General features: G+C 37.1%; 4 protein-coding genes across 4 annotated transcripts; 1 reads left to right on the top strand and 3 right to left on the bottom strand.

The window, feature by feature from the left end:
* Positions 1-2,367: 2,367 nt before the first annotated feature.
* Positions 2,368-14,747, bottom strand: LOC119781445 (U2 small nuclear ribonucleoprotein auxiliary factor 35 kDa subunit-related protein 1-like). The gene is made up of 6 exons (XM_038281920.1): positions 14,610-14,747; positions 14,451-14,510; positions 12,376-12,501; positions 12,231-12,299; positions 3,906-4,001; positions 2,368-3,122 (listed from the first exon to the last, which is right to left on the bottom strand). Exons 2-6 carry the CDS (start codon positions 14,490-14,492, stop codon positions 3,045-3,047), a joined length of 411 nt encoding a protein of 136 aa, XP_038137848.1. The 5' UTR covers positions 14,493-14,510; positions 14,610-14,747; the 3' UTR covers positions 2,368-3,044.
* Positions 14,748-22,417: 7,670 nt separating this feature from the next.
* Positions 22,418-25,686, top strand: LOC119781440. The gene is made up of 3 exons (XM_038281915.1): positions 22,418-22,743; positions 23,500-24,178; positions 25,595-25,686. Exons 2-3 carry the CDS (start codon positions 23,593-23,595, stop codon positions 25,684-25,686), a joined length of 678 nt encoding a protein of 225 aa, XP_038137843.1. The 5' UTR covers positions 22,418-22,743; positions 23,500-23,592.
* A 1,082-nt stretch (positions 25,687-26,768) lies between these two features.
* On the bottom strand, positions 26,769-27,705 carry LOC119781444. The gene is made up of 2 exons (XM_038281919.1): positions 27,041-27,705; positions 26,769-27,006 (listed from the first exon to the last, which is right to left on the bottom strand). Exons 1-2 carry the CDS (start codon positions 27,682-27,684, stop codon positions 26,931-26,933), a joined length of 720 nt encoding a protein of 239 aa, XP_038137847.1. The 5' UTR covers positions 27,685-27,705; the 3' UTR covers positions 26,769-26,930.
* An 18,937-nt stretch (positions 27,706-46,642) lies between these two features.
* On the bottom strand, positions 46,643-105,503 carry ntf3 (neurotrophin 3). Its single transcript, XM_038281918.1, has 2 exons — positions 105,408-105,503; positions 46,643-48,250 (listed from the first exon to the last, which is right to left on the bottom strand). Exons 1-2 carry the CDS (start codon positions 105,423-105,425, stop codon positions 47,360-47,362), a joined length of 909 nt encoding a protein of 302 aa, XP_038137846.1. The 5' UTR covers positions 105,426-105,503; the 3' UTR covers positions 46,643-47,359.
* Between the last annotated feature and the right edge of the window lie 16,393 nt (positions 105,504-121,896).

Here is a 121,896-nt window from a genome sequence, read left to right as displayed (position 1 = left end):
GGGGAAAAAGGAGAACAAACAGTTTGATTATCAGCATCAACTTTGTTTACTTAACTATTGCAAAATCTTACAAACTCAACAAGATCAAGATGTCCACAGGAAATATGAAACTGCAGTAACATCTGTGTTTAAATGAAAAATGAATACAAGAACAAACTTAATAACCAACAATTTCTAATAACAAATGATGGGATAATAACCTATTTCAAATAACAAAAAATACTAATTATAAAACAGTAGTAGGGAAAATTAACAGTTATTTTGCAGAAAGATGAGCATATCTGCTTTTTCTGGAAGGATACGGGATCTTTCAGGGCTTATGGTGTCTCCAGCCGTGGAGAACACCCTCTCAGATGGGGTTGAGGAAGCCTGCACACAGAGGTAGTTTTCAGCCAGTCCAGATAGCAAGGGCAGCGTATCTTGCTTGTTCCACCACCACAGTGTGGCGCTATCCCTGCAGGGGATGGAGGGGAAGCTTTTATAGAGCTGGATTTCCTGATCTACCCTCTGGGCCAAGGAAAGACGGGGCTTTGATTCACAAAGTGACCGCAGCTCGTTGTCTTCCTCCTCGAATAGTTCTTCCAACTTGCGTAACTTGCGTAACTTGTGTAACTTACGTAACTTACGTAAAAAACGTGACGTAAGTCGTGCTCCCCAGAGCCGGCGCTCTAGGCTCTGGTGCTGCGGGAATCGAAAAAAGAATCGTTCAGCGAGCTGCCAAACGATGCCATGGAATCGGAAAATACGGAACCGGTTCTGAACAGGAACCGGTTTTCGATTCCCATCCCTATTTGGTTATCTTAAGAATATGATAGACTGAGGGTTTGCTTTTCCTGGTACGAGTATATGGCATAATGAACATGGAAAGAGAACATTCGAAAAACATTCGCCAAAGTGGAACCTTCAGACACCATCTCTTTGTCAGCTGAAACATTTGCAAATGTCACAGGAGATAAATCATGTCACGGTCTTGGTTCTGTTAAGTTTTCTTTTGAGTTTTTTTTTTTTTTACTTTGATCCATGTTCATCTTTGGTTTTTAGTTTTATTGGTTTAATTCCTATTTTGTTGTGTTTTCTGGATGTATTTGAGCTCTTAGGTTTTTCTTGATTGCTCTCTGTTGCCCTCTTGTGTTGGTCTCCTTTTCCCTAGTTCCCTTCTAGAATCCTCAGTTCACACCTGCTCCCAATTAGCTCCTTAGTGCTGTCTTTGTTCAGTTTTCCATATATACTCTCCCTGTTCAGTTCCTCAGTGCTGGTTGCTCGTCTTTTCCTGGCTTCCAACGTGAGTTTTCCCATGAAGTTGTCTGGTTTTTGGTTCCATGTATTTTGCACTTTGTTTTTTTTATTTTTTTCCCTCAGTTATTAGATTAAATGCTCAAATCTAAAATAATTAAAAGGTAGGGATGGTTATGTTTTATTTATTTTCTTTCCATTTAACTTAATTATTAAGTAGGAAAAAGGTTGAAATATATTTCGACTATGTCGCATTACAGAAAAAAGAATTATTTCAACAATAATATATGAAATAAGAAAGTCATAAAACAAACCCTGGATTCTTCTAACTACGTAAGCTGTTATCAATAGCAGGTGAGACGTTGGTTGATTCTAGCTAATCTAGTTGATGGATCTGATCATCACATATTACATCCAAAACAATGAAAAACCTATTTTTAGATAGAGATGTTGGCTTTATCAAAGTACAACATACACCTCATTAAAGGTTATTTTCAAAAGGTACTTTTATTTAGATAGAGTCGCATGAAGCACCTTTATCCACTGTTAAAGTTGTTATTCATTGAGCTCCATTTACAAATGATTTGGCTTTAAAACTGGACTATTTTAAGAACAAGACTGTCTTTGAGTATTATACAGCTGGATCCTATTTAAAAGCCTTGTTCTGTCTTGTGTATGTTTGAGGATCTTTCAGGTTTCACGCACACCCTCGCATGCTGGGAATCCAACGAGCAGCGAAACACACATCCTGCTGTTGCACACACTGTATACACGCTCCCATAGACATAGGAAGATTTACAATATGCTGGGGGGGCATAAATCACACATAGTCTAAACCCATGGATCACTATTGATGCTAGTGGAAACAATGGGTTTTAATGGTCTATAATTGTTTACAGGCGTAGTTTATCTGCAGACAGAACAGAACACATGGCCGAACACCACAAGAGGATTTTCTTTATTTCTCCCTTTTTGTCTGATTTTTTTTCTTTGTTTTTCATTTTATTTCTCTGTAAGGACGTTTTGCTTATATTTTTTGTTTTTGATTGAAAGTCAGGAAAGATGAAAGGAAGGAAATGTGTCATAAGGAGGCAAAGGTAGGAAGGAAACAACATAAACATGGGAAACTGAACATAGGACTGAAATGCAGATAGGAGTTTTAATGCTTGTTTTCTGTTTTCCATACAAATCCAGGCGGCACTGTAACTCAGAAACACTTTTTTTTTCTCATCTGAAGCCAGAGAGGGAATGGATCTTGGACCGCTGTTGTGTTACCAGAGTAAAAACAGATTCAAAATCATTGCAGCAGCTTTTAAAACATATACATTGAGTCCTTGTAAAACTTGGTGGAAAAAACAAACATTGATGGAGTTTACATCAAATGTTAAAACCTTTGAACATGTCAAATGTCCATCTATTTATGGCTAATTCTGGGCTGATGGGATTGTTTTAAAATACAGTTAATAGCTTAAGGATTCTTCTCTCTTTATGCACGAATAAATAGAAATGAAGCGTTTTTAACTTTTTTTTCTTTGCATCACTTTGAAGTTTGTATAAGGTCCTATAATTTGTATAAGTTATTAGATTAAGTTATAAAGTCCTGCCTGGACATAATAACTACACTTTTAAAGATTTCTTACTTTTTTTCTTATATTTTGCGCTAAAACTCAGCTCATCCTTTAGAATCTAGTCTTATTAACTTAAATTTATTACTTCTCTACAATTTCACAACACCCTGCCATTTTTTAAATGCTCACATCCAGTCATATTTAAGGCGATTAAAGCAAATCTCCAGGTTTCCTGTGAAGCCTCTACATCTTTGTGAATAGTTGGTCAGCAGCCAGGCCTTCCATCCCTTCCTCCTCTGCTAATATCTTCCTTTGGAACTCCTAAAAAAGGAAACAGGACTTTAGAGAATTAAAGGGATTTTATTGTAAAGGACTTTAGGAAAGTTATGATAATGAGCTTTGAAACTGAAAATAGATAATTTCCAGATTCCTAGGGCAAAAATGAAAAACTTCTCCTTTGGTCACATTACAACCATAATCTAATATTTAAAATTACAATTTTTTGGGGATGAACCAAGAAAGGTTATGGGTATGTTTTGTATATGAGCAGCTACAGTTATGGCTGCATGACAACAGGTTTCAATTCTCCACCTGAGCTTGTTTTGATCAATCTTTCTAGCTCCCCCAGTCCTCCAAAGAGCTTTGGATGCCTCAACTCTAGATCTGTAGCTGCAGAAGCTGTAACTGTGATGTTTCATGTCCTATAGTCTACAATAAGGCAGATGCTTCATTTGACACTAGCAGTTTGCAGTTGAGAAACAGATGATATGAGGGAAAGCTCAGGATCTACAGGGGCCAAACGGTTACCTCCCCTCCAGCTCTGCTTGTTGCACTTTCTGTCACTATATCCTTGCTTTAACCATGGATGTTCATGACAATACACAGTAAAATAAAAACCATAAAAGAAAAAACCAATTAATATTATAAATTGACTTTCTTGTTTTCCATGACAAAGCTTATGGTTCATCATTCGCTTATTTTTTGTTATCCTAACTGCACAATAAACATGAAAAAGAAAAAAAAAATTTTTTTCATGCTTGTATCTATTCACAAACCAGTATTTCATGCTCTTCTGCATGCTCGTCTCATTTTTCCTCCCCTCACCCTGAATCTGTGGATTCTGGTCAGCCGGTCCTGCAGAGTCTTTTCCTGGCTGCAGGTCACCTCTGCTATGTGAGTCCTCCACTGCTGCTCCTTTTCCTATAAAACAAAACTGCATTTCTCACATACATTTGTATAAACAAACAACATTAAAAAAATTTCATTGTACTGTTGAAGAGGCTGCAGATAGAACACAGTGACTTAGTCTATGCTGGTGTTTGTGGTCTATGCTGTCTTTTAAAACATTGCGCCAGAGGTGTGCACATACTTTTTGAAGTGCAGGGGCAGAAAAAAAAGGGCACATATAGAGCATGTTTGCTATTCCATCTCCCAAGAGGGCACTTTAGCACAGTTTTCAGCTCTCAAAGGGGCTCTTTAACACATGCTTTGGTACAAGTACCCTCCTGAGAGGGTACTTATTTGCAGTTTTGCTCCTTAGAGGGAACTTTAACACATGTTTTGGTTCCCAAGGAGGTCCTTAGCACATTTTTTGGCTCCCGAGAGAGTACTTGATTGCAATTTAGCACGTGTTTTGACTGTCAAGAGGGCACTTTAGCACAATTTTCAGCTCTCAAAGGGGCACTTTAAAACATGCTTTGGTACAAGTACCCTCCTGAGAGGGTACTTATTTGCAGTTTTGCTCCTTAGCACATTTTTTGGCTCCCGAGAGAGTGCTTGATTGCAATTTAGCACATGTTTTTGCTCCTGAGAGGGCTATTTAGCACATGTTTTTTGCTTCCAAGGGTGACTTAAGCATTTTTGCTCCTCCTGAGAGGGCACTTTAGGGCAGTTTATTACTTTCCGCAAAAGTTTAAAAAGTTTAATACGTTTTAAGCTCAATGCCATGCTAATGAAGAACTTCCACCATATTGGTGTTCCACAACTATCCCCTGAAATTGTGTATAACTGCTTTAAAATGAACAAACTCCATATTTAACATTGACCATAAAGACCCTTTAAGAGCTGAACCTTGATAACCCTCCATTTTGTAGCCAAACTCTGCATTCTTATTTGTATGTGATCAGTTTGATTTGCAGAACTGGTAAAATATTGTGTCTTTCTTGGTTTCAGCAGCAACCTCTCAATTGATGCCAATATAAACTGCAATGGTGTAAATAAGTTGTTTTTTCGTCTGCATCTACTGATTTTCCAAGTGTTTCTAGGTATTGTTCAGGTTTATTGTTTTTTTTTTTATGAACAACCAAATCTATTTTGTTCTTTCTTACAATCTTCTGAAAAAAGAAAAAAGAAAGGATCTTTCTATATATATATATATATATATGAGCACCCTGTATAAGACATTTTTTAATAATTAACAACAGTCTGGAAATCCCCCAGGTACAACACTATATCAGAACATAAGTTTTACTAGTGTTACACCGCAGGCTCCTAAGTAGATGTGAAATGAAAAGTGCTGCGGCTGGAGGCAGTTTACCCCTGACCTCAAATTGGTCTCCCTTGGATCAACTTTCTGTGTGTGCTTGTATGTTTTTAGGGGAAAAAAATTGTATGTGCCTGAAAAAAGACGGAATTGGTAATATTTTGTCCTCGTGTATTGAAGACTTGACATGGGATACATGTGAAATGGCAAGGCGCAATTCCTCCAGGTGACCTTTGCCTGCCATCGATTAACATTTCTGTCATGCTGCGTACTTGTGTATGTGTGTATGTGTGTGTGTGTATATGTGTGTGTGTGTGTGCGACTGTTTCAACAGCTGTAGATTATAGAGGAAGTTGATGTTAGCAAGGGAGACATTTAGTTTGATGTCTGTCATTCTAAAGAAGAAGACAAGCTTAAACACATGTGGAGGAGGTGAAAGCAGTTAAGCCTTTACCGCTTCAACATTGTACCGGACATAAGCACTTACTCTAGTGCTATTTTCTGAAGGAACTGCCAGTACATGCTATTTGCAATCTGTCACAAAATGGTGATTTGTTTAATCTATTTTTGAATATGAAAATGTAATGGATTTAGCCATGCATAGATAAATTCAAGTATTATTTAGTGCCTCAGATTAAAAGAGAGTACAGCTGGCCATGTGGCTTCATTGAAAGCTGCTGCTGCCGCAGTGCATGCTGGGACAGCTGTCAATTTCAAGAATGGGCAAGTCTGCTCTGATGCATACTTGGTAAATAGGAAGGGGCGAGAACGATATCCGGGGACTCTGTCCATTCTCTGTCTAATGTTCTTGTGAATTGAGCTGAGGCTGATGACGTTTCACGAGTACACAAGCACACGAGCACACGAGAACGCACAAGTACAAAGATTAAGAAATGGCCCTTGTTATTTATTTCTTTTTTTTTTCAATGGCGAGTTTTGGACATTCACAGCATTTGTGTAATGCTTGCCTTCTTTTCCAGAAAGGCTACAGTCCCAGTTTGACCATTGCCACTCACGTGTGTCCGCTGTGTAATAATGCCTTTAATACACAGCAGTCAGAGTTCCTTTTCTACCCTGGAAAGTGTTCCTACTGTTGACATCACTAAAGGTGAAGAGGTAGGAGCTAATAATAAGCGGTAGAAGCTACAATTTGAGGTATTCACTTAGAGCCACGGTCTTGCTTTTAGTTGCCTTTGGCCAAAATGTGCCATATGATAAAAGTTGCCTTGCCTTGATTTAGCCACCAGGGGGACTGATTTAGTAGGACATACTTTTCTTCATAAAAACAGGGGATAAAAAAAAAAAACAGTTACAAGCCAAAACCTTTTGAAACTTACCAATCGTGATTACAGATAACAACCCAAACTCATGCCTGCTGAGTGCCGCCTGTGTATGTTGGCAAGCATGTGGTTTCATTCTCAACAGACTGTTGAGAGGAATCTCACTACTTTTATAATGAAGCCAGTACAAACAGACCTTTTGCTGTACTCTCTGCATGCATAGGCATGGAATTGACTGGTTTGCAAGGTATCCCTCCCGAAAAGCAGGAGTTCTACGTGGTTGAGTCACCATTAAAAAAACAACAGGAACCAAACACATACTTTCACAATTGAGGATCACTTTTAGAGATGTTGAAGAACTTTAGCACTAATTGGATTTGATAACTGATGCATTGCAGATATTTTTCCAGTGTGAAGGGGGCACAGCACTAAGATTCTAGCATGAATAATTGGTCAAGACATTAAATATCCTAGGGTGACCAAACGTCCGTATTTCCCGGGACATATCCGTATTTCACGTCCTGTCCTGGGCGTCCCAAGTTTTTTTTAGAAAGTGAGGAAATGTCCTGATTTTTTAAATTACCATAATTGGACCATTAAATTTACAGGCAGTAGGGCACTGCGCACGACGCTGCGTGTGACGTAATCCCTGAGCCGCGTCAGTGCGGGCAGCCCTGTTCTTAATCAGAGGCTCTGTTCGAAAACCTGGGCTGCATCCTCCAAGGACGCGGTCTACCTAGACTGGATCCTTCGAAGTCCTTGAAAATAAGGAGGCCGGAAGAGTTTTGTCTGTAAATTCGAACAGGTCTACCCTTCGGCGGGTTTTACCGCCGTATGCTCTGTTGCTTAGCAACCGTGAAAGTTGACACACAAAGCAGGAAAAGAATGAATACCGAGGTTTTCAAAACTGTTTATTTATTTATTTAAAAAAAAAAGTTAAAGTGAACAAAGACTACATTAACAAGAATCCAGAGTGGAATAAATGTTTCAACAGCCGGGACCAGGAACAAATCAAATCAAATGTAATGATAGAAACCTTAGTCAGTTAAATAACCTGCTGCTGTCATTCTGCACATCTCTGATGTTGCTCCTTTTTTCAAATATCCATTATTGTAAAAATGTCCATAGCTGCATATTGGTTATTTATTCTCCATTTTTATATTGTTCAAACACTTTACAGAATTGTATTTTTTATATTTTAACTCTTCCCTATTATGTTATTCTTATACATTTTTCTAAGGTCCTCATTTGTGTGACCATTTTTAATAATCTTTCTGCTGCTGTAAATTTGCCCATTGTGGGACAATAAAGGGATTTTCTATTCCATAAAAGGGTTAGAAATATGTAAGTAAATCTAAACAATGAACGTACAAAATATATCTGCAAAATCTCTAATATTCAAAAACAAAAAATCCTTAGTTAAGCATATTGTGCAAAACAACAATAAAAAAAATTAAACTCCTATCAGATTTATAGTTCCCACTCTGTAGATTTATTAGAATCTGTCCTTAAATTACAGCCAAACCCATTTACACAGTAACAGATGAAAACTTTTAGATAAATCAAACATTACAGCCACATATCTGACTCTATAACCATTAAAACAACTATTTTCATTCATTTCAGATGGAACTATTCACAGACTTGTATTATATCAAGCTGAACTTCCAATATTCACCACTGTTCGGCGCCAAGTAACATTTCCTCTGATCAATGAGCAAATCCCGATGATGAGACATTGTTTCTTTCATTGTGCATTTTTAATAAATATATTTTGAATAAAATTATCGTCTGTTATTGGAGTTATTGCTGTTGACTTTTACTGAAAAGCATTTCTAATAAATTAACTGTAAATATGATGTTATTGTAGGATTATGTAGGCCTAGGTTAAGTTAGTGCACGCCACAGACCCCCCAAAAGCCCGTTAATCAGCTTTCAATTAAAATCAGCTGTGCTGGAGAAAGGAAACCTCTAAAAACTGGAGGACAGGGGGCCTCGAGGACCGAGGTTGGGGATGCCTGGTCTATGGTGTAGTCCAGTGGTCTCCAACCCTGGTCCTCAAGATCTACTGTCCTACAGATTTTAGATGCATCCCTGCTTCAACACAGCTGAATCAAATGAATGGCTTGAAAAGGTAATTAATCATTTGATTCAGCTGTGTTGAAGCAGGGATGCATCTAAAATCTGTAGGACAGTAGATCTTGAGGACCAGGGTTGGAGACCACTGGTGTAGTCTATTTGAGCAGTGGCCTATCTGTGGCTGAGAGGAATCGGTTGATAAGCTCATCAGGAAGACCAGCTCTGTGATTGGATGCCCCCTGGACTCAGTGCAGGTGATGGGAAACAAAACGACAAAAAATAAAATAAAATCTCTGTTAGATTATGTCTCCCACTCCATCCATGAAGTTGTTTCTGAACTTGAGAGCTCCTATATGCACAAAGGAGCATTATATCAGATCTCTCCATTAAAAATACAGTAAAAGCTAAATAACTATTTGGTGAGCTTTTTTGGAAGCGAAGTAGCTTTATTGTCTCTGGAGAGTCTGAGGAATTTTATTCTCTCATTTCTGAAACAAACTTACTTGCAAACTTAATAGGTAAGCATTGTACTTTTCCTGCCAGGGGTCTAAATTTGGAAAAATTATGCATTGCCAAATTCCCGAACTATCATTAGTTGATGGCTGCACAGTCTGGTTTTAAATGAGCAGTTTGTATGCATGTAACTTGTCTTGAAGTATATATGTCTAAAGGTCTTCATAGGGAGTCAAAGGAAAGTAAAGCCAATACTAAGGGTTACTTTCCTTGTCCTGAGGGTTCCTGTCTGAACAGAAACAGCTGACCACATCCTTTTGCTGACCTGATGCACTCCTGTCAGAATACAGGCCTTCCCAGCTGTGTTGTTATGTGTGTACATTCCACATTCTGTTGTGGAGGTGGTCTACGTTATTTAAAATGAAGCCACACGTTGATCTTGCAGCTATTTCCTTTTTCCTAAGTGCCAAATGTGTTCCTGCTGCCTGCTACGTGTGTGTTCGCTTGTGTTTGTCTGTGCAGGCGTAACCGACTGATAAGACCTGACTGTGGGCCAGAGTTTCCATGTTTCCATGGGAGTGAATCTGATTTAGCCTGCAGCTGAGTGAACCTGGATGACAATTTAACACTCTTCGATGCGGGTTTACTCCACTGCGAGGTTGTTTAGCCTCATCTTTCTTGCCAACAGAATAAAAAAAAACAGGCAGGGGCCATAATATGTATAAGCCTACTGATCCATGCCTAACCAGCCAGGATAATTTACAGAATAACAGTGATTGCATTAAAGTTTTGTACTGGAAAATCAAACCTATTGAAGGTTTTGTTTGGGAACTTTACCACTGATGTGTAAGTTAGACATGGATTACAGATAAAACAAGTTGGAGGAGAAGCAGGCTCACTGCCCAGCGCAACGTTCTGTCAGGGATGGACAGATCAAAAACATGTGCTCTCTGTTGTATGGAGTGAAATTCTTTCCATTGGTGTTTACAAGCAAACGTCACGTTAGGAAAATTTGTAAATGGAAGTTTTTGAAACAGTTATAAAAAAAAAATCTCCTTTTGTAAATGTTAGTTTAATATATGCTGTCCAGAAACTTATTAACAAAGAAATTTATTGTAACTTTATTTTTCTTAGATTCTATTAAAAAAAAAAAAGAAAAAAGAAAATTTTGCATTTTTTAAAATTTTATTTCTTCAAATTACAAATGGTATTTTACAGACCACATTCTCGGGGTGATCTTTCTCATAGGGATGAGAATCAAAGACACATTTCTATTGGTCTGTTAGGTTTTAGCAAATCTGACAGAGTGTTTGTACTGAACTTAACGTGAAGAATTATCTGTGGCTGTTTCCGAACATCCGCCCGAATCACTATATAGGACACTATATAATGGTTAAGCAAATTCAAACAAGCGTCAGAACGTCTAGTGGATGAAACAGTAGTGGACTCAAAATTTCCCAAAATGCACCTTGAAAAGATGAGCAGATATATCACAGAAGGGTTTACAAGAGCTCTTTACGCAAAGCCTCATGGGATATGTTGTAGCGGCGACAAATAACAAAGATGGTACAGGCACCGGATCCGGAGTCAGGTGACCAATGGGGAGGGAAAAGTAGTGATCATCTGTCCGAAAGGTCACTATGAAGTCCACTATATATAACAGTTTCCAGGCACAGGACCCCCAAACCGATGGTGAGATGTGAGATATAAATATATATATATTAGGGATGGAACAGTTTATGAAAACCGTCTGTACCGTTCGGTTCGACTGTCTCGGTTCGATTTGCGTGTGTTGCGTTTACACTCCAGAGCAGAAGGTGGCGGTACTGCGACCAAAGCCAACCACCAGTAGTAAACAAGAAGAAGAAGAAGCGAAGCAGCGTTGCAGGGTGTAGCTGAAAAAAATCAGTTGTTATGGAGAATTGTGTGGGTATGGCGAGTGGGAAAGAACAGGAGTTGGAAGACGCGCCAGCAGCACTTTATAGGTCTGCTGTATGGGACCACTTTGCATTTAGAGTGACCTACGATGACGCCAGAAAGAAAGTTGTGGATAAAAGTGCAACAGTGTGCAAGCATTGTGCAACACGTTTTGTTTATGCTAACAGCAACATGACCAACATGTCATGCTAACCCCGAAATCCCTCATACTCCGTCAGCAACCCCCGCTCCGCCCCGCTGCGCTCCAGACCGGCTGCTCAAAGCAAAGCCTACAGCCTCCACTGTGGCTCCCGTCCGCTCCGCTCTGAGTTCCTTGGAGATGGTAGACAGCATGCGCGAGATCATTAAATTCAAAGCAGCAAAACATACGGAAATGATCCAGGGTTTCCGCGGATCATTAAAAATAATTACAATTCATTATTTTTTGGGGGATTTTTTCATTCATTGCATACATTTTTATGGGATTTCGGTGTAACAATCAACATATACCGAATCGAACCGAACCGAAAACCGTGACCACGAAACCGTGAACCGAGCCGAACCGTGGATTTTGTGAACCGTTCCACCCCTAATATATATATATATATATATATATATATATATATATATATATATATATACACAACAACAACAAAAAAACAACAAAAAAATAGGATTTATTAAAACAAACTTTGAAAATATAAAATATTAAGAATACATTTGAGAGAAAAAATTATTCTAAAAAAATTTTTATTTGAAAATATAAATGATCAATAATTAATTTGAAAAGAAAAAAAAAAACTAAATCTAAAAATAAACAGAGAGAAAAGTTTGGGCTTCAAATATCTGGTCATTAGCAGGAAGCCTTCACTGAAAGCACTCCAGACTATTAATGGCTTCCCTCCAAACTCCTCAGCCTTTTGCTCCCCCTGAGATCCCGGGCTGCTACTAACTGCGTTGACAGCTAGAATTATCTGTCAATACACCAGTCAGTCACAGTTACTACTGCTTGGCTGCTGCGTGCAACCTGTGTATGAGTCTTGGCAAGCGTGTGGTCTCATCATGCCGGTGAGGAAAAAACAAGCTGTTGAGGTTGGGCTCCTATTACTTAATAATTGAAACTTTCATGTGGTGCCAAAAATTTGGAAATAAAAAAATGCAGTTTGCTTTTACAGATGTACAGACTTGTTTCAGTAAGTGTGTGTGTTTTTTAATAACCTTCTTGCTTTCCTCTATTGCTCTGAGTCGTTCTCTTTCCTGCTGCTCCCATGCCAAACGCCGGCGGGCCTGATGCATGGAGACATGAACACTTAGATATTTGCTCTTACTGGAATTAGATGTCATGATAGGTCGTATCTCTTACCCTTGCATCTTTGTTTTCCTTCCAGTCGTCCTCCAAATGCACCTTGTTTTCTGTGGAGCTTTTAGTGAAGCCTCCTGATGTTCCCAGAAATGCATAGTCTTCCTCTTTACACAAACTCCTCATTGACTAGAACCAGACAGACAACTTCTATCAGTATCAGCGAGATCTTTATCTCAAAAAGTAATATCAGCAACACGGGAGGGACGGTCAGGTCAGGTGGTCTGAAAATAAGAAGCTAAATCTATAATAAATTGTTTTTTTTCTCTGCTGACTGAATTATGTAATGATGAGATTTAACTCTTACTTTACAAAATCAGCAGATAAGCTGCTGTGGAATGCTGCACAGCTATCTGCAGCAGGAAGTTAGAAAAGATGTGATTGAGTCCTTATTTAAAATTCTCTTTCTTTTTAATGGATTTAAAAAAAAATAAACCTTAAAATCTGTGTTTATTAAAATGCTCACTTATAGCAAGTTTTTCTGGCTGATTGTTCTTTTAGGAAGTCTTTTCATCAATTTCAACAATGCAGCTGCAGATTATATACTATATCTTTGCTGTTGACAGTTGTTAGACTTTTATTGTAATTTTGTATACGGTACACAGACTGTGTAAACAAAATTACATTTCCATTTCTTAAATTGCCGCAGTGAACAAATGTAAAAAGAGTGGGAGAAAAAAAAATGTTGCAAAAATAGTTCAGAGCATTAGATATATATATAGTGCAATTATGCAGTATTTTGGTTTGATGTATCAGTATGATGCAGAGTCTGTGACACGATTTAGAGATTTGTTGTTAGTGTAATGTTCTTGTCCTAAAAGAAGCTTCTAGAAGCCGATTCCTTAACCGGCTGTTTTCAATGCAGAAGTAGCTCTACTTTGAGCTCTCACCGAGTTTCAACTAAACAATTCTGGAAATGTATACATTATTTATTTATTTTTAATTCTTCCCAATGGACAAGTTTAACATTGATGTGGACTCAGAGTATTCCTATCTTTAAAACTTATCCACATTCGTCGGTCAACCTTCTTCTTTGTGATTTTAATCTGTTTATTTTATATTTACAACTCTTAGTCGAATTTGATTCTCTCTAGTCAAGTTTTTAACCCACAGTTCAATCTGAAAAACTCACTCAGAGAGAAAAGACAAGTAGAAGAAATATATTTATACAATTATTTTAGTCTTTGGCGCTCAGACCTTGGCAGGAAACATAGCGCTTAATTTTTATAGATATGCATGAACAGGAGCAAAGAACAGGGCTGTTTCCCCCCAGGCCTGAAACTGGTGGTGGTGGAGTGGAGATGAAGTTGGTCAGTCTGTAGACTACTGGTTAACAAGACGGTCTGCTGAGCTTTATGGGGAGATCCAGTGGATTGGAGATGATACTAGAGCTTCACTCAGGGACCTGGAAGATGGAAGTCCAGCTTGGATAATACAGGTTGAGAGAACCTGTCCATGATGAGCAAGCATGAAGCGACAGTAGAGAGGAAAAACTCCCCATTGGGAAGAAACCTCTGGCAGGACTGGCAAACTTTCACTGACTGAAGCAAGGATTCTAAAAATATGTGTTGTTCCATCCTGATTATATCCTTAATTTAATCTAAAGAAGCTGTTCTCTCCGAAGAAACTGCAAACAGTATAAAACATTTTTTTAGATTTTTAATCTAGCATATAGTTTAAAAAGAGTTGATGTCAACCAGATCTCCATCTCCTGGCATTTTAACTGTTGGTTGAGTTTCTGTCAAGGTCTGTATTTCAAAGTTTTCCGCTTTACTTGCTATAGAGAATCACATCATCGTGTTAGGATTAAGGAAATAAAGAGATGGATTTCCCTTCATGGTACATAAAATAAAGTAGCATATAAAATGATTTTATTATCATAGCTTTACATTAGAGCATGCTGAAGGAAACCACATGCGGTGCAAAAGCGAGTTAGCTGGATTAGAAAAAGGCAGAGCAGTTTTACATAATATTATTCTTAAAAGATGCTCGGTATCAAACAATAATTGCAGGATTAAAAAATCAGATTAAAGTGATTATAAGTATCTATTTCAATCTAATGTTTTTAATTAACACACCTTCGACATGGGGATACTTCGGAACCGCTTCAGGTGAGTCATTTTCCAGGCTTGTAGCCCCTAATGCAGATAAGCACAATCTAATCTAAGTTCAATTCAATTTAAATTGCAGAAACATTCTAGCAAAATCTTAAGGTGAGAAAAAGATCATCTACTCACCTGTTTCCCACATAAAGTGTCTCTTCTCTCCTATTGCATGTATATCTACTGATAAAACCCCCTCTGAATGCTTCCTCTGACCAGTTTTGTTATGAGGTGCAGTTGTGTCCTCATCAGGATCTTGTCCCATCAGATCAGCCTTATGAAGGTTTTGACCAGTGAAAGGCCTCAGCTGACGCTACAGTCATTTCCACAGGAGGGTGACAGATATGCCACTTATCCACTAATAAAATCTGAAGATGCTAAAGGGGGATATGGGATCATTATGCTGGCATGTTGCAATTTTTTGCTGTAGTGGAACACTAATTACACAACACTGTTTATTTTTATATATGATAAAATTTGCTTTTGTTTTAAATAACTTTATAAACTTTTTAGTAATCAATTTTTGGTCATTTTAATAAATCTATTTAAAAAAAAAAAAAAAATTTGCAATGCTAATATTTTTTTCAGTAGGTTGCTAATAGGGAGTCACAGTAGTTCCTAGAATTCCTAAACGTAGAATATCAGGAAGTTCAACTACCAGTTTTAGTCCTTGAGCAGGACACCTGGTTAGTTTTAAGGCTAGTCTTAAAATCTTTTTTGACAAAGCGCATTGTGTCTTGGATTACCCTGAGCTATCTCTATAGTTATGCTACTATAGGCGTAGGCTGCTGGAGGACATAGGGACCATTTTTCATCATTCTATTTCTATTCTTCATTTCTGCATTATTTATTAGTTTAAACTCTAACCTTATGTTCTATCTGCTTCATCTAGCCTAGTTCTCTTTAGCTGTGATCCCATCCTGGAGGGAGGCATTAGCTGGGCTGCTGGCCTCAACAACATTTACCATAGATGATAGAATCTGGCCCGTTCTTCAGGACTTATTTAAATAGTTAATAGAAATCATACAGATCAGTGTGATCAGTAAATAAAAAGTTATAGTACAACATGGTTTCTTGCTGCGCTGAAGCTTCTGGATTGTTTATATGTGGTATTGTATTTCATTAAAGAATGTGTGACATTCCTGGGGTGGTTTTGTGGCTTTGTGCATGTTTTCTCTCTGTAGTCACTCTCTCATCTCAGGTCATGCCTATACAGCCATGGAAAAAAAATAATTAGACCACCGTTTAATACAACCCAAATGGTTATGCAATACTGACTCCTGTTTGTATCATGTGACTAAATCAGGTGGGAAAGAAAACAGGGAGGGACTAAAAGCTGTTTTTGACAGTACAATGCCACAGCTTGATGCAAGAACTTACTGAAAATAATTGATCAAGGGTGGAAATAAATGTAAGTTGGGTTGAAATTAAAACACTAATTTCTCAGAAAAAGAAAAAAAGAACATAAAAGAAAAAAAGCAACAACTTCAGGAAACATCTAACAAAAAAACAGACATGAAAGAAACTAAACTAAGATGAATTAAATACAAGTGACAAAGAATAAACCACAGAGCAAGATAAAACACCAAACTATTGTGAACAAGATGAATTGGTATGGCAATACCCAAATAGCAAAATTACTAACAGGCTTAAAGGAAAAGTCCGGTCAGCAAGAATAATGGATCATTATCTATACCTAAAACTAATACATTTGTGGTGATTTAAGGAATTTAGCATTAATCAGTAAAAAAAAAAAAAAAAAAAAAAAGAATTTCCGTTGTGATCACTGAGTCTAGGAGCGGCCATTTTTGCCGAAATATAAGTCGAGCACCATTCTCCCCGCTTTACAAGCGAAATCAATGGGACCTAGACACATTGCAATCCACAACAACTATTTTAGATTTCCAGAGGACTTCACCATTGAAATTAATCAGAGCTATAGTTAAACTGACAATGCCCATGTGCAATGCCATTGGATGGTGTAATACATGTTGGGAAAGGGAAAAAAAAAATAGTTATTACGCCTTTCCAATTCATGACCCTCCACTTACAGGTTTGTCGTTGGATTGCCAACTTGAAGAGGGAGGATTTGCCATTGAACTTCTGGCCAGAGAAAAAACACGTAATCTGTAGCCACATTTGGAAGAAGAATGTTTTCAAGATGACTTGGATAATAGTGCGTTGTGACAAACACCGGATACAATAGTGTTGTTTGACAAACATGGATGTCTCGGGTAAAGCACATTCAAATGAAAATTACTCTTAATTAAAACACTTATCGTTTATTGAACAAAATTTAATAATCTCTGTTAGGTTAAAAAATGTAGGTTCGTAAAAGAAGGACTGAGTTCACACAGAAAGGGATTGTCAAACAGCTTCTGCAGAAGGGGAAAGAGCCAAACCCAACACTCCAACTCTCTTTCCAACCCCCCTCCTTGCAGTGCCTTATTCATTAACAGAACATAACACATGGTTACAAAACAGAGTATTGTTCTGAAAGGACAATTGATCAGGTCATAAGACCTCTACTGACTGAATCACAAGGCAGAGTGGTCTCTTGACTAAATCATAAGACAGAGTGAAGCATCTCCTTGCTTCACTGTTTATATGTACATACATTAATTTTATAATCATCATTGAATAAACCTAACAATCTCATATTTAAAGTACTTTCAGAAGTTTGTATTCTGAATATGACCAGACTTTTTCTTTAAGACTTAGACAACTTCTATTGTCATTTTGTATACACAGAGTGTATACAGAACAAAGTGTAATTATTTTAAAGCTTTCAGAACATTTCCATTCCACAAAGTGCAGCAGGAATCTAACGTAAACAGTGTGGGAGAAAAAAATGGTGCAAAACCACACTGATATGGAAGTTCAGAGCATCAAATATGTATGGTGCAAATATGTAAACATAAGACTGTGAACGGCATATTTTGTGGAAGTTTTGAGAGCTGTTCCTGGGAACAGCTGCCATTTTATTTATTTTTCAACGCTATAGGACCTAGCAATTATATTTTACCCACAATGTATTACAGGAAGAAAACTTATCAAAGTTGTGCGACAATATTACATTTAAATTAATTAAAACTCAACAGCTTACTATGTTTTTACTGTACAATATTTACATAGAAAATAAATATTTTTTTAAATGTTACAACTGCTACAACAAATTGTTGATCATTTTAAGCCTAACAACCTGATTAAAATAGTAAAGTATGTAGATGAAGCAAAGGTTAGTACGTAGAGGGTTAAAATTCAGAAATGTTGTCTACACATGGTCCTACATCTGGTAGTTGATAACCATTCGTCTACATCACCAGGCAGTACCTCGTTTAGAGGTGAGTAGATGCTTGATAAATACTTCACTACAGCTCTTCTTCTTTTGTTACCTCTGTTGGTCAAATGGATAAAAAAAAAAAACCTTTAAGAAGACAGAGTAGTTAACAAGGATTAGTATCTGCAAAACTTAAACAGGACAACACAATATGACGATTAGGGGAATGGAGTGACACTAAAAGATTATCTAATAAAAATACTGGATTTCTAGGGAGGGGTCATCTTTTATTAGCAACAACCCTCCTTTTAGGTTCTGTCCATTTAGTCAGCCATAGATGCTGAAATGTGACCCTGATATTGGCGTTACCATTTTTTTGCCATTATTGTCAAAAACACACGTTAAGTATATCTTTATAGGCAAATCAGTAGGGGTTAAGGAGAAATACACAAAATGCTTATAAAGCTTATCTGATGAGCATTTCAGACGAAACACACATACCTTCGTGTACATGCCTGCAAAAATTCCTGCAATTATATTCAGACGAGATGGGACCATGCTCCTCTTCAAATACTCCTGTTTTTCTTGCAAAAACATCTAAACATGCTGGTTACATAAAAAAAAAAAAACACATAACCCTTGTATCTCACTGACTTTAAATCTGATTATATCGACCCTCTTTTAAGTGGAACTCTACCTATTTGATAGGCTTACTTTAAATTCAGATGTGCTGATAAATCTGTGTTTCTTTGGATATTCATCCAAAGTCTCCCAACAAGAGTTTGCTGTGATTGTGGCCCATTCCTCCTGACAATCCAGAGATCAGGGGTGTCACTTACTAAAAGCCATGGATATCGATGCTAAAAGCGCACTAACGGCAAAAAGACAAAAATAGACTCGGCCTAAAAAAATCTGATTTATGAAACCTGCTTTTTAAAAATTATGTATTTCAGGGATTTTTCCTTCAGGATGTTGGCCAACAGAGATTACCCGCAAAAACAGCAACAGTTTATTGCTTTTTGGAAGCAAAATGAATTATCGCAAGATCATGTAAATTTATGGTTAAATTACATCTGAAGACCTGGCTGTCTAAATATCTATTGCCTTAGCTCTAGAGGAACGTGCTTATATGAATGAGGGTAAATATACTCTTTTTTAAAACGAAGCAAGAAAATGTTTTGCTGTTGTCAAAATGTGGAAAGACGTAGTGAATAAAAATTGCCTCTTTTTCTTCTCTTGTTTTAGAACAAAGTTTGGCAACCATATATAAAACACGTAAGGGAACACCTAAGCAGATTAGTTTATTATCATAATCATTGCAACTTACACATTTGTTTTGAACCTTTTTGTTTTTGTAACTTCTTTCATATATAGGAGTTCTTTACATTTTTACATATCGTAAGAAAAAATATTTTTGAAAATTGAAAAAAAGAATTATTAAAGCAACCTGAGACAGAAAAAGTTCAGTTAAAATTTAAATGAGAGTTTGAGAAATAAAATGTATTTATTATTTTTTTATACAGTGTGTATATGGTTGTATATTTATCTTAAAATTTACCTTAAATGCCTTAAAAATGATCTGTAAAACAAACTTGCAGCAATATAACTTGTTTTTGTGAAGTGAAATGTAATAAGTGTCATCCATCAAGTGTTACATCAGCTCTTGAGGCCAGTGTTTTCTTTTTCTGAGAAAGATAAAGTTGATGATTAAGAAGGAAAGAAAAACATGGAGTTTATGACCAAAACTGGGCCGCCGAAGCAGTGAGAGCTAATAAAATACTATTTCTAGTTCCCAGGTCAAAGTTCTGCTCTAACAGCGACTAAAATAACATTACGTCAGACTTGTGGGAGCACAGATCCTGTTGAGAAGACCTCTCTGCACCAAGGCTGGAGGCTCAAACATCTCCTGCTGTCTTGGGTTAGAGCAGGAATGACATACAAGACTTGACACAGAGCCAAAAAAAATAATCTTTATGATTTTATATTTCCCAAAAATTTCTGCAGATTTTAAAACAAGGATTTGAAACCCTTGCTTCAAGAGCGATAAAATAATATCATAACACATTTAAAGAGAAGGGTGGAAATGTCACAGAAAATAGTATTTGCAGCATGTAAAATAAGTTTTCAGGGGAATTTGAGATGCTACATAAATCAGTGCTCCGGGATTCAGAGTCCCAGCGTACTGTAAAGGAGGAGTCTTTGAGAGACATTATATATTCGACTATATTTCTGCTGCATTTTTTTCTGTCTCAGTGGGGGGAAAAAAAAATACAATTTATATATTTAATTACATTTATAGTTTCTATAGTTTCAATTGTTATATATATATATATATATATATATATATATATATATATATATATAGATTTATAGAATAGGTTTATGATTAAAGATACATATTTTCAATTGAAATGTAATTTTTTGGATTTCAGATATAGATTTGACATCATGATTAAGGATATATATTTCAATTTAAGACTTAAATAATTTATATATACATATATATGTATATGTATGTATATATATATATATATATATATATATATATATATATATATATATATATATATATATATATATATGCTAGCATTATTAATCAACACAAGGTATGGAGTGCCAGATGTAAACAATTATTTATTTCTTTTTAATAAAAAATAAATAAATAAATAAAATTTTTTAAATATAAATAATATATATATATATATATATAAATATATATATATATATATATATATATATATATATATATATATATATATATATATATATATATATATATATATATATATGCTAGCATTATTAATCAACACAAGGTATGGAGTGCCAGATGTAAACAATTATTTATTTCTTTTTAATAAAAAAGAAATAAATAAATAAAATTTTTTAAATATAAATAATATATATATATATATATAGTTTATATATATATAAATATTATATATATTATTTATATTTAAAAAAATTTATTTATTTATTTCTTTTTTATTAAAAAGAAATAATTAATTGTTTACATCTGGCACTCCATACCTTGTGTTGATTAATAATGCTAGCAGCAATCTAATTCCCTTAAATGCATAAATACTAAAATAATAAAATAAATCCGATCAGTTTGCTACCCAGCTTTCCACTGAAATGTCTTACTTGGTTATTTTGTCTTCTACTTGCCTCCCAAGCAGTCAGAAGCAACTCGATTTATTTACCTTTTTTAAAGATCGTCATGTTGTCTGCATCCATCCGCTTTCCCTCTTTCTATACCAGTTTATTCTCTATTGTTTTCCTGTACCTGTTTCTTTTAATTCTTTTTTATTCCACCTTTACTCAAATTCAGATGCATGTTTGCACCACAGTTATCCAAGATTTCCTGCAATTAAAGAAATATATTCTGAGTATTTCTTTTTCTGCAATGAGCTTCAAAAGTTTCCTTTCTGCTTAGGCTTCCTGTTAGATGTTGTTATTGCTCTTCATGGGCTTCTCCAAAACAGTTAATCCAATGTATTGTTTTTCTGCAGAGTCTTGATCAAAATTTACATTATCTTCAGAATACAACAAAAGCAGCAAAAAAGTGTGCTCTAATAGTTTTTAACAATGACTTTATGCTTTTGGTTGAGGCTTCAGTAATAAGTTTTTTATTCATTCAAATCTTGTTATTATAACTATATCAAAACCCTTTTCCAGTTTTTTCAACATGTCGTTTTTTTGTTGCTCATATGTAATTTCCTTAAATAAAGCAAAGCAGTGACATATCACTGTGAAAAATGAAAATTGAAGTGCAGCATTTCAGCCTCCAGGGATTTTAAGGGCAGTTTCAGTGTTGCGAACAAGTCAGAAACATTTAGTCAGGGGAACTACAGACTATTCAGCACTACCTTTAAATGGATGTTTGCACCTTGAATCAGAATAAGACCTCAGAAGGAGAAAAACGTACTTAGTTTTCACTCACTCTGCTGGAATTTCTGTAAGTCTACCACCGTAACAACAAGAGTCTTAGTGCCAACATCCATCCTGTTCATTCCATACAGCATAGCCACAAATCCAGATATTATCTGGGTATTAGGAGTGAGCAGGATTTGAGGATTGTCTTTAAAAGCAACGGCCTCCAACATGAAAGAACTATAACCATATTAGGCCAGGCTGAGGGGTCTTAGGCTTGTCTTTTTTATTTAAATGTCTCAATGAATCATGCTGAAGCCTAGTTTGGCCTCAACAGACCCATTTACCCTTCTGATTATGGATGGATGGATGGACGGACAGGCAGACAGACAGATTTAATTTGGAAATAATTTATAAAAAGTAAATATCAAAATGAAAGGTTGAACAGCTTTTTTTTTTTTTTTTTAGCAGGGATAGGTATGCCGAGCAGATTTAGAGGAATCTAGATGGGTTGCAAAGAAGCAGAAAAAAAATTTCAACCGTAAACTTACATCCAGAACTGTTTTGCTGACATGTCTGCGGTGTCTTTACTGAACAGAAACTGACTGGTGGCAGACAGTTTGAACACATTGTTCCTCTGAGTGCATCCAGGCCAGAGGAGGAAATTTGGGACTATCGGTCTTTGTCAGTCACGTGACAGACACGCCCCCTAGCGCCATTTTTGTGGTGAGCGGAAGAAAAACAAAACAACAGAAGACGAGAGGAGAGCGCTGCATTATCATTGAAATGGAAAAGAACAAGAAAACTGAACGGATACCCTACCCAGACAAACTTTCAAAAGCTGCTAGGGAACGATATTATGCCAAGTTAGCCTCCATAAACAACATTGATCCATACCAAGTGAGAGCTAATAGTTGGCAGTCTGACGCAGAACTCCTACCTCCAACTACCTCTCTGGATATTACCAACTACCTTGTGTATGGGATAAGCGCTTACACTTTTTCAGAATTTCGGAACTACAAATCCCTTGAAGCCCATGGGCACTTTTCAAATGGCTGGGTGCAGGATCTCTTGTCATTTCAACCAGATGAATGTACAAACACGATTGTCACAACCAAGGTAAGACAGCTGTAAATGAGTTAAGTTGCATGAACTGTGAATCCAAGGGTGTAGGTTTGATTTCAACTTTGGTAGGGACACTATTCCTCAGTTTCATTTGTCCTTTGCAAAATATGCATGCTCTTTTTTTATGCTTAATGTGAGCTTCAGGGCTCATTTTGTTTAAAAAGAACAGCAGCATGTCTTGCAACATTAATACAAATGTTTTAAGCACTACATGCACTAGATGCTGTTCATCAAGACTTAAAGCATCACTGGCTCTGATGAATGTGGAATTAGGACTTTTTCCACTTTGAAAAAGATATCATTTAAATGTACCTGTGACTAAGACAGTGTCTGTTTAACCAAATATAGTCTAAATATGTCTGTAATATGTGGATTTATCCTGTGTTTTCTTCTTAAGATATAGAATTGTGCAGAGGTAAACAGAGTTAAAACCCACTCTTTTTTTTTTTTTTTCTAATATGCTCTCTCTGGATCATGACAAAAAAATATATTCAAGGGACGGAAAATAAATGCATTATAATTACATGTGCACTGGAACTATAAGAGGAACTGACACTGAGCATTTAAAATATTAATATTAGAAGTTGTACATCTGGGCTGTGGTTACTCTGTGTAGCTAATTTCATGTATTTAATGTAGGGCTGAAACAATGAATCATATTAACAAATTATTACAGTACAGTAAATGTCTCAAGCCTACCAATTTTTTCAGATTACTAATTTTTTTTTTTTTTTAAATCTCATCTTACAGGTCCTTCATTCCCAACGTCTTAATGATACCCCACTGAAACCCTGGGCCATCATTGAACCAACAGGGGCCATACTATCAGGTCACTGTACATGTATGGCTGGAATCGCAGAGACATGCACACATGTTGCAGCTATGCTGTTCAAGCTGGAGGCTGTCATCAGATGCAGAGAGACAGTTACAGTGACTGGCCAACCTGCTTACTGGATGATACCCAGCAACGTTTCTAAGGTGGGAGCAGAAGCTGGGCACAGAATAGACTTCACCACTCCGAACTCCAAACGAAAGTCCTTGAATAAAATCCTGGATGGTGAAGGAACAAGCATGCCAAGTCCAAGGGCATCCTCAAGCACCTGCCCACATGGCATTGCCACAGAGGATCAGTGGACCTCCTACCTGGCTGGAATACACACGATAACGCCGAAAGCTGCAGTTCTTTGTACTTATCCTGACTATTATGAAGCATTTGTTGATCCTGTGCAACCATTCTTTGCACCAAAGTCACTCTGCCAACTACGGGATGAGAAATTTCAAAATACTGAACTGTCTGCTTTGCTTCTACATTGCAAAACCTTAGCAGACAAGGCTGCAGTTACACCAGAGCAAGCACACTACATTGAAAAGAACACAAGAAAGCAGCAAAATTCTTCAGCTTGGCATCACTTCCGTGCAGTGGCGGCTGGTGAAAAATATTTTTGGTGGGGCTGATATAGCCTAGTGTATGTCTCCAACTAATCCGGAATAAGAATTCAAATAAACAATTGGACAATACATACAATTTAACAGTAATGATTTAATTTACTATATAATAACAGTAACAGTGATGATTTGGGTCACTGTGACGGGGTTCTTTGGCCTCCAAGAATCCAGTCTCAGTCGGGTTACCGGTGTTGGTGATTTATTGAGCTCAAAAACTCAAAACAGGGTGCAAAAGAAACTAAACATGTACAAGATACTCTGGGCCTCAGCCTCCCTCCAGTTACCAGCAATGTAACAAAGAAACAGAAAACAAAAATTGCCGCTTTTCTTCCCACAGCCCTCATTAAATAGTTTAAGCCCCTACCCTCAGGCTCTCTTATTTCTGATTTCTTCTCATTAATCAGTTTTGTCCATATATTACCTCCACGAACAATTGATGTACAAAAACAAATAATTTTTACAACTTAATTCTTTTACACAGATTCATTGACTTATTCAATTACACCAAACTGGGTTTGAACCCAGCAAAGACGCAGCCAGACTGAAGATGACAAGTCCCCGTAGCATAAACACGTACACACCCACACCCCCCACACACCCACACGCACACACACACACACACGGCTAACCCCACTGAAATATTAAGTGTGCACCCTCAATACTCCAGCAGGTAACCAGGACAGCTTGTGTGTTTTAAGTTCATGGAGCTACTGGTCTCAGCGCGAGTGTATTGGTCCTCACAAACACAGTATAACAAGAATGTGTGTGTGGTGCGCAAAGTTAGAGAGGTTGTTTTAAGCGACGAGGTGGATTCGTCACAGTCACAATAACCATGACATGAAATGTTCATATCCTACAACAGGGATGTTCTTCTGGCAAACGGGTAGATAAATAAGGATCTCACCGAATTTGGTGGAAGCTGCATCTCGTTCGTTACGTTCGCCATCTTCCCTCTAACTGTCTGCACCTGCGCTTGGGTTCAGAAGCCTGTAAAAGTGCAGTATTTTCAGCGCCCCAATACCATAAAGTTCCGAGACGCTGATTGGCCATTAGATTCACCTAGCAATAGTACATGATTGACAGATTCTCTGCAAATATGGGTCAGTCTGATCAGCGCCCCCAGAACAGAGACGGTAGGAGTCTGTCTGTGGAAATCCACAAATTAATGACAGTAGATAGGGAAATGTAGTTTATATAATTTGTTTTGCTTATAGGTACACAGTCTAGAGAGTAAAACTGACATTTATGAGTTAATTTCTAAAAATATATTTACGTTTCTCTCTTCTTATCAGGGAGGGCGGTGCCCCAGCGCCCCCTATGGGCCGGCCGCCACTGCTTCCGTGTAGGGCGGATAACAGCATCAAACATGCATTCTGTGTATGTTTCTGATTTGGAAAAGCCTGCACTCACAACCATAAAAGCAGTTTGCCATCTGAACAACAGCAACAGAGCAGGCCGCTGCGCTGCCACAACATGGGGACTTCAAAATGAGGAGAACGGAAGAAGACAGTACAGACTGCAGAGAGAAAAACACCACACTGATTTTGAACTGAGACGGTGTGGCTTCATTGTTAATCCTCATTTTCCAGAGGTTGGAGCATCACCTGATGGAATAGTGCAGTGCACCTGCTGTGGAAGCGGTTGCATTGAAATAAAATGTCCATACAAATACCGAAACAGCACCATCGAGGAGGCATGCAACAGTGGCGACAAGTGCTTTTGTTTGGAAAAACTGGATGAAAAGCTGCAGCTTAAAAAGCACCATCCATATTACACACAAGTTCAGACCCAAATATTTGTTACACACTCAAAGTACTGTGATTTTGTTTTGTGGACACAAAAGGAATGTGCTGTGGTGCGTATTTTGCCAGACGCACAGCTTTGGAGTGCTCTCCTTAAAAAGGCGCATCAATTTTTTAACTGTGTGTGCCTTCCAGAACTTGTGAGTAACTATTTCACTCTGGTTAGAAGACAGGAGGTTCTTCAAGAGATTGCTGCACCAGGAGGAACTCAGGTGAAAACATGTCAAACCACAGATAAAACAACAAACAGTAGAAAAAAGGAAAAAAGTCTAAGATCGTCATAAGTCAGGGACAAGGCTGATGCAGCTATCAGTTGCACAGATAGCTGCAGTTATTAAAGTATTTTGTGCTGCTCATCAGGCCGAACGAAAACACTGGTCATAATTTTTGCACATTGATAAGTTGCACACTGTATTTGCTGTTCACTTTACCCAGGCCTGTTTTCACTGACATTATCTATGTATTTGAGATTTTGTGTTCCATTTTCATAAATTCTCTGCTTCATTGAGAAGAAAATAAAAACGCTTGTTTCAAATTTCAAACTCCACTCTTTATTGTACACACATTTTTACAACTTCAGAAGCATTGTTAATATTTGAAGTGGTGGTGAAACCCACATTTTTTTTTGCTGTTATTTCTCAAAAGTAAAAAAAAAAGTTAACTTTAAAAAAAGCTAAATTCTATTGGTGTGAAAAGAAGAATAAAGTTGAAACAGCACATGATCTGGCTTTCATTTTTACACTACAGTAGGGCAATGATTTGTAAGGGCACAACAGACGGTGACAATCTTGTCCAAAAAAGTGACTTCTTCGCCTTCACATGTTAATAGCATGTTTATGGGTATGGTTCCAGTTAATATTTTGTATTTCTGACAAACATTTCCAATCACCCTTTCGACATGAATTCTTAGATGTGCAATCTTCCTTGTTTCTTCTACATCCTTAGCATCCAGCTGACAGCGCCCCTTTGTGAAGGCTGGAAGCTTGACCTCCGCACACAGCATGCCAACATTTTCCTGTATATCAAAACCTCTGTCAGCTAACACAATATCCCCAGGCAACAACATGTTAAGAAAGCCACTGTTCAAGGTGATATGTTTGTCACTTGTACGCCCACCCCACCCTTTTGATAAGAAACATATAGCTCCATTGGGTGTTATGCCTATTAAATACTTCATGGTATGATTGTGCTTGTAGGAGGAAAACATCTGGGCACGTGCCTTCAAATTAGCAGGTTTCTCTGTGAAAATTTCAAAACAGTCAATAATCACTGTGACTCTATGTCCAAAGGCCTCCACAAACTGATGAGGCATAATTTTGTGCAAGGTGTCTCTATCTGGCCACATAATAGCACGCTTCAGATTTGCATATAAAAATGACAGCATTTCATTGAATGTTCTGTACACTGTCTTTGGTGAAACACGGAAGAGATAAGCAAGGTGTTTTGAGGGCAGATCCAATCTCAGACGCATGAAGGTTAGCAGAAGCATTTGAAATGGACTGAGAATTTTGTTTTGAGCAGACATGAGAGGCAGCAGAAAATTAAACAAAGCCATAAAGGTTGCCAAGTTTGGTAGACCCGTATAGTACTTGACTTTTTCATCACTGTCTCCACAGAAGCCATCAGAGATCCGCAGCTCATCAAGTTCACGCCGCAGCTCTCTGTTTTCTTCCAAAAGACGGTTCATCTCTGCACACCTGAGCACACACACGTTACATTCTGTCTGTCCTTCCTGACGACCACCTTCTGTGTCATCCTTGGTGTGTGGCCGGCTAACGTTTTCAGCAGCCTTCTGCGTGTCAGTATGTTGCTGGTTAGGGTTCTCTGTCGCCTCATCTGTTACTTCATCCTGTTGCTCAAGGATTTCATCAGTCTGATGGAGCCCCGTTTCAGTTGCTTGCAGGGCATTCTTTTTCAGCTGTTCCCGATAACCACGTCTTAAAGAGCGGTCTGTGTCTGTTGGTCTGATGTCAGTGTGGCCCAGATGCAGGGATGGAGCCCAGTCTGGGTCAGTCTCCATCATCTCATATGCGGGTTGACCTGTAAAGTAGATGAAAGGTTGAGTGTTTTACACATCTATTCAAAACACTATATAAAGCACCTTAATAACAGAGCCCATTAGATTAGATGTGTTATAAAATAAGATCTGCTTATGTTTCCCACAGTGGGGAAATTTGCTATACCGAAACAGCACAAGTACATCGGACTAGTAAGGCCAGAGGTAAATAAATAAACTGAAAAGCTTACAGGACGAACAAAGGATTATAATAAATAAACTTAAGTAGATTGCACAGGATGAGTAAATACAGTGAGTTGGCTGACGAGTGGGTATGTACAGTGTTTTTATATATACAGTGTTTTTACATGTACAGTGTTTCTATATATATTTATTCATTAAAAATAAATATTTGTATTGCAGATTGTGTAAATGATTATATACAGAGAATGCATTATTTATTAAATTTTAGCGGTCTAAAAAAGAAATAAAAAAAACACATCACTTTTCGCTTCTCTTCCACAGCATGTTTCAGTAGGTTTACATGAACTCCTGCAACTTTATAAGCAAACCATTTCAGCGTGTTGATTTCTATTAGTGTATATTTATAAGGACTTACCTTTGTGAAAATGCCGAGAGCAAACACGAGCATGAGGGGATATTTTATGGAACGTGATGTCTTTCCTTCTTACAGCAGCGACCCATGCAGCCCGACGCCTCTTTGTTAAGTCCTCTTTCTGCGGTCCGTATTTTTTTTTCCAAGTGGGGAATACGAAAAACCGTACGGCCCCATCTGCTGTTTTCTGTTTAGAATTACTATTGCATCCTTTGACGCAGCACCAGTGTCCCATTATTTCCAAAGGAAGCAACTAGAACACGTCTGCTCTCTGTTAGTTTTCTTTTCTTCGTTGCTGCTGTCTCTTCACCACATAAATGGCGCTAACTACCCTAAATGCTTTGCGCATTTGCGGAAGTGACGTACACTGTCACAGACCGATAGGCAAAGACAGGCATGGGGGGCTCTGCATTGAGAAGACAACACGAAACAGACCCATTATACAAATACAGAAATTTTAATAGAATAGGCATCAAATATTCTAATTCTACATTTTTTCACTCTCTTCTTGTCCCTTTTCTTGTTTTTTTCCTGTTTATGTTTTGTACTCAGCTGACTTTTCATGCTGTCTCAAAAGGAATGAAAGATTTTTTCAAAGCGCTAAGCTCACTTAGCTGATTGCTCCTTCCTGTCTTTCCAAAAAGGTAACATCAAAAGTCACCTTTCACCTGTTCACTGTAGACAAGCCATGATCTGCTTATCTGTTCTCCATTTTGCATTTGCATGAAATGACATCTGCATGAATCATGACAGCAGACAAGATAGAGGAGAGCAGGAGGCGGGGTTACCAATCTACTTGCTCTGGAGAGCAGAGTTCGGTGCATTTGTATGTTGTTACCAAAGTCTCCAGTAGCAGAAAAAAGTCGCTTGATTTGGCGCTAGGTACTTTTTGAAATAAAAGTGCTAGAGGGGTCTGAAAAGTCGATAAACATAGCCAGAAAAAAGCGCTAAGTTGGCAACACTGCTCTTCCCATCATTTGTTTTCAAATGTTTTGTTGCTGTCTGTTTGGACCTTTCTGAACATGTGCAGCAAATGGACTGATCCAATATGGTGGACACTGAAGGCGGCTGGGGGCTGAGACACACATAATATTCTAAGCATTCTGATGGCATCTTAAGGAAAAGATTTTTATCAAAAACATAATTAATGTGCACAAATAAGTAATAGTTGTATTAACCATACATGTAAACAGAGTTTTGTGGGGCCCCCAGGAACTTGGGGCCCTAGGCAACTGCCTAGTATTGCCTAATGGTAAATCCCCCCTGATCCAGGCCAACTATTAATAGGGCACATGTAAAAAAAAAAAAATTGTTAACATATAAGACTCTTTTTGGGATACACATGGTTTTAGTTTCACTAATTCACTTAGGAGGCACTCACAGGAGGTGAGTCGAGTTATTTTTAAAGATGGAGAATCCACAGAGATTGGAGCTCTTGGACTTGGACAGAGTGCGTGGTGTGTCAATCTGTAAGAGCATTAGCAACAATTCTGTACCGTTTTCTCTAGCTTGTTATGTTACAGTGAATTTCTATCCTCATGTATTATATTGCTTTAATGTGGGTCCGCTGCATGGATTAAAAGATCTGGGCAGAGTTGATCTAAATTGCAAATGCATTTAGTTAATTTAGATGCTATCAGCAACAATTTTAGACTCTAGACTTTTGCCCCCAAAAATTTTAAGCTGTAAGTGGAACATTGGATTTTCAAAATATTAAGAACAAATAATTTTTAGATTTTTAATTGTAAAAAAACAACAAGATCAATAACCTCTCCTTTTTTTTTTTCTCTAAAAACGTGCACTCCTTGGACTACTGAACATGATGGAGTTTAAGGATGTATGAGCTTGCATCACTGTAAGGAAGAGGACTGGGGCCACTGAAAAAATAAAAAAAGTAAACTGATTTTTTAAATATTATTTTAGTATTTTTAGTATTTTTTTATTTTAGTTTAATATGCGAAAAAAGTCAGAATTTTTACTTTAACTTCCGAATTCTGACATTTTTTCTCAGAATTCTTACTTTAATCTCAGAATTCTGACTGAATTATACTGAAATAAAATTTAAAAATCAGTTAACCTTTTTCTTTTTTTCCAGTGGCCATAATCCTCTTTCATATCACTGTGATGACATTTAGTAAAAAAAAAAATAAAAAAAAACGGTATGTAAATCAGCATTTTTGTTTTCATGCCACAGTTCCTACCTTTGTATCAAGGGCCATGTATAAAAGTTCATCAGTGACACTTTTTTTTTTTTTACTTTAAACTGAACCTTATTTCAGACAAATTATGATAAATTAACAAGGACAATTTCGAACCTGAGCTGTAAAATCAATTCCAAATATTTGAATGAATGAAGGTGTTGTTAATGATGAACAGGGACAGAACTGATGCTGCCTGTGAGGGGCCCAGTGGGTGGCCAGTGGAGCATTAAGTGTCATGTTCAAACTACAGGTTAACCACCCAACACCTCAGGAAATTTAACCTGCCAATCATCCCAGCAAACAGAAACAACTCATTTCCTGTTGCTACTCTAAAGTATGTCTAAGTGCACCAACATGACCCCAGTATTTTTATTGTCACTATATTTACAGGACCCTCTACTGATAACAGCTCATAAGGTCAATAATAAATATACTATAATTTGAAAGAGTAAGTTATTTTTCTTCAATTTATAAACCATTTTTTCTTGGGCCCGGTGACACCTTGCTGATTTAGCCAGTGTATGCCCAGAATCTCCTAAAATGCCGGCATATGCTGAACTTTCTATGTATTTTTTTATTTATTTTGGGCATATATATATGGCGTATTCATAACAATTCCAGAACTTATGGCCATCTACAACCTAACTTACGTATGCATAACGCATGGAAGTGTAATGCCCGTGCAAAGATGCACAAGCATCATTTCATTGGCATTACAAAGCATCAATTAAAGCTTCTCCCCTCAGGTGCATTGCTGCTCCTGAGGGAGACAGCGATGCAACCGTCCTGCATAAAAAATGTCTTTGATTGCGGTATTAACCTAGCTGCTGTTTACCGCCCACCAACCCAAAAAAAGAACAAATAAAAAGAAAATGTAAGAAAGAAGGTTTGCAGTTGCAACAGATTCTGTGTTATGTCTGTTGGAAAGTTTATTGGTGGTGGCCATGAACGCAGGGAGGATCCATCACATTCACCTTTACGCTCACCCTATGATGGGGATAAAGTCTGTAGCAGAACTGACGGTTTCTTCCTGTGAACCCCTTTTATACCAATACGCCATTATATAGTAGCTGTAAGGTGGGAAACACATTCAGCTGTCTTCTGCAACACATCAAATATGTTGACATGCGTTGGAGGAGTTGTATATAAGTCATGCACAAGTTACTCATAGGTTAAGCTAGAGGCCACCACTTATGTATGTAACATATGTCACAATTAAATAATTTACCTGTGACTAATGCTCCACGTATGAGCATATCTATGGCATACTCAACGTACTCGCTGTATGTCGACGTGTGCCAGCGTGTATCAGCGTACTTCAGCATGCTCATCACTCATACAAATCGTACCCATAACTTATGCAACATCTGCCAGCAGTTTTACCAGATTTCTCGCACATCAGGCATACGCTGGTCTAAATAAACAAGATCTGACAGGGGCTTTATGAACAGTCTTGTCTATTTCCTTACAAAAAAGGGTTGGATGAAAGTAGCTATATATATATTTTTTAACACAATTTTGTTTTCCATTCTTAGTCCTTGTTTTAAACAGAAGGATTATTGGCAGCGTACCACCGCTAACCTTTGTGTGAAGAATCATTGGTTCAATCCAAGTAACTCAAATTGGTAAGAACACAAGCAACGGCAGAACTGCGTCCACATTCACCATAATAAGTGCTATCTGAATAGTGCTGGAAGTTATGAAGGAGCTAGGACCAAGAACCAGTATGCTTCCTAGCGTCGGCTAAGTTAACATAGGGAACTCCTGATGTACCAAGCATCTGCTGCAGGTAGGAACTATCTGCCCATGATCCTTTGACCGAACATACAGGCACAGTTTAACAAAACTGCATCATTCGTTCACATGTACTCTGCAAAAAAACTTCTTAGCTTTGTTTTCTCTTCTAGAAAAAAAAAATATATATATATATAATTTATGGCATTAAAAATTTATTAAAAAGCTTTGTTTTTCAATTAAAACTACTTCTTGGTAATACATCATTATGATACTAATAATTTACTACTTTTTATAATAGAAATAAAGGGACAAAAACAGATTTTTACCAACTAATATATTTATGAATGCCTTTTTCCACACTGCAGACCAGATCAAAATTAATAATTACTACTAATAATAACTACTAATAATTAAACTAATTACTAATAATTAAAGTAATAATTTACAAGATTTATATCTTTTTACCTGCAATGTAAGCATTTAGCTTTTCCTTGGCATTGACTTTATTTCCTTGTTCCTTTATTTATTTATTTATTTATTTTTTTTTAGATGTTATCATACTGCAAAAAAAACTACAGGGTGTTTATCCGGCCTCAACCACTTTTTTCTAGGCAGAACAATACAAGACCAAACCCAAGACCGAAGCAACGCATTCTTAGAGCTAAGCCAGGGAATAAAAATGTCCTGAGGCCAAAACTACTCTTGAGCCCTCCATCTCTTACATGCAGTGAGCGTCAGGTGTTGAAATCCATTGATTTTCAATCATTTTCAACCCTTCTAGGTGGAAAGTTTTTCAGGAAAAAAATTACCCTAACACAAAAATCACCCTGACTGGTGGCCTGACCTTCTTTCTTAACCTTCATGTTTCTACCAAATATTGTGCAACTGCTACAAAAGTATGAGACAAGTTTGTTTGGCTGGTCATTTTGGATCGCTGCAAATGTGAAAAAAGAAAAAACAACAAAAAAAACCTCACAGGTGTCAATGAAGGATTGAGAGGCTTAAACTTCAGTTCGTCCTCTTTAAACCCACGTCTGCCAAATGCTTGAAGAATCCTATTTCCTGGTTTAATCCATTGTCCTTTCTTGTTTGTCAAACATGCAGGAGTTAAGATCCTAATTCGCAGGTCAAGTGGAACCACAACCACATCCAGTGGAGCAGGTATAAAAAGCCCCAAAATAGTTGCCAGTTTTTTTAAACCAATCATGCAAAAAGGAAATCAGTATCAGTGAGAAAGTAAATAATTAGAATTTCAATTTTAATTACTTGCAAGATTTTTTTTTTCATTATTTCTACCAACATTTACCTCCTGCTACACGATCCATGACCTTTAACATGATCCACTGCTAATGCCAGTTGGACCTGGTTGACATTATTACTAAGTTGAGCTGCCGCTATAAGACACAAAAATGGACACCTACTGTGCTTTCCTTAGAGTTAAGTCTTAAAGGAAAAAAATGAAGAAAAGTCAGGGTATATTTTCCCACCCTTGACTATGTGTTATTATAGAGATCTAACCTTACAGGGGAGGGCACACAAAGTTAACCCAATAGAGGTGTTGCTGATATGTTCTCCTCTGTAGCCTGACAAGCGTTAAAATCCTCTTAGAGTGGAGATTACAGCAGCAAATCCCAGCTCTGCCTGTATGTGCGTCTCCTTAAGACAGCTTTAGCCTTCTGTACAATTCCTGGGTCATTAGAAGTTACAAACTCTGCTGCTCCATTATAGAGATTTACTTCATGGCCTCACGTTATTACCTGGTAAAACACTTCCATAAAAAGGCCTTGGAATTACTTTCACATTAATATTGGATATTCATTGGACAGTGGTGTTTTCTTACCCATTTGGAGACAACACATTCTTTTGATAGCCTTTAAAGATGTTTGACCATTCTTTGGGAAAGAAATGGTATGAATAATTTTTAAACCTTGTGTTTTTTTGACACTTATCAGGCAGGTTTCCTCCGTTCTCAATGAGGCCAAGGTCTCTACCTGTTCAGAAACTTACTGTCAGCCTACTTTATCCTTTTCCAAGCCAGTTGTAATTATTTTTGTAGGCCTTGCTGGTTGTTTCTATATTTAAACAATCTATACGAGGGGTCTTCAACGTTTTCCAGGCCAAGGACTCCCAAACTGATGGCGTGATGGAGCAGGGACCCCCTAGTTATATATATTGTATGAAATAGTGTTATATCAAACTTGTCCTATATTCACTCTATTACAGATGGAGTAATGTTACGAAAGTAATTTCGCCCTGGGATTATTAAAGTATTTCTGATTCCTGGTTGATGGGACAGGTGTTGTGAATGAAACGGTGCCCAGCTTGAAAGAGCTCCTGTGTGTCGCTGAATGTGAGCATTGATGACTGAAAGACATCTTCTGCCTTCATTTATCTGTTTACTACAGCGTGTTGAATTCATGTTAATGTGGATTTAAAGACATTTCGATTAGTGGAAAAAATTGCAGGGGGAATAAAAAAAAGTCTAATCAACCAAACCTTCTCAATTCCCATGCAATGCCTCCGTTGACCGCCTTGGGGTTGCGGACCCCCTGTTGAAGATAGAATGCAAAATCAACTTTTTTATGCTTTTAACTCCTTCCTGCCTTGGAGAAACCAGTGGCCGTCTCTGTCGTATAAAGGAAAGGGTAAGACCAACCCTTTGAGGAAGCACCTACCTTGACCGTGCTGCGGCTGCACAGTAGACAAATGCCCACTTTCCGATCAGCAAGTGGTGATGAGGTAGCGCACCATCCTTCCTGCCCAAAGTTGAGACAGTTACTTTTTAAGCAGCTAATCTGCAGAGTGATACCAAAGGTTCTTTTTTTTTAGCCAATCTCTAAGCTGTGAAAATGTGTTTTTAGCCATAAGAGGCCTTGGATTGCCTTCCCAAGAAAAGCCTACTTTCATAATGTTATGAAAAGCAGCTTTGCCTTTCATATGGGTTGAAACCAAACAATGATGGTTCATGGAAAATACAAAGGAATTCATTCATTATATAAGTCTCTAAAGTTGACTTTCAAAGATGTTAAAAGCATAATATAGGACCTTCTATAGCAGATAAGAAACCCAAATTATGCCTGGGTCATGGTGATGTTGCCAAAAACATATGGTTCCTTGAAACCTGGTGAGAAATATGCACGCAAAATAGATTTTTTAATTTAGTGAAATTCTTTTTTTTTTAACTGCACTCTTTTTATACTGTAGAATGGTGCGAATACATGCTGAGTAGGAGAGTATGTAAACCTTTGAGTGCGCTGTTACCTCAAGCTAAGGTTGAGAACATCTCCTTCTGTGATCACAGAACGGCCTAATCTCCATACTCTTTACTTTGTTGTACTCTAACCTCGTGACACAAACACATTCAGTATAGATGAGATCATACTGGAGGAGAGCAGCACATTTGATGAGATCTAGTGAGCCAAGGGACACAGTGAGACCATAGGGAGACAGTCACATTTCTCTTCACAGCTTCAAGCACGTTTTTCTACTGGTAGATAGAGATCGACGGCGTAGAGTGAATAATCCAGCTCTTGAGTTTAGATCAAAACCGCCTGCAGGAAACATGTGTTTCTAGTTCACACAGTTCAGTGTCATAATAGCAAAGGCCCAGACGAAACCCTTTCACTGACTCCCTTTATGTGGTAGAATCCAGTGAAACCTAAGAACCTGTGTCTGATAGGGTGTGTGCAGACAGTTTATGTTAGGCTTGCAATCACACAGTATTGTGGATCATATATTTTACCGCAAAACATTTTGGCATTCACTATTTAGTCTTATTTTAATTGCCCCTGATTTGATTTATTTGAGCCATAATCTATTTAGGGAAGTAGGCGGAGTTAGTCAGCTTTGATCATTTGGTGGAGTAATAAAATACTTTTCTCCTCCCACAAAAAGCTGTTAATGACACTTAAACATTTCCTTACATCTTACTGGTCTAAACAGAGCTCTTCACTCTCAGAGTGCTGCCGTCCCTCAGTGCTTCTAAAAGTAATGTAAGAGGAATAGTGCCCAGCCACACTGCAGTAATGAGATTTCATGTAACAGGCCAACACAAATGTAGCATGGAGGGATAATTATACACATTTTTTTGTGTGTTGTTGTAAAAGCAACACATGCATTGGAATTCAGCCGCCGATCAGATATTTTGCTTAATCATCTTTTTTTAAAGCTGCAGTTCAGCCAGACTGATTCAGAGCATCTGTGAAGATAGTTTCCACATCTTGTGAATCTGAATCTGTGAATCTGTGGAATCTGACTGGTATATATTATAAAAAAATGACAGATATGATCTAATCCAGTCCAATGTCCTGCAGGTTTTAGAGGTTTCCCTACATTAGCTCAGCTGATTTCAATTGATAGCTGATTTACAGGCTATTGGTGAAATGCAATCATTAGAATCCGCTGCTTTGAAGCTGAGAATCATTGAAAACCTGTACAACATTGGCCGATTTTTGGACATTCCTGTAAACATTTCAGCTGTTCGGCTGTAAAATGAACAACAACGGAGTAAATTTTGTTCAATATTGTTGCAAGCACAGAACTGAAATAAAAAAAACAATCTATCCAGAAATAAAACTGAAAAAACTTTTTAAGCAAAAAGAACGTGTTCTCAGATTTTATAATTTCTTAACAATGCTTTTTAAACATTTTAAAGTTTTTTTTATTTATTTAATTTGTGTTTTTTACAGATTCTATTTTTTCACATTTTTATTTTTCATTTCGAGATTTAAAAATTCCCTTCCTTTCAAATAGAGTTTCACAAATCATCTTTTATTCACCTCTAGGGCATGCTTTCCTCTGGAATAAAGATGCATTTTTATTGGTCTGTTGAACGTTAGTAAAAGCAGTAATTTGGTAAAGAGTGATAGTATTTATTGGGCTTAAAATTAAAATAATGCAATTTGTAAAAAGCATTTGAAAAAAAGCAACTCGTGACTCTCAATCTAAAAAAAAAAAGAAGATAAAAAAAGTAAAAGTTGTAGCATATCAAACTGGTAAAAAAAATAAAATAAATAACACTTTTTTAAAAATAAATATCAAAAAATACAAGATAACATTTTGTATTTAAAAAATAAAATTAATAATAAGTTATTAAAGTTACCCTGAAAACGTCTTTTTTTTTATTACGGTAAGAAGAATTTTAAAGTTTCATTTCTGGATTGTTTTTTTCTTTCCATTTACATACTGTATTTTTTTTACTCCATAGCGGTAAAGAGAATGTTATCTGTAAAATCAAAACAAGTGAAGTTTGTTAAACTCAATATAATAAATATCTTACTAAAATGATTAAATAATAATAAGAAAAAGTATAAAAAGAAAAAGTATTTTACTCTAAAAACCTATTTGCTGATTATGAAGATTTTTCAAAGTTCAGTTTCTGGATTGCATTTTGTTTTTAATTTAAAAGCATGTCTTTGATTAATAAAACTAAATCTACTCAATGCATGAACCACTTATGTCACTTATATTTACACTCCAAATGTGAATCTTGGGAGAACCCTGCTTACCCGTTGCCTAGCAACTGTATTAAAGCTTGAGGATCCTTATGCTACCTGTTAAAGGTAGAGTTCAGAGACTGGCAGAATTAGTCTATAACAAAGTTTTATTTATGGTTTATATGGATTGGTATGTTGTTAGTGCAGGTTGCCTTTTGTTTATTTTATCAAATGTTAGAAAAACCCGCCTGGACTTGTTAGAATCAGATGTCAAAGTTATGATGTTGCTGCCATTGTGTCACTAGGCAACTCATCAAGCTCTTACCAGCATCTCCTTTTAGCCGACTATTTTTTTCATTCTTTTACCATTAAAGACATGATTACTGAGAATGTCTTGGAAACATTATATATTTGGCCAGTTTGGGTGAGAACAACAAAGCTCACAACAAGAAAACATGGTTAAAAAAATTCTTCTAAATACAGTACCAGCAAAAACATTGAGCCAAGACGTTCTCACGCAATACAAACGAAGGAGAATTGCTGTTCACACTTTCAACCAGTACTAGTAGACGGATGTGTTGTCGTTAGAGATTATAGACTGGATCCAAAACTTAGTGAACAAAGAAAGCTTTCATTCCAGAAACATCTAGAAATCCACATTAGAAGCCATAAATCTTTAAAAGAAAACACTCTGGTTCTAAAGAGCAGAGTGGAAGTCAGTTGTTTTATGTGTGAAATACTGCTTTGCCTTTTAGGAACTGTAAAGTAAAAAAACACACACACTTTATTACAGTTCTTGGCGCCCTGCAGTAACCTCTGAGGAATTTGATAAGAGCTGATTTATATCGTTGTCAATCACGTGCCTCAGCTGCATTACTCTTTTTTTCCTCCCAGACTATTTCTCTAGCTCTTCAGTCCTGAGTAACTTTTACTGCGGACATGAGACGTTTGATGAAGTTTTAAGAAGGAACTGCTACTATCAAAGACCCTCAGGAAAAACTTAAGCTACAGTAGCAGCATTTCATAATGGCCCTTCCCAGTCAAACGCCAGCTGAATGGCAGCCAAAATCCCCTCCAACTTCCAGCCACTGGAGTGACCCCCTCCTTCTCCTGGGTGTGCATATTTCTTTACTCCGACTCCACCCTTTCACTGAATTAAAGCAGACCAGCAGATGACGCTTCTCTTTAGATCTTAATGTCCACAAATCATGACACACAGAATATTTTAGTACAAGGATTGATGTTTAAAGTGGTAGGGAAGCGGCTGTTCCAACTGTTGTATTTACGAATTCTCCGCAGTGGTGCACGACTTTACAAGAGTGAATAAAGGGAATGTGATTGGTCGTTTATCAAGGCAGCGGGATTGTTTTGGCGGAAGATTCGCAAGCAAGTTTGATTGTGAACGGATTGTCGGAAGCATCTTGCTAACCAGATAGCAACTTAGTGCTAGTAGGTTCCCAATGGTAAATTACATTGGGACCAATAGGACTTAAATGGTGACTTAGAAACGACACTGTGAAGGAACGCTATGGACAGAGGAAACATGCAAGATGAGGAGAGTTTTGTGTCGGAGGTCATGGATGAGTCTCCGCTGTCATACATTTTCTTATCTAGAAGGGGAAAGTGGGGATGAAGATGTTGTGGAAGAGGACGCCAGGGCGGCAGAAGCTTGGTTTGGTGTAGAAGGCTTACAGCCGTACATATTTGAGCCCTTGCCTCGCAACGCTGCCAGTTCTGTTAGCTCTACGCCTGCTGAAGACACAGACGTCCATCACCATGAACACTGGGATGGAACTCAATGGGAAAGGAAAGGATTATTATTTCTTATTTTAACCGTTGCGTATATTAGCTGTGACATATTAATGAAGATGCTATGACTAAAAAAAATTGATTGACAGATGACCGTTGATATATGATTGGCCGAATTTAGGTGCACAAGTTGACGTATAACTGACTGGCCTGCATAAGATAACAAAAAAAACAACAACACAGATTTTAAGACTGGGCTTTTTTTTTTTAAATAGAAATTTTCCTAACTTTTGGGACAATATCGTTGGATAAAGAGTACATTTATATACATGTTTAAGCCAGAATGATTTGACATTTAAATATGACTTCCTACGACTTTGAAAAAGAAACATAGGGGACCAGCCAAGGGCCCTTCAAGGAAAGTGGGGAAATTTTGAATGGCTACTACTGTAAAACTAAAATAACATATTGTGGCTCATTAATATAAACTTTGATACAAAAGTAAATGTCTTATTCCAATACAGGTTTTCTATATTCCACCACAATCTGCAACAATTTCTAAGAGCATTTGCTGTGAACCTGTTGGTATTTTATTACACCCATACCTTTCACTGTGAATCGAAGGAGCTGAGGTAGTTGGAAAGTTGAGCACCTAAAAGCATTACGCACTCACTTTTGTCCAAACTACTTATTATAACATCATCCAATTTGAAAACCGTGTTAGCCTTTATAGAGCGGTGTAAAAAGATATTTTAACTTCTTTAACTTTTTATATCAGTTTATTATGAGATCTAATATAACAGACTAACAACAACTCAGACATAATTGTGAGCTGGAAGGTCAATAGGACAGGATTCTATTAGCATGACTCCCCTTTGGCCAGTTTCTAATTTTTTTGTATTACCTGTTATTCTTTAAGAAATGTCAAGATCAATCAGATCTGATGGGTGCATCTATCAGTGCATTTTTCTAATCTTTCTATTGGATTTTTATCTTCGTTTGGAGTATATTGATATATGTTAAGCTAGCAAGCTAGCATTTCGAAGCCTTTATCCTAGAATTGACTCATGCTATAAATGGTGTTTCCCCATACACCAAAGCAGACCTGAAAGCATACAAGACTAGATATTAACCAATTTTTTTGTTGCTGTGTCACAGGGACAAGATGCTATTCTATTTTGCTAGATACAGCACCAAGTTGAATACTTCAAATCAACAAAAACACTTAAGCCATAGCAGAAGTAAGTCCATGGTTGCAATAATAAGTGCTCTTCGAATACTGCTGGCAGTAAGAAGCTAGGAACAGGAAGCAGTATGCTTCCTATAGTCAATTCTTTTAGCATAGGGTCCTTCTATCATCCCTAGCCGCTAGGAGCTATACGGGTGCCCACAATCTTTTGCTTTACAGGACAGCCCACCTCACGGAGTTGAACAAAAATACACTATTTCTATCGTTTGTATCTCTGCTGCTTTTTTCTGTCTGCTTCTGTCTCCTTCAACCCCAGTCAGCAGATGGCCGCTCACACTGAGCCTGGTTCTGCTGGAGGTTTTTCCTCTCCACTCTCGCTACAAGCATGCTTGATGTGAGGGATTGCTGTCGAGTCAATGAGTGCATCAGCTGGTTGAAAACTTGAGATGACATACGTTGTGACACATGCAATCGTCCTCACCTTCATATGATTTGGATTTGACGATTAATGAACCTGTACTCTGCATTTGTATATTGCTTTTTATGTTTGTATATTTCTATTTTTTTTCAGAAGGCCCTGGTTCCAATTTGACCGGCGTCATTCATTTGTGTGTCCATGGTGTGATGACGTCCATAATTCGGTAAAGGCAAAGAAATCCAGAGATTCTTTCGTGCCCTGGTTAGTGTTCTTGCTGACCCTGTTAAAGGTTAAGAATAGGAGCTAGGAACAGAAGTTAGAGCTACAGTTTGAGCTATTCAGATCAAGCGTTGTATATATGTGTGCATTATGGAATAAAAACATTGGATTAATTACTGTGTAGCAAATATTAATGCAAAGATAGAAGATTAAATGCACAATTATAAGCAGTAAACTTCTCAGCACTCATTATACTCACCCATTGTAGAATATAAATCCTGAAAATATATTGCTGCCCCAAAAAACGACAAGTATAAAAGTTTTAATTGTAATAAATCCTTGGGAGAACTTGTGATCTAACTTCTGCATTTCACTCAGCCTTTTAATGTGTGATATGGACAACAGACCATGACAATATTTGAAAACAATTACATAAATTAATATATGTATATATTCTTGATTTTAAGGAAAAATTATGATGGGGTGGAGTTTCTGAAGAGCATCATACAAGTACAAAATCCTTACCCTGTACCAGTCTATTTCCCTGCTGGACCAAAAAGCATTTTCACAGCAGAATTAAGCCCCTCCATCTTATTTCACAGAGGGGTTATGTGTTTGGAATGACGTAAGATGATGATATTTTGTCAGACATGGCGGTTTTGTCCTGCCTGAGCAGCGAGCGGACTTTCATATGTTTTTAAGCTCCGCTGTGTGACGCTCTTTTATAAACAGTGGCTTTTTATGACCATATTTGTTTGCACCGCTGCAATATTCAGATTTTCTGCATCCCTTGGTTCTAAGGATGCCGGTTGTTCACAAATGATCTGAAGCAGCAGTCTGAGGTCTTCACAGCTTGAATGACAACTAGTTGTCATCTGAAGTTATTTGGTGGCACTGCATTTAAAAGAACTTTTGATCAAAAGAATATGGAGAAAATGAAATCTTGCCATTCTTTCCTTCCACTTCATAATCACTGTCTTCTTTTATATATATAACCATACAAATAAAACAGCGATGTTCCTGACAAAAGAGAAGAATGAATATGTTCTTGAAGAAACTGTAAACAGAATCACATTTATTATAAGGAAACTAGAGAAGTTGCTCATGGATTGGCCTCTGGATATTCGTCGATTGAGGACAGCAAAGACTCCCACTGGCTGAGATGTTGCTTGTGTTTGTCTATAATTTGGTCTTAAAAACATCCGGATGACCTGATTGTGCCTCAGGGTTATAATTTAATAAAAAGAATGCTTCACAAGCTTGTGATTATCATGAAATTACCAAAAAAGTCTTTTGGTCTGTGGACTTCAGCTGTGGCATTTAATCCTTACAATGTGAACAAGGTGACAATTGATTCCCTTACCCATAGCTCCAAAGGCAATGCGCCCCCCCCCCCCCCCCCCCCCTTTCTCCCCTAGTGCATATTTTTATGTTCTGTGCTGCAAGAACACTGTGTAATTTTGTGGTTTTAATATCTACACTTTATAACGGATCTGGAGGCTGAGAACATTACGACCCAGGATGATATTTTTATTCTCATTAATCTTTTTTTGTAAAAAGCCCCTTGTGTTTATGTTGGTCATGCCTGAATCAAGTATCCCAAATCCCCCCCCCCCCCAAAAAATACAATAAAAAATGATGGAAATCATTACTCAAACAACACAGTAACAGTAGAAAACATCTCGCTGTTTTATTATGGTGGATGCAGGTAGTCCTATGTGGTCCAGCATGGTGTCGTAAAAAGAGCTGGCTGCACGGCCTCTGTAATCATTACTAGGGTTGCCAACTGCCTGAAAAAAAAAAAGGCCCACCTCATGTGCGTGCCCGCTGACCTGATTCCCTTTACCCTCCTGGCGTGGTGATTTTTTTTTTTTTTAGCCCTCTTTTAGTGTGGAATAGTTTTTTTAACTATTTGACTCAAATCTGTATTGAATTAGATGCATATTTGCTGTGTGCTTTATATTATCGCTGACTTTTTCCACCTAGGTAATTGTTTTTTCCCATTCCTCTCTATATTTTCTCCCACTATCTTCTCTGTGAGCAACACTTGGCTCGACCAATGGGATGAGGGTATTCTGGATCATTACATATATGTTGTCAGCTCATTGGTCACAATGCAGGACAGGGCCCGGGAGCAAGTTTACCATAAGTTTTGTATCTAAGGTGCCCTTGTTCTTCATTTTCCATTGCATTTTTACTGAGGATTTTTTTACTCTCACAGTATTACGTGACAAAGTGGGTTCCTTTTCCACTAAATACGGAACAGTTACTATTTCTAAATACGGATCGATTCCGTTTTTCAAGGGACGGTTGGCAACCCTAGTCATTACTATATGGTGAATTCACTTATCTGTCAGTTTTGTACCTAAATTAATATCCTTTTGATTTTATTTGTTCCGACAATGACAATCTTTTAAAACTGGTGAACCAGTTTATGGACGTCAGCCACAAGTCATTCCTTACAGACCAATTTCATAACCCCCAAATAGGAGCCTACTCTAAGAATGTAATAATTAACAACGTTTTAAAGGGAGTCCTCACTATGGTAGACAAAAACTGCAGTTACTGTTGTAGGTGGAAAAAAATGGTAGAAATTGCTGGCCATACAGCTAACTTTAAATTAAACAAACTGAAAATGTTCTTAATTAAGAACATAAAACTATGGAAATTATATATTTTTTTACATTTCTTCTCAATAAAATAACTGTTTATACAAGAGGATGTTTGAGCAGCAACAAAAAATGGTAATTCCTTGTTTTTTTTTTGGTGGTTTGGAAAACATGCTAGCAGACACAAACCCAGCTATCACTTCATCTTTAGGCGACATAGCTCTGCAGAGTAAAAGGACAAACATTTAGACACAAATAACTACCAGAACATTTGGTCCCACAGAGATGAACATTTTGTTTGTTGGTTTTTAATTTCAACATACACTATATTGCCAAAAGTATTTGCTCACCCATCCAAATTATTGGAATCAGGTGTTCCAATCACTTCCATGGCCACAGGTGTATAAATTCAAGCACCTAGGCATGCAGACTGTTTTTACAAACATTTGTGAAAGAATGGGTCGCTCTCAGGAGCTCAGTGAATTCCAGTGTGGAACTGTGATAGGATGCCACCTGTGCAACAAATCCAGTCGTGAAATTTCCTCGCTCCTAAATATTCCACAGTCAACTGTCAGCTGTATTATAAGAAAATGGAAGTGTTTGGGAACGACAGCAACTCAGCCACGAAGTGGTAGGCCACGTAAACTGACGGAGCGGGGTCAGCGGATGCTGACGCGCATAGTGCGAAGAGGTCGCCAACTTTCTGCAGAGTCAATCACTACAGACCTCCAAACTTCATGTAGCTCAAGAACAGTGCGCAGAGAGCTTCATGGAATGGGTTTCCATGGGCGAGCAGCTGCATCCAAGCCATACATCACCAAGTGCAATGCAAAGCGTCGGATGCGGTGGTGTAAAGCACGCCGCCACTGGACTCTAGAGCAGTGGAGACGCGTTCTCTGGAGTGACGAATCGCGCTTCTCCATCTGGCAATCTGATGGACGGGTCTGGGTTTGGCGGTTGCCAGGAGAACGGTACTTGTCTGACTGCATTGTGCCAAGTGTAAAGTTTGGTGGAGGGGGGATTATGGTGTGGGGTTGTTTTTCAGGAGCTGGGCTTGGCCCCTTAGTTCCAGTGAAAGGAACTCTGAATGCTTCAGCATACCAAGACATTTTGGACAATTCCATGCTCCCAACTTTGTGGGAACAGTTTGGAGCTGGCCCCTTCCTCTTCCAACATGACTGTGCACCAGTGCACAAAGCAAGGTCCATAAAGACATGGATGACAGAGTCTGGTGTGGATGAACTTGACTGGCCTGCACAGAGTCCTGACCTCAACCCGATAGAACACCTTTGGGATGAATTAGAGTGGAGACTGAGAGCCAGGCCTTCTCGTCCAACATCAGTGTGCGACCTCACAAATGCGCTTCTGGAAGAATGGTCAAAAATTCCCATAAACACACTCCTAAACCTTGTGGACAGCCTTCCCAGAAGAGTTGAAGCTGTTCTAGCTGCAAAGGGTTGACCGACGTCATATTGAACCCTATGGATTAGGAACGGGATGTCACTTAAGCTCATATGTGAGTCAAGGCAGGTGAGCAAATACTTTTGGCAATATAGTGTATCTATTAACTTAGCTAGTACCCTCTTTCTAGCGGTTAGGTTGGAGAATTTCCTCACTTCCTCTACAAATTCGATCTTGATTTTTTTAGTTTTCAATTTTCAATACGGGTTAGACAAAAGAGCTTTGTTGCAGCTAATAAACAACATCCTCTTCAGGATGTGGAAATCTGAAAAGTTGATTAAAATGATCAGATAGTAAATGGGGTCATGAAGGGTGAATGAAGTCATTTGACATAAAACGAGTGGTAGAAGGGGCATTTTTATCAAGAGCTGCAAGACACATTTGAAGGGATGTAATATTTCGTTATTTTACATTTGCCCCCTGCATATGAGCATTTCTTTGGCCATTTGGAAGGCAGCTAACTGCTCCTGACACTAGTGTTGCGCCGATACCATTTTTTGGCCTTGATACCGATACCCGATACCTGGCTGTGCACTATTGGCCAATACCGATACCATACCTTTGTGAAGCAGGAAGAAGACTAATACAAAGTGAATCCAGTAGAACTTTTTATTGCCTACTTGGAATGGGTGACAAGAGTTGAATAAACTTTTGGCTCTCAAAATGGTATCGGTGCCCTATTTGTTGGTACTCGCCAATACCGATACCACCATTTTAGTGCATCAGGGCCCTGCCCGATACTGGTATCGGTATCGGTGCAACACTACCTAACACCCAAATGTGAAAAAATATCATACCAAACTGCTTGCATACAACATAGTAAAGTTGTGAAATAGAAAAAAAAAAAGAAATGTAAGGTACTACACATGTAAGCTACTAAACGAATGTATAATCCTATAAATGCTATCTAATTTTTGGCACTGTAAGGGGAAACTGGTATCTTTTAAATACAAAATGTCCAGCTTGTTTTATGCAGGGTGGAAAATGAATGAAACCACAAGAGGCAAAACTTGGGTAAGAGTTGATACAGTGGGTGCATTTACTTGAATCCCTGTTGATTCACATCATTATGAAGTCCATAAATATATTTCATGTATTTTGTTAAACATCTGCATTTTTGGGCGTCTATCAACCCCTGCCTGAGTCACCTGTGTCGTTGCGGCTTAAAGTGCAGGCTGCGTGTCGGTCGGGGGAACAGTACGAGTCCCTGCCAAAGGGTCACTTTATTACAGACTCGCTGCCAACACATTTGTCTCCGGTTACTTACACTTCAGTGAAGGCACTTATAAAGTCTTGCTGTGAAGCACCTTTGCAGCCCTAGCTTTGTTTTATAGCCTTAAAAGTCAGTTTAAAGCTATTTTCTTATCTCACTTTAAGGAAGACTTCTTTCAATAAATAACACAAATATATTTATACATCATATAAAGATAGATAACCATGTATCACTACATGCATTTCATATAATTTAAATAATTTATATATACAGTTCTCCTTAGCACAGGCCTCTCCTCCCTCCAACACTCTCAAATGAGCTCTTTCATTACAGCTTGCAGCACATTGGTTTGAAATAGCATTCAAATGGACGCTGGGTTTCTTCAGTCGTATCTTTTGCAGCAGAAAGTTGCTGTTCGCTCCCAGGACACCTAATCCTGTGGTGCTGGGGTTGCTGTGGAAATAAAAATCCCAGACAAGGAGGTGGAACTCCACGCAGGTAGTTATTGGTGGAGCTCACTTAATTTTGTTTCGTCCTGTGACGTTTCCTGGACAACGCACAGATGCAGGAAGTGTTTATGCGTATCCACCTCCATCCCATTTTGCCTCGATCTTCTGTTAGTGCCCGAACAAATGTCTGTGCCGTCTTGCACTTTGAGTTCCAGTTCTTGTTGTCAATTCCCCGACACGTGTTTTCTCGGGACTGGTGGTCCCGACAGTTCGTCTCGTAAAAGTACTGACTGATCTCTTTCTTGTCAGGTAATTTAATTTTAGCCATAACGGCCACATCATTCCCCTGTATGTCCACAGCAGTGGTTTTGTCATTCACCCACATGCTTTCGCTGTCACAGACAGAATACTCCCCGCGGTAACTCTTGTGTTCGGTGTGACGCTTCTTCCGTGTCTTATTTCCCCCCACAGCTCCTTCCAGTTCATTGCTTATGAAGTCGTCCTTGAGGTACAGAGGAGGTGGCTGTAGAGGCGGCCGGTCACTTAGCACTACCCGAGGTGAAATGTATCTCTTGTGCTTTCTCAGGAGGTCCGAGCTGACCAGCATTGCTTGGTGCTCGACAGCCGATTCACTGGTCCCACCACTGCGGCCCCCTTCCCCCCACTGCTCCTCATCCTCCTGATCCCTGAAAGGTAAGTTTGGTTCCAAGAGAGGGGGGAGGGTTTCCTGCTGCTCCGTATCCCGGCTTCTGCCCTGCTGGCTGTGATCCCCCTGGATCCTTTCTCTCGTCAGGTCGGCTTGAAGCAGCTGGATTATGAGGGAATTTAAGGGGTCAGGACTTGGCGACTGCTGATGCTGTCCCTGGCGGCTGCTGTTCATGCTGGATGCCTGGATACCATATAGGTACACAAGGGCCATCACATAGAGCAGGATGGACATCACTAGATTCACCTGCAGAATCTGCAAAGACAGGAAAAGAGACATCTTCAGGCGGGTATACACACATATGCAGATGATATGTTCTTTAACCCTTACAAAATTATCCCATGGATTTCACATGTTCATATGTGATTCCCATCTTCTACATGTGTTTCCTGTTTCCTCACATTAAAATACCACACATTTAACATATGATTCTCATCGTCCATTATCCCAGATGTAGGTCACATTCAGGCAATCACTCAGTCACTTTTATTTGTCCCCAATGAGGCAAATTGTTGTGAATCAGAGGAAGCAGCAACATATATTAGACATAGAAAACACATAAAATGACATGCCTATAAAAACATACATATATAAAGGAAAAGAGTGAAAACTGGTCAAATACAGGCAATCAACCTTTTCCTCCTGGAGTTGTTAGTTTTGGCTCGTCGGAGCCTGAGCAATAAACCGAATGGAAGGAAATGGAACTGATGATGTAAAGGATGTAAACAGTCAGACGGGGTAAATCCTGCTTCCTGAAGCAGCTTTTTGTTATACAGATCCTGCATAGTCTCTTCAGTACTGTACTTTTTTTTTTAGACATGGACGATCTTATTAAGAATATTCTTCTGCTGCTGACATTTCATGTAGATTGTGTTATTATTACTCTTAAATGTCAGTTTATTTTCTATTTTTATCCCTAAGTACTTTTTGGACTCTACAATTTCTACATGCCGGCCATCAATAACTGGTTTCAGGAGATGGATGCAAATGCCTAAAATCAATGCATGTCTTTGATACATTCAGTTAAAAAGGAATCCGGGCACCACTTTAAAAAATAATCAACCACAGGACCATGAGAGAATTTAGAACAATTTAGGAAGTTCAGAATGATGGTACTGTTCAGTACTTTCAGAGTATGATGGGATTTTTTTAATATCAGTTATTACTGGACAACAAACGGAGAGAGTACACAACCCTCCGTTGAGCCAATAGATGTTAAGGATATATCAGAGGAATGTTTATTTATTCAAACTCTCTATGTTCTGCAAGTCAAAAAAATCCAGAATCCAGCCTACAAGGCTATTAGAGTTGTTGATTAATCCGGATTAGCAGATGAGGCAGAGTATCATTAAAGGCGGAGGAAATGTCAAAGAAGCCAGTGTGATTATTGGAGGTCTTCAGATGCTAGACAGTGTTGGGCATGAACGGCGTTCACTGAATATGTTCTTATTTTTAGTGAAAGGTGAACTGAATGGATCTGTTTTGAAGTAATGAACATGAACGAGAGCGACGTTCTCTCTGAGAATAATGAGCTTATTATCGAAAACAGCATGACAGACCAACATGTCTACTGCCAGTCTGCATGATTCAGACTAATCTGCTGGTATTTCTGATGCCAGTTCTGCAGAGCGCTTGGCAGAGTTTATAAACTAACAAAGGAAGAATCGAACAGCTTTTGTGCAAACTGCGCACATCGTGACTTAACAAACAAGTCCATACGTCAGCCATGTCCATTTCAAATTTAAAGCGAGACATCGAGTTAAAGCATCCAAGCTATCTTGGGAAATATCTGCTACTGAATGAGAAACGTAAGAAATTATTTTTAATCCAGATCTTTTCAGCAGAACCTGAATGTTCCTCTATGTTTATGAAGTTCTGTGTAATTTGGCTAAATAAAGGTTTCACTGCACATCCAGTATACATTGAGTGCATCAAGTATTTTCCATTTCTTGACCTCTTGACCTAGTTCATTTATAGGTTTGGGAACTGTTCTTTCTATGAACTGCAACACATTGCTTGTAGAAAAAGTCTAAAATGTTTGGGACATTTTCCACATACGATCAGTTTTGTTTATGTATTCCATGTTCCATTCAACTGTGGATCACATGTGGAACTTGTGATGGCATATTTCTCAACTGTGCATCACAAATTAAGATTTTTTCTCATGTCAATATCATTAGATTGTCCTCTGTGTAATATCCTTTTAAAATCTGTCAAAATGTATTTATCTGTGTGTCTTGTATTTCTATATGTTTTCTATGTAAACATCTTATAATGTTACAAAAAAAGGAATAAGGAGTTTCGAAAGTAAACACAAATTTGTAGTGTCAACCAGTTATTCAGTTGGATTTCCCTTTCATAAATCCCATGAATTTAACATTTTACTGGTCACTGGTCAAACCCATGTAGCAGATGTCAAACCATGAGGTAGACATGCAACTAAATTACATGTAAAAGTATTCAAACATGTGGATTTGGGCCAATTCCTGTTAAAAACTCATGTGATTCACATGCTAAAAGTTGTAAATCCTAGTGCCTCAATTGGGAATCGTGAAAATATGTGTATCACATGTTTTTCACATTGGATACACATCTCTTCACAAGTGATTCCTATTTAGACACATGTTGCTTACAGGCAAACATGTGAATCACATCTGATACACATGCAAGTGATCCCATGTAATTGCCGTGTTATTCACAGAGGAATCACTTGCCACCACATGAACACACATGCTGGTAAATGTGATAAACATGTGGTACATGGTTCAGTAGGAGAATCTGTTGACAGGTACTATCAGTCCAGCATTCTCCAAACCCTGTCCACCTGGAAGAGTTGCTACTGTCTCATTTGTTGGATGGTGTGCTGCAAAATATTTTTGTTTTGGTTGTCAACATGGGAAACCCTTTCTTGTTCCCAAAATCCGGAGTAATGCACATTGCCCTGAACACACTTAGCTTATTGTGAAACATGGTGGCAGTGGCATCTTGCTATGGGAAAGGATTGATACAGCATGCACGGAGAAGTCGATTGAAGTTGATTTGGGGGTCTTAAAAAGGTTCACCTAGGGGCTCAAATCTCTAAGCAGATGTAAGCCCCTATAAAACCAAGACCTGTCTCTACACTGGAAAAAAAATCAAAATCTCTATCAGTCATTTTCTCTTAAAATAAGTGCATTTGTTCTTGGATTGAGCAGGTAAAAGAGACATCTTGCCAATGGAACAAGACAATTTACACTTAAAATAAGAAAACACAATTGCATCGTCTTAAATCAAGTGCATATTATCTAATTATCTCATTTTACACTGCAAAAACGATCTAGAAATGAGTAAAAATGTCTTAAATCAAGTGTATATACCCATAATTTGAGCAGATAAACAACATGATTTGCCAATGGAATTAGTATTTTTACTCTTAAAATAAGATAATTAGATAATATGCACTTGAAATGAGCCAATACAATGGCTTTTTCTTATTTTGAATGTAAATTGTCTTGTTCCTTTGGCAAAGTATCTCCATTTTCCCCTCAATTCAAGAAAAAATGCACTTATTTTAAGAAAAAATGCCTTTATTTATACTATCTAATACCTTTATTTTAACTATCTAATTTAGCTACTCAAATAGAATGGTAAATACACTTAATTTAGGAAATTTTTACTTTTAAAAATGTTTTTCCAGTGTATATAAAAAGCTGCAGCAGATGGGGTTTCTTTCTACAAAATACTGACCCAAATGGGCCGATTTTCCTCTCTTTACATAACGTTTTGGAACCAAATGTCAAAACCTTGTGCTTTTTTTTCTGTCTAATTCACACATATTCACTAATTGTTAATGGGTTCAGCTTTGAAATACTTTGTTGAGGGTATACTTTTGCACTAACTGCAGACAATTACAGCACAGTTGATCAGTTCCTTTATTTGATTTTCTCTTCTAAAAAGGTTTTTCAAAACCATCAGGGTGACTTTGTCGTCAAACTGGGAAAATATGAGGCTCAGAAGTTCAATTCAGTTTTTAGAAGAGCTGAATTTGAACCATCTGGAGACTAAAAACAACAGATGTATTCCACCAGGATGTGTGTCACACTATAGCATGTTTGAGAATTAACATGAAGTAACTTGTGCAAACATACCAAACTTGCAAGAAACATCCTTAACTGAAACCATTTTGGCCGCCGGCTCTCTAAAAGAGGTTGTTGACATCGCCTACCGCAGCATCTTCACTACTTTGAACAGCTTTCTCTGCGGTGGATGTTTTCCCACAGACCTGAAGATGTTCTCTAAAGAACAAGGCTTTCATTTTATTAACAATAAACAGAACCAGAGAATTTCTATTATTTTAAGACTTTAATGCTGGTTTCTTGTTTTCATTTCTTTAAGTTAGGGTCTTACCTGCTTTTTGCAGGGTAAACTAATTCCTTTAGTAAAAATAAAACAAAACATTCAATTACGTTCAAAGACTCCTGTGGTTTTTGTAATTTGAAACCTTTTTCATGCCAGTTTTTTATGGAGTGAATTCTGTTCCATTATTTATAACATGTTTTGTAAATTAAAATTAAGAAAAATGCATCCTAGAAATCATTCTTTGTTTAACAACTTTATAATTGGTAAACTTAAAAGTAAAATATTTGGCATAAAGGTTTTTCTGGCTTGCTTTTTTTTTCATTTTCATTCACAAAACCTGTTATTTGCTTGTAACAATAACTTTATAACTTTCTTTTAAAATATCTAGTAAAAAAAAACACATAATCTTTTGTTATGATCACTAAATAAACATTGAAGGAGATTTATTGTTGTAGCTATAAAACCAGTGTGTTTTTTCTATTATGAGTAAAGTTCCACTCCTAATCTGGCTGAGTGAAATTCAATTTTTCTCTTTGTCTAACCAGTCCTGTAACTCTGGCTGGGAAGTTTCAGCTGCTGTTCTTTTCATTGGAAACTAAAAGAAATCCACCCTTGGTGATATTTAAATGAGTCGTCGTTGTCAGTCTGTACAGCTTGAACTTTTAACAGCCACACTGTCAATGTTTGTCATTCCCCAAACTTCCATTTTTTTTCTCTTTTCTTGGCTAAAATGTTGCAGTAGTTAAAGAAAAAGGCAAAAAAAGAGCAATCGGATGGATGAACCATCGAGTCATCTGAATTCTGACTGTTCTATAGATGCTAATTTCAAGGGCTGCAACTCAACTATTATTATTATTATTTTTACTCAGCTGATTAAAATATTTTTTTCTTTTCTTTATAAAATAAATCAAGCTGCTGTGTACGTTACAGCAAACATGTTGAGCCCAATTTGACCTTAATCATGGTATCCCTAAAATAAAAGGATGGACTTAATAACCTGTTTTTCATTTATAACAGTAAAATAGCATCCTTTATACAAACAGTGGAAGTGGCTTGTTAAGGAAGGAAGGAAGGAAGGAAGGAAGGAAGGAAGGAAGGAAGGAAGGAAGGAAGAAAGAACGGGAGGAAGAACGGGAGGAAGAACAGGAGGGAGGAAGTGAGGACCGAAGGGAGGAAGTAAGGCAGTGAGTGAGTGAGTGAGGAAGAGAAGGGAAGGAAGGAAGTGAGTGAGTGAGGACGGGAGGGAGGAAAGAAAGCAGTGAGTGAGTGAGTGAGGAAGGGAAGGAAGTGAGTGAATGAGTGAAGAGAGGAAGGAAGGAAGGAAGGAAGGAAGGAAGGCAGTGAGCGAGTGAGGGAGTAAAGGAAGGAAAGCAGTGAGTGAGTGAGTGAGTGAGGAAGAGAAGGGAAGGAAGGAAGTGAGTGAGTGAGGACGGGAGGGAGGAAAGAAAGCAGTGAGTGAGTGAGTGAGGAAGGGAAGGAAGTGAGTGAATGAGTGAAGGAAGGAAGGAAGGAAGGAAGGAACAAGCCAGTGAGCGAGTGAGGGAGTAAAGGAAGGAAAGCAGTGAGTGAGTGAGTGAGTGAGGGAAGGAAGGAAGGAAGGCAGTGAGTGAGTGAGTAAGGAAGGGAAGGAAGGAAGTGAGCGAGTGAGGACGGGAGGGAGGAAAGTGAGTGAGTGGGTGAGTGAGGAAGGGAAGGAGTGAGTGAATGAGTGAGTGAATGAGTGAAGGAAGGAAGGAGGGAAGAAAGGAAGGAGGGAAAGCAGTGAGTGAGTGAATGAGGAAGGGAAGGAAGTGAGTGAATGAGTGAGTGAATGAGTGAAGGAAGGAAGGAACGAAGGAAGGAAGGAAGGAAGGAAGGCAGTGAGTGAGTGAGGAAGGAAGGGAATAAAGGAGGGAAAGCAGTGAGTGAGTGAGTAAAGGAAGGAAGGAAGGAAGGAAGGAAGGATGGAAGGAAGGCAGTGAGTGAGGGAAGGAAGTGAGTGATTCCTTCCAGAATAAAAAAAAAAGTTTACTTTTTTTACGTTTGTAAAATCACATGTTATCTCGCCAGGATCAGCCACGCTGATGGGCTGGCAGCTTGTGGCTCTCCACTGAGCGAGAAGATTTGCAGCATGGTGGATAGAGCTGAGCTTATAGCTGCATCCATGTCAGCACATTATGTTCGAAGGTAATTTCACAGGTTGGAAGACTAATTCGTTCTCACCCCCAGATGTACATCTGCCCCAGATATTCATCCGTGCAAACGCAACATCAGAAAAGATTAGTAGAGTCTGGCATTAACACAGCACGTTAACGGCCACCATTTATTTATACTTATATATATCTATATATATATATATATAGATATATATGCAATAATTAAAACTAATAAAACACCAAATTTAATGCCCAAATCTTTATTAAATTAAGAAGTTATTAAACATTTTGTCTCTGGATCGCATGTTTTCTTTCCATTTATAAAACATGTTCTTCGATTGCAACAGTTGTGGAACAAAATTCACTCCAAAAACAATGAAGAGCAATCCAATCAACTGAAACCATCTGTTTTTGGATTATTGAATAGTGTATCATAGTGTCTGACTGTGGAGCCCAACCTTTATTATATATAATTTAATTACGGGCTACTGGAAACCTCAGCAGTCCTTGTGTTAAGGTTATTTCACAGATGCTGGTATCCTGATTGTTCAACTAAAGCATTGGATATGCTTCTAACTCTGTACTAACCGTTGCGGGGTGCGGGACTGACTGAAATAATAAAATAAAAACACACTGATGAGCAAGTTAGCGGTGGAAGGAATTATTATTTCAATAACAACAAATCTGAGCTTAGCCATGTAGGCCTGGTGTTCTTGTCCAGCATCAGTGTTTTATCTTGCAAATGAGCCTCTGTAAAAAGGGTCAAAATATGCCCCTAATTTTCCCTCCTCTAAACCTTGTAGAAACGTAAAACATCTGAGTCTTGTACAGCGACACATGGTGGGCCAATGTCGTATTACACAATATTAATGGGATTTTACAGAAAACTTGTCAACTCTGAAACTTATCTCACGTGTTATACATGATATAGAGGTAACATATAGACTTAACATTGAATAAATGAATAATTATACGTCGGCTGAGGGGTGCAAACTTGTTGCAAATACACAAATGTGCAGCACATTAAAATAATGTAATGCAAAGAAAAAAATGAGGCCTGATAACACAAAAATTCGACCAACACACAAACAAAAACACATGAAAAAGAGAAATGCTCCAGTCAGCAGCTAGGTGCAGCAGCTAGCAGCAAACACATAAAGAATGCTAACACACAAAACATTTGAAAAGGAAAAACGTTGACATTAGCAAAAATGACTACAAGTTAAGAAAATATTCCAACCAAATCCACTTTAACACAAGTTCTTCCTTATATATTAGCATCAATGGACTCTTATTTTCTTGCTACCAGATCAATAAATAATTGCAACCAAACTAAAAGAGGTTCTGCTTTAACCAATAGGGTAACACATTGGGGAGTGTTGGTCTAGTGGTTAGAGCAGTGCTTTTGTGCTCTAAGAAGGTTGAAATTACCCGGTTCGATCCCCACAGCCTGCACTCTGAGTCCCTGAGGAAGACCCTTAACCCCACACTACTCCCTGGGCGCTGCACAATGGCAGCCCACTGTTCCCAAAGGGGATAGGTTAAGTGCAGAGAGTTAATTTCCTTACCCTGCACTTGTGACGGTGTAATGACAATAAAAAGCTGAAAAAAAACTATTTTATCATGTCAACATAACAGATCCTAAAATATATCGGAACACCACTGAAAAAATGGAAAAAAGAATGATACATACAGCAAAATGATCAAACCACTTAATTACTTTGAACATGAGAAACAAACCTTGGCATGTTTTTTGTTATGATATTTAATCTTTTTCTTTTTTTCTATCCTGTTTATTTTGAATCTGCTCTGCTTCTGGGTGAGATTTCCTCTGAAAAAGGAGCAAAGACGCTTCGGTTGGCACTAAAAGCATTTTAATTGGTCAAAAGCCTTGAAGTGAAGAGGATTTGAAAAAATGCAATTTTGAAAATGGAAAACTTGAAAAACAATTGAAGAACTGAAATCTGAGAAAAACAAATTTTTTTTAAAGAAATAAAAAAATATATATATATTTCTAAATTGCATTTTTTTCAAATGTTAATTTATCTAAAATGTGTTTTTGCCTGCAACAATAATGGGATAAAACTCCCATTTTCCATATTTTTTCCATATTTTACTATATTTTTTTTACTATTTCATATTCCATATTTTTGCAGCACTTTTGCACCTTTTGCCACAGTAAAAGGCCTGAGACTAGAATCAGCAATAAACTCAGGTCCAGAGTGTGTTTCTAATCTTAGTAGGACATGATTTAAATCATCATAACACTATGGAGGAACATGAAGCAGCTCTCAACTGATTTCAGAACACTTGTTTACAACAGTGTTGTACTTCACACTGTTCTTCACACTTAACTGGATAATTGTTCGATTTTTCATGTGATATTCAGATGCTACTGAGCCTGCAAATAGTCACAGAACTGTGAAACTGGAATGCAGGCTTTTCGAAAATTCTCCCTCAGCCTAATTACAGATGACTTGCATTAATCTATCATGAACCACCAAACTATTTTTCTTTGTAAGGGAGCCTGGGCCTTATTGACCAGGATTCCAGGGCAAGCCTCCAGCAAAAAAATACCGCCTTAATGAAAAGTGCATAAAGCCAAAATATTTCTTGAGTCTGAGTTGAAATCAGTTGTTTTAATCAGGCTTCTCTTTCTAGACAAGCAGTAAAACGTTTGTTTTAGAGAAACAAACAGCAAACTATTTTGGATTGATATCGACAGTCCACCTTAAAAAAAACTCTGATGTTTATCTAGAATATTAAACCTTGAAAGATTCTGTAAATATCCATCATACCACGCAGAAGTATTCACACCCTGGGTCCTTTTTAAATCAAATCATGTTTGGGTTAAAGATGTGATAGAACGGCACAAGGTACTGCATGTTTTTAGTATCTGTAGTTAGCGTCCCTCATCATAACACAGCCTCCCCTATGTTCTACTGTAGAGATGGAGTGTTAAGGATGCCGTGCAGTGTTACTTTCTCTTCCATCTGCCGTCTCCTGCGCACCTATTATGTAAACTGATTATATTGACGATAGTTTTCTAGATTAAAGCTTAACCTCTCTGAGCTTTGGATCTCTGCAGCTCCTGAAGAGTTTTTAAAGTCACACAGTTGATCATTTAGTAGCTGAGTGTTCTATAAAAATCAAAACAAGGGGGGCTGAACCAAAATTCAGATCACAAATAAATAAATGATTAATTAACCTTTTATTCCATTTGCTAAATTCATACTTGCTCAAATAGAGTAAAATACACCAATATGAAGAAACTCTTTGTACTTCCTATTACTATTACTTTTGAAGGTCACTTTGGGTCCAACAAAAAAAATCCCTGCTTTTAGGGCTTCCAGATGTCTTTAATTGCTGCTGCAGTCAACAGCTCTATATGGGTTTATAAAGGACAGATGTTTCATGTTTTCCTAACCAAAACTGCATTTATTTCAAGTTTATTTTTTCAAGTATAAAGAATACAAAAGTATATATGTTCCAACTTATTGATGTAAATACTAAAAAGATATACTTCTAGAGACAATACTGTCCCACTCTTTCTATTTTGAAGTTGTCTTTAAGCTATACTTTTAATTGACTTTCAATAAACTTCCTGATCTACTTTTAGTTTACGAAAACAGACTTTAATGTATGATTAAGGTAATCTTTAGAGGTAAGCAGTTATCGTATTGTTTATCGTTATCTTGATACATTTCAAGTCATGATAACAATTTTGATTTAATGGTACACAAATATTTATAATTGGTGAAGAAAAAAATCTTTAAAAAAAATGGTTGAATTCATTATTTATTTTTTATATTTTTCTCTTTTTATTATTTGACGCAAATTAGAAGAACATGATTAAATTACTGCGGGATGTTCTGTGATATAAATCACTCTTCTTTATGTAGCTGGTGTCCCAAAGAAACATTTTTTTAAAATTTGAATAATTTTTGAAGAGTAGTCTGTGTGATTGAGGGGCTATGATTACTGAGAAATGCATTTACAGCTGTACTGTTTTATAGGAATGTCTGCGAATAAAAAGTTTTTTTATTGTAAATTTTATTGTTATCACAACAGAACCACAAAAAGTGTAAATGGTTAAATGGTAATGAGGTTCTATGGATCTACAGCCAGGCACTAAGCAGTCTTCAAAGTAAACCTTAATTAATCTGTAAATCTTCCAAGTCTACAAAATAATACTTTAAAGTATACTTAAATTAGCCTTTTATTGAAATAAAATGAAAGCACTTTGATGATATAATCTTATTCTAAACAGGAAATAACGCACTAGCTAGCAAGTGCAACATCCTTTTTTTTTTTACTGATTTTTTATTTATATGTTTTTTTTTTTTTTTTTTAAATGTGTCTTCGTTCCTCACCCCATAGGAACCCTCAGAGGTAAGGAAAATGTGATCTGAAAAAACAAGTCTAGAAAGATTGTAGTTCATTAAAATCAATCCAAAAAAAAAAATGAAATCTTTTTTGAAAGAATAAAACCTTTCAAAATCACATTTCTGGATTTAATTTTTTTTCTATTTTCATTTACAAAATGCGGTCTTTACAACTAACAACAAAATTCACTCCATATTTAACTGTGCAAATGAAATGTGTTTCTAACAGACTTCAGTCATATGAGTAAAGTTGCAGCAGGTATTATTAGGAAGAGCCTCAATACTTGTCTGCATCATTTTCCAATCAGTATCTATCAGCACTTCTACATCTTTTAGTTTCTTTAAAATTTTGTGTAAATTTCACAATTAGCATTTCAAATTTGTAGCCCAGTAATCTGTAGATAAGTGGAAAAAGAAACGTGGTTTGACATTAACCGACCAATAATAATAATAATAATAATAAATCTATTATTATTATTATTATAAGATAATTATCTAAGATTTTCAACTACAAACTTCAGTGCTTTTCTTTTGTTTTCTCGCGAGACTAACACAAAGTATGAAATTCAAAGGAAAAATCAAGGATCTTTTGAAAACTCTTTCATCTTCCCCCGTTTTTTCTGTCAGGCTCATGCTGGGGCGGGTGCCTATCTCCGGCAGTCTGTGGATGAAATGCGGGGTAAACCCTGGGCAGGTCACCTATATGTGGCAGGGCAACACAGAGACACACCCACACCTCAGGAGGAGGAGCTCTAGAGATTCACACCTCAGGTGGAAAAACCTCTCCCCAGGAAAACTATTAGAGGTTTACTCAGTAAAAAAAACTTTATGGATTTGCAGGAAGGATGGAGACCATTGAAATGAATCTAAAACATATAAAGTTAAATGTCTCTTACAAGCGATATGGATTACCCACAGAGTCAACATGACATCCTGTTCCTATGATGAAATATTGTGGTGGCAGTATCAAGGGCGTAGGAATATGTTTACAATTGGGGGGGACACATGTCGGAAATCTGAGATTCATAAATATCCAACAGAAACATATCTTAAGTACGCTACTTAAAAAAAGGCTATTTAATCTTTTACTTTATTCCTTTATAAATGTGTTTGCAAAAATAATGCATTTAAAATTAACATAATGCATTTGTTCATAAGATGTGAGCATATCACCAAACAAAATGACTGGAGTCTTTTATTAAGCAAAGGGAGATGTCTTTCAAGGGCTTCAGCCCTTGGCATATTTAGTGTCCGCATACGCACTAGAAAATCAAAACAATTCAGTAGGCCACACAAGTGCAAAGTTTGATATGTTTTATTTTGTCAAACTTGCAATAATGGTCAAAAATGAATTTATATAGGTTGACTGACAGAGGGAGCTGACAGTGTGTTGAAGAATTACGGACAGGGCGCTTTGAAGCATCTGGTTCAAAAACGCATTATCAACCTTTGGTAGAAATCCATCCATCCTTCCATTTTCTGTACACCCTGTCCCTTAGTGGGGTCGGGAGGTGCTGGTGCAGGGTCCACCCTAGACAGGTGGCCAGTCTGTCCAGACCTTTGGTAGAAGCCTGTAATTCCAATTTGCAGTACAGAACAGAGAAAACTACAGAGTTGTCAATGTTGTGTTAATCTGTTTATAGTGTAAAACGAGGAGCCAGCAGTTTATTTGAGGAAATAAAGATGCAGAAGTTAATTAGTTGGTTAATTAGTGGTTTTGCAGCAGTCCACTGCACGACCAATGCGGCCGCCGCTGCTAAGAATTAGAATTAATTCTCCCTGTGGTTAACTAACGATCAGGAGCGCGGCAGGTATAACATCTGTCCATTTCGGCGAATCAAAACCATGCAAAAAATAAAAAATCCTCGTAAAACGCACGCCCAGACCGGGCTAATTTCAACACAAGTTGTGTTAGGTGACTGTTACTCACACTGACGTTTCTCTTTTAAAAAAATCTGAGTAAGTCCTACTGCTGTTTCAGCCTTTTAGTTGGTGGTGGCATTGTACTGAAATGAGATATAAAAAAAAATATATAAAAAAAACATTTTGGCTAGCGTGGCAAACGTCTAGAGAAAGTTAGCAGTTAAATATTGGATGAGTGATCAGCCCAAGACTACGGAAGAGGATTAGGGCCACTGGAAAAAAAAAAGTTAAGTGATTTTTACATTTTATTTCAGTTTAATACGGGAAAAAGTCAGAATTCTGACTTTTATTTTCAGAATTAAGACTTTTTTTCCCTCAGAATTCTGACTTTTTTTCTCAGAATTTTGGATCTTAATGTAGATGGGCACCATGAAGGTAGAGATGTGGAGCACTCAGCTTCACTGACAAAGATGTGAGTTGTTTGAGAGAGCCAGTGACACATTGGTGGAAAATGACAGAATTAGGCAACTTTTTATGCGCCCGAGGGGTCCCCTCATTAATGGAGGAGCAGAAGGTCATTAAAACAAGAGAGCTAGTCTCTAAAACAGACACGGCTATGGCTTGATGCTAGCATGTTTGTTGTTAAACATACTTTTGTTATATTACATTTGTGTTGTGTTTTCCAAATAGTGTAGAAAATTAATGGTGGGTTTATAATGTTTACCTTTTATGAGCAGGACAGAAAGCAGAGAAGTGTAGCATTACCTCCAACTAGTTAAACTCATAATTATGAAGTTATTCAACAAATTCCTCAAGTAAAAAAGTGCAACTTTTATTTTTTTTTTTTTTTTTTTTTTTTACCAGATTTGTTGATTAATTTCAGAATTATGTATTCCTTCCAAATTTCCAAATCTGAAGAATTTTTTAAACCAATATCTACATTATTTAACATTTAGTTTGTTTTAGCAGTACTTCCTGTTATATTTCTTTATATGTATATTTTACATTTTCTTGCACAGCAAGCTCAGCAGATTTGAAATTGTGTGCTTGTGTAAACACAAGTAGTCAATCTTTACTCTAAACATATATTCTGGTTATTTTTTAGTGAGACCTTCTTGTTTTTATATATCTGTATAGTACCAACGCGCCCCCCCCCCCCCCCCCACCACCACCAAAAAAAAACTGTAAATTGATTAGAAACATTAATCATCTGTCAGATTTCTGAGAAAAAAGTCAGAATTCTGAGATTAAAGTCAGAAATCTGAGAAAAAAGTCAGAATTCTGAGATTAAAGTCAGAATTCTGACAAAAAAGTCAGAATTCTGACTTTTTCCCCCCATGTTAAACTAAAAAAAATTAAAAATCAGTTAACCTTTTTTTTTCAGTGGCCCTAATCCTCTTCCTACAAGACTAAGATGCCTAAACCAAAAAGATTCAGTTTCTATATATGAAAGTGAACTGACAACAAGACGTTATAAGTAAGCACTATTCATAGCAGCATTCCCGACAGACCATTTTACCTCATTCACAAGTTTCTGACTTTCTGTATCACTGTTTCCCTCTGAGTGCTCAAACACTCAACAGTTCACAGAGGGGAGGGGGAGTACAGTGACGTAACGCCATGCTGCGCCTTCAAAATAAAAGCACGATAGTTAAAAAATTGTCAAAATCTAATATTTTGCGGTACAATTTTTGGGGGGGACATATCCACCTGGCTTTTATATTGGGGGGGACATGTCCCCCCCGTCCCCCCCGCTTCCTACGCCGCTGGGCAGTATTATGCTGTGGTGACACTTTTTTTTAAAAGGGAAACTTGGTCATAGTGGTTTGGAAAATAGATAGAGTAGAACAAAAAAAGTAGTGAAAAAAGCATATACAGTAATATCTCTGGGCTTTGAAAGGTATGGAGTGAATTTTGTGTCATATTTGTTGGAAAGAATTATGATACAAATTTTAATCCAAAAGAGTAAATTTGCTGCTTTCTCAGATTTTACTTTCTCCAATTATATATATATTTTTTCCGAATTTTTCTTCACATTTTCTCTTTTTTAAATTTTTTTCAAAATTGTTTTATGGAAATATATAGTTTCAAATGTTTTTTTATTTTTTTTTATTTCTCGTCTTTTCAAATTCCTTTCTACAGATCACCAGCTTCTCACAGATCTTCACTTCAAGCCCAAACACAATTGTTCGCTCTAAACCAGTAAGAATATTATTGTTGATGTCCATCAGACCAATAGAAATACTCCTTACTGCAGAGAAAAGTCCGCCTTCAGAAGTGAGATGTTCATTTACTAAACATGTTCTTTATTTTTTTAAATAAAACGGAGAAATTGGATCTTTCTTTTCCAGACAGAGCCACCATGGGAGCTAGTTTACCATTACATTTTCCAATATCGAAATTATTTATAGATCAGTGCCACAGTGTTATATAAATAAACTGAATGCTATATAAATAAACAGAATTGCATTGAATTACATAAACTACTGATATAAATAATATTTTAATAAATTATAGACTTTCTTGGATGATTGAGCATCATCTTAAAAGTGTGAAAAAACTAGCATATATAGAAAAAAAAGGTATAAAGATTTTAAATGAATTTTTAAAGAATCCATTAATTGTAACTAGCAATGAAACGGAGAACTCAAAAAAATAAACAAAATGAACACTGAATAGCATCCCTAGAAATATTCCTTTGTAGCACCGTCTTGCTTAAACATGCCCCACAAATCCATTTCCTGTTACTGAACATCCCAGAACACATAAACTGAGCACAAACCACTGGGGAATGTTTTGTGTGCACACACCTGAGGTTAGTATTTCAAGAAAACAATAAACTTTTATATAGTGATGCCCCTAAAACAGTTTAACTGGATGTTATTTTATTGAAAACAATAATCTATTGAGAGGCTAACATGATGCAGTGAACAGTTAGCACCTGTTCACTGTTCTGCAGAGTTAAGATAAGGACTTCTCCATCCCTTTTAACCAATCAAACTTTAACCAATCAAACATCCAGTTACTGTATTGTTAACAATATGATTTATGTATTTTTTTCTATAAACATAATAATAAAAAATATTAAAAATAAATAGTGTTTTTTGTAACCATTTCATGTCCACATGTCATATCATTATCAACTGGAATTACCCCTTAAATGTGTCCTTCTAACGGGAGAAGGTGTTGGTTTATCTCCAGACCCACCCTGAAAATCCAATATGGCTACTTTTCATACAATAGATGATTAAATTTGCTATAATAAAGTCTGTCTATTTCATTGGTCTGTGTCCTATTAAGTAATTGCTGCGGTGCAGCATAGTACTGTATCATGTGTCTATTATTATATTGGGAAGTAGTAGCAGTTGGCCTGGTCAATGAATACAACTTTACTTGACATACCAAATACTTTTTTCAAATTAAAGCAGACATAATAAATATCAAATGAAAAAAGCAGCATGACATCAGACAAAGACCAGAATGTAGCATAAATAATTAGAAGATAGAAGACGCATTTGTAATTATATAACAATACACCCACTAAACTTCAATGCTACATAATGTGTAGTACTATGGTGTAGCTGCTATAAGACACAAAAACTATATTGTTAGCATTCAGATATGGTCTGAACACAAATTACAAAATCGTCCACATTGCTTACAAAAATTATTCTGCCAAAAAGAAGTTCCATCTTTTTTCTCGCAAAAACAAAGCCTTTATTATTCAGAATAAATTTGAATTTCCACCCCAGGCACTGACCTCTTTTTGTTTGCTGCCAGCACTAATCATAAAATGGGGTCCATATAGCACAAACTAACAAGTAAAGACATAATTTAACACAAACCTGAAACTTTAAGCCTACAAATGTATAGCTATACTCGTATAAGAATTAATAAAATATTAAAGGTAACTTTTTTAATATTTGCACATTCTGAAAGGTGCTTTATTTCATTTCTTTGCATCTGTTTTTAAACCTTCACATTACATTGCTTAAATAAATATACAACCCAAAGATCTTATAGTAAATATTTTTGCAACATTCAAAAAGTCCACTATAAACAGGAACAACTGTTTTCAAATTACTTAGTGAAAGCTAAGTAGATATGGATCAATGTGATGAGCCAAATTCTAATCAAATCATTTTATTTATATAGCACCAATTCACAACACGTCATCACTTGGTGCTTTACAGTTCACCACAAGTTTTTACTAAATTTTCTATCTAAGGAAAACCAGTTGATTGCATCGACTCACTGACTCGAAGGCAATCCCTCACACTAAACGTGTTTGTAGCGACAGTGGAGAGGAAAAACTCCCTTTTAACAGGAAGAAACCTCCAGCAGAACCAGGCTCAGAGTGAGCGGCCATCTGCCAAAAGGCCGACCAGGGTTCAAGAAGACAGAAGCAGAGATACAAAAGGCAACTGTAAAAGGCGGCCCCATCCAGGAAACACACAGCCAGGCAGACCAGCTCCCATGTCAGAGGATGAAGAGAGCATATCCAGCCAGTCACAGTCAGAGAAACAGGACTACACTAAAAAACAGGCCGAACTCCATAATCTAATTGTGCACAATAGGTTTAGTTGTCTGACTTATGTTATATAGGCCTACAGGTGGGTCACAAATAATACACATACATGACAAGACATTCATGTAAACTACTTCCCATGCACACTTTAAACATTTAATACTTGTAGATTTAACACCATTAGACCCTAATTATATCGCAACCATGAGTGAAAAATAGATAAATGAAAAATGAATAAATAGATAAAACAGAAATTGAGAAATAGATAATCTGAAAAATAAATAAATAAAAAAATTGGCTTAATGAAAAAGGGAAATTGAAAAGTGGTTAAATGAAAATTAGATTAATGAAAAATGGGTAAATGGATAAAGGGATAAATGACAAATAGATAAGTGAAAAAGAGAAATTGGGAAATTGATAATATGAAAAATAAATGAATTAAAAATTGGTTTAATGAAAAAGCTAAATTATTTATTTAACAATTTTTTTTTATTTATTTCACTCATTTTCTTCATTTTTTGATTTTTTTTAACTCATTTTTTATTTATTTCACCCATTTATTTATTTAATTTTGGCTGAAATGGCTCTCCATACATACGTGCCTAGAAGAGAATCTGAGGCACATAAAAAGCTAGAAAAGAAGTATTAATTAAAGGTGTTTTAAATATATTGGGGGCTACATTTTATAGCATTTCCACCAACATGTTTAAAATGGTACTGTATGTGTAGACTAGTTTACATGTGTAAATCATAGTTTCCATCCATCCATCCATCCATCCATCCATCCATCCATCCATCCATCCATCCATCCATCCATCCATCCATCCATCCATCCATCCATCCATCCATCCATCCATCCATCCATCCATCCATCCATCCACCCACCCACCGGGTTAGCAGGTCAGGAGGGTAATTAAACATCCCAAGCTCTTTCTAGGACCTCAAACATTCCTGGATCTGGGCCAGGGTCTCCTCCCAGCGAGGCATGCCTGAAAACGCACGTAAAGGAGTAATCAGCAGGCAACCTGCTCAGATACCTTGAGGGAAAGCTCATACTCAGGCTAATGTTCCGCTTGTTAATCTTTTAGTTGAGATCCATATCTCATCACCAAAGGTCAGGATTGAGGATTGTTACATTAAGAGATTTGATTTTTGGATTTTCTTTCATTATGAGTTTAGTTCCAAGAAGGGACAATCCATCTTCTGCTCCATCCTACAGTGACTTGTGAAAAAAGACAAACAAAAACCTTAAAATCTCAAACCAAAGGCAGGGATGGCACCCCTGCCTGGAATTCATTAAGTTTAGAAGTGGATAAAACAAGATCATCCACAAAAGGTGAAAACAAGTTCTTGCCAATCCCTTCTTTTCATATTACTCTATAAATTAAAATGTCAGACGAAAGCCAACACAGGGAACAAGCCATCCATTAATCCTTAAACACATTCCTGGCAAGACTTCCTCTGAGATGGAAGGTAAGATTTAGGGAAACATGGTCAATATCTTTATTTTAATCACATCCTCTGATTTCCTGACAATCTAGCAATGAATTTCAGCACATCTAAGAAAGTTTAGTTACCCTCAACTGTTCATAGAACAATTAACTACAGTAATGATGTCCCAATTCTACTTTTTCATTTCCGATACGATACCAATATAGCAGCTCTGATTACTGACCAAAACCAATATCAATCCGATAAAATATCAGCACCAATCATACATAAATGTTTTTCTAATTTTGTGGTGTGGAACGTTAGAAAAAATGTTTCTCAATCACAGCTGACACCAATAGGTATTAGAACACTTGATCCATATATAATCATTCAATGGGTTACATAAAGTTAAAACATAGGAGGATAGAAGAGCAGTATTCATCTCAATATGCTAATATAAATATTTTAGATGCAGTCCAATTTATCCTAATATTATTGGCTACCAGTTTCCTATTTAAACATCTGTTTCTGCTAAAGCAAGAAATTAGATAGGTTAGATTATGCTAGTTAGCATTTCAAATACTGAGGTAAGTAACTAACAAATATTTTATTTTAATTAAGACTTTTTATTTTTTTTTTTTTTTACATTTAAACCACTAATATTCAAGGCAGATACATTTTTAATTATGTTTTTATGGAAGAACAGGTTACATGATTATTTAGTAAATGCAAATTAAATCTTATGGGATCATTATTACAGGAGTCGTTTTTTATGTCTTTGTAGGAAAAATAAAAAAGCACATTATTTATGTTATTATTACAAAGAAAAAACTATTTGTACTTTCAAAACTGGAAATATTCTAATGTTTCGCTGACAGTAGGGCTGTTTGAAAATGTTCTTAATGCCATTTAGAGTTGATAGTACAATTGGTCATTATTCAATTAGGATAATCATATCAGCATGTACATGAATTAGTGCTGACCCTGAAACAAAACGCAAAACCAATCAAACTTCCATCACAAGACCAGCAATAAACAGACTTTTTCAGGTCAGCTATGAACAGTTTCGAAGATACTTCCTGCTTAAATGAACAGCAATCTTTTTAGGGGAACAATATTTCAAGGAGTATTCGTCATGTTTTTCTACTCTCATTATCCTCTCACACTGCAAAAACGATCTAGAAACAAGACATTTCTTAAATTAAGTGTATTTACCCCTAATTGAAGTAGGAAAATAAGATAATCTGCCAATGGAATGAGTATATTTACTCTTAAAATAAGATAATTAAACAATATGCACTTGAAATAAGACAATGAAGTTGTTTTTTCTTATTTTTTTAAATTGTTTGTAATTCAAGAAAAAATGAACTTATTTTAAGAAAAAAAAAGACTTTTTGACATTCTTCTTAACTCTTATAAAAGGTAAGAGGTTAACTCCGATCCTCAGGATGCAAGCTGCAAACTTAAACCGAAAAATTGGTAATGAAGTTTTGTTTTTCATTCAAAAACAAATAAAATTTTCCGCCTTCCTGCACCTCATGCCTCACTCATTTCCCCTAACAACTTTCTGAACTCTTTAAACTGAGTTACAACATAACATTAATGTCAGGTCAATATGGATAATTTGCTTTACGTACCCCTACAAGGTTACAGTAGTAAAGTACATATGGTGGAATGGCTAAATTGTGTCTCAGTCATTTAATAGGTCAGAGGCTAATTTTGTAGATTCACACCATGTGAGCTTTAACACCTAGTTGATAGGATCGATGAGGATAATCACCCCTTAAAGTGGCAGCATGTTAGCAGGAACACTCGGGTTTCCTGACTTGTTTTCTCTGTGTGTTTGCTTACAAGAGGTGACGTAAATCTGATCTCTTGTTTAATGCAAATGAGGCACTGCAGGTGTCAAAGTGGGTTGAAACATGAACAAATGCCAGCGTGACATTCTTTGAATGTTCAGGGATGTGTTAGAACAAGGGTTCCAAAATATTTCAGCCTGTTAGCCAAATATAATATTGTTACAGACTGGAGACCCCTTAAAAATACATATTCACTTGATTGATTCACTTTACCTTAACTTATATATATATATATATATATATATATATATATATATATTTATATATATATATATATATATATATATATATATATATATATATATATATAAAGGGAAATAATTGTATTAAATACAGTTTAAGAAAAGTGATTATTTAAATTATTCTGAATTTGCTTTTAATTTACAAATTAAAAAAATAAACTCTGAAAAAACAAGTTTTAATTACAGTAATTATATTCATTTTTAAATAAATTATATTAAATAAAATTGGATTATTTATTTCATAGCTTTGAATATTTTCTATTTAATAGCAGGTATAATTATTTTGGTATGAATTTTAGAATTTAATGGCATTTAATTTTTGAATCAGGTATAAAAAGGAATAATATTAAATCTATTTATCCCTCGAGACATTTACGTTTTCCTTATTTCAAAGAATTTGTTCTTTAAAACACAACTTAAAAATAATTTAATCTGTAAATTATCATCTGAAAAAGAGACTTCAAAAAATAAAATATCCAAAATAAAAAAAAAGAAAAATGGATTAATTTAAAAAAAGAAATCAGAGAAAACCAAATAGTTACACTCAAAACCTTGTTTAATAAAGCAGTTTTTCAAAGTTTAATTTCTGAAATATTTTTTTTTTGTTTTATTTCCATTTGTAGACACTGAAATTAGAAAGTTCAACCCAGTTCAGACACAGAGATGTTTAAGTGAATTGGATTGATCTTTTTGTTATTGACAGGCCGATACAGCGGTCAGCAGATATTTTTGGCTGATATTAATGTTGCGCCGATGCCATTTTTTGGCCCCGATACCTGGCTGTGCAGTATTGGCCGATGCCGGTACCATCTGTTTGAAATTGATGTGTGTGTGTATATGAAGAACTGCATACTACTTGGATGTAAAATAATTGCCATCATGGCTTTGTCAAGCTGCTGCCTACCTTTGAGAAGCAGGAAAAAAACTATTACAAAGGGAATTCAGTAGAAACTTTTATTGCCTACCTGGAATGGGTGACAATAGTTGAATAAACTTCTGGCTCTCAAAATGGTATCGGTGCTCTATTTGTTGGTATCGCTGATACCGATACCACCATTTTAGTGCTGGATCGGGGCCCTACCCTATACTGGTATTGTATTGGTGCAACACTAGCTAATATTAAGATTGCTATTTTCTTTTATATGCATTGGCCAATACATGCATGCATGAGTTTGTAGATTAATTAGTGAAACAGATGCATTCTTTCATGTTTCTAAATAATTTGCCATACTTTTTTAATGTCTTGTTTGATTTGTGCATAAAGGTTTTTTTTCTGTTTTAATTCATTTGTTTAACATTTGTTGTAACTGCATTTTTTCAAATAATTAATCAAAGAAAATAATATTGGCTTCAGAAAAATCATCCAAGTTTGTACTACTGCCATCCAGTCTGTGAACAGACGCCAACACGTAAATTTTTTTACGTTAAATAACCGGTTAAGTACGCAAATTGAAACATGAGTCTTGTATATTAGTATAGGAGCCATCATCACCTTCTCTATAGGTGAGACGACTCAAATTTCCGCTTGACGCAACCATCTCTCTGACATTTCTGAACATTATGACACACCTGGTTGCACCACATTAGATGATACTTCAGCGTGTGTTTTACCGCTTTCAAAACATTCTCAAACTACGTCTGCACACCTTTCTTGTCCAGTAGAGAACACTTAATAGCTTGCTATTAAATGTTCTCTACTGGAACGCGAGCTGTGATGCTCTGGTATTTTACTTGCTGCTCTTACCTCGTAAAAATGAAGTTGGGAAATGATGATAGCAACTGCTCTCAATTTGTTTTTAAAGATTATTAAATGAAACAAATGTATTTGCTTTTGTTGTTCCATTTTAAAACAGAATCAACAGATGATTAACAGCTTATTTTCTCCTTTTGCCTCACGCTATATCATGGTGGCAAAGGAAAGTAACACTATCAACACAATTAATGATGGTAGTGGCAGCATAATCATGGTGGGAGGCCTTTTTAATAGGCAGGTAAAACATCCATAGTTTAATGGAAGGATGGATGGAGATGAATAAAGAAAAATATAGATAAGAGGTTGCCATAGGTGCAAAAGACTGGAGGTTTGTATTTTAAACGCTTTATGTGTGCAGATTCAATAGAGGGATGCCCTGATATATCACTAGTATGAGTTCATGCTCCTTTTCCTCTACTTGGGACTAATTTGGACCTCTTTCAGTGCGGACCTCTCAACTTTTTTCACTTTGAGGATAGAGTGACTATATATCCGGCATTGGGCCGGACAGTCCGTATCTTCATTGCACTGGCATCCAGCCGGAAGCCTATGTTGCCCTCCTATATGAGGCACGACGCTTGAAGAGCAGTTTCCCCCCCACACATTTTTGCTCGGTTGGTACACCATATCCAATAGGAGTGTTAAAAATGTATCGACTATCAGGTCTAATAGATTATTGGCTAAGAGTTGTGCAGTGTCAGATAAATATTTGCTTGTCATTGGTTAAAAAAGTCAAAAAAGGATCTGAGTGCTGCTTATAATAATATTAGTTGAACTTTATTGATCTCACACTGGAGAAATTTACCTCTGATATTAACCCATCCCTTTGGGGAGCAGTAAGCTGCCATTGTGAGGCCCTGGGGAGCAGTGTGGGGTTAAGGGCCTTATTCAGTGACCCAGAGTGGAGGCTGTGGGAATCGAACCAGATACTTGCAACCTTCTCAGAGCACAAATGCACTGCTCAAACCACTAGGCCACTTAGCATCATGTCAAAACGTAAGACATCATTTAAATCCGAACAGACAAAAGAGGATAAATTTTTAACAAAAAGTAGTCAAGACTAATTTTATGGCTCCTGCACACTGTCGATGCAAAGCTGTAATTGAACAGCATGCAAGATAAACATAGAATTAATTAACATGCGGGAGGTACCTCTTCAAATAGGCCTTTTTTTCCATAAAGTTTTGTCGCCCATAGATGCCAAAATAACTGCCGATTCATCTCAGTGGTCACTCTTTGAACACCACAATGTACCGAATAGCCGATAGCGGCCGTGTTCCTCCGATACTTTTTAACAAAGGTTTTCTCGAGAAAATTTTTTTTTCAGTATCTAAAGATAATGAAAGCCGTTTTTTTTGTGATAATGAGATGTTAACTTTCTCATTATAAAGCCAGTTTCTCGTTGTAACGAGATGATTGGTGGGAGATGATTTATAAATCATGTCAGCCTATGTGTAATTCTGTAAATAATCCTGTATTTAACTTTTAGGTAACGAGATGACGTTGCTGGTTTGATAATTTGCCTTCACATCTGATTAATAAGCAATTAGACCTATGCCTCTGTCGCCTTAGGTGTTTTCTAAACAGCCCTGGTATTACGCCTGTAACAGGTTTGAGATGCATGGACCCCCAAAATGAGTCCAAATAAAGGTTTTTACTTAAAAACATTCAGATTTGTTTCTACTGTATTCCATGCAATCCAATCATCCACCACGATCTGACAATGAGTCAAAAGAATTACGAAACCAAAAAACTGATTTGTGCACACGTTGTACCGCGATTGCGCAACTACAGGCACCGCAGGCATGGATAGACTGGGAATCCAGGGCTGTTGGCCAGCCTCATTCATTAGCTCATACAGGTTAATCATCGCGTTATCTCAAGAAATCAATAACTGGATTCTCGTGATAACGAGGTCATTATCTTGTTATCTTGAGAAAACAATTAATGGTTTACCGTGATAACCAGATAGTTTCACTATCTCGAGAAGGCAAAGGAAAAAAAAAAGTTGAGTACGACCACTTTCGGCTTCCATAGAATAAATAAAAATACTTGCAAATACTTTTTGACTTTTCATTAATATTTTTTTCCTATTCAGCTACACAAGTATCCTCTTTAAACCCCTCATAATCATACTATAAATGAGAGTATACCAGATTCTTATGTACACTTTAGTAATCCACTAATATGCTGCCTAACACTACCTTCTTTTTGGTGGTATAGAAATAGTCACCTTATTTTAGGGTGAAATCAGCAGGAGAAAGTAAATAATTTTGATTGTCTACTTTTCATTAAAATCTTAAAATAGGGCTGTCTGCTTCCTAGCTGCTACAATTAATGTTAGCTTGCTGCTGCTTGACATGAAAGATAAAAATGCTTAACGGAACGATGGAGACAGATAAGAAATTTTATGTCTGTTTTCAACTAGAAACAAGAGTTCTATGTGATCTTTTTGTCAGGCTGGGTGGAGGTTTGAAGAGGACCAAATGCAGAGACTGAGGCTGAAGTGGTTTCTTGTAAGTTTCATAACAAAAAGGGTAATAGAAGCAGAAATCCACAGCATCCAAAAATACTGAAAACCAGGAATACTCACAACGAGGGGGCAAAGAAATAACAACAAACCAGCAACAGTGACTGAGCAGGAGGTACATATATGGGAGAGAGAAACAAAGACCAGGCTAATCAGCAGGCTGGGAGCAGGTGTGCACAGAGGAGTCTAGAAGGGAGCTAGGGAGAAGGACACTGACAAAAGAGGACAAACAAGAAATACCTAAGAACACGAATACAATCAAAAATAACTAGAATAACAAATTTTAACTCTTAAAAAGAACACCTGTGAGTCTGAAGATGCGTTTCTAATGTTACTAGCCACAACTAGGTGGAAAACAATACTGTCTGAAGAGGTGGGATTTAGTGAAAAGTAGCCAATCACAGGCAGTTTACTTTCTCAGGTTGGTTGGACCTTCAAAGTGACAAAAGTTGACAACATTGCACAGGAACGGGTCCACACAGGATTACTAGAGAGGCTTTAGATGCATGAAAAACTAGTGACTAGCACAGAGAAGGTGCATTTGGGGGCTCATGGTACTGAACTTTCACTTATAAATGTTCAAAATGCAGATAAAGTTGTTTCTGTGTGCGTTTTAAATAAAACTGCTAGTTATTATCATGTGCACCGACTTAATACAGACGTTCATCTCCGAGGGTGACAATAAACCTTAATAAACTGGAGCTCAATGATCACAGCATGTTCAATTATAAAAACTAATTCAATAAATCTGCTGTTAAAAATGTTTTCAGTCAGAGATGGAGGCTGTAACTTCCAAAGAGAGGAAAACCTTAGGATTCTGTCAGAAGACTTACTGAAACTTTTTTGTTTTCAATGTAGTCTAGAGATACAGGAAGGTACAAATGTCACCCAGTTTCATACATATTTATGTTATTTTTTCTTTCTCAAGTGATCCACTCAAACATTTTCTATGTTTAACGTGACAAATACAAATACAAATAAATAGAATCACTTCATTAAATGATTTGTTCGTGTCTCAGATCAGTTGAGGTCTGAGAGTGCGTGCAGGTTGGGAGTGGGGGCTCCTGTGTTCTGTGACTCACAATGGCAGCAGTTCCAGTACTAACTGCTGAATCACTCCTCAGCAGTGGATTCGTTAACCTACTGAACACACACAAAGCGCATCAATAAACTGCATGAGAAGAATAATTAATTCAGCGAAACGTTTCATTGAATAATTTTCAGAAACTGAATGCAGGGATTCCTTTTTTTCAAAAGAGCTGATCCATCATGCAGTGGAAATGTTTATGTGCATTTATGTGTGATAAATAGAATATTATTTTTGGGGGAAAAAAACTCATAAACAAATGATGACAAAGTAAGATATTCTTTAAAAACTAAAACAGATGACATTCCAATATTGATTCAGTGAGAAAATCCATTCAATTGAAGAATGCTTCCCACATAATTAACATTTTTAAAAATAACTAATATAGAGACTGTCCATTGAGTGGAAATGTTACGAAAACACATATCTAGATTAAAGAAATGTTCAACTGTTTAAAGTGGTTTAAAACCTTTGCTTGTATATTTTTGTATTATCAAATAAAGCAAAAAGTCCAGCAAGGCAAGTATTAAGTCTGGTACGGAGCTGTGATGGCTGGCTCTTTTAGTCATTAAATCTACACTAGTTATACAAAATTAGCTTTTTTTTAATGTTTTTTTATTCAGCAAATCATTAAAAGGTCAATAAATATCAAACAAAACTTTCTGGGGGTTGCTTATTCAATGCAAAACGTTCTGAAGCTCGTAGCGCCCGTGGCAGTACAAGTCACGTCATGTCATCAATTTGAGTGCGTGTGATTACGGGATGTTTATTTATCAAAAGTTGGCTGAATACTGAATGAATCACCACACCTCAACAGGGACGTGAAAGTACTTTTCTCATGCTCCCTCTTAAAGAATAAGTATAGGTGCTAATTTAAATAAAAGTAACATTTTAGTGCACCATATGTTTTTTCGCATGCAAACTAATCTTAGGTTGTTCAAATGTAAAAGACAGCAAAGGGAATTGTCTTCACCAGTAATTCGGCCTCTTTTTAGAGAGATATCACATTTTGTGGCGTTACTTAAACGTGTATTATAGCCGTGTGGCATATAAAGGGCTAACAGTGTTTTAAAGAAACCTCTCCGTGGTTGCACTCTTTTCCATTCTGCTTCTCCAACCAATCTTTCCAATTTGTTTCTGACCTTTTCCACCAGGAGATCCTTGACAGATGGCTTTTTAAGGATCCTATAAATTAGCATAAAAGCAAAAAACTAAATATTAATCAACTTTCTAAACATAATGATATCTCAGTATGCTTGGATATATAATGGTCCACCAGAGCCGAGCCAATGGTTACAGCACTTTCTTTACAAAAGCGTTTAAGCATAATTTCTTAGGAAGTTGCCTTAAAAAATGTGCATATTTTCTATGTAGTGAATTTTGTTCCATTGCCCGCAAAAAAAACAACACATTTTATAAATGGAAATTTAAAAACCAATGCATCTTTTGTAAACAGTTTTAAAGAATGCTAACCATAAATTTAACTTAGAAGAGTATGTTATTTAAGGTCTTGAGAGAAACTTTGCTATTTTCTCAGATAGTATTTTCTTCCCCAATTTGTTTTTTTTTTGTTGTTGCATGTTTTACTTCTTTATTTCTTAACCCTTTTTTCACTTTTTTTTTTAGATTGAGTTTTGTGAATTGCATTTGTTTTATGACCTCTTGCTTCATTTCAAGTCGTATCCAAATGCAATCTCTCGACCAATAAAAATGTTGTTGCTAACATCCATGCCTGCCAAGAGAAATGCTTTGCTCCTCACTCCAGAGGAAAGCCTGCTGATCTGTAAATCACAATTAGAAAATAATGCAATTCGTAAAACTCAATCTCAAAAAGGCTTTTAAAAAACTCTTTTTCAAACATAAAATCTGCAAAAAAAACAAAAGAATGTGGACGTACTCAAAATTCACTCCATATTTTTTCGCAATTTGTTTGCAACACAGTTCAAGTCGAAATTTCTGTTGAAAAATATGTTGTTAAGATCTTTTATAGTGTGTAATTATTCAGATTTGCAGAGGACATTGTGATCTTCACAGCAAACATGTTATTTGCTACTTGGGATGGTAATTGTCTGCAAATTGTTAAGTCTTGGGAACCTAAAGGTGGAGGATGGATGATAAATAGGGTTACAATTATTGTATTATCAGCTCGACTGGTTTAACTCGGTTCCACCTGGGAGATGCAGTACATGCTGTACTTTGTCTGTTAGATTTTTTTGCCTGTGTAATCTCCAAAAGGTGAGCGTCTTTCATTTCTCTTTTTAGTGAGGTGCGCATTAAAATTTTACCGACTGTCCTTTCAAAGATTCGACGTGTCTGATCATGCCTATTTGTTGCCCTGTTTGTAGCAGCACCGTAACCTGTTGCCTCTGTTGATGCGGGTTAAAAATGGCTTATGGCTGTGCCCTGCGGATTAATTTAAACAGACAGGAATCAAGGTGAATGATGCCAAAGAATTTAAATACCAAGGAACCATTGAAAGCCCAGAAGGTGTGATCCTTATTCTGCGAAACTAAAGCCTAGGAAAGAAGAAAACTCACCTTCAACTTCACCTCACTGCTTAGATCGTGACTTACTAACTAAAAAAAATAAACATCTGGCTCCGAAAAAAAGATTTACAGCCTTATTAGGGGGTTACAGAGTGGCACTATTTTTATTCTATCCTATTTTAACTCAAGCAAATGAGTCATCCTTCAAAAAATGACTAAAATAAAAGTAAAAATGTATTTGATAAAAGGTTTACTCAAGTACCGAGTAACTCATCTACTGGCATCTGATTTCATATTTTAAAACATAACGTTACAAGCACATTCTGTTGTTTCAAAACATTATTTAAAAAACAAATAGGCAAAAAAAACAGTAACTATACAATTAAAAACGTTTTTTTTTTGCTATAAAACATGAAACAAAGTCTTGCAGTATTACTTGCAATAAAAGTATACAGTAACATGTTTACACTAGGGGATCCACAGATATAAAAGTAACATTAAACCAATAAAGCTTAATTTAAAAAAAAGAAATCTAACATAAGCTGATAGTTTTAAAAGTTTATTTTAAGTAAATGTAACTTAATACACCTCTGACCATTATCAAAGCACATACTGGACCTTCGAGGAGCATAGGGAGTAATAGAGTTAAAAAATAAACATAACGTGAAAACTAGGGGTAAGCAAACAAGAAAAAGTTTGAATGCTGACACAGCACTGGAAATGACACTAAAGAGTATTAAGTAGAAATGGGAAGCAGCTGTGGCAAAAGGAACGCACTGAAGCTGAGGGAGTTTTACCATTTTACCAATCAACCATCATCCTAAGCTCCTACTTTACTTTCTTTGGTTCAGGGCAACAATTAGGCCATGTTTTTTTTTTTTTTTTTTTAAAGTTATTAGTTAGTTTTTCATAAAAACAGTTCATTTAAAAAAATATAATAATCCACCGAATGTCCAAAATGGTGCAAATTAAAAGTATTAATTTCCCTAAAAAGAAATATGGTATATAAATAATTGTTTTATACATTTTGACAAGTCCAATATATGATCAAGGGTTGGAATTAGCATTAGCCGATCTAGCAATTAGCTGCCAAATAGCTCCATTAAAGGTTGGGGAAAAAATGGGAAAAGATAATTCTGCCACTTTCTGGCAGGGGAACTTAAACCTGCAGCTATCGTCTAGAACAGGGGTGACCAACGCGGTGCCAAGGGGCCCTCAAGGACCACATGGGGTGCCCTCTTTGTCTTCTGAAAACAGAAGAACTCACTCAGTGGGTTAAGATTAATTTTTTTTTTATTCTGTTGCTCTTCTTTTTTAATCATTTATGTATTATTTCATCATGTTAACTATTTCATCATATTTCAGTGGTTTCAAAATGACAATATTAAAAAGAAAAATAGAAATGAATAAAAGAATAAAATAAGAATAAAAATGAGTTTTTATGGATGAGATTTACTGTAGGTGAACACTGATCCCTCCCGTTCATAGGTCAGTATTGGTAGCCCTTCCTATGACTCGGTAGCCATGAAGTAGCCCTCAGCCTTTAAAAGGTTGGTGACCCCTGGTCTAGAAATATCGCTGAACCTCCAACATGTCACCACACAAAGGAAAAGAACCCCATGTGATTGGTAAAATAATAATGCATTAAATTATGTGTTTAATACAAAAAAAAAATGGTAAAATGTATAATATAAAGATAATTTTCTGGTTCCCTAACTTCCCCTTAAAAAAAAAAAAAACATCACAATTTAACAAGCTCTCTTTTATTAAGATAAAGGGATGATTAACTCTTAATCTGGCATAATTTGAATGCTTCCGGGGGTAGTGTGGAAAAGGATTAAAGGATTTGGGGATGAAACGGATAGTGACCAACACATCACTGTTTTAACCTCTGAACTAATGGCTGCCAGATTGGTAATCTGCTCAAGATACTGCTTTAAATGAAACACCAGCTGCTGTTCAACGCTATTAATGGGAAAAAGGAAAAAACGTAATGGTGAATTCTAGGACTTTGCTCCACATGTTCTTTAATATCCATCTGTATTTCCTTTCCTTTAGAGCTATAATTACCTCCGCTAAGAAGGGTATGTTTTAGTCGAGTTTATGCGTCTGTCTGCCCATCTGTGTACAGCATGACTTGAAAAGCTATGAACGGATTTGAAAGACATGTCTACCAGAGTTGCGCCTCAATCCAATGAGCAACCAATTAAATTTTGGTGAGGGACCGCATCATAATCCGGATGCAGGATTATTTTTAAAGGATCCTTTAACATTATTTTACAGAGCAAGCAGTTCCCCCCTAAACCAGAGGGTGGCAGCAGTGACTTTAACAGCTTTAGCATAGGACTCAAAAAAGACCAGAAGTATTATGCTGAAGACAAAAACATGGTAAAGATGAGCCTAAAAGTCTTGATCTGCTGATCAAATAAGAAAGAAGAGTGAATGAAGAAGGAAAGAGCAGAACAAACACCAGAGGCTGCAGACACACGCTGCATGGATGTTAAGGACATTGTTACCAATGGTGCACCTCATGCCAAGGAACAATTAATTAAAATTTGGTAATTATCCAGATCATGTATTAATTCGGCATTCCCTGAGAGCTTTTCTAGTTCCAGTCTATATGAATCAAACTATATTTTCATGTTTTCTCTTGAGATTCACTAGTATTCCCCCAGCAGTTTAAAACTGTCTAATTTCTGTATTCGCGATTAATTTTCCTATATTATTCGCTTTTTTGCTGTGTTCAAGCTGACTAAAGCAGAAAGTCTCTGTAAAGACATCTGCTAAAATTGGCTTTTGAATTTTCATCCTAATTAAATCAACATCTCTGTTGGAAAATGTCAGCATGAAGCTGTTGCTGAAGTAGAGAGCTCCTTCAGTGACAGACTAAATGCATCAGGGAGCGTTATCACAGATCCTTCCTCCCAGCAGCTGTAATACTTTATAACCACCACTGTTCTCAGCAACCTCAATAAGTTTCTATCTTTTTTCAGTTAAATAACATGCTGCTGTCATTCTGCACATCTCTGATGTTGCTGCTATTTTCAAATATCCATTACTCTAAAAATATCTGTAGCTGTATATTGGTTATTTTATTCTCAAGGTGCACAGTATTTATATTGTTAAAACACTTTACAGTACTATTTATTAGTAGTACTTATAGTAGTATTTATCTATTTATTTATTTTTGAATTCTTCACTATTATGTTCTTCTTATACACTTTTCTAAGGTCTGCATATGTCTGACAATTTTTTCTATAATCTTTCCCGGTTGTGGGACAATGACGTGATTTCTGTTCTATCTAATCTAAACATGCAAAGGCAATCATTCCAAATAAGTATGCAATAAGCATTTTATTAGCTAACCGATTATGAGCAATGGAAAGACAAGTCTAAACTAGCAGTTCTAGCAGAGAACAATATTTCCAAAATCTATCTTAATTGACTCATCACACCACTGCGGTAAGCCTAGCAGTAAACTTTAAAGTTATAATATTAGATCTCATATATTAGCCGCTAAATGTCACTACCTGTTTCAAATAAAACCAGAAGTTTAATATTATTGCCTGTGCTGCCTGTTTATAATAGATTTACATTGCATGTTGTTGAAAAAAAAACTGATGGATTAGTGCTCCAGTTTTCTTCTGTGTATCTTCTATTTTTTATTTTTTTTTTATATTAATTGTCATATCACTTTCTACGGGTGTTAGAAGAAAAAAAAAGTTTTGTCAATTAACATGCCAAGATTGTGATGTTTTATCAGATGATGATTCAAAATTTGAGATTCCAAATACCAACATCTTGATACTTCTTTAGACAAATATCTCGATATTTCATCAGATGGTGTTTGTATAGATTCTAAATGTTTCATTGGATGATATTTGCACTAAATCGAAGCCCCAATTCTCAAAGTTTCATCAGGTGATATTTGTATAAAATTAAAATACCAGTTTTTTGATCATTCTTCAGATTATATGGGTATTTATTCACAACACCAATATCACAATAATTCATCAAACATAATTTATATTGATTCACAATATGGCTGAATAAATCTTAGAGGTTGAAAATGTTTCTAGGAAACTTTAATTCCATTGTCTCACGTTTATATCACACTTACACCCCCAGCCACTAGATGGCAGCACACCACCCAAGAGTCTATTATTCAGCTGCTCTGCACCGCCCATGTCAGAGCAACAATGAGATTTTGTGATGTTTTCTAGAGCTATATTATCATTTACAATTGCAATAACGTCCTTGATACTGTATCGCAGTATATCAGGATTTATCGTATCGTAAAACATGTGATACATATCGTATTTGTTGGGAGCTGGAGAAAATCCCATCTTTCTCCAGCAGAGTCCGCCGTGGATCCTCTGAGGGAGCCTCCTGCACAGCTGCAGCTCATCTAGATCATCAGAGGATCCACTATATAAGCTGTCTTCAGACCTTGCCTCAACGCCGCAGTGTTGCTCCAGTTGGTCAGCGCTAAAGCCTAGATCCTTGTTGTATCTCCATGACTTTGAATCCAGGTTGGATTCTAACCTCTGTCTCTGTGTTTCCAGGAAATCCGTATCTCCTCCGTGAAAGCTCTGGAAGAGCTAATCTGCCGAGCCGACCCTCAGAGCCAAACCCTGAAGATTCTCAGAGAACCTCCAAGCAGCTCCGGGCTAGAGCTGGGAAACCAAGGCTAAGGTCTGCTCTAGCTAGACGTAAGACGCTGAAGCAGCAAACGGACTCTGCTGAAAACCTCTTCTCCAGAACCAACAGTGACTCTCCCAAATTAAACCTCAACAACCCTCAAGGTACAATCAGTGAACCTTTGGAATTCAAACCCTGTCAGCAGTTACTAACTGTACTGTCTCTCACGCAGACTCCGGTGAACCAGAATCCAGACCAGAACCAGAATCAGTACATTCTGTGTATTGTGCTTTAAATAAACTGTTAAACTTTCCATCCTTGTGTCAGTGGTGTTCTGCATAACTGGGTCTCCATTTGAGAACCCATCATGACAGTATTACCATATTCTTGTCATTGTGCATTTCTAAAATTTACTATGTGATAAGGCATAGTATGATTCTCCCAATCATAATATGTAAAATCCATTGAAGAGGATATTCTCTGCAAATAATAAAACTACATTAAAGTCTGAATTGCCAGTGATGTATTCTTTCTAATGTTGGTCGTGATATTTTCAAAATTGCTGGAAAGAAACCTTCATTGTAAGGTATTTCCTAAAGCTTTAACCAGTAAATGTCAAGTCAGATATAGCTTCCAAAATATCCATTTTAAACACTGAAATATCATCATGTTAAATCACAACAGAGAGGAAGTTTCCTTATAATAAAAAAAAAAAATTAGGATTTATAATATATTTTATGGTATCATCCACAAAAGTGACATGTGATATCTTTATCCCGATTATAGCTACAGGAGGTAAATTTAATATATTTTCAAAGGCAAATGAAAGATTGTATGTCTTTTTGTTGTGATAAATTGTTAGAAGTTGTGCAGTAGTTAGCTTACTGTACTTTCTTTATTTAAACAAAATACTAAAAAAGAAACTCAAGATGGGACAAAATTAAAGCATGAGTATGATCAGAATGAAGAACAAAATGTCTTTATTAGGACATTTTTAGTCCAAAGCTGTTCTAATCTTTGTGTATAACATTCTTTTATTACCATTAAATTGATTAGTTAATCGATATCCGTATTTAATTGAAGGAAACTGACTTTTGTTGAGTCTGATTGTTCAAAATTGAATTAGGTTTCACTAAAACAAACTGGTTAAAATCGTAGAGAATCAAATTACAACAACTACTTCAAATAAACATTTCTCCACAAGAAATTTAACAACTAAAATCTGTTGAGTACAGTTTTGAACTGTTGGTATTTATGAACAGTTGAATCAACTAATTAAAAAAAAGCAACAGATATTAAATACCAATAGAAACTATAGATTGTTATATGGTTTAAAATATACTCCTATGGAAGGGTAAGGCTGTGCTTTAGAAAACCTTGAAAAGAAGCTCAAGGTTTATCTACCGAAATCCCTACGATTAGTTCTGTTGGGAGGATAAATCTGTCGTGATGAGGCTGGATTGGCAGTCAAACCACATATGGCTCAATTTAAAGTCAATTAGATAATGTAAAATACTCAGAATAAATTAGCTGGTTGCTATTGTAGCACACATAATAACACAGTATGGCTCATCTTTTTCAAATAAATGAATACATATTGTTAAACTAAGAGTGTCAGAGCATGAACTTGTAACACAAAACTGATATTGGACCATTAATGAAACCCATGTGTGTTCTGATAACATATGCTAGTGACCTTAGTCAAAGGTAATTATCATCAGATGATTTTCATATCAAACATAAACACAGAGTAGACGTGCTTGTTTAAGCTTAGCTCTTTTGGGGAGTTGCCACTGTTACTTGCCGTTTTAGGAAACCACAGCTTTATCGCTGGTGGAGGTGCCACAGAGAAGCCGCTTCCAGCCCCAAACAACCCCCCTCCCTGTGCAGTTGGGAATGCTTAGTGACAGGCTTAACACTGTTAAACAGCGTGCCAAGACCAGCAAATCCTCCACAGGGATTTTCACCCTGCAATGTCTGAGCCCTACCCCTGCTGTCCAATAGACTCCAGATGTTTCAGCACATATGAGCCACATCCAGGTCAGTTTGGAGTGTGATTTCCAGCCAAGCATTTGTCCCACAAATAGTAATTCATCATAACAGACACAAAGAATGAATGAATGTAAAAAAAAAAAAAGGCAAACACTAATGCACTGACTGAGGGCTACCCAAATAAGCAATAAAAATGTCAGAAGTCTTTGCCCTAATCATCTAATCATTTAAAAGAATCCCTTAATGGTTATAGTTGATTATGCAGCTTTTTACAAACGGCCATTTTCACAGGTTACTGGAACTCTTAGAAAACTAAAAGTTAAACATTAAAAATGAGCGTCATCCATTTGATTTTCTCTACTAGGCATGATGCATGAAAACGCCATTTCAATCTGGAAAACTCACATGGTGAGAAAAGACAATTAGAAGAAATGTATTGATACAATTGCTTAAGTATTTGGTGCTCAGACCTCGGGAGGAAACAGCACTAAATTATAATTGATTTGCATGAACAGGAGTAAAGATAGAGCTGTTTCCCCCCTGAAACTGGTGGTGGAGTGGAGATAGATGAAGTTGGTCAGTCTGTAGACTGCTGGTTAGCGAGACGGTATGCTGTGCTTTATGAGGAGATGCAGTGGATTGGAGATGATACTAGAGCTTCACTCAGGGACGTGGAAGATGGAAGTCCAGGTGGATAATACTGGTTGTGAGAACCTGTCCATGATAAGCAAGCATGGAGCGACAGTGGAGAGGAAAAACTCCCAATTGGGAAGAAACCTCTGGCAGAACCAGGATCAACTTGGCTGTCTTCTGCCGGAATGGTTAAAGGAATGAAACTCTGATAAAGTTTTAGTTATGATGGTTGAGAAGGGGATGGAGGTGGGTGAAACGGGATTATCTAAATAAAGTCAGAGGAGTTGCGGATCGAATGCCTTTTAGGTGGAACTTTGGATGCTGATTGGCTTTCGTAGAGGCATGGTTTAAAGCTGATTGGCTGTGTTGTAGGCGAATGAAGGCGACTAATCAGTTTATTCAGATGAACTTCCGCCTAGGCTCTACTCTAAGGTCTTTAGAGCAAAACTGTTATGGCTTAGTTTTCTACCACACAGGGTCTAATTACTGAGTGCAAGCTAAATCAAGAAATCCCCTAAAAAGAACCTGTCTGACAACATGAAGTAGGCTGAAGATTTTGGCAAAGTTATTCACAAGGAGGGTTTGATTGAACCACAATGAGAGGCTTTATTCACAAATATATGAAATCATGAAACAGCAGGAAACCTTCTAAAAGTTAAATACTAAAGTTATCCCAAGAATCCATTAATGACTCACAAAGGAGGTTTCTGTTCATAATCATAAGTAAAATAATCGGTAATTATGCCAAAAACTACGGCTGACCAGAAAGAACAACAAGGCCAGTGTAACAGCACTACTTAAAAAATGCTAATGTATTATTGACATAGGAATAGAGCCAAAGGTTATATTACCCGGTCAATAATACACTCTTAATTGATGCTTGTCTTCTGTGTGAGTCTCTCCTGGTTGAAATTTAGATGTGATGCTGAACAAAGATGGAGCAAATCTGTAAGCGAACAAAAAAAGATTTTCATAGAAGTAATTCCTATTTCTAAAGCATTTCCCTTTTTTGGATTTTTAAGACTACTTTATGGAAAACGAACAGAATTTAATATTAGTTTTTTAAGCAGCTCTCATTTTTATAAAGTAACCATGGAGTCTAACGGACTGTTATCAGGTTTCTTAATAAGTTGGTATATTTGTTTTCATTCAGTCAACTCTTCAACACTTATACCGCTCATAGCTTGCCAAATATAATATCTGTGACAGATGATGAGCAGTCTGTTTTTCCTACGACTCGACTAGTCATATTTTTGAAACTTTTGAATTCATTCCAAGCTGAATTTTTTCTCTGATAAAAAGAGTTTTAGGTTTTGTTTTAACCCTGCTGGTCAGCAACATGTGGGAGCGGGGGGGTATAGAGGAAGAAAATTCTGATTTCTTCCAGGTATTTTAATAAAAACACTTTAAACTCAACTTTATTCTATGGATGCAACATATTTATTGAATGAAAATCCCTGGTTTGAATCTCCGCCTGGTGACCTTGTATGTCTCTCCCTTCTCACTACTCCGTACTTTCAAAAGATTTACCAAACTAAAGGCCACCTGAGCCTAAAAAACAAATTATGTAATTTCTATCACTAAAGTATGCAAAAATTCATCTATGAAAGAACTTTTCAGAGAAATGTTGATGTGATTTATGCATTACGACATGACATCTTCATCACACATCCTCAGAGCAGTCAAAACAGCATTACACCATGTTTATCTGCATTTTTGTGGTGCCTTCCTTTAGATTATGTACTGTAGACTATAAAGTACAACAAAAGGCAAACATGAAACTGTTGGGAGCTGGAGAAGTACCACCTTTCTCCAGCAGAGTCCGCCGTGGATCCTCCTGAGCCGAGCCTGCGACGCACCTGTGGCTCGTTCCATCATCAGAGGATCCACACTATAAAAGCTGTCTTCAGACCTTGCCTCGACGCCGCAGTGTTGAATCTCGTTGGTTAGCACCTGAGCCAAAGAACCTTCTGAGAAATCTAATTGTTCCTTGAGTCCTGCTAGGATTCTAATCCTTTGTGTCTCTGTTTCCAGGAAACCAGTTTTCTCCGTAAGCTCTGGATGAGCTTAGGCTGCCGAGCCTGCCCTCTGAGCCAAACCCGAAGACTCATCTCTGGATTCCCATGCAGCTCTGGACCAAGAGCTGGAAACCATTTACCAAGGTCTGCACCCTGATCAGAAGTAAGACGCTGAAGCAGTATTCGGACTCTGCTGAAACAAACCTTCTCTGGACCCAACAACTCCTCTCTCTAAGTTCAAACTGGAACCCTCAAGGTACAAGTCTGAACATCTCAAAACCAAACCCCAGTGATCCTAAGCTAACTGCTCTGTTATCTACACAGACTCCAGTGAACCAGTCCCCAGGCCTGAACCAGTTCCAGTCATATTTCCATGTGCTTGTGACAATAAACTCTGTTAAACTTTTACTATAGTTTCCGTCTCCGTGGTGTTCTGCATAACTGGGTCTCCTCAGTGAACCCATCATGACAGAAACCCAAAGTTATTTTATATAAAGAACCAAAGCTGAAAATATTAGCTGCCAGAAGAAGGGTAGTATACCATTTCTGGGACATACCGGTTCAAAAGCATAATAAAACACATTCTAATTTACTACTCTATTATGGAGAGAAAACTTTTTATTTCAGTCTTTTTTATAAAGTATATTCGGGGGCAAAAAGGATGTATTTCTGTTTGAGCTGATGATAAGAATCAGGGAAGCAGTGTCGCTACCCGATCCATCCGGGAAGCACGATCCGAACACCTAAATGAGATTTTTTCCTCCCCAAAAACAGTAAACATACTAAAATATAATGTGTTAAAGGTTATTAATGTATTTCCTGAGAAAATGAATCGCTTAAAATCCTTTCTGTTTTATCACTCGTCTCTGCCTGATCTGCATCGGAAATAGAATCCTACGCTTCTTCCAGTTACATAAACCCAGACTAAATGTGAGATTAAATTTGTAATTTAGTCTGGCCCCAATGAATGAGACATCAGAAGATTGTTGATGAGAACAACCCGTTGTTTTTCAAACCATGTCTGTGCCTATTAGCCAACGGTCTGACCAATAAGCGCAACTGAATGTGACGTAGTAAGCGCCACAGAAAGCTGGTGGGGGAGTGGAAGCAAACAGCCTGTCGGTAAATTAATAAGTCCTTCTCAAAAATGAATGAGCATAGAGCCTCTTCCTGCTTTCCTTTCAACAAAAACCCCAAGTCTAATCCTTCCAAAACTGATTCCAAAGCTAAGTCAAAAATCGCCATCAGAGCCAGTGCCAAGAGAGGGCCGCTGCAGACGGGCTGCCGTTAGCCCTGGCTGCCTTTAGTCTCGGAGGTCCGCTGGTTGCCGTGGTCCTCTCAACTTTGGAAATTGTTTTTTGAAATTATTTATTAAATCGGTAAATGGACCATGTAGTGATGCTTTAAAGTATAATATTCTCACCTTAAATGATCTTAAAACATACTTTTATTGAACAACAGCAACAGAAAAGAGAACTTTTAACTTTCAATGGAGCGCACCATTGAAAGCTGCTTCGGCCACAGTGCATGCTACTGTTCAATAGTTGTTGCCATCTTCCTTGTGCTTTCTCCAGTGTCGTGCAGATTTGATGTCACACCCTCAAAACCCGGGCCGCTTTGCAACCAGAAATTCAAAACACATCTCTAAGTTGTGATTGGCCTGCCAGTTCTAGGGCTAACTAAAAAATGATTTTGGCCACTGGCAGGTGGGGCTAGTTTACTAGGCTAGTCTATTCAAGTTTTATGTTTTTTCTTTCATATTAACATTATGGTATATGGTGCGTAATCTAAAGAAAGAAACAACTAAAATGCAGATAAACATGTTTTAATCCTATTTGCCGGACTGCACTGAGCATGTCCGATGATGACGTCAGAGAAGCTGTTTAACGACGGAAATGTAAAAAGCATCAAAATTGTCTCACAAAAGTCATAAAACATTTTTTAAAGATAAGAATTAGCATTTTTTGTGAGTTAAGGATAGAAATAAGTAATTTTAGAACCGTAAATACATTGTTTGTAGACACCCTGATGTATATTTGTTCGCGCATGCGCAGGACGGATCATGCTTACGGGACAGATCGGGTAGTGATAAGTAGGTTAGCAAGAATCTACAGAAGTTAGCATGGAGCTAGTTAGCAAGAGACGTGGAACGCTTATAAAGAGTCTAACATCTAGTAGTAAAGAAATACTAGTACCATCTCCTTAACTCAGCTGTTTTAGAAATCTTAAAAAACACAAAATCACAACACAGAAATGTTTAAAGTTGTGTATTAAGATAAACTGCTTGAAGACATGAAAGTTTAATGTGTTTTTTTCTGTTTCAGACATGTAAGAGGTTATTTAACTGCGTTGTACTCAAACATCTGCTGGCAGTTGAACTCTTACTTTTTTCCCACCAAAGCCTCAATAAACAGCTGCAAGCTACGCTTTTCAAGATGACCGTATTCTGGCGGCTAAATTCGATCCAACTGAACAACTGATAACACGTTCAATCAGAGAGAATCTGACACCGCTGCACGCACACATGGATTTAGCTCTTAGAGGTGCGTGGCTTTTCCAACTCTCACCCCCGTCTTTGAACCCCCCCTGAGGGTGTCAGGGTGAGCGCAGGGAAGGGCAGAATTCCAGTCATAACAGTGAATTACCCTCTGAAAGTTTCGCAGCCCTGAGCCAGGTGACTCATCTGCATTCACCGTTGATTATCTCTTGAGAAAACGGGTTTGTGCCCATGCTTGCGTTGACGCAGAAAGAAAATGGCATTGTTGCAGGTGTTTGTTAGCGCCTCAAAGAAGGGGAAAGTGAAGCCAGGGTTACTGAGTGGGAGCAGGAGAAAGGATGTCTCTAAGCCGGTGGATTTTTAAAGTAACATTAAGACAGAATGTGCGTCCATGCACACACAACGACACGTCCATCTTCCTTTATGTAGAGGATAACAAGTCAGAACCCACACCTCCCAGCAAGAATGAGTGGATTAACTTCTAAAAAAGGGCAGAAGAAGACATTCCTGTCATAACATCATGAGATTCATACTGATTAAGTTAAAGAGCAATTTTTAAGTAGGGGTGAAAAAAAAAAAAAAACATTGGCTCTGTTAAAATAAAACCAATTTTACAAAAAGTGGGTAATTTAATGGAGTCCTTCATAGACTCACATTCCACTGCTTTAAAAGGTACGATTGAGTAAAAGTGAATTTATGGGATATTCTGCGACCTGGAAATAATTTGAACTCTGTAACTTCTTTCTGTCCGTCAGCAGGTTCTCCTGCTTGCAGAAACAAGCAGTCAATTATAACAAACAAGAACAGATTCTAACTGTAAATATTTAAAAGATGAGTAAAAGATGCCAGACTGCTTTTTTTCTCTCCTAAAATGATCTCCTAAGTCAGCTTTTTCAGCTTTGGAAAAGGCTTAAAACTGCAGCTAAAGGATGAAAAGGCCAAACATAATTAATCTCCTTCAGCTTTCAATAAGTTTCTTACTAAATAACAGAGAGTTGTGACTTTAATGACAGAATAAAAACCCCAAATACTGCTCTACATGTAATATGGTTAAGATTTTAACCCCTTGAGAGTCTGCTCTCAGCTAAACATCAGCTCCTTAAGCTTCCAAAGCTTAATGGACCCAGTTAAATCCAAGTATTTGCATTGTATTATAGACAAATGACATATTTCTTTCTTACATTTCTGACACTAAAACTTGTGTTTTAAGTTTGAAGGATCAATAAAATGCCTGAATAGTTTAGTAAATGCCAGAATAACAGCAAAGATTATTTAATACTTTCTCTAAAGTCTAATGAGACATACGGTAAGGAGTTTTTAATAGATCATATGGAGGGAATTTACTTTCATAATTTCTGAAATTGAATAATATGTTTTGTAAATGGAAATTTGAGAGCAATTTCTTTTTCAATTTCTAATCCTGCGTTGCTTCTCTCTACAGAGGAAACCCCACTCCAAGAAGTAAATAAAATGGGATCTGTAAAATTCAGTTAAAATATATATGTATATATTTTTAAGACTCAGTAAAAAAAGAGATTTAAAATTATTCAGTTTACAAAATGTGTTCTTTGCTACCATTAATATTGGAATAAAATTCACTCCATTTTGGTATGATGGCAAAGCCAACAAAACAGAAAAAAACCATAACATGATATTAAAATATTGAAGTACCATCGCACAACATTAGTAGGGAAATTAGGTTACATTCAAATGATTAGATCAAATGGATAATGCAATTAAGACATATTTATTAAAACTGTGTTTTAGGACTACAAATGCAAGCGTCCAGAGCTGTATGGTAACCAATCAGCCGGCTTAAATAAAAATAACATGAAACCATTAAACATATTTTACAAAGTTAGTAAAAAGTACTCAAAAATCTGAAATTATTGCTATTTTCTAAAAGCAGATCTAGAAAAAACAAATTCCGATGACCAAATTATTGAAATTATTGGAAAACTCTTAGTAGAGTTAGAGTATATAAATCAAATCATATGCTTTAGTTGAACATTTTGAATCTAAGACTTTTTTGATTTATCTGCTTTACAAAGAAAAACAATTCTGAACACGTTTTATATTTTGACACCAAAAACAGCCACAAACATGAACAGGAGATGCATGTTGTTTGTGTTTTAGACTAAAGTGGTGGCAGTGTCATGCTGTGGTCATGCCTTCTTTAAAGCAAGGAAAATGGAGCCTGTCAGAGATGGTGGGAGGATGGATGGAACTAGAAAGAATAGTGATTAAACGGCATGCAAAAAAGTTGAGGCTGATGCATATGTTCACCTTCAAGCAATAGAACATACACAAGCATTCCATCGATTTTGTCTCAACATGAGTAATTTCGCATGGAGGGATGGAAAGAAAAATAAATTCCTCTGAATGTAGAAAGCTAGTAGAGACATCACCCAGACAGACCTGCAGCTGGAACTGCAGGTGTTTGGTTATGAAAGCCAAATAAAACACAATAAAGTGGATCAATCTGGTTAAGTATGGGGTGAATTTTATGCCATTATTGTAGTATAAAGGGAATTTTGCTCCGTTATTGTTGGAAGCAAAACACTTTTTTTTTTGGTGACTCAAGCTAAAGTTTCTGAGATTAACTTTGCTGTTTTCGCAGATTTTCTTTTTTTCCAAAAAATAAATAAATATTTTTTTCATAATACATTTTTTGTTTTGTTTTCAGGCTTTATTTTTTATAATCTTTTTTCTAATAAATGTTTTTAATTATCTGTTTTGGGTTGAGTTTTACGAATTGAGTTGTTTTCAAATTCTATCTTATAGATCACATACTTCCCTGCTAGGGGCGGGCCTTCCTCGTTTCAACTGTCTGAATGGACGCTAGCAACAACATTTTTATTGGTAAAGAGTAAGCGTTTCTATTGGGCTTGAAGTAAAGAGTGTGTCATGTAAAACAAAGTTTTTCAAAAGAATAAAATTCATGAAAGTTAATCTAGAAAAGTGAAATTGAAAAAGATAAAATGTGAAAATATAAAATCTGTAAAAAAAGAATTATTTGAAAAACTAAAATATGGAAACAAAATAAAAAGAAATAACCTTAAAACATAAAATCTGGCAAAACAGTAAAGTTACTCTCAGAACTTTTTTTTGATTAAAAAGTTTTATTTCTGAAATGCATTTTTTTTTTTTCCATTTACACAATGTGTTTGGTACTCGTGAGAATAATGGTACAAAGTTCACTCCATAAAACTTTTCCAAAGCTCCACATATTGAATTCCTACTTTGTCAAACCCACCCAGCTGAACATTTCCTTTGTTTTTCCAAACTCACAGTTTATAAATGCGCTAATGAGAGGTTACCACCGCTCGAATAAGATCACGATGGTGAGGAAACATACTTTGGCTCTCAAACTTCAATCAAAGAAGGTTAATTCAGTGAAGTGAAAGCAGCTGGAGGTTTTTTTTTAAGGCAAAGTAAGTCTGTTCACATGCTGAGAGTTATCGCCATAGTTTGGTCTGCTGGAAACACAAATAGTGATCATTGGTTCACTCTGTTTGAAAGAAAAGACAGAAAAGTGAGAGCCCTAATCCATGTTTTTCCTCATACAAACAGACTGAACAGACACACTATGGCTGGTTTGGGTTACATTTCTGTGGTTTTCTTTAGGCACAAAGGAAAAGGATGCCTATGTTAACTTGATGTGGTTCCCTTTGTGCTCAACATCTGACGGAGATCACATTGACTGACACCCCACACACCTTAGCTGATCAGTGGTAACAGTCTCACTTCTAGTCTGCCAACCTTTTTGAAAATTGATCTCCTGCTTCTTTTGTTGTTTCTCAGTAGTAAGGCGAATCTTGGATTACATCCCCTTTAAACCAGACCAAACCAACGCAGGGCTGAAGGAAGACTAAAGATGGGGGGGGTTGTCCAGTCTGCAAACTCGGTAAGATGAGGGTAAATGGATTGGCTCTAAAGGTTGTGCGAGGTAGAGGAGCGACAGGGCAGTAACAGTTTACTAAACGAAATAAGACAAAGAGATCAGGGGAGCTAATCCAGCATCAAGCCCTAATATAATCCCTGAAGCAGGAATAGACTGTGGGGCTCAGCAGAGGATTTGGCTCAGGTGTGCATGGACTCACAAATGGTTGAAGCGAAGAACTCCCAACAGTCCCTAAAGGTTTGGCAGTAAATGACTCCAGCTGTGGTAAACCGCAGATCTTCTTAAAAGTAAAATACTACTTCATGATGAAGCTAATCTAATATTAGGATTAAGCATTGTTAAAAGTTATGATATCAAGGCCTGTTTATATTCCCCTTAGCTACAGGAGTTCCCCATTCGCTCATAGTCATAAAAGGCAAATGCTTCAAGCATTAAGCATTTCTGAGCAGGAGATCTAGTTTTACAGCTATAGTAAGGAGGCTTTTTCTACATCAAGATCACTATCATAGGTCTGGCATGTCTTAAACTTCGCCTGACATCTCATTTCATTTGGTATTTAGTGAATAATGTCAGATTTCATAAATTTTTTGCTTATTTAAAAGAATTGGCATTGATTTAGTCACAAGAAATAGCTCTGGTTGTCTGCTCGGTGAACAGTAGCTCAAATGGGAGCGCAGTGCCAGAAAAGTGTCCTACATTTGTATGTCACATGCAGTTTCTTCCTGTTTATCTTTCTAAACCAAGAAACTGCTTTGCAAAACAACATCATCCAACAGAGAGCAGACTTTAGGTTGAATAAACATCATTTTTTTCATGAAGTTCTCATGTTTTGAAGAAAATCTGACATTGAAGGACCGGGAAGGGTCTGTGGTCGCCAATGGCTGTTACCAATTCAGCAGATCTGGGACGAGCTCACGCTCCAGCACCGGCGAAGGAGGATTGTAAGTCTTACGCACAACACAATCTGTATTCTATTGTGATCGTGATCTTGTTAATCTCCAGAAAATCCTGCTGTCTCTCGTGCCAACTAGCAATAGGGGTTAATGGAGGCGGGTCTTCTCTCTCTCTCTCTCTCCTGAGGCTAAAAGGAAAGTTCACCAAGATCCACAAAACTCTGAAAACTCATCTGGAGATCCACATTTATACCATAGCTTCCAAATAGCATTTGATTTTCTGGGAGTTTCTTTTGTGTTATTGCTCTAAAATTGTGTTAACAAACATTATCATCTCTAGAACCAGTTACTTTAAGATCAACTGAGACAGTTACACTCTGATCAGTCTTCCTCAGATTAAAAGATGAACCAAAAAAGGCTGCATGCTTAATTCACATTAACCGCATTTGTAGAGCTAAAACCACGCTGGATTTTACAAAAAATGGGAAGATATCTAGTAGGTGTTTTCTGACGCCATCCTAAATATTGGGTCAGGGTTTCGAAACAGCCTGATTTTGTCAGCAGCACCTAAACAGAGTTAATGTTAATGTCATATTATATTTGCAATCAAAGAAGACATTTTGTAAATTTGAAAAATATAAGATATATATGAGATACCTGTTTTTCTATAAGATTTTCTTCAAAGGTTTATTTTTTTATGGATTATATTTTGTTTTTATTTCAATTTAAAAATAATAGTTTTTTGATTAAAACATTTATGTAACAAATTTCACTCCATAAAAACAGGAACAATCCAAACAAAATGAATTCAATGAAAAAAAACAAAAGACCTCATCTCTCATCCTTATTAACAGTGATTTCCTGTCACTCAACCGAGAGAAACACCTAAATGGAGAACACCTGGAAGAGTTGAAGAAGCCTTCAATAGAGTTTGTTTATATTCACAACACACATAATTTCAAGGCTCCTTACAGCTGAACCAGATGTTGTCAGGAGTCAGATGTTGTCTTTTTGACTTCTGCAATTCTACACAGCTCAGTTATATTGCAAAGAAATCTTCTAATTTGCAGACTTACAATATTTATTATTCAATGAGAAACTGGATGATTGGGAAAACAAATACAGTGTAAAGTATTGTTACCTTGAGATACTTTCATCTGTTAGACAAAATCTCAAACCAAACACAACTCTTTGTCACTCTAAGTATCCAGATGTTACCTAGAAATGTGCTTTTACCACTAATGACTCCACCCCCCTAAACACCAAAAAATAAACGTTATAATATCCACAGCAAAGTCTGAAATTTGTTTAAATAGGACATAAATCCTTTTAAATTGCATAAAATAGACAGCAAAAATGTGTATATTAGCTTAGCGCTTTACTGCCCTGCATAAAAATACTGTGATTGATTGTTAAACATGTTTGCTGAATAAAAACGATGCAGAAACATCATTAGGTAGAATTGATCAAGCTATTCAAGTTTTAGTTGATCTGATCACACATTACTGTTATTTCCTAAACCCTGCTAACCTACATTAGAACACGATTCTAAGACTTTTCTGCATAAAACTCCATGGCAAGAAAATTGGATAATGAGAGACTTCAGTGTCCAGGACGTCATTGAGCTAATGTGTTACACTCACAATACTGCAAACAAGATTAGTTAATGACTTGATTTGTGATAATTAGATTGATTTGTTTTGTCTCACAGAAACCTGGTAGCAGCAAGCGGATTATGCTGGTATAAATGAGTCAACTCCATCCATCTTCTGCAGCGTATCCATAAGAGTCATGGGGGGCTGGTGCCTATCTCCAGCAGACAGGCACCAGACTAAGAGAACTTAGAGACTCCAATTAATGTTTTAATCGTGTTTTTGGACGTTAGCGTACTAGGAGAGGGGCTATGGATGAACTGGAAGAACAATACTCCCTGCAGAAAAAGCGATGCATGCACCTGAAATCAGACCCAGGACCCTTGCTGCAAGGTAGCAATGCTACTAAATGCGCCATCGTGCAGCTGAAATTTTGTCCTGTCCAATATTGCTTTCTCCTTCTCCATTTACATGATAAGATTGACACAATGATAACAATTGTTACACCAGTCTTAATTTAAAGAAGAAGAAACAAAAAAATGTATTTCACTTCATCTGGATGGTATTACATCTGCCTCAGATAAAATATAAAAAGACATGGTGTTATATTTGATCCGGTCTTGTCATTTAAATACCATTTAAAAGGTTTCCAGGACTTCCTTCTTTAATCTCCCGAATATTGCAAAAATCAGACATATTGTGGTACTTCAAGACTGGACTATTGTAATTCTTTAGTATCAGGATGTCCACAAACTGTAGTTAAAAGCCTTCAGCTGATCCAAAATGCTGCAGACAGAGTTCAGATAAAAAAAATTTAAAAGCAAGGTCATATTTCCTTTGTTTTAGCTCCCTTCATTAGCTTTCTGTTAAATTCAAAGTAGAATTTAGAATCTTTAAAGTCTTAAATGGCCAAGCTCCATCTTATATCAGAGATCTGATTGTTCCTTATGTTCCTAACAGAGCACTTCGCTCTCAATCTGCAGGTTCACTAGTGGTTCCTACAATTTCTAAGAGTAGAATGGGAGGCAGATCTTTTAGTTATCAGGCTCCTCTCCTGTGGAACCAACTACCAGTTTTAGCCCGTGAGGCAGACACCTTGTCTACTTTTAAGGCTAGGCTTAAAACTTTCGTTTTTGATAAAGCTTATAGTTAGAGTGGCTCAGGTTATCCTGAGCTATCTCTATAGTTATGCTGCTATAGGCTTAGACTTCTGGAGGACATAGGGACCCCCATTTCATCATTCTGCTTCATTCTATCTCTATTCTCCTATTCTGCAGAATCTGTTAGTTCAATCTCTAACGTTCTGCTCTCTCTGCTTTCCCTCAGAGTAGCTTTGCCTCGTCTGTTCCTGTTTGGCTGTGACGCCATCCTGGAAAGAAACATCAGCTGTGCTGCTTCCATCAACACCCATCAGTCCTAGTCAGTGTAGCAGAGACATTGTCCACTTTTAGGTCTAGGCTTAAAACTTTCCTTTTTGATAAAGCTTATAGTTAGAGTGGCTCAGGTTATCCTGAGCTATCTCTATAGTTATGCTGCTATAGGCTTAGACTGCTGGAAGACATAGGGACCAGTTTTCATAATTTTGCTTTATTCTACTCCTATTGTTGCATTCTGTGGTGTTGGTTCATACACTAAATGTATGTTCTCTCTGCTTTTACTAGTAATCATAGCTATCTGGCAGGGCACCCTGTTCATCCTGAAGGAAGGCATCAGCTGGACTACAACTACCAAAACTATCATAATAGATGGTAGTTGGGACTGTTTTTCAGTGCTTGGTCCTTCTTCTCTCCTAGCTGTGGAATCAGAATTTACTATGACTAACTGTATGTGCTCTCTTGTATCCGTTTTGATATGGAAACTGGCTCAGAGGCCATCTGCTTGACTGTTTCTTTTCTACTGTTGTCTTTTCTCCCAGAAAGTATTTATGGATCTGTGCCTCTATGTTTCTCTTGTATGTCTACTTATGTGTTATTAAAACCCAGTGAGGCTCTGCGGAAGGCTGTCACTGAAATGCTCTGTGTGAGGGATTGCTGTAGAGTCTAGAGAAGTGGATCCTGAAAAGTCAATGACAGGATAAAATCAGCTGGATTTCCTTGTGTAGAAAACTTTTACCAAAACTGACTGTATGATTGATTAAGTTGTCTTTGTAAATGGCCTTGAGGTGACAAGTGTACATTTGTGCTACATAAATGAACTGAATTAAATTGAACAAGAAGTCCCTGAAACTGCCATGTCCTGAAAATTAAATGTTCAGGAAATTTCCTGACCTTAAATAACAGATTAGTGTTGCAGCCAAAGGAATCCTGAGTCTTAATGTTTGGTGATTTATGAGTTTGCTGATGAAATAATTGATTTTACTTGTCAGAAGAAAAAAAAAACTGAATGTAAAACGTGATTACTGTTTTCTTAGCTACTATTATCTAACAGAAATAAGGAACACAGTGACATGTAATGAGGAGAGCAAGGCCCGTTTCAGCAAATACTATTGAGCTTGTGAAGCCTGATTACTTACTTGTACTTAATGATTTATGATTGTACGGCTTAGATGAATAATATAGGCTGATTTTTCAATGTCATATAGAAAAAGAACAGAAATACAGTGAGATTTTGATGGTAAAGAAAGGGGATCAAGCTGTAAGTTCAGATAATATACCTTAACTTTGTCTGTTTCGTTAATCTTTAAAAAAAACAAAAATCAGGTCTTTTTGCTCAACCAAGGTCCAAAAATGCAACTCTCATTTTAGGATTATTTGAGAGATATCTAATGCAGTCCAAATGGGTTAAAAGAATTAAAAGAGTTTTGCTAAAAAATAGGTAGATTATTGATTTCAGAAAATGGGGATTACCCTCTGGTATAAATTCCTGGAATGCCAGAGATTAACCTTATGGAAAGAAAGTAACATAAAATGTAGGCCTCCTGTGTGGGGTGACTGCTTGCCATTCATCTCTGTCCTTTTTCCTGCTTCATCATCTTAATGCTGTTAAATCTTGACATAAAGACAGGAAACACATCACAGATTCATATACCGTGACCATTAAAGCTCCCAGGGATCTTCTCGTCTTAGAAGACATCCATCACAGGATGGACTCCTTACAGCTCTGTGATTAATGCTTATCATACAAGACAAATTTAAGTACAGTATAAGGCAGCCAAAATCAGACTTCTAACTAAAAAATAAAAATAATGGTTTGCATGCTGATAAAAGCGTTCATTTTTATTTTAAACGGTTTAGTTTTCAAGGTTTTTTCAGTTTTAGATTACAGGTAGGATTAGTGTCATGTTAGCGTCGAGGTCCAACCAAATATATGAGCAAGAATAGATGATTGGATATTCGTGCTTCTTAACAGCAGCCTTCTACCCCTCTGGTCATCCTTAAACATCTGCCAGATCAAATATCAAAGGTGGCCACATCAGTCTGTGCATGTGTCACACCAAGGTGTATCTTTCACGGGAGATAATGTCTGTTGCCTGTTAGCATGGTGTTTCAACTTAAAGGAACCTTGAACACAGCATGTGGGGTGTTTCTGCAGGGAGGGGTCAACAGGGTGAGAGTTCACCACGAAGCCCTGCAGGTTTTCTATCTTTGCAGAGATAAAAAAGAAAGAAAGTGATATTTTTAGCTAGAGGGCAACACTTTTTCTTCTATTGATTTTTGCATTTGCCAGAATATAGATAGTAGCGCAAATAAATGTTTAAACAAATTTCTGTAGGATATTTTAAAGATATATATACAGTATATGACCTATATAATAGGAAGCATCAGTTGTACCTGAGAATGCAAGAAAAGGCAAGTATGGAGGCTTTTGGTAATTGATACAGTAAATATTTTGGAATAATTCACCTACAGGGTTAGGGTGAAGGTTATTGGGAAAGAAAAGTCCAGACATGTGTCCTCACACTTTCACTGAGCACAAAGATCAATCTACTCCACATCCTTGCAGTGTGTTTGGCTCTAACTAGTCATAAGAATGTGCAGCACATAAACACTGTGCTAAATGTGTAAACCATCTCAGGGACTGCAAAACTGCAAGTGTTGGATTGGAGGAAAAGCAAACACAGAGGGAAGGATTGAAAATTTGCTGGGAATAATCTCAAATATCAGAACCACTGAGGGAATATAAAGGTATTGTGACAGGAAACTTATGGAATCTGCTAATAACAACACCATCATTGTATAGGTGCTTGACCCAGGACTGTATTGACATAAATCTTTAAATTGTTTTAAAATACTTGAGCCCCACTTGACTTTATTTTCAAAAGGCTTTGGCGTTCAGAAAACCAATGACAACAGAGAAGAACCATTGGTGAGTGCTTTTAGAGCCGTAGCGAGGGATGGGTGGACTGCTGCTCTTTCAGAGAGTAACTTTACTGGTTTAGACACTGGTATATGGGGTAAGATTACTGTCAAGATTACTGTCAAAGTTAACGCATCTGCAGCGTAGGGGTTTAAATTTGTAAATGTAAAATAGTGTAAAAAGGTTTAGGTTTGTGTTTGTTAGTTGTCACGAACTCAAAGATACATTTGCCATCAGATCATCTGTGAGAATAAAAGATAAGAACCATGAAGTTACAAAGTAACAACTTTACATCACTAAAATTACAAATACAAACCAGAAATCATCTTGTATTTGTAAATTTGTGATTTTTATTCCTAGACTTTTGATTTGTACTTAAAACTTTCTGATTCTTACTCATAATTTTGTAAGTCGTACTCATAAATAAGTTTTTTTGTATGTTCAAATTTGTACTCATAGATTTATGATTCACACTTGTAGACTTGCAGGTTGTACTTGTACATTAGTTACTAATACTCGTAAAGAATCAACTCAAAAATCGTTTTATTTGTAATTGTAAATTTGCGATTGCTCTCACAGATTTATAAATTTACGCTTGTAGATTGTACAAAAATGTAGTTGTAAATTTGTGATCAGTACTTAGAAGTTTGTTTGATATATAATACATATATAAGCTGTACTTGCATTGTTGATAAGTGTTTACTTATTCATAAGATCTAAACTTATCTTATGTCACATGTATCTTTCAGTTGACGACAAGTAACAATCCTACTTTAATTACATTATTAACTCTCATTTAAAAATTCAGAACTCTACGCTTAAATTTATAGTCTTGGTTATATTACCTCATACTGGTACTTCTGCTGCCTCACTGCCATTCTGGAAATCTCCTTTTATACAATTTCCTAAGTGCCTTCAGTTTTGATTGATTGCTAAACATAGCTAAACAAATAGCTGTATCCATTTTATATATATAATTTGTTAGTGTTAGTTTGTAAGTAACAGTATTTAGGCTAAAATTTAATATATACTGCAAAAAGATTAGGTAATGAGAGCTCACAAATTCAACAAAACCTGTTTTCAGAAATTGAAACTGCACTTCAAGGGTTAAATAAAAATTGAACACCTCTGCAAAAATGGATGGATGGATGGATGGATGGATGGATGGATGGATGGATGGATGGATGGATGGATTGGTGGATGGATGGATGGATGGATGGATGGATGGATGGATGGATTGGTGGATGGATGGATGGATTGGTGGATGGATGGATGGATTGGTGGCTGGATGGATGGATGGATTGATGGATGGATGGATGGATGGATGGATGGATTGGTGGATGGATGGATGGATGGATTGGTGGATGGATGGATTGGTGGATGGATGGATTGGTGGATGGATGGATGGATGGATGGATGGATGGATGGATGGATTGGTGGATGGATGGATGGATGGATGGATGGGTGGATGGGTGGATGGATGGATGGATGGATGGATTGGTGGATGGATGGATGGATTGGTGGATGGATGGATGGATGGATGGATTGGTGGATGGATGGATGGATGGATTGGTGGATGGATGGATTGGTGGATGGATGGATGGATGGATGGATGGATTGGTGGATGGATGGATGGATTGGTGGATGGATGGATGGATTGGTGGATGGATGGATGGATTGGTGGGTGGATGGATGGATGGATTGGTGGATGGATGGATGGATGGATGGATGGATTGGTGGATGGATGGATTGGTGGATGGATGGATGGATTGGTGGATGGATGGATGATGGATTGGTGGATGGATGGATGGATTGGTGGATGGATGGATGGATGGATGGATTGGTGGATGATGGATTGGTGGATGGATGGATGGATTGGTGGATGGATGGATGGATTGGTGGATGGATGGATTTGTGAATGGATGGATGGATGGATGGATGATGGAAGATGGATGAAAGATGGATGGATGGATGGATGGATGGAAGGATGAAAGATGGATGGATGGATGGATGGATGGATGGATGGATGGATTGGTGGATGGATGGATTGGTGGATGGATGGATGGATTGGTGGATGGATGGATGGATGAAAGATGGATGGATAGATGATGGAAGATGGATGGATAGAAGGATGAAAGATGGATGGATGGATGGATGGATGGATGGATTGTTGGATGGGTGGATGGATGGATGGATGGATGGATAGATTGGTGGATGGATGGATGGATTGGTGGATGGATGGATTGGTGGATGGATGGATGGATGGATGGAAGATGCATTGGTGGATGGATGGATGGATGGATGAAAGATGGATGGATAGATGATGGAAGATGGATGGATAGATGATGGAAGATGGCTGGATGGATGGATGAAAGATGGATGGATGGATGGATAGATAGATGAAAGATGGATGGAAGGATGGATGGATGGAAGATGCATTGGTGGATGGATGGATGGATGGATTGATGAAAGATGGATGGATGGATGAAAAATGGATGGATGGATGAAAGATGGATGGAAGATGGATGGATGATGAATAGATGGATGGATGGATGGATGGATGGATGGATGGATGGATGGGTGGATGAAAGATGGATGGATGGATGGATGGATGGATGCGTGGATGGATGGATGGATGGATGGATGCGTGGATGGATGGATGGATGGATGGGTGGATGAAAGATGGATGGATGGATGGATGGATGTTTCCTACACTGAACATCCCTTCAGCCATACTGGTCTTGTCTAAAGCAGCTGAACTGGTCATGACCTTATTACCAGTTATCCAATTTCAGCCCCTCTGGCCATTAGTCACTTCTATCATGAACTTCAGGCTACCGTTCTTTGAAGCTTGGACTTCAGAGCTGTTGTCCCAATTAGTCCTTGTAACTAATGTTTAGATGGGATTCCCCTTTACTGAGGAGAAAATATCTGAAAGAAATCTAATTTTCCTGCATGAAGGCAGTCATGACATGTCATGATCAACTTAAAGCAGTCTGCCTATTCCGAGGCATTTTCCCTGTGAATTCCAGGAAATGGGAATCATGCCTTCTAACAAGCAAGCGACATGGCGTAAAACTAAATGCAACTCCTCACACACAGACCCAGCCGTTTCTGGGAGTGTAACTCTGAACTAATAACATAATAAATACGTCCATTACTGTTTGTTCAAAGTTCAGTTACTGAGACCATTTCTATTGAGAACCAGTTTGCTCTGTTCTTGATCTTTGGCCTTCTTACGTCTCGGCACAGCCGGCGCAATCAGCTAGAAAGTTACACATTCCTGTTTTTTCTTTGTACATCTGACGGATTTACAGCAGCTAACTGGACATCCGGTGCCTTTACTAAAGCATTTTATCAGGTTTCAAATACAAACTCTTTATTACTCAATGGATTGTGAAATAAAGAGAGTGAAATAGAGTCATTCAGCTAAGGTGTCAGAGGTTTGTCTGAGTAGATTAAACAGTAAACAGCTTCATAAAGACATAGAAACAGGACAGATGAGCGAGGGAGAAGTTAAAAGCATATTTCCCATAATTCAACCAACAAAAATTTGATTAAATTCAACATTAACCTCTTACACCCTCAGGGGGTATAAATAAATTGCTACCTGACAAAAACACACAAAAGTAAATAACTTATAGCCTCACAGCTATTAGATTTAAGAAGAAACTTTTGGTACCTCTGTAAAGGTAAGATGTCATATAATGGTTTTCTGGTGTCAGCACCATTGTAGCTTTGACCCTGCCTGAAATATTAGGGACAAAATACAAAATATTTTGCATTTTTTGAACCTCACCAAAATTTTCTTTGAAATAAACATTGCAAAACACTACCAAAATATTATTTATAGCACAAAAAAGTAGTACAGACTTTTAAATCTAAATGTTGTGTAAAAATATGCCAAATTTGGACTCAATCACATGAATAATATTTATTTTAGAATGGTATTAGTGAGAAATTTCTTAGGCGGAGAGGCCATTTTGGCACATTTATCCAAAAATGTCACCAAACTGTGCCAAATGTGTTTTTTACATCAATACTGGGGGTTTGTTAAAATTACGAGGTCACGTAGCAGCTGGACCCGCCGGTGGGTTTTACAAGATGTAAAACATTATGGCAAACATCTAGTCAGTTTTTAAAGCCTAAACTTACTGTAGAAAGAACCCTAATTACAACATCCTCTTGTTAGGACATAGAAGTGGAAGTACCATGCTGTGGGAATGCTTTTATTGCAACAGTAACTAGCACCTCTATATGTCCCAAGGTTATCCTTTTCTGTAGAAAAGCATAAAGCGGGTGCAGCAGCTGATAAGAGTTGATGGAGCTAAAAGCAATCCTGTCCATCAGAAAATATAAAACCAGGACAGCGGTTCAACCTTCAAGCCAGACAATGACCAGAAACATACAGCAGGAACTAAAAAGAAGTGGTTTCAATCAGTTTATAGACACATCAGAATGAGGTTGAGTTTTTTTCTGCAAAGAGGAGAAGATCTATAATCACTAGATGGAGATTTATCTGAAAGTTAGATAAGAACTGAATATGCTGCTGCTCCTTTAGGTTTAAATAAAAAAAGCAATGAGTTTTCTTCCCAGGAACTTCCTATTAGCTCCTCCCATAATGTATTGAAAACCCCAGCTCTCCATTTTGTTTTCTTTCCATGTGTTTTAAAAGCAGCTGGCTCAGAGGGAGGGAAGCCATTACTGGAGTAATAGTAACAGTCATCTCCTTCCTTATTTTGCCCCTAAGTCAACTCATTTGGAGGCATCTGCCACAACAGAAAGGCATCCAGCTAAAGGGGCCCCCGACGCCCACTCACGCGCGCCATTACGCAGAGCGGGTTACATTACTTTAACTTTCCCATATTTACTTTTCTGTTTTTCTGTTCTTTTTTTTATGTTTTTGCTCGTTTTTATGTGCGTCATGTTGCACCTGCTGCAAAAAAAAAAAAAAAAAAAAAAAAGGTTCACTCTTGGAGCCTATTTATCCGTTCTGTACGACGGAGTATTAGGGCCACACATGAAGAGAAAAAATATTTTTGCCATGACGAGATTAAACTCGCCATTTCGAGAATAAAGTTGAAATGTCTTGTTGAGTTTAATCTCGACGTGTCGACTTTAAACTCGCCCTGTCGACTTTAAACTCGCCATTTCGAGAATAAAGTTGATATATCGTGGCGACTTTAATCTCGACATTCCAAAGTTTGGAGAAAAGAGCAACCGCGCTCCACAGCTGCAGTCTGCGTTTTAAGAGTGAAGGTAGTCTTTGACGTGCTGCAACTGTATAATCATCACAGGAAGTACAATTTGACCAAATCATCTACACAAGGCATGTCTGATTCTGGATTCTGTGCATGTAACCTGTGCAGCGGTTGGCTCTCTTGAACTAATTTCAACTTTATTGTCGACACGTCGAGATTAAACTCAACATGACATTTCAACTTTATTCTCGAAATGTCGACTTTAAAGTCGACATGTCGAGTTTATTCTCGTCATGGCAAAAATATTTTTTCTCTTCATGTGGGGCCCTAATACTCCGTCGTAGTTCTGCGCTCTTTGCTTTCACCAATATTTATTTAGTAGGAGCGGGTTTAGAGGAGAGAAGAGATATCGGACGCATACAGAAGTTGTTTGGGGAGTCATCAGATCAGTTTTCACACATACTAACCTCACACAGGGGCCACAATTAGCGCGTGGGGGGGGGGGGGGGGGGGAAGCGGCGCAACCTGAAGCGCTTCCGTGCGCACTCAGCCAAATCCTCTCCCAGCAGCAGAAGCAGGCAGCACCCGCCTCACGACTGCTTTGGCTTTAAAAACAACAACAACAACAGAGTCCCTGACTTTGGTGTGCATGTGTCAGGGTGTGTGCATGTGTGTGTGTTTGGAAATACCCATCCCTTTTGTCTACCTGTACACAGCAGGAGAGGCGAGTAAAATGAGTGCGTCCCCGCTGTCCTGCCTTGAGGCGCACGATGCGCGTCTCACATTATACTTTCTTTTCTCTCTGGAGTTTAAAAATAACTTTGCATTTAGTGTCTCTTTTTTTTATTAAATTTATAGGAACATCCAAAAGAAAAGCATTTAAAGTATTTTTCGAGCCAGAACTGGATTCCAGAAACTTTTCTCAACCTTCAAAACTCCAACTCTGGCTAAACCAGCTGGCATTTAAAATAAAAGCGCTTTTCAAAAACTTTTTTTGCAGAAATAGTTTCTATTCTCTGTTTCTTCTTGGTCCAGTTTTAAAAGGGTGGAAAAGAAGTTGGCGCACAGAAGAAGCGCCGCAGTGAAATAAATAAATGACAGCTCCTACCGTAATAAAGGTAACCATAGCATCGGCGGGTTAGTATCCAACAGAGTCGACATGAATGTGATTAATTCTCATACAGAATCTTTTGGCGAAAACGTCTGAGGACTGCCTCCTGTCAGTGCGCCACACTGGATCTGAGTGAGAGAGGAGAAGATCAGGGTGTGCGCAATCCTCTTCTCTCTCTCTCCTCCCTCTCCTCTCTCTCTCTGAAGGACAGATGGCTGTTGGCGCAGATCAATGGCGCATCACCTCTGGCCGTGGTGTCACTGCAGAGCCTGCTGACAGAAATGAGAACATCCAATTAGAAACGTGTGTTTGAAGTGAGGCCCTCATTTTGGGATAAAACTAAAGTCACGCACACAACTCTTTAGTTGTTGTTTCTTTAGGCTAAACGCAGGGGCGGAGCTAGATGGGGGGCCAGGGGTGGTGGCAGTAATACTCTCAAGTTGAATATTCACTTTTTTTTTTTTTTTGGTAGCTAATTATACACATAAATATACTAACTGTTAGGAATCCAGTTTGTGTGGGTTGTTTTGTGTTTGTCTCTTCCTCCACCACCAGGTGGTGCCCTGTCCTCTTTGGTCCTCCTGCACACCTGCAGCTCATTGGTTCATCACTGAGGAGTATTTGAGCCATTGACTGCCGCTACCTCGACGTCAGAGTGTTTGCCAGTTTTGGGTACTCCAAGCTGTGATTAGCTGAGTCTAACCTGTGCTTAGTGTCTCTGAGACTAATTGTGTTTTTTGTCTTTGCTTTTTGGCAGGAAGCCTTCCCGCTGACTGGAAGTTTTGGCCTTCTCCCCCAGGAAAGATATTTTGTGTTCACACTGAGGTGGGGAAAGGTTTCCACACGATCCGTTCAAGTACAGTAGGAAAACTAAGTGGCAGTCCGCTCTCATACTCCTCAGGGTCCAACTTTACCAACCTGACCTCCCTCCAACGAGTTGCTCTCCCTCTGGAAAACTCACACATTCTGGATTCAAGGCTTTGACTGAGATCCCCTCCTATTTGAGTCCCTTTTCCCTCCATGCTTAAAGGAATAGTACACCCAAAACTGTAGCGTCGTGAGCGCGCATGTGCGCGCTTTCAGGAAATCCTATACACTACTGTTTATGCTCTAAAAACATTCTAAAGGACTTCGTTTCGAGTAAATTCTGGATCCTACCCACTCAGGACAGTTGGAATACATTGGACGAGCAGTATGGAGGAATATTGACACGTTTTTTGTGGACTTTTATGGACCTTTCTGTCTCGGTCACCATAGACCTCCATTATTTGAATGTCAGCAGACAGCAAGAAGCCTCCCAGATCTCCAGATGCATTTGAGATATCAAAAAAGTACTCCAGAGTGTTGTTCAGCATGGGGGTGAGTAGAAAATGAAGGCTAATCATGTTTTGGGTGTACTATTCCTTTAAGAGCTCTGTTCAGTTTCCTACGGCTATTGACACCATGTCTTCTATCTAGAAATGACAGATGTTTAAAGATAAGGCTGTAGGAAAGTATAGTTTGTATTTATTTCAAAAATATGGATGTTTATCTCATTTATTTTCCTGTTGAAACAGTGTAGATTGACCCTGAGATTCTGGCACCTATCCGCTTTCGGCCAACCCTCAGTGTACATTGGTTTTTGCCTGGCCATCTTTTTAAAAAATTTCTGGCTACGCCCCTGCTAAAAAGAACAAAACCTTACTAAAAAGTGTGCTTATTTTATAAGCACACTTAAAAACATAATAATAAAAAAAAGAAAATAAACTTTCATATTAATAGTGGAGTACTATGATACTTACCTAAGTTAGTGGCTTACATAAACAGTCAGGGGCGGAGCTAGATAGGGGCACTGGGCTCCCTTACAGCATTATCATTGTCCTATGAGGAGGTGGAAATAGAGCAAAAAATATATTAATAAATATATATACATTATATTATTATAATCAGTTCTCATTAATAAGAGTAGAAATTAAAAATTTGATAAAATAATGGTTTATACGGAAACATTATAAATCAAACTATTCCATCACTTATTCATAAAGGCATTTACATGCTTCATATTTTAGTTTTGTTACATTGTTTATAAATGGCAAATTACAAACATAAAACACAAATGTACTTAAATATGTTTGAATATATATTGATTTATTGGTCCATGCTCATACTAAGAGCAACTGTTCCTTTTGGGCTTTAAGTGGAGAGAATGTGGTCTAGAAAATATAAATTTGAAATTAATGCAATTTGTTAGACTTAATCTGATCAACATAAATTTGAAAAAGTAATATTTGAAAATGTAAAATTTGAAGAAAAAAAAAAGACTTTTGAGAAAACATCACAGTTACTCTCAAAACCTTTTTTTTTTTAGGAAGTTTTCCCAGTTTGATTTCTGGATTGCTATTTTTTTTTATATATATATATATTTATTTATTTAGATTTACAAAACCTGCTCTTTACTTGCAGTAATAATGGAATAAAAGTCAGTCCATACTCCATTATCAAGTGCATAACATCTTAGTTTAAGGGCAAAAATACTAATTTCATAGGCTGATCGTCTTATTTACCCGCTTCAATTGAGGATAAATACAAATATTTAAAACCAGTTTTACTTATTTTTAGATTAGCTTTGCAATGAAGTACTGCCGTGGAGGTCAGAGTTTTTTTTAAATGTCTTTATTTACATTCATAAAGGTATCATAAACTATTTGTGATTTTTAGTCCACAATTCTACTCTACCTTGTTTGATTATCAAAAAGAAAAAAAGAAAGAATACCAATGGTATAGTTGTAGTTCTGTGAGGGTGTAAATATTTTTATATGTTGCAATTTGAAATCTTAAATATCCTGACCACTGACTGCTCCAACACATGTTGTTATAGAGAGGTTTGTTTTCCTTCTTGCTTCATTGATTCATGCTTGTGGTCGATGTATTTGTTGTCGTACGGATTTGTTTGACTGTTTCTGAACATCTGGCTTTCCTTTTAATCTTATCTCGAGTACACATAAGGTACAACCATGAACACGCCGTTCCAGCCTGCTGCCTAACTGACAAAAGGATATTGTAAAAGGCAATATGACACCTTTGAAAGTTCCCTATAAATGTACAATGTGGGTAATAATTGATATTACAGGATTTTAGACATCATGTTTGTATGTATTGATACCTGAAAGACTTTGGCTTGTTTGAAAGACACTAGAATTGTTTGTTTAAATTAAATTTAAATCGATTTAGCCTTTTTATATTGTGCCAATTTACAACACATGTCATGTAAAGGCATACATTTAATCCAATCAAATTGTACAGACTAGTTAATTTTTTTTGTATGTAAGGAAACCTGGCTAATTGCACCTAGTCATTGATTTTGCAGTCAATGATTCAAGGCCAACATGAGTTGAAGAAGACAGAGGGAGACACACAAAAGGAACATTGCAACATTGATCCATAAATACTGAGAAGGAAATGGTGAACTAGCCCCACAGGTGGATCTGTGTAGGATACACACAGTTAAACAGATGACCTCTGAGCCAGTTTTCATGTCAAAGGGACATCACAAACAATTAGTTACAGTAAAAGCTGAGCCCATAGCTATGTCTAGAAGAGAAACAGGCATAAAAACTGAAAAACATCTATAATCAAAAGTAATGCCATCAGAAACCCACTTCAGGATGATCTCACAGCCAAACAGAACCGGGCCAGATGAGGCTACTGTAGTATGACGAGAAAAAGCAGAATAGAAGAGTAAAGCAGAGTAAAGGGCTGGTTATACTCCTGAAGCAGCAAGAGGGACAATCATGAACTAGCTGTGGGTCAAGATACGGCAAAGGCGGTGAGGAAGTGGAAAAAAATAACAACTGAGGGACATGACGGCGAAAAAGAGCATGGATCCAGGTGAAAAAAGAGTTCCAGCGTACTCACGCACCTCGCTGTTCTAGCTGGTCCACCTTCACCAGTCGTTTTCTACTATGGTGGTCATACAAACAATACAAGCTGGTAAGGTACAGGAAATATGCATAGTATAGAGCAGATGTAGATTTGACCAATCAGAGGCCTCCTGTCTGCTGCACTGTCTGCGCTCACCTACAATTTTGGAGAGCTGCAACTGAGTGTCTTCGGACGGGGCAGAGGCACGTTCGCACTCACTAAGACATACGCAGACCACCTGGTTTCTCCAGCCTTAAGGAAAAGTGGTCCCTATGTCCTCCAGCAGTCAAATCCTATAGCAGCATAACTATAGAGAGATAGCTCTTTATAAGCCACTCTAACTATAGCCTATCATATGAGCCTGATAACTAAAAGATCTTAGACTTAAACTTTATTTAATCTCATTTATTTATATTAAAAGGAAATGAATTAAGGGGTGCTATAAAAAGAGAAATATGATCTTTTATTTTTCATCAGAAGTCTGGTTGTATAATTTTGGATTAGCTGAAGGCTTTTACAGTTTGTGGAATTCCTGATAGTAAATAGTCCAGCCTTGAAATAACAGATGGATGGACTGTGATCCTCTGCATCACCCTTGGACAAGATATTTCTTCGTTTTGCAATATTTCAGAAATTAAAATAGGAAACTGACCAGATGAAGTGACTCACTAGACATCAATTACTTTCTAAAGTATTTCATGTTACATCTTTTACTTCCATTTTTAATGATCCAAGAAGTTTTGGGGTTGGCATGTCTGGTTTGTTGCAGTTCGCAGTTTCTGTCACTAGATGTCACTATAATTTGACTTTTAACTACTATGCCTTCTTTTTAAAAAAAAAACATCTATTGTCTACACAAAACATGCTCATTAAATTTTTTGTATAGACTGTTTTCAAACCTCGCCCCTAACCCCTAAATCCCTCAATCACTACATAGAGCGGGGAATATAAGGTGGACTTTCTAGTGAACTCAGTTAACTGACCGTTTGAACAGATGATCACTGCTTTTAGTTCCCCGTTGTTCACGTGACTCCGCCTCCCTGCATGGTGGCTATCACCATCTTTGTTATTTGTCATAGTGACAGTAAGTCCAATTCAGGGATATATCCGCTCGTCTAGTGACCATGGATGATCACTGCTTTTCAAGTTGCATTGTGGGAAATTTCAAGTCCAATACTTTTTCATCCACTAGACATTCGGACACTAATTTAAAATGCCGTAACCACTATATAGTGCCCTGTATAGTGATTAGGGCGGACATTCTCACACACTTATTTATCAAGGTTTCACCCCCTAAGTTCCACCTTTTAATCTGTTTTAGCGCTCTGTCACTTTTATTTAAAGAAGCTTTTGGTTGGAATTGATTGTGTTAAATACGACCACAGATACAAGCCAGGTATATGTACAAGCCTTTAATCTAGCATGCAAATAACATATTTGTAAATAAAAATCTAACAAAAGGAATGTGTTTCAAAAACTAAAAAATCACTTATTTCTATTAAAATGTAATTTTCATTTTTTCTGTATTTGAATTTGGTTTTCTTTTTCTTTTTAAATTGTATTTTTTAGAAACTTATTTTCAGATTGATTTTCATTTTTTTTCAAACAGTAATTTCATACAATCACATTCGCTGCACTTTAAGCCCAATAAATACGTGCGCTTTTGATGTGCACATTGACCAACAAAATTTTTTCGACGCAGAGAATTAGAAATGATTCTTTGGTTCTCACTCCACAGGAAAGCCACCCCTAGAAATAAAGAGGATATGGTCTTAAAACTGCTATATGAAAAGAATGCAATTTTTAAGACTCTACAAAAAAAAAGAAAAAAAGAGAGAAAATAAAATTTGAAAAAAATAAAATACACATTTTGCGGAATAAAATAAATCTGAGGAATCAGCGAAGTTTTCAAATCCTTGTTTTAGTGTATCCTAGTTAATTTCGATCTACAAAAATGTGTTCTTTCTTTGTGACAATAATGAAACAAAATTCACCCCATACTTAGCTGCTCCCCGAAACACAATTTATACTTTCCTTAGCGATCTTGTTAGGATAATGCGATCAAAACCCATGCAGCCCTGTTCTCTATAGCTGGGAGAATGGACATGTTGTTTATTGCAGCCAACAACAAAACATTTGACCTTTACAGCAGCCATTGTAGTGTGCATACAGCAGTAAAACCAGCTGACCCAACACTGTGTTCTGCTAACAATAAAGTGGGTGGAGTTCTGCTTGGGTTGCTAGGTTGGGTTCGGCTGGTGTTATAAGGTGAGGGTCAATGGTGACGAAATAATCAGACACTAAGAAAACCTTAAAATTATGACAAACGAAAATAGCTTGAAGTGATTCTAGCAGCAGTATAGACCCAAACTGAAGTACAAAAATGATACCCCCCCCCCCGAAGTTTGTGAATTATTGCCACTCTGCTTCCTTTCCCGTGTATGACTAAGCATTAGTCATACATCAGAAGAAGTCCCTAAATGCAGCCTTTTGTTCAAAGCAATGTAAATCTTTTATCACAACAGAGAACAACAGACATCTTAAGCTCGCAGGTCCTGGAGGCTCTCCACATGACATGACGACCGCAGTATTACACAGAGCAGAGGGGGAAATCATTAAATATGTAAGAAGGAGAGACGTTTTAGAGGCAAGGAGGGGTGTTAGGCGCTCAGACAGGAGACATGAAATCATGTGATAAAGGATGAGGACTGAGAGATGAACAGAGGATGGAATACAAGAGCTACACTGAAATTAAAGCGCTAAGAAAATAGAAGAAAAGCCTATTGATTTTGAAATAAATTAATTTATTTCGCTTTCTATTGTAACCAAAGACATTGTAAAAGACAACTTTAACCCAATATAGGAATATTTCTTTGTTAAGGTTTGACAATCCAAAGTCGACAGGTGTAGGTACCAGATCTGCTCAGGGCCCCTGCTGATGATGTCACTATATGGCAACATCACTCAGACAAAGGCTGTGTAACATCCGCCCGAAACTGTATATAGGGCACTATATAGTGGTTACGCCATTTTGTCCGAACGTCTAGCGGATTAAAAAAGTAGTTGACCTGAAATTTCCCACAATGCACCTTGAAAAGTATTGATCATCCATGGTCACTGGATGAGCAGATATATCCCAGTTTGCTTTGCAATCAACCACGATGTCAAAGATAGGATCTAGGTAATGTAAGGAGAAACCAGAGGGGTAAGTTTAAAGCTTCTAGGAGCAAAGAAAACAAGAAAGATGAGAGTTTGATTACAACTCAGGCTGGTAAAATAATTTTTCATCAGGCTCTGGCAGGGGCGTTGCTAGGCACAAAGCTTTACTGGGGCACTGGCCCCCTACTGCATATGCCCCTCCTTCCATACATAAATACAGACAAGCACACTGCCCAACCCTGATACATTCCTACCAAAATTACCAGTTGAGATATTAATGAGTATAAGAGCATATTTGTTTTAACAAACATGAACATTTTCAACATTGCAGCTATAAAAAATAAGACATCAACAACTTTGACAAATAAAAAGTTTCCTTATACACATTCTGAAGTAATCATTAATTCCTAGGTTACAGAGTTTTAGTTCGGGGGAAATTTTAACTCGTCCTGAGCTAAGTTTTCCTTTTATTTTTTTAACATTAAAGTGTACCTCATATTTATCATTTTTGCAAAGTGGTCAATCACTTGTGACTCAGCTTAGAAAGTTCTTCCTTTTCAACTGATAAAATAGCAAGATGATGGAGCCTGTCTTGTCCCATTGTGCACCTCAGCCAAGTGTGGATCCTTCTCAACACACTGAATGACCTTTCACAACTCCATCTGTAGACTGGGATTGTGAGGGAGATCTGGATGACCTGCGTTAGTGTTGGGAATATGATGTTATCAAGCAAGTTGAAAACACACTGCATATCCTTGATAACAAGGCTTTCTTTTTTAACCAGGAAAAGCTCAAACCATTTTGAATTAAATTAATGTTTTTTTACTCCAAATTTGTGCTGGGGATGGTGGGACAACTTCACTTGTTTAGGACCATCATGCTTTCCCCCTAAGTCACTAATGTCCCCTTCTTGTTTGTGGAAGCTGGTTGTTGCATCCTCATCACCTTCATGGTCCTGTCTCTCCTGTCTCTCACCTGTCTCTTGCCTGTCAGTCTCGCCTCCTCCTCCCTTTCCTACTCCAGCACCTGCATTCTCATTCTCTACAGCAAACATAAAAAAAACGTAAATTTATAATTATGTAAATATCTATCATATTACTTATAACGTTCCTAATGTAACTGGTTACATTAAATCACTAATTCATTACGGGACCTTACCTCCCTCTCTCATCTTGTTTTACTGATTCCCTGTCTCTGCTTCGTGTGAGGAATTTCCTGATATCCATCTACAAACCAATGCAGTAATTTTCAGTTAGTAGCCTATAAATCATCTGGTTTCACTGGGAAAATAATAAAATTGACAGGTAAGAAACATTACCAGAACTAAAAATGCGTCGTGGCCGCACAGTGTCCCATCCAACTCAGTTGAGAGCAGCGCGTTAATTTACCTGCAGTTCATGCAGTACCATGCGCTGACGTGGGGGCGCTAATACATCCTCAATTTGGAGTTAACAACACACTTGCTCCGCATTTGAGTAGAAATATACGTCTCCTCCCGTTAGAAATATCTAAATTGATGCATTAAAAAAATGTAATACTGTTGCAAATATTCATGAGATTTATACTGGGGCACAGCTCATTTATACTGGGGCATGTGCCCCAGTAAATGGGGTCTGGCGACGCCGATGGGCTCTGGAAAGCAGCTCCTCTTTAAGCTCCTCCTGCTGAGCCTTAACTACCTGCAGCTTGGAGATTAGCTGCTGGTCACCGCCTGGAAGAAGAGGAGGTGAGACCAACCCTCTGTGGATGTGACACAACATCATGTTATCTTTAAACATCTGAGACTATTAAAATTAGGAAAATATCCTCAAACACAGACTATTGTTAATAAAAAAAACGGTTATTAGACACTAATTTAAATGATTATTGTTAGTGTGATCATCAAGCAGTAATTACATGTTGGAGTTGAGACAGTACCAAGATAAAGATTAGGGTTTTATCTATTCCTTTAAAAAATTTGAATTATTAATCCGCAAAACAGACAGTGAAGTATCGAATAGTAAAAGTATAGTGTGTGTCCTCTTATAGATTTCTTGTTTCTTCTTAAATATTTTTTACATCATAAATAATTGTTTTCTAATGCCATAATGATGAACTGAGTAAATACAAATTTATATTTTAGAGGATTTATTGATTAAAGGAAGGAGGAGATGACATGCATTAGTCTAGAAAGTGTAAAATGCTTTGATATGTTAGCGAACCCTGAGCAAGATCTAAATGCCTCACTTGCACCATTTAAGGTGAACAAATAGGAATTCAATGGGAGAAAAATTTTAAATGTCAAAATTAGGCATCGAAATTAGAACCTTGATGATGATGAAAACATCCCATTTAGATGACAGGGAGTCAAAGAAGTATGGTGACAGTGGGATGGTCCATTGGTTTCTTTAGTGCTTAGAGGAGTGGTTTTAACCTTGAGGCTGATTGAGTGATATCAGAAAGCTCTGTTCACTTCTGAGTGGCTATGGAGTGAACTTTGTTACATTATTGTTGAAAGTGAAGAGTGGATTTTTTTTCATATGGAAAGTTGGAGAAAAAAATGTACAATTTGGGATGGTACTGTTTTGCAAGATTATCAGTCTTTCTTTTAAAAAAACAACAAACATTTAAATGAATGTTTCATTTTTTAGAAATTTATTTTTTTCAAATTTTTATATTTTGAATTTGTTGAATTCTTTTCAAAACTCATTTTAAAAATTACATTGTCTTTCAATTTCAGTGAGAAGTGAAGATGCATTTTCATTGGTTTGCTGGATGTTAGGAAGCACATTTTTATTGAGCAAGAACGAATGTTTGCATCAGGTGAAGATAATGTGATCTATGAAACACAATTGCTAAAATAATAAAATTTTTGAAACTCAGTCTGAAAAATATACACTTGAAGAAAAAAAAAAGTACATTTAAAAGTATAAAATCAGTAAAAAAAAATATTTTTTTGAAAGATAAAAGTTTAAAAAGATATATTTTAAAAAGATATAATCTAATAAAACTTAAAAATGATATGGGAAAAATAGATTTACTCTATAACCTTTTATCCTGGTTTACAAGTTTCACTGTCATAAAATGGGACAGATGGACCCAGTATTCAGAGTGAAACAGCCAGTAGGAAATTTAAAATGTTTAGTTACATAAAACAAACAGAAATAGAACAGGAGGGCAGGGCTGTCGCTCATGGTGACTGCAGGAGGGGCGCGGGGCTCCGCCCAATCACAGACACTAGTTTAACCGATCGGTCCACTCAGGAACGGACAGATCCAGCTTCCAGGAATTAATCAGAGTGTGAAGGCAGGTTCAGAGTCCAGTGCGTCGAGCATCCAGCTCACACAGAAACGCACAGACAGGATCCAGCAGGAGTCCTACAGAGGTTCAGGTGGGCAGATTAGATGGGGCCAGACAGGGTCAGTGGGTGAGAGGGAACGGAATCAGGAAAAAAAAGAATCACTAGGAAATGCTGAAACGCTCTCACCACTGGTTAGGGATTAAAACTAGCCTGAGTACATGGGCTGAAAAATAATCTTCTACTGGAAATGGGGAATGAACATTGGAAAAAACTATAACTGACAGACGGGCCACTAACAGAAGGCAAACAGGGAACTAATACAAATCCAACAAGGCCATGATAGCTGGAACTGAGTAGCCTAGTAAACTAGCCCCACTCGCCAACGGCCAAAATCCTTTTATCCTTGCGAGTGGTCTGGCCTCGATCAATGCCCCAGGCCCTAGAACTGGATGGCCAATCACAACGCAGAGATGTGTTTTGAATTTCTGGATGCAAAGTGGGCGGGGTTTGAGGGCGCGACTCTGGAGAAATAACAACAAGGAAGATGGCAACAACTATTAAACAGTTCTTGTTTGACTCAGCTTTGGAATCAGTTTTGGAAGGATTAGACGTTGGGTTTTCATTGAAACGTGAGCAAGAAGAGGCTCTATGCTCCTTCATTTTTAAGAAGGACGTATTCGCCGTTTTACCAACAGCATGATTGTTTACACTTCCTCACCAGCTTTCTGTCGTGCTCATTGGTCAGAGTGTTGGCCAATAGACATGGTTTGAACAATGGGTTGTTCTCATCAACAATCTTCCAATGTCTCATTCATTGGGGCCAGACTAAATTACACAGTTAATCTCACATTTAGTCTAGTTTATCAGGCTAGTAACTAAGCCCAATATAAGGGAAACAGGCAGGTGGATGAAATGAGTGACAATTAAAAACTGGATAGAGTTAAGCAGGTGGAAGGCATGAGCAATTAAGGTGAGCTATCAGGGCAGATCATGACATTCACTTCTGGATTGCATTTTTTATTTTTTTATTTTTTTTTTATTTTCCATTTATCAAACATTTTCTTTGCTTAAAAAATGTTGGAACAAAATTCACTCCATACCACAGTTGCCACTGCATATGGTCCCAGTTTTTTTTAATTTACATTAGAAATGTGTATATTGAAAATCATGACCCAGTAAACAGGTCAGACGACCAAGTTAAAGTTAAAACGGGAGTTTAAGACAAAAAGAGAGAGAAGTGAAGACAGGTTGGTTAAAAGAGAATGTAAAGATTGTTGCATCTCTCTGCTCCATTGCCTCCCAGACATGTGGACAAATATACAGCGGAAGTGGGGAGCTGTGTGGTATGTGTGTGCGTACCAAAGAACATACTACCTATGGCTCTAACAGAGCGAAACATGTTTAACATTTCAGATCATACACAGTGCTTCTATTGAGGGAACGTGTTTGTGTTGACAGGAGCTCATAATGAACCACTGGTCCTTAGGAAGTAGGAGAAGAACCATCAGCCAGTCTCTGAAAGTGTGTGTGCATTTATTTTTCTTTTAAGGTCATTTGTCTGGATAAGTAGAAATAAGCCCAAAAAGTCTTTGCAAAGAAATTTATGACTTGGATTTCACTACAAATTGAATTGATTTAGCTGCTACTTAGTGACACCCTGCTTTGCAGACTTGGTATAAACCATTTATCCCGGACAGTATTAAATCTTCAAAGATATTCCATAAGGGTGAAACATACAGAGGTGATTTTTGACATTACCTGACAGCATAATCTCTTTAAATCCTCCCTAATGTTCTCTTCAAATCAAGCTTTCCATGAGATCTAAACGACCATGCATGAAGTCTTTTAAATAAAGCTGCTCTTAGCAGTATTTATGTGCATGTGTGCACTTTTGGCAGAATTCTAATTTCATGCAACTCTAAAGTTAGCATCTGTGTGCGGCCCCTAAACTAGAAATATTTGTATTTTTGAAACATTCTGTATTGCATTTGACCTTCTCTAGTTGTTTATCTATTCATTCTCTATAGCAGCCATTAGTTTGAAATCTGATTAGTTTTCCCCAAATATGGTTACATTCCTCTCCCTGATTTTAGTTTTTTTTACTGCAGCCAATGTCCCACTCAACAGGCGAAGATCACAAACCCTGAAAAAAATACACATGATTTTATTGTATTTTTTTTTTGTTTTTCACTTAGTATTCAGTATAATGTTGTTTCTGTTAAATCAGCAGAGCCTGTAGGTTCACATGGGAGCCTGCTCCTTGTATCCCAACTCCCGTCGGGTGCTGTTTTCTTTCAATCAGTCCATTCCTGACTTTAGCCAAGTGCTTTTAGTAGTGAAATGTAATCAAACTTCAGTAAAGGAGGGGGTTATTGGCTAGCAGCTCTCTGTGCAGCAGCCTTCCTTTCTTAAACCAAGCCCTTCATCCCCGTCTTCCTCTTGTTGTAGTACTTGTCCATTAGCTATCCCATCTATTGAATCAAAAAATGGGTTTGTTTGTACTCTGCTAATAGGCTGCAGAGGCTAATCCACATGGAACATCTACCATATCTCATTAAATACAAATATTTTCCACAGCACCTACACTTCTGCAAGAGCCAGACTGGCTAAAGAGCAAACAGACCCAACACTATAATAGCACTTGAACTACAGGCGAGTGAAAATCTTGTTTGGTACATCTAAACCAAACAAATCTATATCATTCAGACTTTTAGTAAAGCAGCAGTAACTGTTATCAGAAATGTTGATCAGAACAAAATATCTGATGAAATAAAATGACGGTATTCAGTTTTGGTGCTCTTTGGGTTCTCAGGCCGGCTGAAAGTATGGCACAACATTTTTTATGTTGTAGCACTGAATCTACCGAGGTACAATTTGAACTAATGAGAAAGATAAATATGTTGTCCCACCTTGGGCAAGAAAACCCAAATATTATGCTCTTTGTTACTTAGAGTGATTTAGATCTAATCCCTTAAAGGGACAAACTGATTCCTGTATAGCTCTTAAATTTGATGATCATTATATATTCCAATGATGAATACTAACACTGAATCAAAAGTTGCTTCTATAAAGTATTTTGTATACAGGATATTTTATTGCATATAAATTAGGGGTGTGCAAAATAATCGTCATGATGATGCATCGTGATTCTAATTTTCGTGATCTACTGCATCGATTCTTGACGCCAAGTATCGATTATTAATTTAAAAAAAATGAATAAATAAAATTGCATGAATGGTTGGCGAACATCAGCCAAAAACAAGTGTATTACAAATTCCAGTCCAGTAGATGTCGCTGCGGATGTGTTGACGCACGCTGCCTTGTGTCACAAGCATTTCCGGCCACGGGATACTGCGCCGAGTCATTCAAAAACAAAACATGGAGGAGAAAATATTGCAATGCATCGCAATAATTCAAGTATCGTGATGCATCATGATAGAATCGCATCGTGGCCTATGAATCGTGATTCGAATCGAATCGTGACTTCTTTGGCAATACCCACCCCTAATATAAATGGGACAAAATGTTTGGCATACATTTATTTTGACAATAATAAAGGATGTGGTTTTTCAATAGAGAGGTACAGTCTTTATATATCACTTTTATGAAATGAGAAAAGGTAACTTTGTCTTTACCACTCTTCATAACTTTAACAACAAAGGGAACAGGGAATAAAGGTAAAAAAATATAGGACAACAAAGGTTGGAAAAATTATAAAACTAAATACCTAATAGCCAAACTTATTTATATTTAGAGTCAAATAGAATCAAATAGAATAAAAGGAAATAAATCATGTTTATTATTACTGCACAAAAATGAACTGAATGTGAGTGGGCATAAAACAAATTGGCACAGTTCACTTAGAGAGAATTACAGTACCTAAAAAGCTAGCAAAGTTGGGTCACCATAGGCATCATACACCATCTACACGCCTACAGGATGTTTCAGAGGCACCCCCAAAGAAAAGCCCTTTTATTCGACCATAACAAATAATGCTTTCAATTAGTTTTAACTGAGTCTGTGTGGTTTGGTCAGGTGAAGCCACAAGTGAGGGTTTTGGAAGCAAATACTCAAGCCTTGGTATAAATCAGAAGGGCTGTTGGGTATGGTAGAAAACGATATGGGTGTGCTTCGGTGGTGCAGTGGTTAGCGCGCACAACCCATGTAAGGAGGCTTTAGTCCTCGATGTGGCGGACCCGGGTATGAATCCGACATGTCGTTCTTTGTCGCATGTCTCTCCCCTCTCTCATACCCCCTTTTCTGCAAGCCCACTGTCGAAAAACAAGCCACTAATGCCATGAAAACTTAAAAAAAAAAGCTATGTGCTGCTGCCTTCACTGGCATAATTTCATCCTCTCAAGACCCTGTTTACATAACAAGAGCATGTTCTTTGTTCTATTAATAGAGAAGATTTGTGGAAGAATACAAAAAGGCAGGAATAAAAGTCTAATGTATTTTTTGCAGTGTAGTCGGACGAATTAATCAATTATGCAGAGTTTAGATTTACATTACTGGTATTATAATGGATAAAGAAATGCTTATTTTTCGATTTTAAAATAGTTATTTACCTAGTACTGTTTTTTCATATCACTAATGTGATTAAATGTCACGGAGGAAAATATCATAGCTATCAGAGATTGACAAATGCTTTTACTGTAATTTTACTGTAAATGTAAAATTTACAGTTCTATATTACAACAATATATGTTTTTCTGCAAATTGTGCAAATTGTGATTTAATTTGCCATTCGGTGGCCTATCTGTTATTAAAGCTAGCTGAATATAAGTAAACTTTTGGTTAGCTGTACTCAACATTGTCAGAAAGCATTATTGTCAGATAACCAAAACATTTTAGCTTGCACTTTAAGCTTCTTTTTTATTAGAAAAAAAATAATAAATTGCTCTACCTTCGTCTGGTTTCTAAAGGCCCTGAATTACATGATTTCTGAAGGTTAAAAGTGAACTTTATGACTGAAGGCATGATTACTTTTGAATGTCTGCTAGGTGTTAGCTCCATTGTCTTAATAAGGAAAGCCTAGCTAACAAGGCTAAAACATTTGCTGTAAGAGTTTTTAATATATGTAAGAATCAGCTATATATTGAATTCTTATTAGGGCAGTCATTTAAGGAAATATTACTTTCCATAATAATGTTTGTTTACCTCTTGGATTTGCATTGTGAAATGGTTTAAACTCCTTCCTATTGCTCCAAATTAGTTTAAAAGCTACCTTGTCCTGATTAGTTTAGTTATGTTTCATTCAAAGAGTTTTAACTGAAATTTGTTTGACTTGGAATTTAATGTTTTTTGTTAATAAATTCTTATATTTTAAATGGAATCTGTTGTAAATGTTTCCCATATGAGTCCAGAGTTAACTTTTGGGCCATTATTTGAGTTTGAATCACTCTTTCTCACAGCTTATGGGGCGTGCTTTCACTTAAAACATTACAATCCGATTTGATTAAATATAAAGTGAGATAAATTCACTGCAATAATTTATTGCATAACATATTTTGGGGAGGTTTTGGCCTAGTGGTTGAGAGTTTTCTTGTGCTCTGACAATGTTTTGAGTACCCGGTTCCATCCCCACAGCCTCCACTCTGGGGTCCTGAGCAAGGCCCTTAACCCCTGATTGCTCCCCGGGCGCCACACAATGGCAGCCCACTGTTCCCCAAGGGGATGGGTCAAAATGCAGAGAACGAACTTCTCCATTGTGGGACAATAAAGAGATTTACATTTTTTTTTATTTTTTTTTTACATGTTTTGCTTAACTGTTTTAAAAGAATTTCCCAAGAGCTCCTTTTGTTACCCCATCTCTTGCAACAGGTTATTGAGTAAATGTGTGTAGCTGGGATCATTAGCCTAAAGCTGAGTGGGAGGACAGGCGGAGATAATGTAAAGCAGAAAAGGCCGGTAATTTTGTTTGCTGGAGGGTTACAATACAGGGGCATAAGAGTCAGAGCGAGGGGGAAAAACATGTTGATGGATTGTCAAGAACAAACAGGATGACAGAGGAACAGAGAAACAGGTGAGGCAAGGACAGAAAAGGGAGCAGCAGAACAGCATTTACAGCTGTCTGGGTCAGATTTCCAACCTCTTTTAAAGATCTTTGCTCTGCGTTTTATGTCACTTTCTCTATCTGCACCCTGT

This window comes from Cyprinodon tularosa, unplaced genomic scaffold, assembly GCF_016077235.1.
Source record: "Cyprinodon tularosa strain WSP-4 unplaced genomic scaffold, ASM1607723v1 ctg177, whole genome shotgun sequence".
Classification (NCBI taxonomy): Eukaryota; Metazoa; Chordata; class Actinopteri; order Cyprinodontiformes; family Cyprinodontidae; genus Cyprinodon; species Cyprinodon tularosa.
This window is presented reverse-complemented; position numbering and strand designations above follow the sequence as displayed.

Bases quoted from the DNA above. Each gene is read 5' to 3' on its own strand.
- LOC119781445 (XM_038281920.1), bottom strand. From the start codon at position 14,492: ATGACTCACCTGAAGCGGTTCCGAAGTATCCCCATGTCGAAG. The intron at 12,300-12,375 runs GTAAGAGATACG...TCCATGCATCAG, and splicing joins AGGAAAACAAAGATGCAAGG to GCCCGCCGGCGTTTGGCATG. The intron at 3,123-3,905 runs GTGAGGGGAGGA...TTCCTTTTTTAG, and splicing joins CCAGAATCCACAGATTCAGG to GAGTTCCAAAGGAAGATATT.
- LOC119781440 (XM_038281915.1), top strand. From the start codon at position 23,593: ATGGCTGGAATCGCAGAGACATGCACACATGTTGCAGCTATGCTGTTC. The intron at 24,179-25,594 runs GTGAAAAATATT...GATTTGGAAAAG, and splicing joins CTTCCGTGCAGTGGCGGCTG to CCTGCACTCACAACCATAAA.
- LOC119781444 (XM_038281919.1), bottom strand. From the start codon at position 27,684: ATGAACCGTCTTTTGGAAGAAAACAGAGAGCTGCGGCGTGAACTTGAT. The intron at 27,007-27,040 runs GTTAGCTGACAG...ATACAGGAAAAT, and splicing joins TTGTTGCCTGGGGATATTGT to GTTGGCATGCTGTGTGCGGA.